We start from the raw sequence: 118,027 nt of genomic DNA on the forward strand, positions 1-118,027 counted from the left end.
CATTGAGACACTTGGGGATGAATGTACTGCCAAAGCCAGTCATGTGGCAGGAACTGAGCCCACAGCCCCAGCAGGATGGGAGAGCTTGCCCCCTCTGTGCAAAGTGCTTTAGGAGAAGAGGTTTTGCGCAAATGGCCAGTCATGATTAATTGATGGTGAGGCTCTAAGGCAAAGGATCAGATTTCACAGATAAATACACACACACACACACACACACACATGCACGCACGCACGCACACAAGCACACACAGGCACAGTTTGGCTCTCACGAGGAGAAAATGTCCATTCAGGGTAAATCAAGCTTATCTAAATGAAGGTTTTCCATACCTTCAAGAGATACCTTCTCACAATCTTCATTCATGAGCACATACTGAGCACTATCCCAGGCACTGAGGTAGTAAGATGCAGAATTAGCTCCTGCCCTTACGGTACTGGGAAGCAGACATATAAAAAGCTTTAATAAGCACAGACAGAGGATATTCTAGCAGCACCCATGTGGGGCACCCACCCAGGACCCCAGTGGCTTCAAGGATCTTCAGAGTGTGTACAGAGTAAAGTCGGGCATTGCTGGAGTGTTGAGGGAGGTGAGGGACTGGGTGAAGTGGGCAGTGGGGCTGTGGGTCATATGGGGACTTGGGGGCCTCAGAGGGAATTCCATGCTTAAGAAAGTGAGTTTTATGGTCAGATGTGTACTGTAGAACGGTCACTGTGGCTTCCATGGAGCACAGGTTGGAGGGAAACAGACTAGAGGCATAAGAACCCATCAGGAGATGGTTACAGGCATCTAAACAAGGAGCACTGATCTGAGGAAAGGAGTACAGGGAATGGATTCAAAAAGTGTTTGGGCCAGGATTTAACCTGAGAAACAAGATGAGGACCCTCAGGTTTTTAGCAAGGGAGATTGTGTGGGGAGGGTGGTGCCATCATGGGAGAAATAAAGCACAGGAGGAGAAGCTGGTGGGAGGGGAGGGGAGGGGCTGGGCGATGATGACTGTTAGAGACACGTGAGTGTGAAAGACCTATGTGCATCCAGAGGGAAGGTGAATACATGGGTCTGAAACCTGGGAAGTATTTTGGGCTGTGAAGCTGGAGTGACTACGGGCCTAGACAGGTTTATAAGAGTGTTGTGGGGAGGAGAGAGCAGGAGATGTGGAGGGGGCACCCTTTGGTGCCAAACACTCTCCTGTTGAGAAGGAGAGTGGAATGAGGGAACAAGGGTGAAGAAGGGGTGTTTGGAAGCATCCTTATGGGAAATAGGAGAGAATCTGACCCAGGCCCAACAACACAGGGGCCCTACTGGCTTTGGAGGTGATATATCTGCGTTGGAACAGATCTGTCCCCCTTGGGATTTTCTACAGGACCCAGAAGCCAGGAAGGCAGGCTGGCCTGTAGTGCCTGGGCTGTGGTCGTGCTAGGAGGTTGTGGCATAAAGAAGTAAGAGGCATGGAGCAGAGATAGCTAATTGTTCACCAAAAAACTGTCATCCTCTGCCCTTCTATAAAATAGAATTGAGGGTAGGAAGGGGTTTCCCAGCAGAGACTACATTTCCCAACATTCACCCCTCTTCTCACATCTGTTGCATCTGAGAGGAGTCCTTTGACTTGTTCTTGCCAATAGAATGTTGATCAGAAAAGACATGTGTCATTTCCAGCCCAGGATAGTTAAGCAGCAGACATACCCTTCTCCAACTTTCCTCTCTCCTGCCTCCAGATTGAGATCCTCTTAGAAACCACATGTTGGAGGTGGCAAGAGCCACAAGGTGGGAGGTTCCTTCTCCCTGACTCGCCACTTAGAGGAGAGATATCAACTGAACAGGAACACCTGTTTTGGTTCAATATGAGCAAGAAATCAACTATATTGTCTGAGCCAGTACAGTTGGGATTTGTTTGTTATAGTGTCTAGCATTACCCTAATTAATACAGGGCTTAAGAAGATTTCTGGTTGTTCAGATGGTTCTAATGGGGCCAGGCTGGGGAAACAATATAGAAGGTTTTTGTCCAAGAGCAGGAGTGGAGAATGGACTGGAAAAATCTAACAAGTAGGTGGTCAAGGCTTCTGGTAGAATTTAGGAGGCTAAGATTTCAGAGAGAATCTATCCCACTGTGTGGCAAGAGCCCAGTGGGAGAAGGTGAGGAACAGTAAGCAGGTCCAGGAATTGTGATGCTGGGGGCCAGGAATTGTGTTGGCTGGTTAGTCCACTTGGATGTCATAGTCAGTGATAAAGCAGGACATGGGGTAGAGAGGAAGCCTCAGAGGGCTGGCTGTTTTCTTGCCACCAGGACACCAGGAAGGAGTGCTTTAGTAAAAAGAAAAGACTAGCAGGACTGCCATTCCTCAGTCCTGTGCCATGGCTGACTGGACCTGAGCAGGGCATCTCGTTGCTGCTTAGGATTTGCTCACTAGGCTACCTGAGATGCACACCTGAAAGCTGGTCCATGAAACGAACACCTGTAAATGCTGAGGTGAGTTTACTCCACCCAGAATCAGCCTGACCTACAGCAGAGTGCTATCTTCAGTTGGTAGAGCATCTTGGCACTCTCCATAGTGCTTATTTACATCTCCTTTTGAACCTCATGGACATCCCAGGAACACCCATATGAAGATAGTATCTCTCTATGCCAGTCACCAAAATGTTCAGTGAGATCCCGGAAGATGGGGTAGAGCCAGGATCTCCTGATCCTTGGCCTGGGGTTCTATGAAATTCCTTTTACAGACATTCGTAGACATTAACCGCCCATCGTTATAGGCAGATTTAGACCTCAACATGCCATTGGCAGCAGGCATGACTGAGATGGTCTCCAAAGACACTCCAAAGATTCTTAGAAGAGTTTCTAAATGAATGGGACCAAGAACAGGAGTAGGTATAGGAGCAGCAGAATGCTCAAAATAATTGTGAAAATAAGAGTAGTTTATTTCTCTTAAAAAAAAAAAAAAAAGTCTGAGGGGAGCCTGGGTGGCTCAGTGGGTTAAGCATTTGACTCTTGGTTTCAGCTCAGGTCATGATCTCAGGGTCCTGGGTCTGAGCCCCGTGGCAGCCTCCCCGCTCAGCGGGGATAGTGCTTGTCTCTCTCTCCCTTTGCCCCTCCCACTGCATGCACACGGTCTCGCTCTCAAACAAATAAATCTTTAAAAAGTCTGAGGTAGATCACCAATCAAGGGTTGCTCTGGCCCTCCACAGGTTCAGAGGCCAAGGCTCCTTTTCTTTAGTTGTTCTCCTCTATTGTTCCGTAACAAATCACTTCAAAACTCAATGGCTTAAAAGAACAATAAACATTTATTATCTCACACTTTCTGTGCGTCGGAATTCAGGAGTGACTTAGTGGGGTGCTTCTGGTTTGAGCTCTCTCATGAGAGAGCAGTCAGGATGTCAGATGGAGCCCTGGTCATTTGAAGGGCTTGACTGTGACAGCAGCATTCTGCTGGCAAGTGGGTTCCAGCTGTTGACAATAAGCCTTTAGTTTCTCACTACCAGCCATCCTCCATAGGGTTGCTTGAGTGTGCTTACAACATGGCAGCTAGCTTCTACACGCCTAGAACAAGTGACTGAAAAAGAAGTAAGACAGGGGAGCCTGTGTGGTGCAGCGGGTTAAGCATCCAACTCTTGGTTTCGGTTTAGGTCGTAATCTGGGGATTGTGGGATTGAACCCTGCATCAGATTCAGCACTGACCACAGAGTCAGCTAAAGTTTCTCTCTCCCTCTCCCTTTGCCCCATCCCACCCAGCCCCTGCTTATCCTTTTTCTCTCTCTCAAATAAATAAATAAATCATTAAAAAAAAGAGAGAAGGAGACAGAAGCTGCAATGTCTTTTAAGATGTAGTTTCAGAAGTCACATTTCTGCATTTCTGCAACATGCTATTGGTTACACAGTTCAGCCCTATTTAATATGGAACAAAACTAAGCAAGCACATGAATACCAGAAGTTGAGAGTCACTGGGGGCCACCTTGGAAGTTGGGCTTCTGCATCTGCCATCCTGAAAGTGTGGCTTCACTTTCCCGTTTCAAGATGGCTGCACTAACTCCAGCTATCACATCACCAAAGGTGTTTTTAGCTACCATGAAGAAGGGACAAAGGAAGAGGGCATGCCTTTTCCCTTTAAGGATACTTTTCAGAAGTTGTATATACCAATGAACTTACATCTCATCAATCAAAACTTAGTTACATAGCTGGAAAGGAGGCTAGGAAATTAAATATCTGTCTATCTGTATTTATTTATTTATTTATTTAGTAGGCACTATGCCCACCTTGGGGGCTTAAACTCACAACCCCAAAATCAAGAGTCTCATGCTCTACCAACTGAGCCAGCCAGACATTCCTAGTATTTATTTTTGATGGTCATGTGCTCAGATATTGGGGGACATTTCTGCCATACTAGCAATGTTGCTGTGTGTACTTCAAAGGAGGGGATGGAGGAGGGGAGCATAGAGACTATCACTACCTTGAGTTGCTGACCTAGCTAAGGACTCATGACCCATCTTGTCTGGTAAATAATTTGTGTGTGTGTGTGTGTGTGTGTGTGTGTGTGTGTGTGTGTTTCAGCCATGGGGGAGGAGTGTAGATTAGTGCTTTACCCTATAATTAGTGAACCTCAATATAAAAAGAAAACAGTCCTTTGAAGAACTCAGGAGATAAATGAGCATTAGAAACAGAACTATTCCTAAAACCCAGTCAAGGGTGGTCCTAAGAATGAAGATGATCCAGAAAATGAGGTATCACAGGAGGTATCGTGAGGGCAGACTCATTCTGCACTCAGACCTGCAGGTTTCAGTAAATTCTAGGCAGCCCGATTTACTGATCCAAATGCAGAAGCACAGATGGGCAACTCTACCAGCTGTGTTTTTAAAAGATCATATGATTCTTGATCAATGAACCGAAGAGACCAAATGCAGACGTGTTTAAAGCTGAGCTGCAGATTTGCCCGGAGACCTCTTAGAGACCAGAACCAGGGCTTGAGCAGCCAGCTGGGTGCTGACTCAAGACAGGGTGAGGGAGTAGGGAGGGTGATGAGCCATCAGACAGCCAGAGAATTCTGAGGTCTGAGAGGTCCACAGAAAAGCTGCCCTGGCAGAAATAGGGGAAGGGTCTGGCTTGGCCAAATGGCCAGTGACAGGAAGGACTGTTGTCCCAGAGGAATGCAAAGTCTGAAGCAAGAAGCCTGGGGCTGAAGCACCCAAGAGGACAACTGGTACTGCTAAGACCTTTCTGGCAGGGGTTGGTTTGTTCCTTGCTACACAGCCTGCCTGAGGAGCAGATCCTTATCTGGAGGGTTGGAAGAGGTAGACTGAGGACTCTGAGGTCCTTGCTTCATGGGGGTGGCTAGGGGTTTCCTACCTGCCTGACTGGTCTCACATGCCCTGCCCATGGCCCAAGCTGGAGGACATACCTGGGTCCCGAGTCCCTACCTGGCTATCTCCCAATGAGGTTGGCAGGACACCCTGGGGAGGCACCATACTTGGGCCACAACCCTTGCTCCTTATTGCATGTGGGTTGTGAATCATCACCATATTGCTGTTGTCCAGGGGTCAATTTCCAGAGCAGCGAGGGAATCAGCAAAGCTTCCAGCATTCCTAACTCCACTTTGGCCTGAGTCCCAAGTTCACCAAGAACTTGGGGGACTTTTACAGTCTCCTAGTTTGAGGACCCTTTCAAGAGAGACACCTCCAAGAATGGCCAACATCAGGCTCCAATCTTGGGCAGGTCTCTGGAAGCTGAGGGTGGGCTGGTGAGGGGGGCTAAAGCATCTTAAAGTGGACTTAAATTGGCTTGGGAAATTTGGGACTGTTCATCATGGCTCTGTTGCACCAGTGATTAGTGAGCTCAATAGGGGCTCACTAATCACTCATATAGACACTAGGCTACCTCCCCCGACCACCAGGGACACAGAGCAGAGGACAATTCACATGCCAAGACTCCAGACACATAAATAAAGCAAAACAGTGGAGGGTGCAATGTGCAGTGATGGATACAAGTACAGAAATAATGGGGGAGGGAGTGTGCTAGCAGAGCGGTAAAGGAAAACTTCACAGAAAAGGTGATGCCTGCAAGAAAGAACTGGAGTTCCTCAGCTGACAGTGGGGCCAGGTGAGGAAGAGCATCCAGGTGAGGAAGGGCCCCAGAGCTCTGAATTTGAAGCCGCCTGTAGTAGAGGAAGAGAATTTCCTTGCCTGATGTGTGTACCATACTCAGAAGTTTCTGGGCCCTTTCAGGGTATAGTGTGGACTTGATCTCTTCCACTAAGCCACTGAAAGGAAACAAAGATAGGAGAAGATGCTCCCTCTCTTCAGGGGTTGTTGGCTACTTTCATCTTTGAGTCCTCAGTACCTGATGATGACAGTGGAGGTACCATAACAAGGAAGGAGAGAATGCTTTTCTGATCTTGGAGAATCTACCTCAAAACCAGTCCTTTTCCATGTTAAGTTTCCAACTGACCTTCGATGGTTCCTTAGGCATGACTGACCCTAGTAGCCCATGATGAGGCAAGAGGCAGGGCTAGGAGGTGCACTGGGTGGGGCACTCTGGTCTCCCCCGCTGGATGTCATATCCAGTCTGTCAAGGTGTCCAGGTCTCTCTGGGGTCTTTGGAATCCCCCAGCATTACTGAAGTACCCATCCTGCCTCTTGCAGGTGGCCCTGAAGTATGAAAAACTTCATCCAGCTCAGGTTGGCACAGCCTCATCCCTTATTTTGTGGTGTACCAGCTAGCTTTTCCTCCAGGACCCAGGAAAATGTGACATGCAGGAGAGTCACCACATGACCCAAAACCACAGCTGTTCTGCAATTGTTCTATGAAAACAGAAAGAAATAGAAGCCCCAAGCGGTCCAGTGGGCACCACCTCCTTCCTGGGGCAAGGTGAGGAAGTAGAACAGAAACAGAGCCATGCTGGGATGCTATCCTGTCTCCAGCTCCAGGTGGACCAGGAATCTCAGGCACAGAGCTACCAGTGCCCAGTGAGGCTATGGGAGGCTTTGCAGTGCAGATAGGGGGTGGGCCCTGCGCAGCTCATTCATTAGCGTGCCCCTTTCCCTCAATTATTGCTCTTTTCACAGGGATGCACATAGTCTTCTGGCAGTCTTGGTCTTTCTCTCACCTTTGCCAGCTCCAACCCCAAGGCCCAGCTCAGGTCACATCCCCCTGGCTCAGAAACTCCTTAATTATAAACTCCTTGGTCTGGCTTTCAAGGCCCTACCCATTACAGTACTAACTCACCCCCAACCCTGGATCTTGCCTTTATCTGGTTCAGATGCCCCCTTGTTGCTGCTGACCTCCTGGCACAACTCCAGTGCTGTGTCACCTGTCAAGTCTTCCTTGTCACCCTCTGCCCTCTGAACCTATGGCCTAAGGGATGGAGCTTTTTACTAGAGTTGCATCTTTAATTACAGGAGTGATACATGCTTGTAAAAACATTCCCACATTATAGACGCATACACAGTAAAATGAATGTGTGTCATCCTGACTCTCCTTTCCCTGGGGTTGTCCCCAGTTAATAGTCAGGCAGGCACTTGGGTACCCACTTTACCCAGCAGAAGAGGGGCCTTTGGGGGCCTTCCACTTGACAATGGTGGCAGGGTCAGGGTGGTGGGAGCAGGGATGAGCAGAACTCACCTAAGTCTTCAGAGGTGGCGATTTGGGCTGACAATGAAAGATAATCTTCAAGGTCACCCTTGATATCTTTCAAAGAACAGAGCTCCAGGGAGGCATTTCTAGTTTGTATGGGAATATCCACTCTGTTCACTCAAGAACCAGAAACTCAAGTTCAAAGGCACGCAAGCCTCTGGAGAGGCCTCTTGGCCTAGTACTATTCCCACTACAAATCCAGGCTGAGCTGAACTGGAAGTCTGCTGTGGTTCTGTACAACTGCCTAGTGTGCAAACCCCAGGGCTTTGTCCCAATGGCTAAAGGGAGTCAAAGAAAAGTTTTCAGAAGAAGAGTAAGATTTTAGACACAGATCATGAGCTGGAGGTGATAAGTTTGGGTGAAGTGAATACCTTTGAGTAAACAATAATGTTGGCCTGGACTTGGGCAGACACAGTGGAATATGAAAAGAGGCAGACTATAACACAGCAGATGGGGGTGAGGGACAGAAAGGAGACTCTAACCCTGGTGCTGTGGGTATGGGTTCCAGATCAACAGTTGCATTTAGCAAACAGTTGTTGACTGGATTGGTATCAGAGTGTGAAGACGTGGGCATCCCTACACCCTTTCATAGATAAAGAATTGAAGGCAATGATAAACCCCAGTCTAGCCATGTAGATGACTAGAGAGGACTAGCCATTGAGCGCAGACCTGACTGGGCACCCAGATCTTGACTGCAGGCATATCAGGTACACATAGGGGCCCCTAGACACCATAATCCAGGTACACAGTTGACCACTTCCAGCCAACCCAATACCCCCAGTCAATCACCAAATCTCAGAAACTTTGTTTTTTGAATACAGAACACGGATAATTCATTACCTACTCCATTTCTCCCTGCCCTCCAGTGCTGAGCCTGGATTCTCTGCTGGAATTGTTTCTCTCTTTGTCTATAAAACTTTTCCACTCAGCACTCAATCTTTAGTCTCTCATCCTAACTCAAGCCAGGGGATGCCACCAGCTCCCACAAAGCTGAGCATACCCTATATGTTCTTTGTACAATTCTGACATTCTGCACTCTTTAGTTTGTCTTTGAACTCTCCTGGGTCCCTGAGGGTGCAATGAATGGCCCAAGAGGAGATGGGGGTATTGTCTGAGGCCATGAAGGTTGTGGTGTCGGGGTGTTGGGCTCTGGTTTTATGGGAAGAATATAGGTAGGAATCCCAAAGCCTCTGGTCTCCAACTTCCTGGGTGACTTTTCTTCTCTGGGCCTGTCCCTCCTTCAGCCCCCAGACCTTTGCACATGCTGCTTCTTCTGCCTGGAGTACCCTTCCCTTTCTTTTTCTGTTTGGCTCATCCTTCAGGTCTCAGCTCTGTCAGGGAAACTTCACTGACTTCTTGGTTGAGGTCAGATTCCTTAGTTAAATATTCCCATAGACCCCTCTTCATTACTTCTTTCCCTTCATTGGTGGTTTTTGTTTGTTTGTTGTTTGCTACCTTCTGCCTTCCCCAGCAGGCTGTGCCTTCCATGAGAGAGAAGTTCTGTCTGTCTGACTCACTGCTGTATCCCTAGCCTCTGGCAAGGGACTTGCCCAGGAGTAGGCACTAAATGAATGAATGAATGAATGAATGGATCAGCAGATGGGAAGATGGATAGCTTTCACCTGGTAAATCAGAAGGCTTAATTGGATGAGATCCTCTCCAGCACTGATATAATTTTCTAAGCCTCTACTGTTCCATCTGTGAAATAGGAAGAATGTTCCCTGCTTGCTGCTTTTCTTCTATATCTAACGTGACCCAGTCAGCCTAATACAATTTGGGATGCTTTAAAAACAACTTGGATAAGTGTTCCCATTTGGCTCAAGAACCTTATTTTCTGACACCCAATCACATATATATGAACCTCAGGATAGAAATTCAGACTTTGCCTGAAATCTCAGTTCCCATTGTCAGAGCTGGAGTTAAATGGCATATTCCATACAGAGCAGGATGCATTTCTAGAAGACCCAGCCATGCCTCCTAGAAGTAAGACAATAAAGACTCTTGTGTGTTCCCATGGCCAGGAAGGTGAGGCCGTGTCACAGCTCAGAATGGGGAATTATGCCCCATGAGGGGCCCAGAGTGTTTATCCTGCCTGTCTGTCCATCTGTCTATCTTCAGTGATGGACTGAGTGCAGGAGTTTTTCTGAGGCAGAATCAGAGGTCTGGTGTACAGCCCAGTGAGTCATCTCTCAAGAGTCTAGGCTACACAGGAAGGCTGCCTATGCCTTCCTTTGCTTCTGCTGCTTCAGGTGGACCTCACCTACTGAGATCTGGGTCTGTGTATAATGTGCACCAGGAAGAGGAGACCATATCTATAATCTTCACAAGAGATTCTGCCCAGCCATCCTCTCCCAAAGGGCCAGGAACTTCTCATTTGTGTTGCCCTCCAGTCTTGAGGAAACATGCTCCCCCGGGAAGGGATAGCTGGCTGGACTGGAAGGATGACCTGTCCAGGGGAAGAAGTGAGACAGAGTCTCAGTCACATAAAAAATAGCACTAATGGTTCTAAGAGCCAGGATAGGGAGTACCAGCTCCTAGCAAATCAACAAGAACATGGAAAAGCTGAGAAACCCCAGTGAGGGAAAGGAAGAGGCTTTTGATTCTGGAGGAGCCTTTTCAATGGCTTAGGAATGCAGTGTCCATGATACAGTTGGGTGAACGCCTTCCCATGGGGATCCATTCTTGATGAAGGCCTGGGAAGAGCGAAAGTAGTCACTGTTCTAAAGAAGGGTAGCCCTTTGACCCCACTCTTTGATGTGCCAATCTGTGCCTCCCCCTCAATTCAGATCTCCATTCATCCTTACCAAACTGCTAGTTCCTGATCACTTTGGGATACTCTTGCTGGCCCAGGCCCTCCTTAAAGTCTCAAGGGTCCATATGATCACTATCAAAATCCCGACAGTGTTTGGTGATGGTGTTGTTGTTGTTTAGATATAGGAAAAAGTCTATCCTAGAGTTACAATGGCATATCACAGGGGCGCCTGATTGGCTCAGTCAGTAGAGTTTGCAACTCTCGACCTTTGGGTTGTGAGTTAGAGCCCCACGTTAAGTATAAAGATTACTTCAAACAAACAAAAATCAAATGGAATCTCACAGAATCCTGAAGAGCCAAAACAATCTTTAAAAAGAACGAAGTTAAAGGTCTCATACCTCCTGAATGCAAAACTTGCTTCAAAGCTACAGTAATCAAAATGGTGTGGTATTGGCATAAAGACAGACATACAGGGGCACCTGGGTGGCTCAGTTGATTCAGTGACTGACTCCTGATTTTGGCTCAAGTCATGATTGCAGGGATTTCTGGGATCAATTGCCGAGTAGGACCCATGCTCAACAGAAAATCTGCTTGAGGATTCTCTCTCTCCCTTGCTCTCTGCCCCTCCCCAACATTGCTATCTCTCTCAAATGAATAAATAATCGTAAAAAAAATAAAAGTAAAAACAGGGGTCCCTGGGTGGCTCAGTGGGTTAAGCCTCTGCCTTCAGCTCAGGTCATGATCTCAGGGTCCTGGGATCGAGCCCCACAATTGGGCTCTCTGCTCGGCGAGGAGCCTGCTTCCTCCTCTCTCTCTCTCGGTCTGCCTCTCTATCTGCTTGTGATCTCTGTCTGTCAAATAAATAAATAAAATCTTAAAAAAAAAAAAAACAGACACAGAGAGATGAAACAGAATATATTGCCCAGAAGTAAATCCTTACATATATCTTTGACAATCATCTTTGACAAGGATGCCAAGACTATCCACTGAGGAAGGGACAGTATTTTCAACAAGTGGTACTGGGAATGCTGAGCACCTGCACATGAAGGATGAAGTCAGATCTTCACCTCAAGCATAAACAAATATTAAGGCAAAGTAGATCGAACACCTAAATGTGAGAGCTAAACTATAAAACTCATGGAAGAAAACATAAAATCTTCATGACATTGGATTTGGCAATGATTAAATTGATATGACACCAAAAGTACAGGTAACAAAAGAAAAAAATAGATAAATTGGCTTTGTCAAAATGAAAAACCTTTGTGCATGAAAGGACACTACCAACAGAGTGAAAAGGAAACCATGAAATGGAAGCAATATTTGCAAATCATATATCTAAAAAGGGTTAATGTGCAGAATATATAAAGAACCCCTATAACTCAATGACCAAAACAAAACAGATTTAAAAGTGGGCAAAGGACTTGAATAGAACTTTCTTCAAAGAAGATACACAGATGGCAAGTGAACACACAAGAAAGGTGCTGGACATGACTAATTTAGGAATATCAAAATCAAAAGCACTAAGAAATACCACTTCACACCCATCTAGAGGACTATTCATAAGGAACAAAACACATACTACACAGAGAGTAACACATGCTGGCAAGGATGTGGAGAAACTGGAACTCTTGTTCATTACCAGCACGAATGTAAAATGGTGCAGCTATTGTGGAAACCAATGCCTCAAAAAACAGTAAACACAGAATTACCATATGATCTAGCAATTCCACTTTGGGCATATGCCAAACCACCTGAAAGCAGGGACTTGAACAGATGTTTGTATACTCCAAGTTCATAACAGCATTATTCACAATAGGCAAAAGGTGGTAACAATTCAAAGGCTCATCAGTGGATGAACAGATAGACCAAATGTGGTACATACATACAATGGAATATTATTCAGCCTTAAAAAGGAAGGAAATTCTGTCACATGCTATGACAGGATGAACCTTGAAGACATTAGGCTAAGTGAAATCAATTAGACACAAAAAGATACATGCTGCATGACTCCCCTTTTATAAGGTGCCTAGAGAAGTCAGGTTCATAGAGACAGAAAGTAGAGTGGTGGTTGTGGGCCAGAAAGAAGGGAGGAATGGGGAATTGTTGTCAGTGGGTATAGAATTTCAGTTCGGGGATGATGAAAAGGGTCTGGAGATGGATGGTGGTGATGGTCGTACAACAATATGGTTGTGCTTAATGGCACCGAACTGTACACTTAAGAATAGTGCAAGTGGCACATTTTATGTTAGGGATATTTTACAACAGTAAAAAAAGAAAAAGTCACATGGAAATGGGGCACTTAAATTTGTAGGTGTTCTCCTCTGGGAGCCTACTCAGGACCCTGGGAGATATTGGGGGAGATGGCCAGGGCAGGGGCAGAGGAAGGAGGCTGTGCCCATCCCCATCACCAATCTCCCCTTATTTCTGCTTCCTTAACTCCTGCCTGTCTTTCAAAGCCCAGCTCTGGCTCTCTCCCTCTTCCTCTGGGAAGGGGCCTGCAGCCCTCCCTGCTCTCCCTCAGAGCTCAGTAGAGCGTCCACTCCCTCCTGCCCAATAGTCCTGCTTTCTTTGTCCTGGGCTCTTTTCTCAGGGGACAGAAGCCTGTCTGTGACTGCAGCAGCTTCCCTCCCTCCCAGGCTGGGGGAGGCCACCAGTAGAACTCAGTATCTTTGTCTGCAAAATGGGACTCTGGGTATCTGCCTCTCAAGGCTGTTGTAACATCCAACAAATGTAATAATAAAAGAAATAATAAATGTAAAGCTCTTAAGCACAGTGAAGGGTCTGATATATTATCACTACTAGGAGTATTCTTCATACTGGCCTGGAGAACTTCCCCTGAGCCTGTCTACCATTTGCTCCTCATCCCTTGAGACCCAGCTGCACTCTTGCTTCCAACACAGAGTCTTCCGGTCCACCTCAAGCTCCCTGGACTCCCCACAGGGCATCTTGGAAATGAAGGGCAACCTAACTTCATAGGATTGTCATGAAGGTTAAACAACTTGATCCATGTAGAACACTTATAACAGTGTCAGGCACATAAAATGTACTCAGTAAACAGTTCGCAGTGATGATGATGATGACCTTAATGATGGGCTGTGGTTATTTCACATGTTTGTTCTGTGTGTTGTCTTGATTATGACTGCCACTCTCAAGTAGGTAGACTGAAGAGTAAAAAAAAGATGACAATCAGTTGATAGGTGTTGGGGAGATAGATTCCAGTTTGGCAGGGATTCTTAGAGCCTTGGATGGGTTTGGCAGATCAGTAAGTATTCCTGGTCTCAAAAGATGAGTAAGTGACAGTCTGGAGGCCAGGAAGATAGGGGAATCATAGTGAAGCTCAGGCATGCAGAATGAGGTCACTGTAGCTGAATGTTGCAGGCTAGGTAGCAAGAGAGAACCTGGAGCAAGTCTGGGCAGGACCTTTACCCAAGGGGATAACAGCCCCCTGGAGGGTTTGCAGCAGGAGACGGACCCACTTGGCTTAAATTCTGAGCTCACTCTGGCTGCTGGGTGGAGAACGGACAGCAGGGGGCATGGATAGGAGCAGGCAGACGGGGAGAGGCTGCTGCAGGCATCTACAAGAGAAGTGATGGTTGATTGGCCTGGTTGATAGCGGTGGAGGTGGAGGGCTAGGGACAGTTTCTGGACATGTTTCAGAAGAAGAGATGCTGGAGTGACCATGGGGCTCAGAGCTCACTGCCCAGGGGGCTTGAGTGGATACATGAATGGTAATGCCATTTCCTGAGATCTGACCAGTGGAAAAACAGGTTGAAGGGACAAGGCTGTCATGTGTTATTGAGAGTTGAGTGATTAGTACATTTTCTCTCACCCATCACAGTTCTTATCTTCAGAAGGTTCTTTGAGTCTAGCCCTGACCTTCCAGCTGTAATGTGAGCTCAGGCCATTCTGTACTGCCCTTGGTGAGTCCGCTTGGTGCTGAGAGGCAGTGGGACTGAGGCATGGGCTGGGGGCCAAGGGCTTGGGTGGTGGACATGCCTCTTGCATGACCACCATCAAGCATGCCAACCTCTGGTGCCCGTCAGACTCAGACCCAGAGAGCCTGTGCCAGGGTGTGTGGGCCAGAGGACCTGGTACAGAAGCCTCCTGCCCCAAGTGTTTCAGGTCCATACATGCTCCTCATCCTGCCTCTGGAGACCTCTCAGATCAGAAGCAACCCCCAGGGCCCTCAAGAAAGTCCTTCTTCATGATTCGTTCAGAGGTAGGAGGTGGAGAGCAAAACCTCTGATCTTGATGCCAGACACAAATGCTAAGAAATTACTCACCAGAGGGCAAAGTTTCAAAAACCCAGGCAAGGGGCCCTGCACCACAGTCTGATGAGAATTGCTGGTCATCAGGGGCTATGGCATTGGGAGCTTTCAGGGATAGGGCCAGAGCCCTGCCCAGGCACATCTCCTTCCAGAGCTGGGCTGCCTTACACCTCATCTTACCAAACCGCAGGTGGGGGAGTCGGGAACCACATGCTGAGCTCACCTTGGTCCTGCCCTTCTAGCTGACCAGTTGGGACCCTCAAAGCCCCTAGATCTACTGAAGATTGACTTGACATGTATTTGGGATCTCACCAGCAGCTTCCTCATCCTTGATCTCCATTTTGTCCTTCTGGAAGCCTTCCCCCCAACACCCTCAGGAAAGCATCCCAGGCTTGTCCTCCCATGAGGTCCTCATTCCTAGGAGTTGGGATTGCATAACCAGCTTGCCCACGGTTCTTTCTCCTGTTCCCCACCTGCCACTCAGCTCTCCTGGGCCTGGCTTACATGCATGCCTGGTGCAGTCACAGGCCTGCCAGAGAGTAAGGAGACGAGCACCAGGAAAGGAGTCAAGTGATCTGGGTTCCAGCTGCTGGGACAGAGCCAGGGAGATATCCCAGCAAAGGTAGCATTTTGGAAGTCATTCAATGTGGAGGGGCAGGGTTGATTAATGAGAGTAGTAGCTCTCCCTCGTTCCTGAGCAGAAGCATCTGGTGGAACCTTGAGAGGCAGGCCTCTAAGGAATAGTACTGTGACAGTGTGTTCTGTCCCCATGACACCTCCCACCCTGTGCTTTTGTAGCTTGAGTGGTAAGGACACCTTCCTTATAGGAGTGGAGTCTCTAGGATTCTCAGAGCCAGGCCTGGTTCTGCCCTGAAGTCAAACAGAAACACCTTCCACAATACACCCTCCTCACAATTCTGTGAACTCTTCCAAACCACCCTCTCCAGGCTGAGCTCCTGGATTTGCTCCAGAGGGCTGGACAGGGTGGGAGTGGCCTCATGCAAGGTCTACTTCAGCCCCTGGGAATGTAGAGCCCCCCCTCCCCAAATTCCATGTCCAGATAGGGACTCTGGCCAGGGTGAGCCCTCCACCCCCAGAGGGCTCCTCAAGGCTTCCCAGAGGTCAGGACTTTTGACCGTTTCTGGTACTGCCTTGTGTTAGGAAACCCAACATTCCTGAGCATAGAAGATCAGGCAGCCGGGGAGAGATGGGGAAGGACACAATATGGAGAGAAGGAGTAAGTGGAAGGGTGCAGACCCTTTCCCCCTTGCCCCTTGTTCACACCGTTCTCTGGCCAAATGATCCTCTCACTTGGCACAACAGCAGGATCTCTGGGAAGAAAGAGACTGAAATCTCTGGGGGCTCTGAGTATTTGGGTACATGGGGTCAGGGATGGCAGGATTGGTAGAAGAAACCCCCAGAAAACAGTGGTGACCTAAGAAGGAATCCCCATGGGCCTAATCAGCCCTTTCTAAAACTAAATGGTGGGAAACGCCCTTAGGGACTTGAGAGACCTCCACCCTTCTGAGGAGCCTGACCTTTGCGGAGTCCTACAAGGTCAGGCTAACAAAAGCCCTTATAGCCTCCCACATAGCTATGAAAAGAGTCCTCAGGGAGTCTGCTCCTGCTGGGTCTCGGTGTCACTTTGTCCATTCGCCAAAGCTTTGAGAGTTTCTGCCCCTTTCTGAGCCTCACTTTCTGTATCTGTAAAATGGCTATCATCATCCAAGGGTTCAAAAGAAGTCTATTTTATTCCTAATATCTCCCTTCTCTGCCTGTTGTTCATTCCGAAAATCCACTCTCCTTAGTGAGTTTTGATTAAGCATTGCCCTAGACAGATACCCTTGAAAGGTGGGGCACACTAAGCTTCTCATCTTTGTGGGGGTATGCATTCTTTTGATGCCATTGTGCCCTCCAGCCCCTCTCCCACACTGGCCATGTCCCATAAATTAAAATCTCTAGACGACACCCTTGCCTACTGCCCCTGTGCTATGCCCAGATGATTCTGAGGCAATGGACTGGAGCTTGGGCAAAGATGTCAACACAACATTCCTTTGCTAATGGGAGCCTAAGCTGTCATTGGCCCAGACAGGACTCTGACATTCAGCCACGCCACCCTCTTTCCGCACCCTCTTTGAACCAGGACCTATTGGCTGAGCCCTTATTTTGTGCCAGGCACCTTCATAGACTGAGAGTCAGGGAGTGGGCAGAGTGGAAGGTTAGCCATGCCACTGCCCCCACTGGTCTCCACAGACCAGTGGTATCCTCATTAACATAGCACTAAGGTTCCATCTAGCAAAATCCTCAAAGAGGGGACTTGTCCCTGGGAACCAGGTATGGAGGGCATGGAAGGTTCAGCCAGGTTGCCAGGCCCCCTCACACCCTTAATGAGACGACAGTGCCATTGGATGTCTGGTCCAGGCTAACAGTGCTCTCAGGCTAACCAGAGAGCACTGTCTCCCAGTTTAAGGAAAAGTAGTATGTTGGGTTTGCTATCAGGCTCAAAAGCAGGGAGCTGGCAATAAATCAAGAACTGAAAAGCAATGTTAGTGCTTCAAACTAAATTTCCAAGCCCAGAAAACAATTGCGCATTAAAATCCATCGGAGGAAAAAAATCTATTAAAACTTCAGGAGAAATGCTTTGCTATAAATTAGATTTTTCTGCCAACCAGGATAATTCAATAATTTCCCCTTGACATTCTCAAGATTGCTCTTTGGGGGGGATTATGATGCTTTGAAGTTGGGAGCAATTTCTTTCCAAGGGAAAATGAAGAGTTCACTGGGAGTGGAGGTGAGAGGACAAGGAGGGGGGCTCTTATAGCTAAAGGCAGGGGAACCATTTGGAGCCCAGAGCCACTGGACAGAGGTTTTCCAAGACAGCCAGGAGGTCTACAATACAGGGCTTTGATCAGAGAATGCCCCAGGCTAGGCTGTGATTCTGACAGGAAAATAGGGTGTGGGGGGCTTGGGGCCCTCCAATATCACCTTGTACTTGGGGCAGCCCCAGTCTTACAGCTGCCCCAGTGACTGTCTAAAACCTTTCCCAGGGCACCTGGGTGGCTTAGTTGGTTAAGCACCCAACTTTTGATTTCAGCTCAGGTCATGATTTCAGGGCCATGGGATGGAGTCCGGGTGGGGCTCTGCACTCAGCGCAGAGTAGGCTTGGGATTCTCTTTCTCACTTTTGCTCTACCTCTCCCCCCACCCGGGATCACTTGCTCTCTCGCTCTCTCTAATTAATTAATTAATTAAAATAAAACCTTCGCCAACCCTTATGGAACCAGAGCTAGTCTCAGGTATCAGGGTGCCTAGGGTCATTTTTAATTCTGAATTCAGGTGGGTGGAGGTGGTATCCTGCCTCCCAGTCTTCCTTTCTTCTTTGCTGTGCAAAGGGGAGCACCAGGCAAGACCCCTCCCCCATATCCTATCTCCTGTCATTTGGAGCTTTGATCCTAGTCCCTGTCTCTCTGTTCAAGGTCCAACACAGCCATGATGCCACACTATTTCTGGGTGGCCAGAGCTGCTCTGGCTGGACAGGGCAGCTGGCAGAGAGAGAGTGCCAGGCTCGAGCAGGGATCTTGGGGAACTGGGCACATTCTGCCTGGCCACTGAGTACCAGCCTCCAAGAGAACTGTGGTGGCAGGGACAAGGGACCTGAGTCAGGATTTGTGTAGGACAGGGCTCCAGAGTCAGCTTGCCTAGCTGTGCCTTCTGACTCCTCCACTGACAGCTCACCAAACCTCTCTAAGCTTTGCTTTTTGTAAAATGTAAAATGGGGTGATAACAATGTCTGCCTTGTAGATAGAACTAAATGTGACGCTGTTTGGGAAGCATCTAGCACCATGCTGGCCCATAGAGGCAGTATTTGGTATCTTTAGGACACAGGTCCACTGACCCCAGACTACAGCCCTTCCCACTGCAGGAAACCCATTCCAGCAGCCCCCAGTCAGGGCCCTTTCTCTCTCCCTCCTCTCCCACCCAAACTTGCCTGCCTTTGGGGGACTTGCTCTCTCAGACAGAACCATAGAGTGGTATCTGCCTATGGAACGGGGCTGACCATTGGGCACATCACAGAATCGTGTTTGGGATAACCTTACCCACAGTGGTCACTCATTGTTGCTACCAATAACCCTCCCAAGAAAGTGGTTGATATTAGGGTTCTCTCATTTTGCAGAGGCCCTGGGAGGTAAAGTGGCATTGCTTAAGATCACGTATCTGGGGGAGGAGGATGGAACTGGGATAGGGCCAAAAGTCAAACCAACTCAACCACAGAAGCAGTCTCCGGTCTCCAGATTTCTCCCTCTCTTTGTATGTGTTCCTTTGCTTCTTTCTTTACTTCCTACGAGTCAGAGCCTCCCAGAACCCATGTAGTGGCCACTGAGACAGAGTTGCAAACTGAGGCAGGGATATGTGGGAGTGATCGTCTTCCCAATATTCTTTGAGTCTCCAGGAGAAAGATCATGAGCCCAAAAGAAAGAGGTCAAAGGGGAAGGAAGTGGGAAAGTCTGGGAAAGTTTCTATTTAAGCGGCTCTCAGAACAAGCCATTCCCTTAGATACTGCCTGACTCATAGGATAGAGGAATCTGGGGTTTAAAAGGTCATCTCATCCCACCGTCTTTTTGAATCATCTCTTCCACAGGTGCTCCTCCACCCCAGATAACATGGAGCTCACTACTTCCCAGGACAGCCCTAAGGTACAGGTTGCACTCTGCTCCTTGACCTCTTCTGGGCTCAGACTCAGCTTTCTGTGGCACTGTCCTGTCCCTGACCCCATCTGGGCAGGGCCAGCCAGTGGCAGTGGGTGATATGTGCCTGCTGCTTCTCACTTGGCAAGGCCCCAGCGTAGGGGGCTAATCTGTAAGCAAATAGGGGCTTTCTAGAGAATTGCATCTCTCCAGAAGGCAGGGCTGAATGTTGGCGTGGCAGTGTTCCCTGGGGGCCCAGCTCTGTGCCGAGGAGTTTCCCTCCAAGTGAAGGTCAAAGGGGCTGGGGAATTTTGCCACCATGTGAAATCCGGGGCCGGGAGTGTTGGGGGCGGGGGGGGGGGGGGGGGGGGGGGGGGGGGGGAGATGGAGTTCAGGAGAAACATAATCAATACCACTGGATTTACCCCAAGATGATAAATATTTGTATTGTGTTAGCCGCCAAGCCAGGGGATGTCCTTGTTCCCTGGGAAGGCAGGACGTGGCACTCACAAGGGGTTAAGGGGTTAAGGGGTTTTGTAAACTCTGGTCCCCACTACTCAGTAGCCCTGTTACCTTAAGCAACTAGTTTGGCCTCTCAGGGCCTCAGTTTCCTTGTCTCTAATAGAAATGGTGACCGCTTCAGAGCCTTGTTGGAGGTAACAAAAGACATGACTCCTGCTAAGTACCTAGCACAGTGTGAGCGCTCTGAAAGTGCCAGCCTTTGTTACTATTTGCAGCAGGTGGGGAAACCCGTGGGAAATCCGGGCGCCTCTGGGAAGCTGGGGGTGGTGGGCCGGCTTTCCCGGAGCCAGGGGGCGGGGCAGGGCGGGGCGTCGCAGGCCAGGCCCCGCCTCCCCCGTCCGGCTCCTGGGGGGCCCGCTGAGCTTCCCTGCAGCCGGAGGGAGCTGAGTCACTGCGGCCAAACAGGCCGTTGGCCTTATCTCTACAGGTCGCTACCCCCGAAAGCCCTCAGTCTGCCCTGCTACATCTAATTTGCTTCAAATCCCTCCGGCAGTCCTAGAAAAATTCCCGGGGGCCCAGGAGTTTTGGGGTCCCGAGGAAAGAGGGAGCCTCCTTCGGGGCTGTCTGGGGGTATCCAGGAACCCCTTGCCAGAAAACTCTCCCTGCGCCTTATGGCTCAGTGCCTATCTTGCCACTATTAGCTACACCTTCCTTGAGACTAAACGTTGTCTTCTGCAGATTTCTCTTTTATAAAATGCTTATTCCCACCCAATGCTTTGAAGGGGAAACCAGAAGACTGGAGAAGGAGCGGATAGACCATAGGCGCCAAGAAGGGGAGGAGGGCCGAGGGGCCGGCCTACAATTTGGCTGCCTCCTAGCCTCCCTCAGGCCCCGCCTGCCCCTCTCCCAACCCCCAGGACTCTAGGGGAAGTGTCTGGTGGGGGAGGGGGAACAGAGCTGACAGATTCTGTAAACAGAGATTCTGTTTGGGCCTCGGCCAAGGACGGGGTGTCCTGGCCCAGCCTGGGTGTGAGGCCCATCCGCGGCTCTCCAGGACACCCCGCCCTGCCCGGCTGGCCCGGGGGTGCCCGGCCCACAGCCGGCTCCAGCCAGGATGTGTTTTGAGTTTTGGGCAGTGTCCAGTTCCCTCATGTGGAATGTGCACCGGACTGGGGTCTGGAGGAGTGGGGGCTTCTCTCTAAGAACTGTCATGGATCCTTCATTCACCAGGTGCCAGGCTGAGGCATGGGGACAGCCCTCTGTTTCCTGCCCATGGGAGAAGCTGGTACTGGGTTGTGGCCCCATGCCCACTTCCAGCTCTGATCCTGTCCATACCTGGCTTTTCTGCTGCCTGAGGCAGAATCCCTATGGGGTAGAGAAGCTGAGAGAGGTGGCTCAGGTTCTGAGAACCCTTCAAGGTGCACCACTGCCCCCTTGGCTTGTTGCCAAGTGTGGCTTCTCATGCCCATGACCTCACCTTATCCAGAGAGCAGCAAGGAATGTCCTGGAAAGGAGGATGGAGAAGGGACAGGCATACTGAAAGATACACAGTGTTAGAAGCAGTAGGCAGCTGTGGGTGTGAGGTAGGGAGAGGGGTCTTTGGGTGTTTAAGGGAATAACTGGCTCAGAGATAATTGCATCCCAACAGGTGGAGAGAGCTGTGGGCTCAGCCTTGGAGGAGATTGTGTAAGGCAGGGAGGGAGAAGAGTCCTGCTGGAGGAGAAGAGAGGCTGGCCGTTGAGATTTGTAGGCCAGGCCACAAGTACCTGTTGCAGGTTCTGGACTTTATTGTCGGGGTGATACATCCCTGGATGATTGTGAGTGGAGTGGACAAAAGATCCCAAGGACAAATATATTTGGGAAACACTGTGTTCAAAAAAGCTCAACACCACTTACTGGACTTTATCAGAGCCTTTATTTCATATGCTTATTAAAAAGCATCTTTTGTTTTCCAAGAGTGGGGAGGATATGGAGAAGGTCCCCTCACACCTTTACCCAGCCTCATGGGAATTATGCTTTTCTGAAAACAGTGGGGTCCAAGGTTTAATAAGTATGTCTTTCTTGCTGGCCCTGGCCCATGTGGAATGGGCCACTAAGGAAAGCATGATTTTCTTAGAAACCCAGTTTCAATGACCATCTCCTCAAAGGGAGGCCAGCCCATAGAAGGCTTTAGGCTTGAGTTTGCCAGGCTCAAGGTTCTGGGTCCCAGGCTCTAGGCAATGTCCTACTCCCCAAATCAGGTCCCCAGCACAGCATCAGCACATGAATCTAGAATACCTGATCATGTATAGTGATATTATCATGTATGCAGTATGAAAGTAGGCTGAGAAGGGAGATGTCAGTGGGAGCTGGCACCTCCAGGGGAGAGCTCCAGGATGAGGCAGGGTGTGGTAAGACTTTCCAGGTGGCTAAGTTTTAGTGGTATAGGAAGACAGGACTGGCCTGGCCGGTCTGGCCAGCGTCGGGAGAGAATGCTGGAGAGACCCAGAGAATCAGCTTCACCAGCTTCTTTGAGGAGCTGGATCTCAGGCTGAGGAATGAGATGTGTCCTTTTTTCTTTTTTTTTTTTTAAGATTTTATTTGTTTATTTGAAAGAGAAAACAAGTGGCAAGGAGGGTTAGGAGCAGGAGAAGCAGACTCCCCACTGAGCAGAAAGCTGGATGCAGGGTTTGATCTCAGGACTCCTGGATCATGGCCTGAGCCAAAGGCAGATGCTTAACCAAGTGAGCCATCCAGGCAACCCGAATGTGATGTGTCTTACATGAGCCTACAGAATACATGCCCCCAAGCCCTCACTTCCATCAGGTTTCACTTCTGCCTTCATGGCCAGATGAGCCTCCCAAGTCTTTTCCTTTCTTCCTTGCTCACATTGTATTTTCCTTTCTTCCTTGCTCACATCACTCCCCATCCTGCCACTTTCTAACACCCCACCATAGCACTGAAATGCTTTTGGTTGGCTGGGGTCACCAGAGTCCTCCTGATGGTCAGATCCATTGAAATTTATTATTTACTTATTTATTTTTTATTTAAATAATCTCTATACCCAACCTGGGGCTCAAACACACCACCCCAAGAACAAGAGTCACAAACCCCTCTGACTGGGCCAGCCAGGAGCCCCTGAAAAGTTTTTTTAAATAAATAACTTGAGGGGCGCCTGGGTGGCTCAGTGGGTTAAAGCCTCTGCCTTCGGCTCAGGTCGTGATCCCAGGGGCTGGGATGGAGCCCCGCATCGGGCTCTCTGCTCAGAGGGGAGCCTGCTTCCTCCTCTCTCTCTCTCTGCTTGCCTCTCTGCCTGCTTGTGATCTCTGTCTGTCAAATAAATAAATAAAATCTTAAAAAAAAAAAAGAAAAAAGAAATAAATAACTTGATTAGGAAATAATTCACATACCATACAGTTCTTCTACTTAAGGTATAGAATTCAGTGGTTTTTAGTATATTCACAGAAATGTGCAGCAATCACTGCAATCAGTTTTAGAACAATTTCATCACCCCCCTTCTCAAAAATCATATTCATTAGGAGTCATATCACTTTTACCCCCATGCCCCACTTCCAGTCCTAGGTAACCACTAATCTGCTTTCTGTCTTTTTTTTTTTTTTTTTTAAAGTAAGCTCTGTGCCCAACATGGGGCTTGAACTCATGGCCCCAAGATCAAGAGTCACATGTTCCACCAACTGAACCCGCCAGGCACCCCTACTCTCTGTCTTTGTGGATTTGTCTGTTTTGGATACTTCATTTAAGTGGAATCACACAGTATGTGGTCTTTTGTCATTAGCTTATTCCACTTACATTTTGTTTTCAGGTTTTATCCATGTTGTAGCATGTATTAGAACTTCTTTCCTTTTTGTGGCTGGATAATATTCCACGGTACAGATATACTTCATTGGTTTATCATTTTATTGCATGTTTATATACTTTATTGCATGTATTGCTTCATGGGCGCTTCGGTTGTTTCTGCTTTTGGGGTATTATGAATAATGCTGCTATGGACATTCATGTACAAGTTTTTATATAGACATAAGTTTCATTTCCCTTGGGTTATCCTAGGAGTAGAAATTCTGAATTATATGGCACCTATATGTTTAATCTTTAGGGAACTGTCAGATTGGTTTCCAAAGCAGTTGTACTATTTCATGTTTCCTTTTCTTTTTTTTTTTTTTAAGATTTTATTTATTTATTTTAGAGAGTGATCACAAGTGGGAGGAGGGGCAGAGGGAGAGAGAGGGACAAGCAGAGTCTCCACAGAGTGGGGAGCCCAGTACAGAGCTTGCCCCCAGAACCCTAAGATCATGACTTGAGCCACCCAGGCACGCCTTCACATTTCTATCAGCAGTGTATGAGGGCTCCAATTTCTCCACATCCTTGTCAACATTTGTTATTATCTGTTCTTTTAATTATAGCCATTCTAGTGGTATAATGTAGTATCATATTATGGTTTCATTTGCTTTTCCCTGATGGCTAATGATGATGAGTATTTTCCATGTGCTTATTGGCCATTTATATATGTTCTTTGGAGAAATGTATATTAAGATCCTTTGCCCATTTTTTAAGTGAGCATTTGTCTTTCTACTATTGAGTTTATTTTTTAAAAGATTTTTATTTATTTATTTGGTATATATAGAGAGAAAGCAAGAGAGGGAACAAAAGCAGGGAGAGTGGAAGAGGGAGAAGCAGGCTTCCTGCTGAGCAGGGAGCCCGATGAGGGGCTTGATGTGGGGCTCCATCCCAGCACTCTGGGATCATGACCTGAGCTGAAGGCAGACACTTAATTACTGAACCACCCAGGCACCCCTCTACTATTGAGTGTAAGAGTTCCTTACTTATCTAGACAAAAGTCCCTTGTCAGAGACACTTGGGTGGCACAGTCGGTTAAGCGGCTGCCTTCAGCTCAGGTCATGATTCCAGGGTGCTAGGATCAAGTCCTGCATCAGGCTCCTTGCTTGTCAGGGAGCTTGCTTCTCCCTCTGCCGGCTGTTCCATCTGCTTTGTGCTCTCTCTCTCTCTCTCTGAATAATAAATAAATAATTTTTTTTTAAAAGTCCCTTGTCAGATATATGATCTGTAAAAATGTTCTACCATCATCTAGGTTGTCTTTATACTTTCTTGATGATATTCTCTGTAACCCAAACTTTTTAATTTTGAGGAAGACCAATTTATCTATTTTTTCTTTGGTTTCTTGTACTTTTGGTGTCATAGCTAAGAAATGATTGCCTGATCCAAATAACAAATATTTACACCTATGTTTTCTTTTAAGAGGGTTAGAGTTTTACTTCTTACATTTAGCGCTTTGATCTGTTTTGAGTTATTTTTTTTAAAGATTTTATTTATTTATTTGACAGAGAGAGATCACAAGTAGGCAGAGAGGCAGGCAGAGAGAGGGGGGAAGCAGGCTCTCTGCTGCGCAGAGAGCCCGATGCGGGGCTCGATCCCAGGACTCTGGGATCATGACCTGAGCCGAAGGCAAAGGCTTAACCCTCTGAGCCACCCAGGTGCCCTTGAGTTATTTTTTTACATATGGTGTGAGGTAGGGGTCCAGCTTCATTCTTCTGCACATGAATATTAAATTGTTCCAGCACTACTTGTTGAAGATTTTTATTTTCTCCCATTGAGTTGTCTTGATGTCCTTGTCAAAAATCAGTTGACCTTAAATGTAAGAGTTTATTTCAGAATTTTCACTTTTATTCTATTGATCTATATGTTTATTCCTTATGCCAGTATCACATAGCTTGATTTCTGTAGCTTGTAATAAGTTTTGAAAGCAGGACATGTGAGTCCTCCAACTTCTTGTTTTTCACCTAGAATGTTTGGTTGTTCTGGGTCCCTTGCATTTCCCTCATGATTTAGGATCAGCTTGTCAGTTTCTGCAAAGAAGCCCATTGGAATCTGATGGGGATTGCATTGGATTTGCATATTACCATCTCAAAAATATTGTCTTCTGATCTATGAACATAGGATATCTTTTCTATTTATTTAAGTCTTATTTAATTCCTTTCAAAAATGCATTATAATTTTCAGTATATTGCACTTGTACTACCTTGATTAAATTTATTCCCAAGTATTTTACTCTTTGTGAATTATTTTCTTAATTCATTTTAAGAATATATTGCTAGTATATAGAAATACAACTGATTTGTTGTATATTGAGCTTGTATTCTGCAGACTTACTGAACTTATTTATTAGTTCTAATAGTTGTTTAATGGATTCCTTAGATTTTTCTATATACAAGATCATGTCATCTGTAAATAAGTTTTGCTTTTTCCTTTCTGGCTTGGAACTTTGTTCTTCAAAAAGGATAATGAAGGGGTGCCTGGGTGGCTCAGTCACTTGAATGGCAGATTCTTGATTTCACCTCCTGTCGTGATCTCTGGGTCATGGAATCAGGGCCCACACCCAGCTCCATGCTCACTGGGAAGTCTGCTTGTTCCTCTTCCTCTTCTCCTCCCCCTACTCATGCTCTCTCCCTCTCCCAAGTAAATAAATAAGTAGATAAAATCTTAAAAACTATAACAAAACAATAAAACTCTGGTGAGAACAACAAAGAGAAAAAAGACAATGAACAAATAATAGTAAGAATGAAGAAGGGGACATTACTAGAGATCCCATATACATCTAAAAGATACTAAGAAGATATTATGAACAACTTATTGCCAATTGATGTAACAAGTTTGGATGAAATGGGAACATTCTTAGAGATAATAACTTACTGAAGGTGACTCATGAAGAAATGGAAAACCTGAAAAGTCCATAACTATTAAAGAGATTCTATCAATAATTTAAAATCTTTCCACAAAGAAAATTCCAAATCCAGATAGCTTTACCTGTGAATTATACTCAAGATTCAAGGAAAAGAAAATTCCATTCATATACAAACTTCTACCAGTTTACAAGTTTCTGCTTCCAAAAAACTAATAATCCTCCTCAACTCATTTCATGGAACTAATATGACAATGACCCCCAAATCTGACAGGATCAATATAGGAAATTTGAAGGCTGATCTTGTTTATAAACGTAGAAAAACTCTAAACAAAATATCACTAAACAAAATTTATCATCACATAAGAAAGAGAGTGCATCTGACCAAGTTTTAATTAATCCTAGAAATTTAAGCTTTATTTAACTTTCAAAAAACAGTTAATGTAATTTATCACATTAACAGATTAAAGAAGAAAAATTTTATGATTACCTCAATGGATGCAGAAAAAGCATTTGGTAAAATTCAACATCCATTGAATTAAATGGGTAAATAATGGGGTGGGGGAAAAAAGCTTGAATCAAATTGGAACTGGAAAGAAACTTCCTTAGTTTTATAAAGGCTGTCTTTAAAAAAAAATAACTAATGCAAACATCATACTTAGTGGTTAAATATTGGAAATTTTCCCTTTGAAAATTGGAACAAAACAAAGATATCCATTACCACCACTTTTAAGAAAAGATTTATTTATTTATTTTAGAAAGAGAGAAAGAGCACACGTGCATGAGGTCAGGAGGGCAGGAGGGGAAGAGTCAGAGAGAGAGGGAGAGAGAGAATCTCAAGCAGGCTCCCTGCTAAGAGTGGAGCCCAGCTCCATCTTGATATCATGACCGTGAGATCATGACCTGAGCTGAAATCAAGATTCAGACACTTAACCAGCTAAGCCACTCAGGCACCCCCCACCCTTTACCACCAATATTTAACATTATACTGGAGAGCCTAGCCAGTGTGGTGAAGAAAGAAAAGGAATTAGCATTGGAAAATGAAGAAACAAAACTGCCATTATTTATAGATGATATGATAGTGTACAGAGGAAATTTTTAAAATGCTCTACAGATAATTAGAATTATTAAGAGAGTTCAACAATTTTCTTGGACTTAAAAAAATATGTAAAAATCAGTGTATTTAACAGCAACAAAGAGAAAATTATATATATAGATAGATAGATAGATAGATAGATATTTTAAAGACTTTATTTATTTGAGACAGAATGAGCAAGAGAGAGAGAGCACGAGTAGGGGGTAGGAGTAGAGGGAAGGGGAGAAGCAGAGTCCCCACTGAGCAGGGAACCTGATACAGGATTCGATCCCAGGACCCTGGGATCATGACCTGAGCCAAAGGCAGATGCTTAACCAACTGAGCCACCCAGGTGCCCTGAGAAAACTATATTTTAAAAGGATAGGATTTGTAATATCATTTTAAAATACCAAATCACTAGGCATAAAGCTAATAAAACTTGATTGGGTCTCCAATGCAGGAAAATTTAAAGCATTATTGAAAGAAATTAAAGATCTTAATAAATGGAGCTATGTTTTTCATGGATTAGAAGACTAAATATTATGAAAATGTCAGTTCTTCCCAAAGTGATCTATAGAGTCAATTTTATTTCTATGAGAACTCATGAGGATTTTTTGTGGACTACAAGAGGATTCTTAAATTTATGTGGACATGCAGAAGGCCAAGAATAGATAAGCCACTTTAGAGGAAGAATGAGATGAGAGGAATTGCCATTACTATACCAGATTATTATAAGGCTATAGTAATTAAGAGAGTGTGGCATGGATTTGGAAATAGATAGTTCAATGGAATAGAGATGAGATTACAGAAACAGACCTGCACACATCTAGATGCTTGATTTGTGACAGAGATGGCATGGTATAGTATTGCCAAAAAGACAGACTCTTAATAAACTTGGCTGGAACAACTGGGGATCTATATGGAAGAAGAATGAAATTGGATCCCTACCTCACACCATACACCAAAATCAACTCCAGGTATGTCTGGACCTGAATAAAAAAGGCAAAATTGTAAAGTTTTAAAATAATAACATAGAAAAAGTAATAATGTAGAAGGATATCTTCCTAATCTTGGGTAAGAAAAATTTTCTTAAACAAAGCACAAAAAGCAATACCACAAAGGAAAGATGGATAAAATGAAGATTTTGTATTCATCAAAAGACAACATTAAGGGGCACCTGGGTGGCTCAGTGGGTTAAGCCTCTGCCTTCAGCTCAGGTCATGATCTCAGGGTCCTGGGATCAAGCCCCTCATCAGGCTTTCTGCTCAGCAGGGAGCCTGCTTCCCATGCCCCTGCCTACTTGTGATTTCTCCCTCTGTCAAATAAATAAATAAAATCTTAAAAAAAAAAAAAAGACAACATTAAGAGGGTGAAAAGTCAACCTACAGAGTAGCAGAAGATAATAGTAACAGATAAAACTATCAAAAAGCTTTTATCCAGAATATATATAGGACACATAAGAATTAATAAGGGTGCCTGGGTGGCTCAGTGTGTTAAGCCTCTGCTTTCGGCTCAGGTCATGGTCCCAGGGTCCTGGGATCAAGCCCCGAATCGGGCTCTCTGTTCAGTGGGGAGCCTGTGTGCCCCTCTCTCTCTGCCTGCCTCTCTGCCTACTTGTGATCTCTGTCTCTCTCTGTGTCAAATAAATAAATTTAAAAAAAAAGAATTAATAACAAAAAACAACCTGAAGAAGGATGTGCAATCCAAACTCATCAAGTTGTATGCTTTAAATATGTATAGCTTTTTGTATGTCAATCATACCGTAATAGAATGGTTTTAAATAAATAAGTAAATAATAAAAAATAAAATAACTTGGGAAAAAGAAAAATGGGCAAAAGACAGGTACTTTGAAAAAGAAACCAGGTCATGATCTCAGGGTTGTGAGATAGAGCACTACATTGGGGTCTGCACTGGGCATGGAGCTTGCTTAAGATTCTCTCTCTTTCTCTCCCTCTGCCCCTGCCTCTCTAGAACAAAGAAACAAACAAAGGCCAATAACATAAAACATTGTTCAGCTTTTTCAGTAATCCAGGAAATGTCAATTAAAATCATAGTAAGATATTACTATACACTTACTAAATTGGCTAAAATGTATTTATTTATTTTTATTTTTTTAAGATTTTATTTGACAGAGACAGAGATCACAAGTAGGCAGAGAGGCAGGCAGAGACAGAGAGGGAAGCAGGCTCTCTGCTGAGCAGAGAGCCTGATGTGGGGGGTTCGATCTCAGGACCCTGAAATCATGACCAGAGCAGAAGGGAGAGGCTTAACCCCCTGGCTACCCAGGCACCCCTCAAATTGACTAAAATTTAAAAGTCACAATACCAAGTAGTAGCAAAAACTTTCATCTATATAAATTTACATAAACATTTACAACCATTTTGGAAAACAGTTGAGCATTATTCAAGTGAGCTGAAAATAACATACTCCTTGAGCCAGCAATTCCATTCCTAGGCAAATATCCTAAAGAAAAGAGTGTTAATAGGACAGCAAACATGGACAAGAATGGTCATAGGAACTCGGTTTGTCATAGCTCTGTCATAAATCTGGTTCCCAGGAAACAGATGCTGAAATGGAGTTTGGAGCACAAGGTATTTATGAGGGACAATAGGGATCAACATCTATGAAAGGAAGGGAGAGGAAGCAGGATTGAGCAGAAGTCAAACTGTGATGCAGGTTCATGGACTTCTAAGCCAAGTTGGCAGCGAACTCTGGAGCAAATATTGTGCATCTGGATTGTCCCAGATTGGATTAAAATGGCCCAGCCTCTCTATCCCTGCTTTGTTCAGTCACTGGATGCAAGCTGCTCTGGGAAGGGGCAAGGCAGCCCTCTGCAGCTTAAGCAGACCCTGAATAAACTATCAGCTGTAGGTTTCTGCTTATCACACTCCCTGCAACTGGACAGCAAATCCTTCCTTAAGGAGGGATCTGGGTGACACATCTCTGCGTCAGCCACAAGCCCAAACTGGCAACAACTGAAATGTCTATGAACTGAAGAACAGAAGGTTTAACTGAAGGTGAAACTCTGCCTTGTTCATACAACATGCCCATAATTTCCCGGTGTTTCATCATGCATTTTTGTGAACCATCCGTCGTCCCAGGGCAACCACTGACCCCATCCTCGCCAGTACTTGATTCAGTCAGTCTTGTTAAATTCCGGTCCTTCTAGCAGGTGTGTAGTTTTAATCTCTTTTTATTTCCCTAAGGACAAAGGATGGTGAGCACCTTCTCATGTGTTTGTTATCTCAATATCTTCTTCAGTGAAGTCTTCTTCAATTCAAATCATTTGCCTGTTTTTACATTGGGTTGTCTATCATTTTTTAAAAGATTTTATTTATTTATTTGAGAGAGAGAGAGAAAGAGTATGAGTGGGGGGAAGGGCAGAGGAAGTAGGAAAAACAGACTCCCTACTGAGCAAGGAGCCTCACATGGGGGTTTGATCCCAGGATTCTGGGATCATAACCTGAACCGAAGGCAGACGCTTAATTGACTTGAGCCGCCCAGGCACCCCTGGGTTGTAGATCATTTTTGTATAATATATGTATATGTAATTTGGGGTATGGCTCGTAACTATAGGCCTATAATCCATATCAAGTTAATTTTTGTATACGGTACAAATGGTATATGCATGTGGCATAAGTTTTACATACGGCTATCCAATAGTTCCAGCACCATTTGTTGGAAAGATTGTTTTCTCCCCCATTGAATTGCCTTGGTACCGTTAGTTAAACATCAATTGATCGTGTGTGTGGGTCTATTTCTATCTTTACACTAATACCACATTTTTAAAAAAGATTTTATTTTTATTTTATGTATTTGACAGAGAGAGACAGATCACAAGTAGGCAAAGCAGCAGGTGGGGTGGGGGAAAAAGGCTCCCTGCCGAGCAGAGAGCCTGATGTGGGGCTCGATCCCAGGACCCTGAGATCATGATCTGAGTCAAAGGCAGAGGCCCAACCCAGTGAGCCACCCAGGCGTCCCACTAATACCACATTTTTTACACTATTTTTTGGATCATTTGAATGCATTTAATATAAGATTTAAGGTAAAGAGCTGGATTTATTTTTTCTCAAATAGTTAATGAATTGTTCCGGGATGGGGGGATATCATGCATTTTATCTCAACTGTTTTGAGAGAAAACTTTATTAGATACAGATTTATTATGCAATATATAAGGGTCTATTTTGGGGTAATTCTCTTTCTCTTTTTGCTTAAAGATTTTATTTATTTGAGAGAGAGAGAGAGCGTGTGTGTGTGAGCTGGGGGGTGGGCAGAAGGAAAGGAAGAGAGAGAATCTCAAGCGGACTCTCTGCTGAGCAATGAGGACTTGATCTCACGACCCTGAGATCATGACCTGAGCTGAAATAAATAGTCTGTTCCTCAACTGACTGAATTACCCCTGGGTAATTCTCTTTCATTGACGTGTCTGTAGTTTTAGTATCGGTTCTATGATGAGTGTTTTGATTAATATTCCTACCTAGGAGTAAAGAGGGTGTCCAGGGCTCCACCTGCTCTGGGAAGACTGCTCCTCCTCAGCCCTCCTGACCACCATCAGCAGGAGTGAAGGGGGCTCCTGGCAGGTGCTTTCTCCTCCCACCTCCCAACAAACCCTGCCTGGCCAACCACCCTCTATCTTGGCCCCTCAGGACCGCTCTTACCAATCCCTTCATCCCTATTCATACCAGTCCCACAAGACGTCCAAAATTTTCAGAGCATCCCTCACCCCAGAAGTCTCAGCCCCATGTAGTTCTACATTACCCTTTTCTGACCTCATTGCCTACCCCACCCTATGTCTAGAAATCCTTTCACTGGTCTCTACAACTCATGGTCTGTCATCAGTAAACTTCCCTATCCTCAACCTCATTTCAGAATGTCCCCTTTGTTTTCTTGTTCTAATGGGAAACTACCTGTCCTGTAAGGACTCTGCCTCGCCTTCAGCCTCTCAAGGGGTGGCTCTTCTCCCTCCTGTGGTATTTGTGTTCCTGAGTTTGGGGTGGGGAGTGCCTGTGTTGCTCCTCAGTGTCACAGTTGGCCCTTCTCCTTGGAAACACCCACATCTGGAAGCCATGTCATCAGACAAGACCACCTGTTCCCTTGCTTTTGGCAGCCATTGATAGACCCCTGGTTTCTACCCCCTCATTCCTTGAAGATTTTATCTCCTGGCCCACAGTCCTCCTCTCCAGTGGGTACTTCTGCCTTAGTTTTTAATGTTCACATTCTTGTAGATGAACAGGCTCCTCAGCCCCTTGGCCTCCTCTTCACAACCTTGGCTTCTTCACAACCTCAGCCTCTAGCTCCCAAAGCCAGACTTCCAAAGAGTCATTGTCTGTCAGTACAGTCCCTTCATTGATTGGTGTCCTGTGTCCCCTCTCAGTAAACACTGCCTCTCTCTCCAGATCACTCCTTCTAGTGCCCCAATTCCTATTGCTCTTCATGGAGCCTACTGATCTGGGAACAACTGTTCATGGTCTCTCGCCCCCTCAGGTCCCATCCCTCCTTACCCAGCTCAGAGTCCATGGTCCAATGTTATCACCTCTCCCTCACCCCTCACTGCAGAACCTGGCAAAACCATAGCCCTGGTTCGACTCAGCCCTCTACCCACCCTCTACACCTGCATCCACAGGCCGCCTGAGACTAAAGAAAAGCCCACAATATGGGCTTCCCAGTCTCACTTTGAATTAATGAGCCCAAGCCTCACTCCGTGGGACCTACAGGCTGCCCAGCAGTCATACTATACCCCCAAGGGCACTTACACCCTCTCTCCTAGCCGACTGCCTCACACCCCTTCTTCCATCTCACTCTCAGCTGACAACCTGTTCCTAGTTCGCTAAGAAAACAGAAGCCCTCACCAGAGAAGTTCCATGGGCTCCACCACTATTTACCCCACCCACTTGCATCTGTGCTCATCAACTCTGGCTTTCATCTTGTTAATATGGGTGAACTGTCCATGCTCCTATTAAAGACAGGCCCCTTTTTTATACACCAGATGCCATCCCTACCTGTCTACTCAAGGACTTCACTCCAACATTTATCCTCTTTCTCACCTACATCATCAAAATTCCCCTCTCTCCAGGATTATCCCCATCAGCACACAAAAATACTGTGGTTTTTCCATCTTACAGAAAAACCTCCTCTTAGCCTTATATGCCCCTCAAACTGTCACCCAATTTCTCTGCTCCTCTTTACAGCCTAACTCCTAGAAGGAATTGTCTCTTCTTCTTGCCTCAAGTCCTCTTCCTGCTTCCTTTCTCCCACCACTAGAGCAAGGCTGCATTTGTCAAGGACTCTCCGTGTTCTCAAATATCAGACTACATTTTCCTTGCTTCTCAATAACATGTTAGAGTTCATGTCTCCGTGCTCAGCACCGGGATCATCACAACCTCTCCTGGTCTCCCTCCTACTTCTTTGGTTGCTCCTTCTCTGTCTCCTTTGCTAGCACATACATCCAAGTCTCCCCCTTTGGACCTCTTTTAATCTCTCAACTTCTTTCACTCCCTTGATAATCTCCTCCAGTGTCCTGGTTTTAAATAACATTGTGCTGCTGACAACTTAGAAATTTATATCCCTATCCTAAGCCTTTTTCTGAATTCCAACCTATATTGTCTCCAGGCAGATTCCTGAAGCAAATCGTGACTGCCTCCCCTCCCCCCAACAGTCAAGTTCAAGCTCACCAGCTCTACCCCCATCCATAGCTGGCCCACTTCTCTTGGAGACTTTGGGTTTTGAACCTAAGTCTAGAGGATGAAAGATTTAAGATTTTCCCTCTGCACAGGCCTGTGGAGCAGGGCAGTTGGAGTGGGAGCCGGTGGCTCTGTGCACATCGCAGGCTGTTTCCCTTGTCTGCTTTAGGCTGGCTGAGCAGCTCAGTGTGGAGCGCTCGTGGCTAGCTCAAGGTGGCCACTGGGAGTGCATCTCATGGGCATACAGGTACCTGCCCCTACCCCACCGACACCTGTACGCTCTGCCTGCCCTGTGTCTACTTCCTGCCTTCCTCCCCAGGTACAAGGACACAGTGACCTTCCCGGAAGGCCCAATCCTGAGGACATTTCCCATTCATCTGTGGCCTCCATGCAAGCTGGGATTATGTCTCCACTGACCTTCATAGCTCCCTGAGACTCTTTGGGGACCAGGCCAGTTGGGGCCGACTGGCCCTTCTGGCTCCTTTCCCACTTTCTTGGGGCTTATTCCCCCAGAGCCATACCAAACCTGGGAACCCACCTGGGCTTTCAAAGTAGATTACATCCCTTGAGCCCAATACCCAGAAATGGGAGGCTGAGTGTGGTTCACTGAAGCAGGAGGTGCCTGTCTTCCAAGAAGCCTCCTGAGTAGGCTTCTCAGCAGCAGCTGGGATGAAGGGCAGTTTTCCCCTCCCCACACCACTCAAGGCTGCAATTTTGCAAACCAGGAATTAAAGGCTGGAATACTCAACGCCCTGTGGTCTCCCAAAGTGGGAGGACCCTAAAGGAGGATCAGCTTCCCTTAGAAGCCAGGCACATTGGCAAGAAGTACTGGATAAACAAGCAATCTTGGGGCAATGCTAATCTGCTTTTTCCTCTTCTTCACAGTGTCTGAGTCTAAATTGAATTATTAATCCAGTCCTGTGTGCCCGTGTCACTTTTCCAGACAACCAGTTTATTCTTGACTCGCCCACTATCAATTTCAACATGCAATTTGCAATGAAATTTGACTGATCAGCACTACCATAATTAGTTGCAAATGTCTGTGCTTGTATTTGTTTGGTGTAGGGGCTTTTCATTAAAGTGACGGAGGCCAGTAAACGCCATGACTTTGCTCTGAGACATAGGACAAGCAGCAGTTGTGTTTTGGGCCAGGGAGAGGCTGGCTCGTTGGAGAGGGTGGGGACTTGGAGCTGCAGGACCAGGAGCCATGTTTTCGCCTTAACACTTTTGTGTGCACACAGAGTACTCTCAGCTGGGCAGATGATAACATGTGCAATCCACAAGGAAGAAGGGGACTGGAGTTCCCTCCCTCAGCCTCTCCCTTAAATCTCCAGAAATCTACTTGCACGCCTCCAGTAATAGGGGGCTTGCTCACTGGTAAGGCAGCACTACTTGTGAGGAGGTTCTCCCTCGCCTGGGCTCCCACTTGCCAGTTATAGGATTGTTCCCCTGGCCCAAGGTTCTGCTCTTGACTGAGCAACTGTCATAACTGCATGAACTTGTTCTAGCCTCTAAGCCTTAATTTATCCACCTGAAAAAGGAGAATTACCTGGTGGCTTTGTCTCCAGGATTATGACAATCAGAGTTTCTAGCTGCAAGCAACAGAAATCGACTCTTAAGCAGATTGACTTAATTGACTTAAGCTAAATTGATTTAAGCAGAAAAATAATAATTTGAGGAGCTCAGAGCATCTCTGGACAGAGCAGAAAGGCAGCAGCTCTGACGACACAGCTATGAACAGGGCCCCAGATCATCCTGCAAACTGGCTTCATCAGGACCTCCCTGCCCTTCCTGTCACCACCACCACCATGTGCCATGCTCTGCAGGCAGGGCTGGTGCCTTACGCCCATGCTTTGTGCTGTCCCCATCTCCACCCCCCTAGCGACACTGACATGCTGCACGCATAGTAACCACTGAGGAGAATGCTGTGATCCCTGCTTCTTTGGGCCACTAGCTCCTGTGTCAGTCTGGGGCCTGTGTGTCTGATTGTCAGAGCCTTGGTCATGAGCCATTGCCCAGCCAAGGGTGGGGGAGGGGGCTGGGAAATAGATGCACATGGTACTTTCAGCCTTTGTAGTGGGAAGTAGGCTCTGCCTCAGAATGAGGGGAATTCCCCGTCACAGGAAGAGGGTTCAGATCCTGGGTTGCCAAAAAGAAGAACAAAGAATCAAATAAGACTGTAGGTGTTAAAAGAGGTTTGAAAGGGTATCAAGCTCAACACACCAGCCAAAGATGAGTATTCATTCTATTAATATCTCTGCAGATACAGAGGAGAGCAAGTTGTGATGCCTGCCCTCAAGGCACAGGACAATCAGGGAGCAAGCAGGCACGGGCCAGATGACTCCTTTTCTAGTCAGGGGAGTTCCCTATTGAGAACTGTTATGGTTTCCCTGCTTAGTAACCATTCCTTCTCTTCTGGGAATAGCACCCCAATTTTCATCCGAGGAATGGCTCCTCTTATAATTTTGCAGCTCAGAGGCTTCAGGTGCAGTAATGCCCAGGCTTGAGAGTCTCATGTCAGCCAGGCCCGGACAGTCAGAGTCGCAGAGCACATTATGCGTTGTGCAAACTTATGCAATGGTTGGTTTAGGGATGGGCGTGTGATGTAAGTCAAGTCTGATCAGAACCAATACTAAGTATTTGAGTATCCTAGAAAAAGATGTTGTCCTTTCCTTTGGACTTGGAGGTGTGAGGGTGTCAGCCTGGAGCACTGACAGCTGTCTTGTCACCACAGTGTAAGAATAGGCCCAATCCATGGGGCGCCTGGGTGGCTCAGTGGGTTAAAGCCTCTGCCTTCGGCTGGGGTCATGGTCCCAGGGTCCCAGGGTCCTGAGATCAAGGCCCGCATTGGGCTCTCTGCTCGGCAGGGAGCCTGCTTCCCCCTCTCTCTCTGCCTGTCTCTCTGCCTACTTGTGATCTCTGTCTGTCAAATAAATAAATAAAATCTTAAAAAAAAAAAAAAAAAAAAAAAGAAGAACAGGCCCAATCTTAACAAAGCAGAAATGAAAATGGCCTGGTCCTGATGACATAGTTGAGCTTCTGGATCAAGTTGTGCCTGAAGCCCCTGAACTTTTTCCATTATGTAAACAACCAAACAAACCAATATATAGTTTTCTTTTGCTTAAGCCACTTTGGGTAAGTTTCATATCACTTGAAGCTAAAAGAATTCTAATTGACTCTCCCTCATACACCCTACCAAAGCATCAACCTAGAACCAACTCCTTGGGAATGTCCACAGTGAAGTCATCAGAAGGTCTTCTTTCTGGGACAGTTCTTCATTGCCCCACGGTAAGGCAAGTCCCCCACAGTCATCCCATTTTATAGACGGGAACATGGAGAGACAACAGAGCAATAGCCTGGGGTACTCAGCATGGACCTAAAGGCCAGGTCTCTGGATGAGGGGACCCCCCAAGCTCTCCACATCTCAGCAGTAAGTCCACAGAAGCCAGGCTGGGGATGTATGCCCTAAAACATCCTGATCATGTGGCTGATGGAATGGTTGGTAGGATATTGAGTCAAACACACACATTGTCTATGTAGAGCTGAAGAACCTAGCCTAGGCCTGTGACAGAATTCTTCCTGGCAGCAAGGTAATAATTAACCTGGCCCAGGTCTTCTCTGAGACATCTCAAGGGCTCTCTCTCACACACACACCCACAACCTGCCCCCCACAGGAGGGCCATGAGTACTGGTGAAACTTCATCACTTCCCACAATGAGCAGTAAGCTAACCATGGTATTTGCTCTCAGTGACCAGTCCCTCAAAGTGATGGAAAACATCACTCAAACTTTAAGGAAGCCACCCGCCTTCCCAAGTAAGATACCAGCAGGGGTTTTTTATAGAGATGTGGTCAGCTCTGTCCATTCTAGGGTTTGAAGATCTGGGCCAGGGAGAGCAACATGAGGGCAGAATCCACCTGTGAGAAACCCTGCTTGCAGGTCTTGCTGATGGCAAGGAATCAGGGTCCCATGAACTAGAAGCTGCTCAGAAAGGAATCAGATGGGGCCCTTTCCTCACAGGCTCTGGGAACAGCCTGCCAGAGCTCCAGCAGACTAGAGCTGCTCCATCAGTTACACAGGGGGATGGGCCCTGGTGCAAGCAAAGAGACCTGCTGAGGTACACAGGGCCTCTGCTGTATTTATGGCACTGTGGGACAATCTTGAGCTGCCCAATCCCACGTGGAGCTGCACTCTTCTTGCCCATGGTCAGGAAAGCAGGTTTCATAAGATGGTCCCAGCTTTGAATATGCTATCCAGTTGTCAGACCCCATGTTCTGATTCGGGGTCCTGAAACGTTAGGCCCCACTTATGTCTCAGCAGGACTCTCTGGCCTCTAGGCCAAGGATCTGGTACTGCATGTCCCAGTGCCCCCCAAAAGCCCAGGCTCAGCACAATTGTTAGCAGGCTGGGGGGTAGGGCCTGTGGGCCTATGCGCATCATTTCTGAACCATTTTTGGAATTGGGCTGGCAAGTATTTGCAGCCTGAGAAATGTTGAGACATTACCTTTCACCAGCGACATAAGTAGTCCTAGAAACATTCATCCGCAGTTTCAGCCTGAGCTTTGAAAAAATCACATGAAAACTGTTAGTAAAAAGTATATTTTCAAGCTAAACATAGGCATGTCTGAGAGCCCTACAATTCCACTCTGAAGTACACACACCAGCAGAAAGGATACATACATGTCCCAAAAGACATGCACTATTTGTAATAGCCAAGGTTGGAAACAACCCAAATTTCTATTAGCAATACTATCAATAAATCAGTGGTGGTATATTCATAAAACAGAGAATGGCAAAGAAACTGAGCAAACTATCTCATAGCCAGTAATATGGGCAAAGCTCACTGCACAAGAGAAACCAGACAGAAAAATGTATGTACTCTCTGATCCCATTTACATAGTTTTCAAAAACAGGCAAAACTAATCTGTGAGGACAGAGGCTTCCATAGTGGTTAACCCTGGGGGCAGTCACTTACAGAGGGCACCAGGGGGCTTTGAGGGTTGGCGATGCTCTGTTTTGGGTCACACAGGTGATAATTACATAGGCTTGTTCACGGGAGCTATACACTTCTGAGCTGTGCACTTTTCTCCATGTGTTTTAGACTTCATTTACAACATTTGTTTAAAAAGATAAGTAACCCCTCAGACCCAGTCTACCCCAAGCAGAAATTTCAGAAAACCTGGAAATTGAGCATCTCTTTCTGCGGTACCCTCCACTGATCCTTAGATATTTGGGTTCTCAAATATCTAAGCTGCGAGGACATGGGCAAAGAGGAAGGGTGCCTAGTGGGACAACTGTGCCCGGGAGGGAGTGGAGGGGCTTCGAGGGCACACAGGCCTCCAGAGGACTTGCCCTAGCCTTGTATGAGCAGACCAGACAGACCCCTGCGGGTGCTGAGCTGGGGCTCCTGAAGGTCCACACTGAGGTCAGCCCCCACCAGCCTTTTAAGAGCCTGTGCTACTCAAATAAACTCTGTCCCCAGGCCTCTGAAAGAAGAAAGGGAGCACATCTTGTAGGGCTGAGGTAGGGAAGGGGCGGAGGGGCCAAGTTAGGGCCCACTTTAGACTTGGCATTGAGTCCAATTTTACTAGAGTCTTTCCACATTGTTCAAGCTTTCCCAGACCGTCAGCTGCCCAGTGCCTCAGCTCAGCAGCACATAGTACATGACCTGGCACTTAGGAGGTTTCTAGTCTGTTTATCCCTACCCTGCCTGCCTCCAGAACAGGGGTCCGCAGACTGTTTGTGTGACAGGCCAAGTAGTAAACACTTGAGACTTTGCAGTCAATGGGTCTATACAGTCTCTGTCACAGCTCCCCAACTCTGCCTTGTGATGTGAAAGCAGCCAAAGGTGACATGTAAGTGAACGAACGGGCAGGGCCGTGCTCCTTGGTTTATGAATGCTGAAATTTGAATTTCCTGTAATTTCCATGTGTCATGGAATATTATTCTTCTTTAATTTTGTTTTCAACCATTAAAAAATGTAAAAACTGTTCTTAGCTCATGGGCTTTACAAAAATAGGTACAGGGCCAGAATAGGCCCTCAGGCCATAGTTTGCCAATTCCCTATTCTAGAATGTGCTGTCCCTGGGCCCATCCTCCCAGAGTCAGTGAGGTGATAAGTCACGTCCTACTGAAATATGAGTGGTAATAGAGTGACCAACTGTTCTGGTTTGCCCAGGGCTGAAGGGTTTCCTGGGATGGGGTTTTTGGGTGCTAACACCAGGACGGATTCAAGGAAAAAAGAAGAGTTGGTCACCCTAGGTGGTAATCATTAACCCAAAGAGGAGACAGGCTTCAGGAGGCACCAGTCAGGGTTCTAGCATGGCCCCCTATGGCCTGTTCCCATGCACTGCCTAGTCCCTGTGGTTTGTGGTGGAGACTTGACCCGCTCTGCCTGGCCCAAGGCAGGGAGATGCCCCCCTCCTCCAAGCAAGAAAACCTCTGTGGTCTGGGCGCTCTCAAAAGGCAGGAAGTTGAATCATCGGCTCCGGTAACGTCTCTCCGTCAGCCTGTGGGTCTGCCCGGGGAGCTCAGGGCTCTAGGCCCAGGGGGCTGGCTCTACACTTTGTTTGCAGCTTTCTCTGAATAGGAAAGCTCCGGAGTGAGGTTTCCAGTGAAGCTTCTGGAGAAATGAGAGCTGTTGAGTCAGGCAGTGAGAAGATCTAGATGGCAGGTCCACTAGGGCTCTTGGCCAACTCTGGCCTAAGCTTGCCTTTCTCTGGCCTTCAATGACTCCTTCCTTCTACCACAGAAATACTGATTCTTGAAATCCCCTTGAATGGTGACTTAAATGAGCGCATTCTGGGTCTGTGATGGCTCATTCTAGGCTCTACAGCCGGAATGCTCAGACACACATTCCTGTCTCCACTTACCTGGGAGGATGACCTGACCAGCTACCCCCATTTACCCCCATTTAGACTGCTGAAGCCTTAGGAAGGTGACAATTCTGAATTCAGAGGTCTAGAGGAGAGGGGCAAAAGAGGAAAAGCAGGTTAAAGATGGATACCCACAGATAATGATTATAATCATTCCACTTGTTTATTAAGCACTCTCTATGTGCCAGCCCCTGGACAATATGTTTGATCCTCACAGTGACTCTTCAGGATAAGGGCTGTCATTATTTCTGCTTCATAAGTGAGGCCAGTGAAGCTCAGAGAGGTTAAGTATCTTTCTCACAGTCAAACAGCTACCAAGTGGTAGGGCAGCCATTAACCAGAGTTTTAGGCTGTACCTTTGAGTTTCTGGGGCTCGGGAAGCCTCATGGGGAATGGGGGAGGGATTAGCTTCCCAGAGAAGTCAAGGGCCAGGGAGGGAGAAAATGTTCTTCCTGCTGCTGCACAAAGACCCCAAGATTGGGGAGAAGTCTGGTGGCTGCTGACCTTAGGGACTGTACCCCTGGAGGAGGCAGATCATGCTCCCGCAGATTCCCCAGTTGGTCTCTGAGAGGTGAGGAAGTAGGACACACAGGAGGATTTTACTGCAGAGAAGGAGCTGAGCATTTACTTTCTGAGCTAAGGCGGCCGGCTCGGCTCCCTAGGTGCCCACTGGGGGTCTCTGTATGCTGTTCCTCACCGTGGCATGGCTGCTACGCTCAGGGTTCCGAGCGTGGGCTGCAAGACCCATGCCACACACTGCTTGGTCTCCCACTTCCTCTATGAGACAGGGGACCAAGAATTTGGCAGGTCTAACCATGCTTAGCAGAGGAGCAAGCCCAAGTGAGGCCAGGGAGTGCTTCCCAGGGCAGGAGGCAGCCCCCACCTTAGCTGTCCTCAGTAACCCAGCGAAGAGACCACCCCAGCTCCCCAAGCTACTGACTGGACCCCCGTATAGACTCGGGCAAGGCCTGGAGATGCCTTCTCTCTGATGAGCAGCAGGTTCAGAGTGAGGCTTATCTAAACCCCTGATCATTCTTTACCCTCTCTGGGGCACCATGAATTCTCCACACAGCTCTTAAACCAAAAGGGGACTTATTAATGCCTGCTATGTGGGCACCAGCTGGATAGGCAAGAGTGGGCATTTGAAAAGATTGATTAGCCTGAGGACCTGGTAGGGGCTAGGCCTGGACTGGTGCCTTGGCATCAAGGTTGGGGCCTGGAATCTGGGTGCAGGGGTTGAGGCTACCCTCCTGACCCCCACCTGGGTGTGCACTGGACCGCAGGCCTCAGGAGCCAAACCATCCTTGCAGACATTTGGCTTTGATACCTGGCTATTTCAGACAGCCCGAAGCTAGACTTGATTATGGCAGAACTGAAATAGCCCATTGGACGTGTCTGGCTCCCCCTTCCAAAGGAACCTTTTTGGAACCCCTGGGGTCTGATGGTGAGCACACCACAGCCACCCCCCAATCCTACCCTCCAGTCCCTCTGGCAGGAAAGGAGAAGCCCAGGAAGCCCAGCCTCACCCAGGGCCTCCATGCAGAGTGTGGGCTCCACGGGCGCATGTGGGGCTGTAGGCCCCTGGCAGCACAATGCCTCCGGCCAGGTCTGGGCCCTGCCATCTTCCCTGCCCCCAACTCCTCCCCATGGGAGAAAGGGTAGAACAGGACTGGCTGGTTGAGGACACTGTGGGACTGTGCCCAGGGAGTGCAGTTCTGGGCCTCTCCCTGCTCCTGATGATTGCCAGCATGGGTGTGGGGCCCAGGAGGGAGGCCCCAGTCCTTCCCCAGTCCAAAGGCCACTAACAGACCAGTGGCTGCAAGTACGTCCAAGGGGCCAGGTCTTCAGGCAGGGAGGTGCAGGACAAAGGAAAGCAGGACAGGCAGGAGAGAAGGAAGAGGCTGGGCTTAGTGTATATCCTGGGGCCTGAGTGAGTTTCTGCCTGGGCCAGGCTGGGCCTGGGGCTCAGCTACCCGCAGTTTGCAGCCTGTAGCCTCTGGACAAAGCTCTGCATAATGGCCCAAGTTCTTCGGCCCCTCCTGATCCTGGATGGCAAATCTCTTGTAGGACTTGAGTGAAATATCGCCAGGCTGCCAGGCTCCCAAGGCAAGTCTCTGCCCAAGCGGCTCCTGGCAGAGTCTCCCCTCTGGGGCATTTGCCCTCATCAGGGGTGGATGCTATCAGACTTGCTCACAGTGGAATTTCTGACCCAGGGCAGGTAGGTGAAAGAAATCTTTGGGTCTGAGAGCCCTTTGTGAGCCCCTTAAATTGACTCAGCTGGGTAGTTTTCCACTGCATCCCTGGTCACTGAAGAGGGGGAGGCAAATGGATTCCATGGGGGTTCCATGTGATGGAAGTGGGGGGACCTCAGAACTCTCGGGGAGCTCCTAGCAAATGCAGTGTGGTCAGAGCAAGGGAGACGATCTGGCAGTAGGGGCCATTTGTGCAGAAGTCAGGGCTCTGCCTCCCCCTTCATGGAGATACCCCGGCTGAGTAAGAAGCCTGGGCAGGGATGGTGTTGAGGGAATACAGAGATAGCTGAAGGGCTAAACTCAAGGCCTCTGGCTCCCTGACTCTGGACTTGGCATGGGGTGAGGAGGAGGCTGAAGGGGACAGACTATGAGCCCACAGTCTGAGCATCTCAGAAATCAGAGGAAGACCTTCTGAAGAGGTGGGCTTGCTGAGTGAAATGGAAAAGCTGTCAAGACAGGGGAGCTGGGAGCAAGTGTGGAGGTAGGAACATGCCTACAGGTGTATGGACCAGTGAGCCGCCCTGGGGGAAATATGTACAGAGCCTGTGGGTGATGAGATGGTGGGTGGCAGAGCACTCGAGGCCTGAGCTCCAGGCCCTTCCAAGCCTTCACCCACTGTTACAGGTTGAATTGTGTCCCACCAAAAAAGCCCTAACCCCCCAGGACCTGTGAGTGTGACCTTATTTCAAAATAGGATATTTGCAGATGTAATCCAGTTAAGAAGAATCATTAGGGTGGGCCCTAATCTGATATGACTGACATCCTTAGAAGAGGGGAATTTGGACATAGTCGCTGGCACACATGGAGAATGCCATTTGAAGACACACAGACACAAAGGAAAAGAGCATGAAAAGATGAAGGCAGAGATTGGAACATCACAACCACAAGCCGAGGAACACCTGGAGCTACCAGAAGCTACAAGAGGCAATGAAGGATCCTCCCCTTGAGGGTTCAGAAAGAGTCTGGCCCTGTCGACACCCTGATTTTGAACTTCTAGTCTCCAAAGCTATGAAAGGAGAGTTCTCTGCTGTGTTGAACCCCTCAGCTTGTGGTACTTAGTTGTGGCAGCCCTGGGAAACTAACAGAGCAGGTCAGTTCTGCTGCCTGGGATGCCTTCAAGCTCATCCTGTCACTGCTGTCACTCGGGTGGTCAGGTGTGGCTTCTCTGTGAGCCCTGATGCAGAGCCCTCCAGGAGATCGGGAAGGTCTGCAGCCAGCCTGCCTCCCCAACTAGACTGTAAGCTCCTGCAGGGCAGGGCCTGACCTGTAGTAAGGCAGCATGGTTCCTGGTACACCGTGGGTGCTAAGTCCATGTGAGGTGAATGAAGACGTAGCTGAGGGGTAATGAGACCCTCTCGGAGCGGGACATGCCATCTACTCTTCCACACCCAGTTTTAGCTTGGATGGACACAGGGGCATCCACAGAGAGGTTAGAGCATCATGCCACAGGCCATACCTAGCTCCTCCACTGGCCAGCTCCCACCTGGCCCCACCGAGCCTGAATAACTTGGGGAAATTCCTAACCTTCCCTTTCAGCCTAGCCATTGGCTCTAGGAGTTTGCCCAATATAACTGCTCAGGTCCCTCCAACAAGGGGACTGTGTCTGTGGCTCGATGACTCATGCACACTGCTCCATCCCGCAGCCTTGGGCGGAACCCAGGACTGGGGATAGTGCCAGCCAGGGCAGGCTAGGAGCTGGGACATCCCATTGCACCAGCCCCATCCCCAAGAACGGAGTGTGCTCAAGGCTTCAGGACAAAAATCTGGAAGCAGGGAGGCAACACTCACTTGAACAAAGATCTGGGTGACAAAAGCAGACAGAGGAAGCAATGAATTCAAAGGCCCTGAGGTAGGAATGAGCTTGGCCCGACTAGGAACTGAAAAGAAGGCAGAGGAAGCTGGGCTATGCTGAAAAGGAGGTCATTGGTAGGACATGTGATAAGACTGAGTACACCTGGTTAATCCAGGATCATCTCTCCATGTTGAGGTCCTTAATTTAATCATGTCTGCAAAGTCTCCTTTGCCATGTAAGATAACATATTCCAGGTTCTGAGGAGCACAACATAAACATCTACCCACTGCAGTATCTCTCTCATCCTCTTACCCGCCTTTCTCACTCCATTGCTGCTTTTCTCTTTACCTCCCCATCTACCTATTTGGATCTGACCATGGATCTACTAACCTTGTCACCTGGCCACAATTCATCTCTCCTACCCTTTTATCAAGTATCAACAAGTTATTTATCGATCTCTCATTCTTCCAAGGCTTTCATCTTTCAGTCTGATAACTGCATCATCCCTCAGCCATCGGTCTAATAAACTGATTTTTAAACTCAATCTATCATTTAATTCTCTTCTGTCCATGATGAGTTATCAGTCATCTAGCTCCATATTTGCACATGCATCACACATGGGGATATTCTTTCTCAATGTCTACAAATAAATTCAATAAATATTCACGACTGCTTGTCATGGGCCCAATTCTAAGTCATGCATGGGTGAGATAGCAAGTTGATGACACCTCCCAGTAGCCACGCTGGGCCCTTCCTCATCATCGTCATCGTCACCGTCAATCCATGCACACTCTCCAGTGTGGGATCATTCTGCCTTTTGCTTACTAGCCATCCTGTGCATAAATAATGCAGACTCATTTTAACTTGATCTTAGGTAAAGTGTAGGTAGAAAACTCTATCTGCTGGGCAAGCATCTTATGCATCAAACAACAAATCCTAAAGTTAATGGAAATTATTTTTAGGTTGTCTGGGCAAATAGCACAGAGGAGAGCGACTCCAGAGACCGTGCATCAGGCAGTGTTTGGGCCCATGCAGACACACAATACACACACACACATGCACATGGGCATACACAAATGCACACCTACAATCTCTCTTTGCTCTGCCCCCACTTAGTGACTCCTTCCTGGCTCATTCATACTCTTGTGTGTGTGTGCACACACGGCTGAAGTGGATACTTCAGCGCTGACTCATGCCCTGCCTCATCTTGTTTCCAGTAGAGGAATCTCACCTCCCCACCTGAACTGTGAGGTCCTCTAGGGCAAGGTGGTGCCTGCTCTTCCTTGGGCAGGCCCTTCCAGCCTGGTCAGCCAGAGGACGAGACACTTAAGAGCTGCTTCCCTTTCCTTGAACTCTGAGGGCAGCTAAGGAGCTAGATGCCCAATGGCAAAGTTTCCCCAGGAAAGCCACCACTGCCCAACACAGTCCCTTCCACTCCCTCTCATTCTGCCTCTCTTGCTTCAGCCGGATGCCAGGGTAATGCAGGCTTTCCTTCCTCTGTAGAACTCTTCCTGGAGGAACTGTGTTAGGTGGATCATCTGCCTGGAGCTGGCCTAGCTGGGGATCAGTTTGACAAGAAATCCCTTGTTTCCAAGCATCTCTGTTGCACAGGCATCCAGCCCCAATTCCTGTCCAAGCCTCTCCCCAGGGCCCTGGCTGGAGATCCAGAACATTTGGAAGCAGGTTACCACCTGCTAGAGCTGCAGGTCCTGGATGCCCACCAGTTATGGTGTCCAAGGCCAACCCAGGCCTACAAGTCCCTTTATCCACAGCCCTAAGGGAGGAGCAGCTACCTTGCTAGTGGCTGCAGGAGGTTCCCAAGGCAGCCACCTTGTACCCTGGAGCACTTTCCAGCACTGGGAGGCTGGTTAAGGCCAGTACACCATTAACAAAGCCTTGACTGGAGTGAGGCCTCTCAGGGCCAGCTGCCGGTGCTGCTTCCTGTTCCACAGTGAGGCTTGATTCCATGCACGTACTTGAACCCATCCAAATCCAGTTTATGCCCCTCCCCCATCCTGTGGTATCCTCATCTAACATCTAACATCTAACATCTCTGTAACCTGAAGCCAGCTCAGACCAACCACAGGAACTGTATGCAGAACAGATCTGTCCCTGTGAACAGTTTGCACCAACATCCTGCACACCTAGGGCCCAAGTCCTGGTCTCAAGCTGTCTCCACATCTGCCTCATAGCCCAGAACCCTCACTCAGTGGGTTTCATTAACTGTTTAGAGTCTAACAGGTAATGAATTATCCCCACATTTGTTTCCTGAGGAGGGGCCAGGCTGGGCCAGGTATCCTCAAGCCAGATGTTCTGGGAAGCAATGATACTCCACCTGTCAGAGGAGGGAGCTCCTCCAGGAGTCCAGGCTGCTCTGAAACTTCCCTTCTCACACAGATTCCCAGTCCCAGCCTGGCCCATGTTCAAGTCCCAGCAGGCTAAAGGCCAAGTGGAGCTTTTCTATGCCCCTGCTGCTGTTCAAACTCCATGGGAAGACTTTGGAATGGGCTTGGAATCCCAGGCTGGGCCAGCTGGAGAAGCCCAGAAAGACCCTGATGCTGGGAACCAGAGAAGGCCAAATAGGACCCAGGCCACACGGGAGTCAGCATTGGGGCTAGACTAGAGGGCAGGCTTCCTGTCCCTGCCCTCCAGGACCACACTGTAGCCCATCAGTGGGCTACGGAAACATGACCCACCACCCCCATGATGCTTCAATCCCTGGAGAATTCTAAGTACCTGTGGGGCAAGCAACACTACCCAAATGCAAAGAGCTTCTTAGGGCTCCCTCAAAAACCACAGGGTCGACTCCAACGCTTCATCCCCACAATTCCTACCCCAACCCTTCCCAGCTTCACTTCCTACGCTACAACACAGGCAACCAGTCACCGAGCTGATGAGTCTCTTTCCAGATGCTTTGTTTTTTCTATGAAATTACATATATCTGTGTGTCTGTGTTCAAAAAAAAAAAAAAGTAGGCTTCTTAAGGTATTTTTTGATTTTTTAGGTATTTCTTAGGCTTTTAATTTTTTAACATGAGGTCATATTGCACATTGTACCCTGAAACTTGCATTTTGTTTTCAGGTGTACAGCATAATGTTTTAATATTTGCAAATCCCGAAACCTGCTTTTCACTTAACACTTTTATAAGGGCTCTTTCTACATGTGAGACGCAAAACCGTACGATGTCTCTTCCCTTGCTGCCTTCTTTTTAATAAACTCTGGTTTATTTAGCCAGTGCTTTGGTGATGGACATTCAAGCTATTTCCAGTTTTCCTTTTTTAATGATTTTATTTTTTTTTAAGTAACCTGTACACACAACATGGGGCTTGAACTTATGACCCTAAGATCAAGAGGAGTCTCGTGCTCTGCCGACTGAGCCAGCCAGGCACCCCTGCAATGACATTCTTAAATAGATCTTCTTTGGCCCACATCAGAGGGTCTCTCTGGGGTGGATTCCTAGAAGTGGGCTGCAGGTTTTCAACTCTTCGTTCCAGCTTGGGGCAACTGCAGGTTCTCACCTTTCATCCACACACAGCTTACAAGTATATTTTCCTGTACAAAGTGCTGCAGGGAGAACCCTCGGGTCAGCTATTAGCATCATGTTCTGTGGCCCATTGCACTGCTGTGAACCAGACAGACACTCCTCATCTCTCTGGGTGATCCTTCCCCCTCTCATCTCATCTAAACTGCTATCTATATGCTGGTCCATCTCCAGACCCTTCTCAGACTCTCTGGACCATTCCACCCCACAGACTCCCAAGACTGCTTGTTTTACCTTGACCATTCTGCATATGCTTAAGGACATGTCTTCTTCAATGGGCCAAAATTCCCCGAAGGTAGGATCTGGACCTGGAACTCACTGTCATAAGACAAAGCCTTGTTTCCATAGGTGCTTGTTCTTTCTAATAAACGCATATTCTTTCTAATAAGACTGGATTACCTCTAGCACAGCTATGAATTCATCAGTAAATGCATGGGAAGGGTCTTTCTTTGTAAGACTGCCAGATGAGGGGATATTTGCTTCAATTTATCAGAAACTCTGGGGGAAAGCCAAAGAGTTTTGCTTACACTGTTCAACTTGACTTGGAGCCAGTGCCTTTGGTTCTCAGTGGTTTTTGGACTGAACCAGGCCCCTCAGCTCCACTCGGGGCGTCTCACACGTTGATGAGTGTCTGGTCAAACTGGCCCCTGACTTGGCCGGAGGTACTGCCTGCTGCCAGTTTCTGGGGAAGTGTTAGAGGCCCCAGGGATCTTCTTTGCCTTCTGCCATCTGTGGCCACTGGGCTGGGTCTGAGAGTCTGAGAAGAGACAGGTGGCCTGGCTGGCACGTCATCCAGACATCTCCTAGAGCTGGTCAGTACCGTCCCTAAACCAGCTGGTGAAGGCTCCAGAGGGGTGCTTCTCCCAGGCATGCGTCTGTAGCACCACAGAAAGTGGCCAAGCTGGATCTCGCCAGGACAGTGTCTTAAGCCACAGATGCAGCCCCGGGCAGCTTCTCTATCTGTCCCAGACCCCACCTGCAGCTCCTGCCTGGAGCCTGGGAGGCAAAGCTGCTGGATTTGTCCTCTCCTGAGTGCCAAATTATGCACTTTGCAGAAGACTTGGCACAGAGTAGGCAGCCAGGAAACACTGACTGAATGACCAACAGAAAGAATTTCTACAGATATGTGACCATCCATGTCTGTAAACATACATATTACAGAGAACTTCTCATTTTCAGGTAGAATCTTGGAACAAGCTGTAACAACTATAAGTTTTTCCACTCTCTCTTAGACCCACTTAATCAGACTTTTGTCCATGCCACTCTGTTGACATGGCTTTTATCAACATTACCAGTGACGTCAACATGGCTGAAACTAACCATCAGTTGTCACTCCATATCTCTCTGGATAGCACTGCTTCCTTTTAACTCTCTCCCCTCTCCCAATTTTTACAAAATTATCACTACTACTTTTGAAGATTTTATTTCTAAGTCACCTCTACACCTAACATGGGACTCATACTCACAACCCTGAGACCAGGAGTCACATGTTCTTGACTCTTGAATGAACCAGGCAGGTGACCCTCCCCCCATTTTTTTTAAATTGTGGTGAGATACCCATAACATAAATTTTACTATCTTAATCATTTTAAGTGTACAGTTCAGTGATATTAAGTACATTCACACTGTTGTGCAACCATCACCACCATTCATCTCTGGAAATCTTTTATCTTGCAAAACTGAAACTGTACCCATTAAATGATGAGTCCCCATCTCCCCTCCCTATCCCAGCCCCTGGCAAACACCATTCCTCTTTCTGTCTCTGTGAATTTCACCAGCCTGGACATCTACAGTACCTGTCTTTTTGTGACTGGCTTATTTCACTTAGCATAAGGACCTAAAACTTCATATCCATGTTGTAGCATGTGTCAATCTCCTTCCTTTTTAAGGCTGAATAATATTCCATTAGATGTCTATACTGCATTTTGTTTACCCATTCATCCATTCATCCATTAACAGACCCTTGGGTTGCTTCCAGTTTAGTTATTTAGAATAATGTTAGTTAGTTATTTAGAAAATAGTTAGAATAATGCTGCTGTGAACACAAGTATACAAATATCTCTTCAAGACCCTGTTTTTCCTGGCGATTCACAGACCTGTACCCCTGGGGAAAAATATATTATATGTTTATAAAAAATAAAATTAAAAAAAAAAAAGACACTGTTTTTAATTCTTCTGAGTATATACCCAGAAGTGGAATTGCTGGATCATATGGTAATTCTATTTTTAATTTTCTGAGGAATGGACACACTGTTTTCCACAGTAGTGGTACTATTTTACATTCTCACTGATGGAGCACAAGGGTCCTAATTTCTCCACATCCTTGTCAGCATGTGTTATTTTCTGTTTTCTAAAAATAGTAGCTATCTTGGGGCACCTGACTGGCTCAGTTGGTAGAATACTCGACTCTTGATCTCGGGGCTCTTGAGTTCAAACTCCATGTTGGGTGTGGAGCCTACTTTCAAATAAAATGTAAAGGGGCACTTGGGTGGCTCAGTCGGTTAAGCATCAGATTCTTGATTTTGGCTCAGGTCATGATCTCAGGGTTGTGAGACTGAGCCCCGGGAAGGGCTCCACCCTCAGCACAGAGTCTGCTTGAGATTCTCTCTCTCCCTCTCTCTTTGTCCCTCCCCAGCTCGTGCTCTCTCTCTCTCTCTCTCTCTCAAATAAATAAATAAAATCTTAAAAATTTTAAAAAAAGAAAAAAGAAAAGAAATATAATAAAATAGTAGTCATCCTATTGGGCAAGAGGTGGTACCTCACTGCTGCTTTGATCTGCACTTGCCTAATGATTAGCAACCTTGAGCATCTTTTCATGTGCTTATTGGCCATTTGTATTTTTTCTTTGGAGAAATGTCTGAATAATTCCTTTTCACAATATCTTGGCTGATTCCTCTTCATCTTCCGGAACTCTTAACCTTGCAGTGGCCAAGGGCACCATCCTTGGACCTGTTTTTTTTCTACACTCACTTCCTGAGTGATCTCAAACAACCTTATATAGCTTTAAATACCAGCCGCCTGCAGACACCTTTCAAAAGATAGCTTCAGCCCGGAACATGCTCCTGAGGTGAGGCTACCATTTCTAGCTGCCTACGGGATGACTGCTTTTGGACGTCTAGGAGGTATGTTAACCTTACCACGTGTAACACTGAACTCCTTATCCTCCTCCAAATCTACTCCTTCCCTAGTGTCCACGTCTCAGTTAATGGCAATTCTGTTTTTCCACTGGCTCAAGAGAAAATTTTTTTGTCATTCTTGACTTCTTGTTTTCTCATACGCCATCAAGAAATGTCAGAGCTATCTTCATAATATGGAATTTGACCACTTCCACTGCTACCTATTACCTTCTAACCTGTCCTCCAGCTTCAGCCTTTTTGCTTTCAGGCTGTTCTCCATCTGGCAGCAAACTACCCTGTAAAATCCAGTGTCAGATCATGTCACTCCTCTGCTCAAAACCATCTTTATTTTGCCTAGCAAAAGCCAAGTTCCTAATAATGCCCTATATAATCTCTTTCTTATACATTTACATAGTAAGCACATTGCTGCCTCAGGACCTTTGCATTTGCTGGTCTCTCTGTGGAGAGAGTGGTTCCTTTTACTTTGTACCATGGACCCCTTTGGCAGTCTGTGATGCCTATGGATTCCTTCTCAGAATGATATCTTTAAATCCATAAAATGAGTTTCATGAATTATAAGGAAAATGAATTATATTGAAATACAACTCTCAAAATATTTTTAAATTGTGTAATATAGTAATATATGTGTTCCTTATTAATTCATTAAATCATAAGAGCTAGCAGCACAATTACAAAGTAGTGATAACTGTCATGATATTTTAAGATAGTTGTAACAACTATACTGTGATATGAAAATATCTGTGATTGCTACAAGCAACAGTGTCACAGGTGCTGCTAATAATACTGCAATTTGCTGTCTGCATTCATAGTTGAAGAACTTGCTAAATGTTAATTAGTGAAAATAGAGGTATAATTTTTACCCCATCTAAAGTCAGGACCCCCTGGATTTCTATCCACAGATCTCTGGAGGGGGGGCAGTGACCTTGTGGACTCCATGCCAAAGAAGCCCCAGCTTAGAATGTTCCCTCTTCTCCCATAAGCCCTCCCAGCTCATTCCTTCATTTCCTTTTATTCAGAAGCCACATTCTCAGGCAGTTCTTCCCCGAGGACTGTATTTAAATTGCAAGACCACATTCCCTATCTCCCTTTCCTACTTAATTTTTTCAGAATAGCATTTACTCACCTTCAAATATAATATATTTTTTAAAGATTTTATTTATTTATTTGACAGAGAGAGACAGCGGGAGAGGGAACACAAGCAGGGGGAGTGGGTGAGTGGGTGAGGGAGAAGCAGGCTTCCCGCTGAGCAGGGAGCCCCATGCAGGGCTCAATCCCAGGACCCTGGAATCATGACCTGAACTGAAGGCAGACGCTTACCCGACTGAGCCACCCAAATGCCCCTAAATATAATATTTTATTTTAAAAAATTGTGTATTTCTTTCTACTAGAAAGTGAGTTCTGTGAGAGGGCGTTATTTTTGTGCTGTGTCCTTAGCCTCTAGCATGACGCATGGTATACAGGAGGCACTCAATAAATATTTGTTGACAAAAGTGAATGATTACATCTCCAAGAACTTTATGTTTCTTTTTTTTTTTCTGTAGTAAGTTAATGATTTGTGAGACTTTTACTAAAGACTAAGGAGTTATAATTAGCACCATTGCTATTATTCTGTTAACATTTTCAAGGTTAACCTTAAACAGTAGCAGAGAGCAGTGGAAATCCAAGAATTCTGATGGAGCTTCCAGTCCTAAACAAGAAGTGCCTTCCAAGGACTCCTTCGGGGACCTGGCTTTCCCCCAAAGTCAGTGAACCACCTTAGAGGCAAAATGCCACCCACAAAATTCTTTCTTGCTATTATGACAATCAGGCCCCCATCCTCAATGAAACCAATAATGCTAATACTTTTTATTTCTGGCAGGGTGGTAAAATGGAAAAAAGGCAGTCTTTGAGATCGTCTGCTAGGTGCCAATTCTATATAAGCACTTGCTAGCTTGTGTGACTGTTGGTAAGTCACTAAACCTTTCTGGATAGGTAAAATGAGATTTTTGTGAGGACAAAATGGAATGAGTTGCATAGTGCACAGCACAAAGCAAGTGCTCTATAAACGGTCATCTTCTCCCTCTTCTATCTCTCTAGGTCATTTTATAACTACTTGCCAAGGTCACAGGATCCCGACCGCTAAGAGGAGGAGCCTCTCCAGCCTTTTGGTGCACATTAGCCCTCTGCAACCAGACCTGATCAGAGCAGTTTCTTTAGGCTGTGCCACTGTCAGCGGGTGCCTCCATTCCCACTTCAGATGTGTGGTTGAGACTGCTATCTGGACCTTGACCATGAAGCCCACCACGTACCCCAGTTTTTTCTCCTGGCCTTTCTTTTTGCCCTTACTAGGAGATCTTGTCTATGTTCTCATGGAGAGCAAGACAGAAATCATTGTCCTGCAGTTTTTCAGTGTTAAGAACTTTCAGGAGCACATTCACCCTTCCAAAACTTAAGCACCAGAGAAAATGCTCATGTGTGATGTGCACTCTGAGCCAGTATTAGTGTTTGTGTTTTCACAAACAGCAGATATACAAACACACTGCTTCAGGACCCCTCCAGCCATCCTGTTCTACGGAAGAGGAAAGAGACCCAGAGAAATGAATGCACTTGTCCACATCAAGTAGCTTCTCAACTGCAAACCTAGGATTAGAATTCAGGTAGTTAACCATTTTGTTACATGCGAACAGCCTGCGTCATGTTTTCTGCCATGGAGCTTGGGTTTGAGAAAATCCTAACAACTGACCACTCAGAGCTGGAGTCAGGTCTAACCAGGAGGTGGTACCCCAGTTCCTCAATCTTGCCAGACAAGCCTCCCCAAACTTTGTGAATGAAGGCCAAGGAAGAAAATGTTGCAGTGCCTCCCTTTGAGCGCCTATTTCTTTCTTGTTGCAAAAAGTGCTTATTTCTGCATTCATCATCTCTCTCTTTGTTGTGTAGACAATTTACCCTGTCAGAGGATTTGTGCTGTTATTATGAGTTTGTTTATTATTAGATTTATTTCTCCTATAAGCAAATGTGTTCACAACATTCCATCGGGGGATCTTTTTAATTGTCACATAAATGTCATCTTATGTAAATTGAATATTTATCTTTCCACTGAAGGGGGGGTAGAAGGGAAAGAAGGAAAGAATAAACAACCTTCAGTCTTGGAGAGGGAAGGCGGTTCCTGATCCCGTTCACAACTCACCCACGTGCCGTCAAAGCCAAAGGTGAGTTGAAAAAAATGATTGTATTATCTCTGAGGGGCAGCCAAAAGGGAGAGGAAAAGAAAAGTTGGCAACGATGCTTTGGGGATGTTGACCCAGGCTCCCAGGTCTCCCCCACCAAACCCAGCCTGAGACCAGACCACCCCCTCCCCAGCTGGGAGCATCCGGAGAAGGCTGCAGCTGCCCCCCACCCCACCCCACCCAGGAGGCCAGCCCAGCTCCTTCCTCGAGAGAAGGTGAGCGCGGCGGGCGCAGCGGGTTAGGTGGGTGTGGCCCGTGGCTCCGGGAACCGACCCAAGGCCCTGCCACCGCCCGCGAGCCGCCCGACAGCCCGCCTGCCTGGCGAGCGCAAGCGCTTCTTCCAGAAACTGCGAGGATCCGAGCGCACTGTTTGTGCACCACAAGGTCAAGTCGGGAAGTGGAGCCGGAGGAGGAGGGGCGAGGAGGCGAAGGGTGGGGAAAGGGGCGCCCCGCTTCCTCGCCCAGTGCCAGCCTTTGGAAGTTGCCCCCTCGATTTTTAACCCTTTAGGGGTAATGGGAAGGACGAGCTGGGGGTTGGGGGAAGGGGACACCGTGGGGCAAACTCCTACTGGGACTGGGGCGAGCAGCTACCCACCCACCCATCATTGCGTTCCCCAACCCCCGGAAATGCGGGGCAGAGCTGGGAGCCCGGAGGCACCCGGGCGGGGGAGGGGGGCGACGAACCCGAGAAGGACCCTCTCTACGGACCGCCCCTCTTTCTTGAGGTCGCCCACAATTTCAAGTTCCCCCCGCCCGGGTTGTTAGTTTCCATCTGCCGTGGGTGGGGGAGGAGGGCCGCGCCCCCTCCCCCAGACTCGCGCGCGCGCCCCTCCCCTCCGCTCCTGCCAGCACTTTCTGCTCACTTCTGGCGCTGCAAAGCGCCACGCGATTTATTCGATTCGCATTTTTAAACCAGCGATTCAGGAGCAGGGCCTAGGGCGAGGGTCTTCCAGCGTTGGAGCCCCGGGAGGCGGGGTGCTCAGTGCAAACCTCGTTCCCTCCGCGAGTGTCGCCTTCAGGCTGTTATTTGCAAAGAAACGTCTTTTTGACGCAGGGAGAAATGGCAAATTTTAAGTACGTCATTAATATGGCGCCAAAAGATTTTTTTAAGTATAAGCTTGCTTTTTTTTTTTTTTTAAAGGTTGCGGGGGGCGCCGCCCGGGTCTGGGGCGCGAAGGGGGCGGAGTGTGAGCAGAAAGTGTGAGTGAGAGAGTGGAGGGGCGGGGTATGTGTGTGAGTGTGTGAAGTGTGAGCAGACCTGATGGGACTTGCACGGGCGCAGCCGCCGCTCGGGCCCGGCCCTGGGGACAGAGCGGGCTGGGGGCGCCCCAGAGCCCACGGGGAGTCTGGGCCCGAGGTGCAGGCAGACGGGCAGCCCGGCAGAACACCCTCCCCCATGAGGCCTGCAACGCTACCTGGACCCGCTTCCGAAGCCAAACAACTGGGCGGGGGGTGGGGCGGGCGGCTGGGGGTGTCAGGAGTGGAGATCCGAGTGAATAAGAAAAAAGTGGCTACTCCCCCTCCCTCGCTCCTCCCGCCCGCCCCCACCCCACCCCCACACATTTTTTTTTTTTTTTCTAAAGAGATCACAAGGAAGTCTTGGTTTAAAAAGAAACAGAAACATACACAGGGGGATTGGTGAATGGTGCCGACCGCGGCCATCGCAGTTGGAGGCTATTTTGAGGGGGGGGGTGAGTAGCGTCCATGGAGTTACTTTGCGCCCATTCCTAGCTGCAAGGGTTTAGGTCCAGAGGGCTGACCGTCCCCAGCAAGGGTGCGGGGCCGGGGACGCCGCGGGCCTGGCCGCCTCCCTCACCGCGACCCCGGATGGATGCGCGCCCCCCGCCCGCCCGCGCCGGCCCCAGGAGCTCGGGGTTTCGGGAGCATCCTTCCCGCGCCGGCCCCCGCCGCGGCGCGTAGTCCAGGGCAGCGCCCCTCGGAAGGGCACCGTGGAGGAAGGTAAGATCCAGCCCCCAGCGATGGGCCCTGCGCATCTCCACGGCGTTATTTTGTGTTTTTGCAACAGATCTGCCAGCGCTCCTCGCTCCCTCGCTCTCTCTCTCTCTCTTGCTCGCTCGCTCCCTCTCTCTCCTGCTGGCTGCCTGTTCTAGGAAGCCAGGGCGCTGGGGGGGGGGGCGGGAGATGCACAGCACAGGGGAGAGAGATTGCGCATGTTGGTCAGTCGTGTTTTAAAGAGTACATTGCGGGGAGGCTGAGAGGGGCGCATGCAACAACAACTTTTGGAAGGGTGAGCTTGGCGACCTTCTTTATTAATGACTGCGGCAAAGCGCCCCCGGGCCGGTGAGGGGGCGCGGGCGGGCGGGGGCGCGCCAGGGCTGCAACTTGCCCCGCGGGCTCTGGCCGCGCGGAGGGTCTGCGGCGGGAGACAGCGGTGGTGGGGAGGTCGTTCCGCCGGGGATGGGCGTTCAGAGGACCTGGAGCTATCTGCCCTCCTGTCGCCCTGAGTTTCATTTTGTTGATACGCAGCACGTCCGGCCGCCGAACCGGGCTGAGCCGGTGCACATGACTCCGCGCTGGGCTCACGTGCAGCCGGTCCGGTCCCAGACACCTTCCGGGGGCCACCGCCTCCGCCCTGTCGCCCCCTCTCTGGGTTGGGTGCACGCGGGCGCTGCACGCGGGGGCAGCAAGCTTAGCTCCCGGGCGCGGAGGCTCTGCACAAATTAAACACAGTGTTTTGGAGGGGCGGGGGACACCCTTTCCAGGTGAGTATGCCGGGTGTGCAGCCCCGACGTACCGGGCGGGGGCTGGGGTCGGGGGCAGCCCCCCCCTTCGGGGCTGCGCGGGAGACCGGCGGGGAAAAAGCGCTAGGAGAGTGGAAATGTACCGGCTGCGGCCGGAGCGGCGGGTGCGCGCCCGCGAGGCAACGGCAGGGGGCGTGGCCCTTGTTTACCTTCTCCCAACTCTGCCGGTTCGCGTCCCGCTTCGGGGACGGTACTGCAGTCCCCTGCCCTCCGCCTCCGTCTCTGCCCCGTGGGTGGTACCGGGAAGATGTAGGCAAGTGGCAGTCACAGCCCGGGACATACACACCTGACCCTCAAATAAGTGACCCTGCAGCCCCAGCCCCCACCAAGCACCGCTGCAGTCCCTCTCCCGGATCCCCGGCCGCGCCCCGCCCCCGGCAGTGGCATCTTCCCGGCCTCACCTCCTTCCTCCCTCCCTCCCTCCCTCCCTCCTTCCCACCCACTCGCCTGCGCCTGCGGAGCGGCACCCGCCCGCTTCCTCCCCGCCTGGCTGCAGACTTGTGGCTCCCTCCGGTCCCTTCCCGCCTATCCCTGAACCTAAGACACTCTAGTCTCCAGGCCAAGGGATGAGAAGGGGTCAGCTTGACGACTCGTAGCTGTTATATCAGAAGGTGGGGATGTCTGCTAGACTGGAAGCCTTCGCTGTGGCTTCCAGAGGCCCAGGACACCCCACACACAACCAGTCCCCCGCCACACGTAGCTGCCCACTTCCCTAGAGATTCGGCTCCTCTTACCGCCTTCACCTAAAGCCCTCCCCACGCCCCAGGCGTCAGGTCCACCGCCCCCGGCCCGAACCGCCTCTTGCCCTTCCTTCGCCTGGGCCGGAGCCCCCCGCAGCCACCTCCGGCTCCTCCTCCCGGCTCCCGCGGTCGGAATCACGCCGGCGCGCCTTCAGCCTGCGGTCCCGCGGACTGCCTCCAGGGGCAGGCTGGAGGCACGCGCCACCCCTCCTCCCAATCCCCTTAGCCTCAACCGCGGGCCGGGACGCTTTTTTTTTTAACCACCTTGGCTGCAGATCTCTTGTGCCAGGAGCTGTTGGGGGCGGGAGGGACCGTGTTTCCCTGTGCCCTGAGCCAAGGGCATGCTGCGCCGGGCGACTCTGGTCTCTGCAGATTTCCAGACTTTGCTCCCGCGCTTAGCACCCCTCGCTCATCCACTGTGGGACATAAAGTTTTACCCAGAGGCTGAGTTTTGTAGGGGGTTATAGGGAGGCTCCTTGTCTGCACTCACAGCGGAGCTAAAGAGGATTGGGGAGGGGCTGAAAGGGCAGGACTGGCCAGCCGCCTTGCCTTTGTTGGAAAGGGGAGGAGCCCTGAGTTTTGAGCCTAGACTGGCGGTCAGGATGTCCCCTTTACGTTTCTGTTTGCAAACTGAATCAGGGGCCCAGGTGGTGGTACGGCTGCCTGGCCCCTCCTCCCACAGTGGCATTAACTCCCTCCCTTTACTGGTAAAATTCCCAGTAGGACATTTGGCAAAGGGGCCGTGCAAGGAGCTGCCAAACGGGCCTGGCCCTGTTTCCTGGGTTCCCAGGGTGCTGGCTTCTCCCCTACCCTGACTTCCTCTCTCACCTTAGGGCCCCAAGTGAACGAACCATCCCTCCCGTCTCTTCTTCCTCAGGCGGGTTGGGACTTGCAAAGCGATCTAACAAGCAGAGGAGGAAAATAACAACAGAATAACTGTAAGGGGAAGGAATGAGTAATAAAGCCGACCCAGGCAGGGAGGAGGGCTTTCATGTTTAAGAGACGCTATTTGCTTTTTAGGTCACAGGCTGCAAAACAGGCTTTGATCCGAAGTGGGCGAATAATTTATTGAGAAAGTTTGCATGGTAGAGGAAAAAAGGGGATGTTTGTTTGATCTGGAGTCCTCAGCGTTGTCCCAAGTGCTGTTGGGTGTTTGGAGTGGAAAAGCATTTGGTTCTACAGCAAATCCCTCACAGAGGGAAGTCCTTGCCCCAGGCAGCAAGCCTTGCACTGAATGTTAGTTTTGAAACTGTTTGGCCAAAGGTCTCTCCAGCACTTTTGGAGTTGAAGTGTTTAAGGACAAAGTTGTTTGGACTTGGGATGCAGCAGTGTTTCCAGAACATTTCCCATCCAGCATGCTTTTCCTTTGCCTAAATTGCTCGGCTAAATGGCCAGTAACACTAATCCAAGAGAGCTTCCACTTGGCTTTCATTGGCAGGTGAGGTGGGACTGCTGGTCCCAGCCCCCAAGGTGCACCCCAGAATTTTGAGAGTAGGCCTTTGACACTGACTACCACATCTTTGAGGTAGCACTGGTGGGGGGGTGCGAGCAGGGTGTTCTGGCTAACTGGAGTTGCTGGTGACAGGGAGGAGGATATCTTATACCCAAGACCCGGTTCAGTGACTTCCAGTCCAAATTCTTCACAACTCATCCAGCAAGCTCTTCGCAGACCTCACAGTTAGTTCTACCTTTAGGTGCTCCAGGGCAAGGTCAGGATTGTGGGGAGGAGTTACCCCTGGCCTGCTTTGTCTTCCATCCACATAGGACCCTGACTGTGTGGCTCAAAGTTTTGGAACCCAGAAAGGTTCTCAGATAACCCATAGGAATCTGGAGTACCCCAGCCACACTCTGGGCTACAACAGGCCTGCGTACCAGCAGGAGGTGGTGGGGCGGGGTGGGGGGCAGGGTACACCACCTGGCAGTCAGATAACCTGTATTTGAATGCTATAGCTTTGCAGTCACCAGCTGTGACAGTTGCTTTGTTCCTCACTTTCTTCATCTGCAAGTGGGGTTAATAACAGTCCCTACCCCATGATTGGTGTATGGATTGAGCAATATATTGCATAAAGAAGATTAAACACAAAGCCAGGCATGTGGTAAGCACTTGATTAGTATTGGTCATTTTTACTATTATTAATGATCTGGAGAGGGCCCAGATGCAGCTTTGACCTTTGATCTCTCCCCTTTAGGCTAGGCCAGAGAGCCAGCTCCCTTCCCTGAAGAAGGGCTCCAAAGGACCGTGCAGTGGCCAATGGGCAGCCGTCTGTGGGAGTGAGCGGACTGAGCTTTGCCCTCTCTGAGGTGGAGGGTAGGGTGAGAAGGTGCAGAAGGACAAAGTAGACAAAGCCCTTTTCATTCTTCCAGGATCCCCTAGGTATGTCCCCAGAACTGGGTTTGGGGGGTGAGTGTGGGCAGCATGTTTCAAGGGAGCTGGGTACCCTCTGGGACACTTGGAATTGCAGGTGGGCCATGATGAGTGTTGGAGGAGGGCTAAGGCGCCCCTATGCTCGGAGAAGCAAGTTTGAGGATCTGTGTGTACAAAATCTTTTCTGTAATAGCAATTACTGTCCCCGAGAAGGCATTAAAGTTAATGAGAGATAGGAAAGAACGGGGCTCTGACCCCCGCTTAAAGTGGTTTAAGAGCATGCAGTTCTTGTTTTCTGAATGTCTGGCCTTCCCGACACAAGGAGGCTCTGAGGACAGGTTTTCCAGCCGAAATATCATTAAATTGTATTAGCATCTTATTACACACACGCCTAAGCGGTCTGCCTCAGACAGGGAGAGTTTTTGTTTCTCTTTGAAAGATTGTGTCTGGAATGGTAAATTGCCTGCTTGAAAGCCATTCCCCCCCCTTTACCTTTTTTAAGGAGGAAGACGGAGTCCTGCTGTGTGTGGTGGCGGGCAGGGCAGGCCTGGTGGCCCCCGGGGAGGAGAGGCCAGAGGCCAGGTTGGGGTGTTTTAACTGCCCAGGGAGCTGCTGCACTAGTGGAGCTGAAAGGCCCACTGTTCCCAGGGTCAGCTGGAAGAGCATTAATGGAGGCCCAGGGTGTTTGAGTTTATTTGCGGAGAGGTCTTTAAAGGGGGCTGGCATTGGGCATTGGTGTTTCAAGTCCAGACCCAAGGCCCCCACTTAGACCAGCGGCTAGTGCTGCCAAGAAAACATCTGCCACCAAGTTGCTGCCCTGTTACTGAGTTGACATTGATCATTAGCCAGGAGCCCAACCAAATAAAGCCTCCTGGAAAATGTGTGAGGTTAAGATGGGGAAGGCAGGCTGTGAAAACAGGACAAAATCTTGGCCTGGGGTGTTTGTTCCTGCAAGCTGTAGGCCGGCCAGCTGGGCTCTGTGCTCCCCACACTTCTGTAGGGAGGGGACAAGAACATACTCCACACTCCCTGGGTACCAAGCCCGTGTTGTGTGCTGGGGATAACATAAGGGGCCATCGGGGCTCCCACGGAGATCCAGACAGATGGTGCTCCTCACTCTCCTCTCCAAGGAGGAAGGCATTCAACAAGTAGATCACCAGACTGTAATTATGGTGGAGGCTCTGAAGATGTGGACTAACGGCGTTGTGGGCTCTCTTTAGATAAGGTAGCGGGCGTAGACCTCCCTGATATTTAAGCTGAAATGTGAAGGATAAAACATCAGACATGTACGTACTACATAGAATCTTCCAGGCAGAGAGCACATCTGTGCACAGGTCCCAAAGCATGGAATATGTGGCTTTTTTCCGGAGATGAAAGGAGACCAATGTAGCTAGAAAGCCGTGAGGAAGGGGATAGTGGGCCCTGTGAACTTGCTGAGGTAGGGAGGGGCCGGATCGTGTAGGATATTGTGGTCAAGAGTTTGAGTTTTGTCCTTTGATCAGCAGGAAGCCTTTGAAAGATTTTAAAAAGGGGGTATGACATGATCTGATTTATGTTTTTTTAAAGGTCACTCTGGCTGCTCTGTGGATTCTAGATAGGGGAGGAGCGGTAGCGGGAGCTGGGAGATGAATGCGAAGTCCAGGCAAGAGATGGGACTGGTTTGGGCCAGGGTGGTAGCAGTAGATAGGCAGGGACAAATGGATGCATTCAGCGTAAGTTCTGGAGGGAGAGCCCACTGGACTTGTCAGGGGTTGGCTGTGGGGCAGAGATTGCACAGAGAGGCCGTGGGGCTGCTGCACTGAAGGACCCCTAGGACACCATGCTCAGAGGAGAGCTGCGTTTCTGTGTCTCTGTGCTGGGAATGGTGTGGGAGGTGCCAAGGGGAGGGAAAGGGGACCCTTGCTCTCCTAGGCTCTCCTTTATAGGTAGGTCTTCAAAAGCACTTCTACCCCCATAAGTAAGTGCCTTAGGACACTGGGGTGTTCTCCCAGAGCAGACCTTGCTTTGGGAGAGATTGGAGGGGCCAGTGGAGAGAGGAAACTAGAGGCCAAGACCCAAGTGTCAGCACCCACGCCCCTGGCCTGGATTTTGGCTTTGTTGAAGGAGTCCTCCCTGTCTCCTAGCTGTGTTGGAATGGGGGTTCCAGGAACAAAGTGCTGTCCCACGGGAGAGCCCAGGCCTCCTTTGGCACTTCATTAGCCACTGACAGTGGAGGCTCACCTGAGGCAGGGAGGCCTTTGGAACAGACCTGGTTCAAAGGAAAGAAGCTTCACTCACAAAACAGTAGCTTCCCTCTGAAGCCTGGTTATTATTCCAATTAAGCCACACACAATCTGCTCCCTTAATAACACCCTATCCAGGAGAACTCTGGGGTGTTTTCACAGAGGACAGGTTGGACAGGGAGCTGGCTGAGGGTGGGGTACAGGTCTGCACGCTGCAAGTCACTATGATAGGTCCCTGGGCAGCAGGAAACAACATTACCAGAAGGGGATTGGCCGTCAGAGGGTCCTGTCCCAGGTGGTCTCACTTACAGTGTAGGTGCCCCTGGGTGAGGGGGTGTGGCTAGGAGGACTCCTCACCTGGCCCCAGATTATCACAGAATGACTAGCACCTAGGTGGAGAGCCAGCCACTGTGCTCAGGGCTCAACGCTGCTCTCGTTTATTCTCACCAGCCGATTCTGGCCCAGGGATGTGTTTAGTTTGGCCCTCTCAAAGTGTTTTTTAAATTCTGAAGCAGTTGCCAACATTGGAAGTTCAGGAGACTTATGTGAAAATCCAGATTGAATTCTTGTCGTCTGGGAGGTACATCTTTCCCAAGATCCCAGGTCTGTAGAGGAGTAGAGTTAGAATTTGAACTCGACAACCCAAATCCAGAGTTTCTTTTCTTCTTTGGGAGATGTGGGCCCGGAAGTGGAGGCACCTGGGATCCACGGGCAGGATTGCAGGAAAGAACAAGTGGACGCAGTTACAGCACATCTCCTGCTGCTGCCCCCACCTGTGAGAGTGCTGGGCTGGTAAGAGGCAGGCTAGGCTCAGGGCCCTGTCAAAGTCATCTTTGTCACACTCAGATGCTGGAGGAGAGCAAGGATGGAAGCTGTGGGTAGCAGAGCATTATTGTTCCATTCAGTCCACAACCTGGGCCATGGGACTGCTTGTACTCTGTTGGGCAGAGGCAGAGAAGTCTGAAGGTCAAGAGCATGTGCTCCTGAACCAGATAAACTTCTTATAAGCACTGTGATCTTGAGCAAGTCATTTAACCTCTGTGCTTTCTTTTCCTCATCTGCAAAAGGGAAGCAGCCATCATGCCCACTGGCATAGAGGGGCTGCTGTGAGGGTTTCATGAGGTCCCTGTGTACCAAGGCATCCTCCTCTTTCTGCCACAGTGTTTAGCAATTTACATCCCTGGCACTCACGCTGCTGGTTGCCTCAGGCTCTGCCTGCCCCCGTGGAGCTGACAGTGAGCAGCCCAAGGGAATCTTTCCATCATCCTAATCCTGTTGTTAGGGGACACTGGAGTGGGGAGAATGTCTTGGCTGAGGTCAGGTCTGAGGCCGGAGGGTCCTGGTTGGCCCAGAGGTCTGGATGGTCATGCCCCACCTTAAAGAGCTGATGTTCCCTTGTCTCTGCAGGGTCACCGGGATATAAGGGGAAACCCAGGGCTCGGCGCAAACAGACGTGTTGGAGTGGGTGGCAGTGACAGGCGCCCCATGGGATCCCAAGCAGAGGTGGGGACCCCGGTTGGCCAGCAGCTGGACTGAGCAGCAGGACTTCTCTTGACTGACACTGGCTCCTTGCCCTTTGCTTCGGGCAGTGAGGTGGCCCAGGTTCCAGACGAACAGAAGAGTGATTGGAAAATGCCATGGGTCCTGAATCCCAGATCTGTTCTCGCATTAGGACTCAGCTACTGACTAGCTGTGAGACATAGGGCAGGTGAACAAGCCCCTTGGGGTGCTCCCTTCCAAGAAGAGACAAAAGCAAGCCCTGCCACCCTGGACTCTGTGGGATCCAAGGAAATAGTGGGTGAGAAAGTGCTCCCCACAGGCAAGAGTTGACCCTGGCACAAAGGCAGCTCAGTGTGGGCTCAGGTATTAAGACCACATGGATTCAAATCCCAGTTCAGCCAGTTAGAGTCGGACAAGGCCCTGTGCCTCGGTAGTCAGGGAAGCCAATGGCTCGGAGCTTCCGGGGGTGTTAGGATCATGAGCAGAGCCAGTGTTGTTAGAGGAAGGAGTTCAGTATGGGGAGCTGCTCATCCTACCTTGAAGTAAAATCCTGTAGTTGAGATAAAGATGGTTAATGTTCTTATCTGGAAAAGGACAGCGCTTGAAGGAGGGCAGCCCAGCCTAGGACCAGTCCCCCTGGGCCGGGAGTGTCTCAGGAACCCAGCTTGGAGCGTCCTTCCTCCTATGTCTTTTCCACACTCCTCTGGCCACCACCCTCCGAGTGTGCCTTCAGTGCTCTCTGAGCTGGCTTGTCTCTAAACTCAGGTGGCATGGTCCCTCTGGAAGAATCAGTCTTGTTTCCCCTTTCTGCATCTCCTCTAGGGTGGGAGTGGATTCTCTGGACGACCTGAGTTGCCTTGAGTGGAAGCTAGGACTGAGCAGGCCCTAATCATTGTTCTGGGGCCACTGACTCCCTTGCCCTCCTTCTGTCATCTTTGGCTGGACGCCTGCTCATCTTGGGGCTCTGGACTCAGGAGGTGGGAGATGCAGCCCTCTGTCCCACTCCCAGGGCTCCTGTGGGTGGCTTGGGTGAGAGGGTGAGGCTGGCTGGGAGAAGGCTAGGGCAAGAGGGCCTTGTTCTTGTTCTTAACTGCAGCAGGGTGAGTATGGGGAGGTAGGTTATTGGGCAGTTTTCTGAGAGACTGAGGATTTCCCAAGCCTCCTATAAGTGTAATGGAGCCTGCCTTTTGTTGCAGATGGAAGAGAAGAGGCGAAAATACTCCATCAGCAGCGACAACTCTGACACCACTGACAGTAAGGCCTTCCATTTGGGGCTCCTACAAGGAAAGCATTTGAGTAATTATCAGGCCCACAGGCCCAAATGGGGGGAGGCTGCCCCATGGTCTCAGTGTTGATGAAAGCGTTAATCAGGCCAGGTCCTTGTACTTAACTCCTGAGAAAGTCGCACACATGTGTGGCCTCTCGACCCTTGCTGTCTTCTTCACCCTACTCCCCTCTACCCCCTAGGTCTCAATCCCACGTGTTTTGCTCTGGTTGGAAAAGATCATCTCCCCTCTATTTCTTTGCATTTGCTGCTCCTGGCTGCTAGGAGCACATCCCTCTCCCTCTGGCCCTTAATGTTAGATCAGGACCCTGTTGAAAGTCTCTGCACAACAGACAGAAAACCTGTTAAGTTTTATTATAATTACCTGATAGGAGTATCATTTCTTAATTAGCGGTAAGCTCCTTGATAAGAGGGGTCATGTCTGGCTCATTGCTGTGTCCCCAGTTAGAGCAGGTACCTAATAGGTATTCAGTAAATGTTTGTCAATGGAATTAACAAGGGATCTTGGCAGGAGAATCTGAGAGGTAGACTTGTGTATGGGCTGTGTGGCAGCTGGATGACTGGGGGGTCACAGGGACGGTCAAGGAGAAAAGAGGCTTAGGGAGCCCCTTCTCAAATGTAGGGGGAGATAAGGGAGGTTTGCAGAAGGTGGGAGCTTTTCTCTGATACCAGAAGGCAGCTCTTCCCAGATGCCTCAGGAACCTGCCCTGCATGAGCTGGTCTAGTAGGGAGTTCTGTGGTGCCCTATGTAGGAGAGGTACACTGCCAACTCCCTGCAGCCTGGTGGGAACCCACACAGAGGAAGAGGCTGAACTCATTGCCAGGGAGGCTGGGCCTGGAGCCCTGCAGCTCTGCACCTCAGTTTGTTCACGAATGTGCTGAGCAGCTGGGGATAGCCCCCCAAGATCCTGAGGACAAACACCAAGACAGCCAGTCAGTCCCAGCCCCTTCCCGACCTCCAGGTCTCATTCACTGCCCTTTAGAGTCTGTTTGCTCAGCTCGGCTCTGGTGTCTAACCTGGCCAGCCCTTCCTCCCTGTGGCAGGAGACCACAGCGTCCCGCCCTCTGTGGCCGCAACCACATTGCCTGTGGCTTGTCTCAGCAGAGCCAAGAAGAACCGCATCCTTTGCTTCTAACTTCAGTCAGGCACGGGAACCCCTGAGGGCCAGGCACCTGCAGGAGTGGGGGCCTGGGCAGCTGCAGTAGAGTTGGGCTGGATTGTGGCTCACTCCCTTCCCACCAGCCCCCACCCCTGTACCCTGTACCCACTCGTGGCTGCTGCCCCTTGGACCCACGGGGTAAAGGCTGTAGTCCTGCGGTCCAGTAAGGAAGGGCCTCGGACTCTAGTGGTAATAGCTCGTGTTTATCGAGCCATGCTCTGGGCCGGGGACTCTGCTAAGCCTTAAGAGGCGTGGCATCACTGAATTCTCACAGCTTTTTGCCCCGGCGAGGTTTAAGTCATTTGCCCAGGGTGACAAGCTAGCAAATGGGTTTACTTTTTATTTATTTATTTTTTTAAGATTTTATTTTATTTATTTGACAGAGATCACAAGTAGGCAGAGAGGCAGGCAGAGACAGAGGAGGAAGCAGGCTCCCTGCCGAGCAGAGAGCCCAACGCTGGGCTCAGTCCCATGACCCTGGAATCATGACCCGAGCCGAAGGCAGAGGCTTTAACCCACTGAGCCACCCAGGTGCCCCATGGGTTTACTTTAGAGCAGCATTCTTCCTACTGTCCTTTCGTGCCTCTGTGTATCCACTGGGCATCATCCCAGATAGGATGGTGTCTCCAGCTATCCCCACCCAGGGCAGGAATGAAGTGTGGCCACAGATGGCCTCCTTCCCCAAGGAATAAGCAGAGGATCAGAGAGGGCAAGGGACCTGTAAAGGATCACAGAGTAAGCTAATCGTGAGTCTAGGTCACTGCCTTTTATTTCCTAAGCCGCTACGCTTGGTGAGCGGGGGAAGCACTCACGTCCCCACGCGTCCTTGGAGAGGTCCAGAGCAGGGACAGGGGCTCACAGAGGTTTCCACCTCCTGAACATGCAAGTCAGAGCCTTCCTTACAGGCTTCCTGTCCCTGGTCAGGGGTGGGTAGGTGGGTGGTGTCCCTGGCCTTCCAGGGGCCCCTAATGGGCTGTGCTCTCTCTGCAGGTCACGCTACATCTGCTTCACGATGCTCCAAACTGCCCAGCAGCACCAAGTCGGGCTGGCCCCGGCAGAACGAAAAGAAGCCTTCAGAGGTGGGTAGTGATGAGTGTCTGGACAAAGAGGAAGCGGTGGTGAGGAAGTGACAGGAGCGGACAGCTGTGGAGAGTGAGGGAGGGAACACTGCAGATGCGTGGGGGTGGGGGGAGCCTTCTCCCCCAGAGAGAACAGGCCCTGCAGAGCCAGGCCAGTGTGGCTAAGTGCCGTGAATGGGAGAAGGGGGTGCGTGGGCCAGCAGTAGCCGTGTAGGTTGTTGTAAAGATGTTCCAGTTGAGCTGGGTGAGAGTAGAGGCCTTTCAAGGATCATAAGCAGGGTAATGACAGAGTCTGACGTGTTCACAAAAGGCCCCACTGGCTGCTGTGAGGAGAAAGGAAAATGTGGGCAGGGGTGGGAGCCAGGAGGACTTTCCTGCAGTTGTCCAGGAGAGAAGCCATGGTGGCTGATAGCCAAGTAGTGGCAGTAGAAGAGGAAGCAGTCAGATTTGGAATGTTCCAGAGGATAAGCCAAGGGCACCAGGAGGTGCTGATATGGGGGTGAGGGCTGGGGTCCTCAGGATCATCCAATTAAGTCATCTGCTCCTTCTGCCTGTGTCCCATGCATCTGCATCCTAAGCCTTCCGTACTTGGGCCTGGGATGTTTCTTATGGCAGGTAGAGGTAGGTATGCATGCCTTCTTGAGCTGTGGAAAAGAGCACCGGGGGTGGGTAGTGTTGGACATGAATGGACATCATGATCCTGCTTCTTTTGGCCCCTGAAAAATCACATCCTAGGACCACGTCACACTCTCTCAGGTCCTCAGTGCATTGCACTGGGCACAGAAGAGGCCCTTTGCACAGATGCAGTCGCAAGAGCATTGAGCCCCCAAGAACAGGGGATTTGAATCTGGCCCTGCAGCATAGCCAGGAGCTGGGCTGGACATTTCACTTTTTTAATCCTTCTCAGTCTATCTGTTACAATGAGGAAATTTGAGGATCCCAGGGTTATATAGCCAAGACCTGAAGCTCTTGAGGCCAACATTGCCAAGGGTGGGAAGGCCCAGAGTCTTTGTGCATAGCCCTTGAAGTGGAGTCAGGGAGGGTATCTTAGTTCTGAGCCTGGAGCCCTGCTGCCCACTAACCGCAGAAGCAATCATGGCTTCGGGGGCAGTCCTGAGCAGCAGTAGTTAACCTGTCCCTTGGGGATAGTGGGGGCATCTTCTGCAGAACCTTGCATTTGGAAAAAAAACTCCTCGAGCTGGCCTACCCTAGGACTCTCTTTTTTGTGTGTGTAGGGTGGGGGTTGGGACCTGATGCCTCCCATCCCCATCCCCCAACCTAGTGTCCTCCTTTGGCCCCATGGGAGAGGAGTAAAGATGGAAAGAGATGCCTCTGGGAATGCAGTAAGGACTGGGATGAAAGCTAAGAATTAGGTGGGCATGGGGGATGCTGTTTTGAAGTTCTTAGCGCCCTCTTGTATCAGCCCTGCTCAATGGGTAGATGGATGTGCTCAGGGGCACTGGGATGCAGGAGGCAGAGTGTGCTGTAGGACTCTGGGAGCCTCTGGGACTGCCTCTCTTCTCCTCTACCCTCACTCCCCTCTTGCCCCCAACTTGGAGCCACTGGGGCTCCCCAGTTACTATAGTTGCATTAGTAAAACAATAGCCACTTTTATGTTTCTTTCCTGTACCTAGGAGGCAGGAATTCTCTGCCCTTTTTGGAGATGAGGAACCTGTCTCAGAATTCAACCTGCCCCTGCCCACTGTGGCTATTCAGGTTGGAGAAGAGTGGGTAGTTCTGGGGAGCTGCTGGGGATGGCTGGTTCCCCCAACTCTGCCTGCCCTGCTTTCTCCAAGTACCAGGAGGAGGTGGGGCCGTTTCTCAAGGTAGCAATCCCAAGGGCAGGGCTGCCATCTGTACCCTGGATAGGACAGGGGCTGGGAGGAAACAGGTGTCAGTGAAGGCTGAGGGGAAAGAGTGATTTGCATGAGGCTAAAAATTCCCCTCCCTCTTGGGTTTTCCAGCACAGAGTCTTTGAACCTTTCTCCACCTAAAAATAGAATCACATCTTTGTAGGGGTGCCGATGCCCAGCTCTGCTGGGGACTGGTTTAGTGTAGCCCTGGGTTTGAGCCCCGGGGCCTCTGCAGGCAGCCCTGAGGCCTGACTGAAGACATCCGCCCTCAAGTCCTGGACTCCTGGAGGGCTGAGGAAGCCCTCCCTGCCTTGAACTGTCGCCAAGGACAAGTTTTTCCTCCCACAGCAGGCTGGAGTGCAGCCTGTGAGGTTTCCCTCGTCCCCTAAGTGAGGAGGCTGAACCATAGCCGGCATAAATTCCAAGTGATCGTGGGGCCGAGAGGAAACCATCAATGAAAGCTTCCAAATTATTTGGCTCCTGAGAAGGCAGAGATGAAAAGCAAGGATTTGGCGGCAGATGATGTTTGCACTAAATCTCCTCGCTGGGCTACTCCCCTCTCTCTCTGTGAGGGGTTGAAGAGGAGGCCCTTTACAGTCTATAGGGCCTAAGAGCAGAGAGCTTTGGTCACCTTGGTGGAAGGGGATTTGTGAGTCCCATCTGTCCAGTCCCCTGCAGTAATATATCTGTGGGGTGGCTCTCAGGCAGGTCACACAGTATGTTTCCAGTCTGACCCACGATCCCAACCAGAATGCTTATAAATTGATGTGCATGGTGCAGTCCCGTCCCTGGTGGGGAGCCCATGGTTCCCTTTGTATCTTCATTTCTCAGTGTGGACAGTGATGGCACGGGGGATTTGATAACCAGGAGTTCTTAGCTTAGCAGCAGCACCAGCACATAGTGAAGTCAAAAGCCACAGTAAGGGCTGGGCTTGGGTCTACGCCAGACCAGCGGCTGCCCCTGTGATGACCTGCCAGGGGCCGCCCTTCTCAGTGCTCCTGAAGGTATAAATCTAGGGGTTCCCTCTATACCAGAGTAAGGTGCTGCAGGGCTGGGAAAAAAGTGCTCTGACCAGCAGTCAGGACCCTGGACAGGGCTGAGGCCTGGAGGCCCAGCTTCCCTTCTGGCCTTTAAACAGTCCGTGGTCTCCCTTGGCCAGAGTGAAAGAAGGGGTGGGGGAATACAGGCCTCAGTAATGGAGCTGAAGGGACAGGCCCAGGGGTTCCTGGGAAAATGGATTTTTGGTGGAAGTGTACCAAGTCTGAAATCGGCTGCAGGATCCCCTTTGGCAGTAGAGGAGAAAGGTTGTAGAGGAGAAAGGCAGTAGAGGAGAAACCCAAGGACACAGTTCTGCTCCCTTCCTCTGCTCTGCCTGCCTGCGGGATCCCAACAAAGCTGAGATGTGTCCCTTAGGGCTTAAATCAGCAGGCCAGCCCTGAAGGAAGGGAAGGGCTTAGTCTGTCCTGGGTAGGGGGTACTAGTATATAAACCATGCTGTGGCCTTGGGTTTCTGGCCTGGCTTGTCTGACCAGATCACATAACTAGTATTGTCTGCGAATCTGATGGAATCACGAAGGCTATTCTTTTAAATACTAACACCAGGCCCCATCCTACCTCACCCCCAGAAGTTCTGACTTAAATGGTCTGGAGTGGGGGCCCCAGGTCCCTGTACTTTTTTCGAAGCCCTTTTGTTGGAAACCAGGTTTGAGAACTACTGCCACAGACCTTTCTCCTTACTTTGCTAAGATGGGAATTCCTGGCTTGATCCTCCCTGGAAGGACCCTGAGGTCGAAGGAAAAAGAGGAGGCCTTCCAGCCTGGTTCAGTGACCTAAGCAAAGGCAGGGAATGTGGGTGAGTGGGGTACACCAGCTGATCCCTCCCCCCCCAACAGTGGCCAAGGGACTGACAGTTTTCTGCCAACCCATTGGCCTGGCCTGGGTATGAAGGACAGTTCAGGAGGAGACCTGAGACTGGCCCCGTGGGTTGGAAGCTGCTGTTTGAGGCTGTGTCTTTCTCAGGCCTGGTGCAGAGAGGCAGACGGAAGGACAGGCCGAGCAGTGGGGGTTTCCCCTGGGCAAGGTTTTCAGAAAGTCTGAGTCCCCAGAAATCAGCCAGTGGGCAGGGACCCAGGTCTTCAGGACCCAAGAGCTACTGATAGTGATTAAGCTCAGCAAGCATGTGAGGGCACCTGACAGGCCCAGCTGGATGCCAGGGGGGAGAAGTTGGGGGAGACGCAGAAAACGCAGGCCCTGTCTCCAGGGAGCTGGTCCTTTGGTAGTAAGATGCAGGTGCTACACAGGAAAGCATCCGTTAGGAGAGGTGTGGCCAGCTTTGCCACTGAGGAACTCTGACTGTCCATCCCTGAGCCTCCAGGTCATCATCTGTAGAGTCCTGCCATGGCCTCTCTGTTCAGTCGAAGTGACTGTCCTTCCCTGAGGCTTGTGGAGCCCAAAGGTGGAGGAAGTGAGTGGAGGTGCAGACTGGCCTCCCTGGGATCGAAGTCTTGATGGGTGGGATAGGAGTTGGGATGCATCTGTCCTTTTCCTTTGTAGGCCATGACAAATTGGTAAACCCCTAGACGAGAGAGTAGGGCTCTCTGCGGTTTCCACAGGGACTCTTTACCATACTCAGCTTCTTGCCCTTGGGGACAGGGCCTCAGAGAAAAAGATGATCCTTGTGAATACGCATTGTCTGTCACCACTGGAGTGTCCCCCAGACTCAGGGTCCATGAAAGTTCCTATCTAAGTTCTCCCCACTAGAAAAGGCAGCAAGGATGCAGCTTATTGGCTTGACCTGTTGCTTTTAAAAAATGGGATCCTTCTACCCTGGGTACCGGCATGGGTGGCCAGAATGTGTTGGGGTGCAAAACCACAGGGTAAAGAAGGTGCCTTCCTAGAGGAGTACAGGTGCTATCCAGATGTTTGAAATAACATTTTGTATTAAAACAGTGATGGCATATGTTATAGTAAAAGGCAAAATGCCGACAAACTTTAAAGATAAAATAAGAAAAATCCAGAAAGGTTTTATGCTTGCCCTGTGGTTTCAAGCCATGTTTCTAGTCAACAGTTCCTCTGCCGCCCTGTGGGGCAGGCAGGCAGGTGGTGAGGGGGAGCCCTTCCACTGGGCCAAGTGCCTGCTTTCTTAGACTCCCACTGCCTTCCTCTGGGGTGGGGGGTAGAATCCACTTCCAGTATAGTTAGAACCAGTGCTGCTCTCGCCAGCTGGAAGGTCCTCCCGACCTCTGGGGCTTGTCTTGCGAAAGAAATGTGTGTAATAAATTCTTTTAAAGAGCAGGAAGTGCTGTTATCCTTGTGAAAGAGAAAGAGGGTATGTGTTTGAGAGATGGAGAAGTCTGACCAGATTAGCCTAGTGGTAGCTTGAATGGGGCTGGGCAGAGGGTGGCTGTGTTCAGAGTCCTTCTCTGGTGTTTTATGACTAATTTAAAGTAAGTTTGCTCTTGGCTGAGATACTCTTTTTTTTTTTTTTCTTTCTAAGATTTATTTATTTATTTGAGAGAGCCAACAGGGGTGGGTGGAGGGGAGAGAAGAGGAAGAGAGAATCCTAAGCAGGCTCAATGCTGAGCAGAGCCCAATACAGGGCTTGATCTCATAACCCTGAGATCATGACCTGAGGTGAAACCAGTCGTTGGAAGTTTAGCTGACTGCGCCACCCAGGCACCCCTGGCTGAGATACTCTTTATCAGATTCCAGCCCAGAAGGTTTGTTTTGTTTTATTTTGTTTTTAAGATTTTATTTATTTATTTGAGAGAGAACGTGTGTGTGCATGTGCATGAGTAGGAGAGGGACAGAGGGAGAGGAAGAAGCAGGCTCCCCCCAGGGCAGGGAGCCTGACTTAGACCTCAGTCCCAGGACCCTGGGATCATGACCTGAGAAGAAGGCAGAGGCTTAACGACTGAGCCACCCACACACCCCTCCCCCAGGAAAAACTTTTTTTTTTTTTTTTAAGATTTTTATTTATTTATTTGACAGAGAGATCACAAGTAGGCAGAGAGGCAGAGAGAGAGGAAGGGAGGCAGGCTCCCTGCTGAGCAGAGAGCCTGATGCGGGGCTTGATCCCAGGACCCTGGGATCATGACCTGAGCCGAAGGCAGAGGCTTAACCCACTGAGCCACCCAGGCGCCCCAGGAAAAACTTCTTAAAAGAAGAAATACCTGGCTGGCTCCCACGCAATAATATTGCAGTGGTTAAAATATAGTGCAGACCTCAAATAGTGGTTTACTTCAAGTCTCAGTTTCTCTATCTGTAAAATGGAGGTAATATGGATTAGTTGGCATTATATGTAGAGATACATGTATATTATATATACTTAAAACATTTAGCATGGCACCTGATTTAAGAGGACAATTACTTTTCAAAATTAGCTGTTTTTTTTATAAAAGATTTTATTTATTTTAAAAAGAAAGATTTTATTTATTTATTTGACAGAGAGAGAGATCACAAGTAGGCAGAGAGGCAGGCAGATAGAGAGGGGGAAGTAGGCTCCCCACTGAGCAGAAAGCCCAATGCGGGACTCGATCCCAGGACTGTGAAATCATGACCTGAGCCGAAGGAAAGGACTTAACCCACTGAGGCACCCAGGTGCCCCTTAGCTGTTGTTTCTAATGAGATGAAGTGCTCAGAAAAAAGCAATTGGGATTTAAAATGAGGTATTCAGTAGTAATTTCATTTGGCTCTTTCAGGACAGACCCCCAAACATCCTTTGGAGGATTTGGGGGAAGGTGCCACTCCTGGCTTTATGTTGGGACTCCTAGTGTGGACAATGGTCAAGGAGAGGCCATCTTGGCCAAAGCTATTTTCATTGACTTTGGGACAGTGACCAAGACCAGTTCCTAAAGTCACCTGGAATAATCTTTGGGGCCAGTCCCCTGCATACCAGCCAGGCAGGAGAGGAAGTTTCAGAGTTTAGTCCCACTTTAGACAAATCCTGGGGTTCATTCATTCATTCGCTGCTCAGCATTTCTTGAACACCTGCTGCATGGCGGGAATGGTGCCACAGACAGGTCCAGTGATAATCAGGACACACACAGCCTCTGCTTCTCTCAGCTGAATTACTGGAGGAGATGGACATCCAACAAATAATTACACAAATAATCCTACTTTGTAATTAATGATAAGGGGCGGAGCCATTCCTTATGTAACTGAACTTCCTCTTGGTGTCTCTCGATCTGAAATACACCCTGATACAGTAATTGACCCTTGAGAAAAGGAAGCAGAGACCAAGGTCCCAGGATGAGATATTCAAATGACATCCACTAATCTCGTGATCATGTACAGGAACTCTGCGCGGCCCAGGGAAAGTTGCCTGTGGTGGTTGTCTTTGCTTTTAGAGGTCATGTCAGCCTCCACTTTTAGTTTCTGGCAGAGCCTGTTCTGGGTTCTTCCTGGGGAAATAGGTGTGGAAAACCAGACTGTTCGTGGTTCTCGTCTTCAGTCTCAGGAAGAGGAACTAGAGGTCAGGGCCATGCGTGTATCCCTGGGTCTGGGCAGAGCAGGGTCGAGCACTCCCTCCGGAGCTGCTCTGGCTCCCCAGCACTCAGATTGGTTATTACCTTTGAGTTTTAGACCTTTAGACGTTCTTCATACTGTTTGAAGAAGCTACAATTAACATCTCCCAAGCAGCCCAGCAGAACGTGGTTGCTAGGCAGCAGACCTTTAAAGACAATTTGTCATTTTCTGCCATAAGAGAGAAAAAATAGTAAACATTCACGTTCTTGAAAAAATTACTTGTTTTCCACCTTCCAACTTTCTGGCCCTGGCAAGGCCTCTGGTTCATCAGTGTCTGTTTTATTCTTTATTTAGTTTTCATAAATAATTCAGAGGCATTTGGGGAGAATAATTGAGCCTTTTTCAAGCTTAACCTCTGGCCATTTGGAACAAAAAGGATGTTTGGGTGGCAGTTGGGTTGCTGTATTTGTGGACAGGTTGTGTATAAATGTACAGAGGCTCCTTTGGAAGGTGCAGGGGACCCAACTGCCCAGCTGTAGGTAATCTCGGGCAGCAACCCAAGAAGGTGGCTTCCGGTCCGTGGAAAGCTCTTGAGCCATTCAGCCTTTGTTTAGCACCTCCCAGGGGCTAGGCCCCTGTGTACACTGCTGGGCTCCTGTGGCCCGGCCAGACCTCAGTGAGCTCACCAACTTCTTGTGGGGGCTACATGGTAAGAAACCAGGCGATTCCAATACAGGGGCTGTGGGAGGTCAGAGGAAGCCCAGAACCCAACCTGGGATCAGGGAAGGTTTCCCAGAGCAGATGTGGGTGGGACCCAGCCCTCCAAGATAAAATAGGCTGGCACCACTTTGGCAAGAGAGAAGAGCATCCCAGCACGTTGCTCCTCTGTGCCAAGGGGAAAACGTGCTCCACAGACTATGTGTATCTGTGTGGCCACAGGGGCTGGTGGGCCCTGCAGCTAAGCCTGAGGGAAGGCAGTGGAAAGCCACCCAAGGGCAGGGTGTGGAATTTGCAAAAGCTACCATCTGATTTGCATTTTTCAGCCTTTGGGGAAGCTGATTTGTCTTCCTACGGGCATTGAGCATTGAGCACGTGGCCAAAGGGGGCCAGGGGGCTTGTGGGGGAATGCTGGCTGGTTCCAGAGTTTGTGGCCGGGGATCCTTTGCCACTTCTACCATGTAGGATGTGGTATAGGTTATTTAACTAATCTCAGGTTAGAGTCCCAGAATAGGCATGATGGATGGCAGCATTGGCCTCACAGAGGTGGTGTAGGGACTGCTATTAAATTAATTCCAGAATATCCCTTACACTGCTACCATATCCCACAGTGCTCTTTACCTGTTGGCTGCTGCCATTATGACGATGCTCCCCTTCCTGCACTTCCATCAGTTCCCTGCCCAAAAGGGCCACCTGTGTCCAGTCTGCCACCTGATCCCTGAGTGACCAGGATGAAACATGCACCTCTCTTGGGGCTAGACTCTCTCTCTCTCTCTTTTTCTCTCCCTCTCTTTCCTCTTTCCCTCTGTCTTCCTCTCCCCCTGTCTTCCTCACCTCCTCTCTTTTCTTCCCTCCCTCCCTGCCTCTCCCCCTCTCTCCTTCCCTCTCCTTCCTGAATCTCTCTGATCCAGTTGAGCCTGGGATCCCTTCTCTCCTGCTGAGTTCTCAACATCATGCCTGTTCCTAGCTCAGGGCCACCTGTCCCCTGCTTGTGAGGCTTGGCATTCTGGTCTTTAAGACTCCAGCTTGGGTAGGGCACTGGTCCTTGGGCTTCGAGCCCTGCAGACCAGAGGCTGAGAATTGCTCTAGTTAGGTCCCCTTGCTTGGGGACTTCAGCTCTACATATATCCTTGAGGTACCTTACCTTGTTGATGGGGTTTCAGAAAGCACCGTGGAGGAGCCAGCTGAGGGCCTCAGACCCCCTCGGGTAATTTACCAGAGAGGCCCTTTCATTCATTCATTCCCTTACTCAGCTACTATTTTCTGAGCACCTACTATGTGGCAATCATCATGCCAAGCACTGAGGACGTAGCAGACAGCAGGATTGCTGTAAGGGAAGTGGGGGGAGGTGGCAAAAAATAAGTAAATAAATAACAACAGGAGAATACCAGTTAATTGTTGGGGTGTAAGTGCTGGGAAGCAAGGTAGGTTGACAGAGTGAAAGTGGCTCTGTGGGACACTGGGCACTCCCTGAGTCAGGGTGATCGGGAAAGGAATCCTAAAGGAGATGGTGCTTATATGACAGCCAGGATGAGGGAAGAACAATAGCTTTTAGACTTACCCATGAGTCTCTGGAGGACCGCTTAGTGACAGTAGTGAAGGGTTGATTTCTGGGCCTAGATGAGCTGTCCCAGGTGGGAGGCTCCCTGTGGCATCGGAGCAACAAGGTTTTGGCCTGGACCCCACTTGGTTTACCAGGATCGGAGAACTTGAAGGCTGTGATGTGTCCCCTGTGGGTTCAGTTCACTCCACCAGGCCCCATCCTGGCTCCAGAAGGAAATAACCCAGCCCCAGTCCTGCCAGACTCGGCAGAGGTGTCAGCTAGGGAAGGCCCAAGCCAGGAGACGGGGACTTGCGAAGAACAGCACGGAAGCACCCACTGCCTGAGTTTGTGTTCTTGTATCAGCCGTCTTCACTGCTTGCTAATAAGATATGCAAATTATCAGGGCTGTGAGATCTTCGCCGCATTTCATCTTCTGCTTAATTAGTATTTAATCGTAATCTCATTTTAATTTTTTCACACTGGCACCCTAATTAAATGTTAGAGTCTTAGTCTTAACAATTAAATTATATTGGCAAATAGAGTCTTCAGGAAACTTGACCTTTTCCAAGCCAGGGCCCTCTCTAGCCAGATGCAAATGTTAATTAGATTTCTGCAAGATGCTGCCTTGAGTCCCCTTGGTGCGCCCATTTCGGTTGTTTTCTCGTGTCGTGGCCCTTGATTCAAAGGAGGCAGACACCCACAACCAGTGAGTTGGGCCCCTGGCGGGCAGAGGTTAGCATGGAACGGCTTGTTCATGAGCCTCTGGAAGGCCAGTGAAGCTGGTTTTTCTGGGGACGGGGAGATTTGTTGAAGTTTGGTCTGAGGCCTGCAGTGCTCTTGGAAGTGGTTTCTTTTTCTTTTTCTTTAAAGATTTTATTTATTTATTTGACAGAGATCACAAGTAGGCAGAGAGGCAGGCAGAGAGAGAGGAAGGAAAGCAGGCTCCCTGCTGAGCAGAGAGCCCGATGTGGGGCTCGATCCCAGGACCCTGGGATCATGACCTGAGCTGAAGGCAGCGGCTTTAACCCACTGAGCCACCCAGGCGCCCTGGAAGTGGTTTCTTAACTCGTCCTTCTCGTTGGGTGATCTGGAGTCGTCACTGAGACCTGAGGCAGCCCTTTGTGGAGGCCACAGTGAGGTCAGGCAGTGGGGAGAGAGGGACACTGGTGGCAGTTGGGCTGGGCTTGCAGATTGTTCTGGGGTAGGAAGGTGGAGGGGATGGTTGGGGACAGACAACGCTGGGAAGAGCAACTTCCTCTTGAATGAGCCGTTGCCCGGAAGAACACCGAGCAGGAGGGTGCAGACATTCATGGCCTGGCTCTGAGAAGATCTGGACGGGCTTGACTGAGAAAAAATGCAGCCCTATCCACCTCTGACTCTCACACATAGAGCATGGCCCTGTGTTGCCCCGGCTGAGCAGGGAACATGCTGTCCTTGTTCCTAAGGGACACTGGAGACCCTGACCCATCTGTAAGCTCTGCTGGGGGCTGGCCTCTCCCTCAGCTGTCGACATAAGGTCCTGGCCTTTCCCTTGCCTGGCGTTGGTGCCCTGCACTCCTTCGTACCTCCCCTCGAGCCTTTGTTGGCAATAGGAACATAATTCTAAACCTTCTATAGAAAGGCCCCCAGCAGGCAATCCCTTAATGGCAGTAATGCCTTCACAGAAGCCTTTCTACTGTCTGGTTTTGCCCTTAAGTGTTTCCCCTTCCCTCTGAAGTCCACTGCCAGCCGTCATTCGAACTCTGTCCTTTAGCACATCAGAACACAGGTAAATTCAGTTCGACATTTACCAAACATCTCCTGTGTGCAGAGCCCTGGGCTGAGTTCAGAGAAGATGTGTCATTGTCATGATTGCCTTCGTGTTGGCTTCTTACTCTGAAGTAAGCGGGCAGAAAGCCCACCTAAGTTGCCTTTGCCTCTTCCTGCCCTCGCTGTGGAGCAGACCCCCCTGAGGCACTCTTTCCTCCCCTCCTCCTGACAGGTCTTCCGGACAGACTTGATCACAGCTATGAAGATCCCAGACTCCTGCCAGCTCAGCCCGGATGACTACTACATCCTAGCGGACCCATGGCGACAGGAATGGGAGAAGGGTGTGCAGGTGCCCGCTGGGGCAGAGGCCATTCCAGAGCCTGTAGTGAGGTAAGCCAGACAGCCCAGGCCAGGGGGCCCTAGACAGAGGAGGCTGGGGCAAGGGACCTTTGTGGCCTGTCTCTAGTCTGTCTTAGATGCTTTGGTCCCCTCAGCCACTGAAAAATTCCAGAAATACTGGTAGTCTACCTTTGAGGCAAGGGCCTGGGCTTGGGCTCAGCTCTGGAGCCAGATGGCTTGGGTTCAAATTGCCATTTCCATTCACTGTGACCTTGGGCCAGAAATGTAATCTCCCTGGGCCTCGGTTTCCTTGTCTGTGAAATGGGAGCAGTAACAATACCACTTACTTTGTATGGTGGTCGGGATGACAGGACAGCGACGCATGGGAGACACTTGGCCCAGGGCCTGGCACATACCAGTGCTGGGTAGAAATTGGCCATGGATTAGCTTGATGTCAATCCAAGTTGAGTCCCATGAATGGATCTCATCAGGGAAGTTTCCAGGCGTCTAAATAGTCTCTCAGGGCTAAGCTGTGCTATTGACTTCTTAAACCTTTTTAAGGAGTTGCGAGTGCGAGGGAGTTGAATGCTGGCACACAGCAGATGCTTAGGAAGCTCTGGCTATGACCATCCTCAGGAGGATTCCCCAACAGTGCTGGGTCAGGGCTGGGTCAGTGGGTATCCTCTCTAGGCTTTGTAGATTCTGGTCTTGTGGATCGGAGAGATCCCTGGTGTGTCTTGGCCATGGCCCTTCCTCCAGTGACAAAAGACAGACAAGTGCTGCTTTCTGCACCCTGGAAAACCCCCTAAATCTTGTCTCTGGGCCAAGGGACCTGATGCCCTGACTCCCCGGCTCACCAGCACACTAGCAGCCCGGTGGCTCTCGCTTAGGCCCATTTGACCAGGTCTGAGGCAAAGAGATCAGCCTTCATCGCCCTTGACATTAGCACCATTGCTTGCTGGCAGCCACACCTAGAGTGGCTCACAGACCCTTAGTGCCCAGCTGGTGCCAGGTCTGTGCTAGGCACAGGATTACAGGGACAAATCAGACTCTGTACCCTGCCTAGGTGCACTGTGAGGACTGGGTGCTGGGCAGAGCTCATGCTATGGCTTCTGAGGTCTGAGTGCCTGCCAGCGCTTGGTGTCAGGCTCTTTGAGAATCAGGGGAGCTCTAGGCTTCTCTAGAAGGGAGAACATGTGGAGTTTGTAGAGGGAGTGGATTCTCCACATCCCCTACCTAGGGCCAGAAACAGGGTTTAAGCTCCTAGCCAGTTTCACACCTTCATTTCACCAGACTAAGGAACTGTTATTAACCTATTTGAACCAGTTTCCTCCTCTGTAAAATGGGACTAATAATAGTAGCTGCCTAAGGGTGTGATGGGGACTACAGGAGAATACACATGGCAGGGACCCAGGCAGCAAAGGGGCGGGGCAGGCCAGCAGCTGGGGAGAGAGGTGCCTCCTGATGAGGCTTGGCCTAGCTGTCTGTCCTCCTTCCTTGACGTCAGTGTCAGGTGGTTCCAGAAACATCCAGTGGCCTGGGTAATTAATTGCAAATGCTTCCACACCAGTAGCATGGCTTCTGCCTGCCAGCTCAGTGCCTTATCTGTTGACAACAAGAACAGAGCACGTGTTCGGGCAGCTCTGGCTCAAGGAGGTGCATTCCCTGGGTATGCACGGCGCCTCTAAGCTGACAGGAGCCAGGCATCCCTGGCCTGTCCGTGCTCTCTGAAGAGGACAGACTGGAGGCAGGGCAGGCTGTTCTCAAGGAGAAGGCTCCCCTGTCTCCCTCCAGCCCAGTCCCTCCGTCTTCCTGGGGACCTCCCACTGAAAGGCCCTTATCTGGAAGCCACTGCAGCTGCCAGCACAGGCATAATTGTTACAGCCGCTCTTCTTGAGAATCTGCTGGGCTGAGCCTATTACGTTCGTCTTCTCAGTTAATTATCATACCAGCCCTAAAAGTACATCTTACTGCCCTGGTTTGATAGATGAGGAAGCTGGGAAATTCTGGGGAATTCCCTGCGTGACCGCCAGGGCCTCGGGGGCTGGGCCAGGAAATTACAAGCCCCGGGTTGCCCCTGTGAGGCCCAGAGAGAGCCTGTGCCCCAGTCATACTGGCATACTGGCTCTGGCTGCCTTTCCCCCGCTGCTACCCCAGCGCGTTCCAGCTCCCCCTTTTCATCCAGTCTTTCCTGGCCCTGGGGCAGGTCTGCCTACCTCATGGTCTGGAATTTCTCTGGGTAATGAGAACCCGTCTCACCCCCTGATGCCGAACTGAGTGATGGCCTCTGCTGCTCCCTCTCTGTGGCCAGAAGACTCAACCCAGGGCAAAGCCAGCCTCTGGTACAGGTGTCATCTTTTTGGAGTAGACACCCTCCCCCAGGTCCCAGCCCCGCCGTCCACTTCCTGCAGCTGACCTCTGCCCTGCCGGCTACAGCTGAGACGGTGTCCTTAGCCTGGGGTCAGATAAGCCCACGCCTGGGAAGAGACCTTCTGCCAGAGCCAGAGAGGCGTCACGGAGGAAGCTTAGGGCCCCAGGAAGCACAGAAAATGCCTTCTCTGACAGGAGCCCCTGAACCCTAGATTCTTCGAGAAAGAAAGGAACGTGATCTTGGCTCCAAGGTGTCTGGCCAGGTGGCAGCGGAGTGACCACACAGGTGTAGCGTGAGGCCAATAGGTCATGAGGCAAAGCTTAGATCCAAAACCTGGCTGAGCCTGCTCTGGGGGCACAAACAAAGCGGAGTCAAGACAAAAGTAATCTATGTTTTTAAAAGAATATATTAATTGCAATAAGACCCTCAGGGGACTTTGTAGGACTGAGAGTATCAGTACTGCATCCATTTGGAATGATCTGTTTTTCAGGAGGATGGGGGAAGTCAAACCATTAGTGGTTACCTGAGGCTTCCTTCATCTTGGCCTCCTACGTGGGACAAGGTGGAGCCAAGCACTTTCCCTTGCTCCTTGCGCCCTTCAACCTCCTCCGACCCTCCCCTCCTGGTCTGCAAGCCGTTTTTGCTTCCCTTTCTCCTCCATCCTTCTTGCCCCTCTGGCTGACACGTGCCAACCACTGGAGCCCAGGAGTCCTCCCCACAGCTCAGCCACGTCTCTGTGCCACTGTGCCTTCCCCTCCCCAGTCTGCACTGAGTCCCAGCCCCTGGCAGCCCTGCCTTCAACCCCAGGAGGCCTCTCGGGCAAGTGAGGGGCCTCTCAGCCCTGGCAGGGCTGGCCAGATGGAAACCAGGCTCCGCAGCGATAACCATGGCAACCGGTGGGGGGTGGGAAGAGCTGGCATTTTGAACTGGCATCGGGAACTCAGGGGCAGCACACAGCTGAGCCAAGAGGGGAAACTGGGCCCTCCCAAGGCAAAAAGCCCTCCTATTCCATTTCAGAAGGAGGAAAGTGATATCCAGAGGACTTAAAATACGCACTCAAGCACCTGTAGGGCTTGCTGTGTGCCAGGCACTGTTCTCAGAGCTTTACACATATCCGTCCATTTTACCCCTGCCAGCCATAGAAGGTAAGTACTGTTACTGCTAGGTTACTTTTTTGGATGAGGTCACTGGGCCTAGAGAAGTTAAGCAGCTTGCCCAGATCGCACACTGAGTGGTAGGTCAGAGGGTGCCTGGCAGGCTTAGTCGGTAGAGCATGTGACTCTTATCTTGGGGTCGCAAGGTCGAGCCCTACATTGGGGCTAGGGTTTACTTAAAAGAAAATAGCGGATCAGGACTTTGAGTCCACATTCTGCAGCTAGGACCCTTCCCAGCTGCCTCAGGGAGAGACGTGGCCCACGGGAGGGCCGCGCTGGAGTGTGGTCCTGGGAATGTAATAGGCATATCTTTCTGTCCAGGAGAGGAGGCCTCCATCTTGCACTGAGGGTGGGGGCACCACTGTGAGAGACTGACGGCTCAGGTTATGTCGTATCTGGGGAGGGAGACCTTTTCTGTGGAGAGGGCCATCCTGCACTGCAATACTGTACCCCCCAGGTAAGGCACCTTCTCACTCTAGAGGAGGCCTAGCCTCACGTCCCCTTGTGGAGATGTGGGAAAAATCCCTGGCCTCCCATCCAGCCTTGAGGGGTATATGCTAAAGGACCTGAAGCCTTACTGACTCTACCCCACTTCTCCCAAAGTGCCTGGCACAGAGCATTGCCCAGGAGAGCGTATGGACTGCCTGTTGGATAGCCCCAGGCAGGGCAGATCTAGCTGAGCCCAGATGCCCTCATGAGAGGACCAGGAGAGGTGTGCTATGGGCAGGATGGATGTTTACGGGATGTGCAGGACAGTGGGACAGCACCCACTCCCAATCCACATTCTGTCCTTTGGTCTCCTCTCCTGCTTACCCATAGTCCTTGGAGTCTCTGCAGGTGGGCAGGCAGGACAAGGTAGTATTAGGAGGTGACCTCAAAGTCTCACATTTCACTTGCCCACCAGCTCCTCAGCTGGGCTGGCCAACTCACTGGAGGTCCCCAGACCCAGTGAGGGTGGCAGGCTGAGGGTCCCTCCCCTCACGTTACCCTCTCTTGATTTCCTAGGATCCTCCCGCCGCTGGAAGGCCCCCCTACCCAGGTGTCCCCTAGCTGCTCTGAACTTGGCGAGGGCTCCCAGCCTGATTGGCCTGGGGGCAGCCGCTATGACCTGGACGAGATTGATGCCTACTGGCTGGAGCTCATCAACTCGGAGCTCAAGGAGATGGGTAGGTGACCTGCCAGGCTGAGAGCGGGATTGGGGCAGGCCAGGCAGAGTTTTCTTCCAAATGGCAGCATTCTCACCCTCAGAAGGGCAGTGCCCACTACAAGGCTTTGGCACTGCATGGATATGAGAGAAAGTCCCTACCACATTACTGATCAGAGAACTTGTTTGGGGTCTCTGTGCTTCATGTGCTGTAACTGTCAGGTGGGAACAATAATGGCCTGTCATTTGCAGAGTTCTTGAGGATATTATCGGTAAGCCTGTTACGCAGAGATTAAGTGAGCACATAAGTGAGGCTAGGATGATAGATGGGGTGTGGGGTCAGTTAGTAGGGGCCTCCTGACTGGAGCCCACCAACATGTCCTAGGATGGTTCCCCCCCCCCCATATATGCAGCTCAGGCAGTGGATTGCCCATGCATGCAGCTGCATCCCAGAGATCCTTCCATGTTGTCCACATGTACACACATGTGTGGTCACAAGCAGGCTGTCTAAAGTCAGAAGAGCAGGACCAGCCCCCAGGGGTGTGTGATATTGAATGGTCCAGCCCATCCCGTTTCCAGATGATGGCGCTGAGGCCCATGACAGTGGATGCGTTTTCCCAGGTCATACAGCGGACAAGTGGAGCCCCCTCCATACACCTGTCCTGACAACCCAGGCTCTTAACACCGTCCCCTGCTGTCCTCACAGAGAGGCCAGAGCTGGACGAGCTGACGCTGGAGCGTGTGCTAGAGGAGCTGGAGACCCTGTGCCACCAGAATATGGTACGGGCCATCGAGACTCAGGAGGGGCTGGGCATCGAGTATGATGAGGACGTTGTCTGTGACGTGTGCCGCTCTCCCGAGGGCGAAGATGGCAACGAGATGGTCTTCTGTGACAAATGCAACGTCTGCGTGCACCAGGTGGGCATCCCCTCTGTCCCACCCCCATCCTCACCTGCTGCCAGCAGCTGATCATCCTGGTCCTTGCTGGAGGGACGCCAGAGACCCACGGCTGCAGGCCCCCAGAAAGCAGGACGAGGGAGGAAGAAGGGAATGGAGTGAGTGCCCCAGGGCTCAGCGCTGTCCCCAGACTTGAGTAAATGCCCGCTGGGTGGTCTTTCCATCCTTTTCCTGGGGGCCTCGCTCCGACTCTCCACCCTGAACTCCCTGACCCCCTGCTCCTCCTCCCCTCTGGCCTGAACTGAGGAAGAGGCTTCACAATGCCGTGATAGAAAGCAAAGCCTCGAGCTAGGCTGCCTGATTGCAAATTGTGGCCTTGCCCTTTACAATCTCTGTGACCTTGGGTAATATCTTAATCTCTCTGGGCCTCTGCTTCCTGAACTCTAAATAAAAATAAGTCGTTGGGAGGATTCAGTTATTCCTAGGAGTTCTTTGCTTAGAACAGTATAGTACAAGCTACAAGTATTTACTACTGCTGATCTTACAAACCAGGTGTGTTGCCAGACATGCTCTCCCTCTTCATCTTGAACCCAAACCTCCCAGGTTTTAGGCATCTCTGGGCCTTACTTGCAGAAGACTTGACTGGAACCTAGTGGACCCATGCTAGCCCTGACTTGAACACACACTACTCCTTAGCCATCGCTGCTGGAAGAGCTCCTGGGGAGCTCAGAGGCATTGGACCCCTCATTCATTCATGTCCCTTATACGTAGTAGCTCATAGGTTCGTAAGCCCTAGGCATGACTGTGAAGGAGCCCCCTTCACAAATCTCTGAACAGAGAAGAATGCTCAGGGCCTTGTCCTCAGGCAGCATACAAACCCAAATTTGTGTCCAACTTCTAGGAGCTCATGGACACTTCTGAAGTCCAACACTTACTAGGAACCTCTGACCAAGATGACTTTCCTCCCAACAGAGGGCAGAGCTGAGCCCTTCTGCGGAGGACTGGAGTCTTGGCCTTAGAATCCGTCCAGAGGCCTCCTTGCCAGAGCCTGCTAGCAGTGGGGTTCTGTAGCTCCTCACATGGGCTGGCCGGGGGCTGTTTGCAGCTGACTCCCCACCAGATGTAGATGGTGACCACCCTGCTCTCTCCCCAGGCATGCTACGGGATCCTCAAGGTGCCCACGGGCAGCTGGCTGTGCCGGACATGTGCCCTGGGTGTCCAGCCAAAGTGCCTGCTCTGCCCCAAGCGAGGAGGAGCCTTGAAACCCACCAGAAGCGGGACTAAGTGGGTGCACGTCAGCTGCGCGCTGTGGATTCCTGAGGTGGGCAGATTGGGGCGGGGGGCGGCCCTGGGGAAGTGGAGCATAGAACTCAGGGAGCAGAGCACTGAGAAAGAAGCAGGCTTCTGTAAAAAGGGGTGTCTCGTTTGGCACCTGAGAGGAACTGGGGCAGCAACCCGTAGAGAGCTTTGCCTGTGGGCTTGGGTAGAGCTCAGGTGGTGGTTTCCATGGGTAGGTGGGATTGTGGGCCTGGGGGACCCAGGGGATAGGTCTGAGAGCTGAGCAGAAGTCAGGCAGCAGAACAGAGGGGAAAGTGTGTTATGGGTTCCTCGAAATCCAGGCAGTGGTTCCAGCCAACATCAGGCTCCTTGCTTAAAACAAAAATAAGCCAGCTGACCTAAAAGGAGATCAGGCAGTCTGGCAGAGAGCTAATTAGAAGTGGATGGTGGGCCTGCTACCACGGCTGTGGTTCGGATGGAGGAGTTGACCTGGGTCTGAGTCTAGGTGGTGGGGGACCATGGGTGACAGGCCAGGCCACTGTGACTTAGTGAGTCACCAGAGCACTGAGCCCCTGGAAGGTCATCCTGTTTTATTTGAAATAGGAAATGCTGACATTCACCAGAGTTTCTGCCCCAGCCCTGCTGTGTGCCCCAACTTGGAATATGGCCCCCCTCCGTTGCTGCCTGTGCCTGCAAGCAAGCTAGGTGGCCCTTTCAGCAGGGGTCCTTCCCCTTCTTGGGCTTCAGTCTGAAGGCTCTTACAGGGACCCCCACTGTCGGCTTCTTTGGTGATTGTGGTTGTGTTGACAGTGGTATCTTGCTTCCAGAGCAGCTCTTCAAAGCTGGGACTACCTCTGAGTGGGCCCTGGCCTGGGCACTACAGAGACAGAACTAGCAAGAGCTCTTCCTCACCATGGGGGCCCTGTGGTTCAGGACCTCTGGACAGGAGCCCTTCTGCCATCTTAGGCATGGACAGTGGGGAGGCAGATGGATTCCCTGGGGCTGAGGGGTGGGCTGTGCCCAGGAGAGTTAAATAATGGTTGTTGGCTTGTCCCCGTAGGAGGGACAGGCAGGACTAAATAAAGGCACATCCCCAGTGCCCAGGCAAGCCCTGGAGGAGAAGAGATGCTGCCTCCTTGAGGCCTTAGTTGCTGACCAGAAATGTAAACTAAATAAACACATGTTCTAATAAGAACTCCAAAGGTGCTAGTACGGAAGGGGTGACATACAGAAGCCAGGGGGATGCTGCATATACTCATCTATGTGTGCATCTGCATGCACGCACTTGCGCGCGTGCACACACACACATTCTATAGCCTCCCTGCCTCAAGGCCCACACCGCCACAGGCACATACACACACTCAGCTACACGGACTGATGTGCACTCTCATACATAGTCACAAACAACTTAAGACTAGTCATAGGTGAGCAAACACTAGTTTACTTACTTCCTGGTCAGCTTAGGATTCGGGCTGTCGCACTGCCCTGTGTGCCCACTGCCTGGTTTTGGCAGATAGCTCCCTTCTGGGGGATCATTAGAGGCAAGCTGGGGAGGAGAGGCCTGATGCAGCTCCCTGTCTCCTGCCCAGGTCAGCATTGGGTGCCCAGAGAAGATGGAGCCCATCACCAAGATCTCGCATATCCCCGCCAGCCGCTGGGCTCTGTCCTGCAACCTTTGCAAGGAGTGCACGGGCACCTGCATCCAGGTACGAGGTCCTTCACCCTGTGGCTGTCCAGGGACTTCTGACATCAAACGTAACATGTGGGAGGGGCAGGAAACACTCCTCCTCCAGCTGAGCTAACAGGCTCTCCCCATGCAGAGCCAGGCTATGGCAGTCTCTCCATAGCAGGGGGTCCCAAATTCTGGCATGCAGCAGTATTATCTGGGGGGCTTGTTAAGACAGAATTGCTGGGCCTATCCCCCAGGGTCCTGATTCAGTAGATCTGGAATGGGCTGAGAATTTGCTTTTCCAGCAAGTTCCCAGATGATGTGATGCTGCTGGTTTTGGGGTTGGAAAATGGGGGTTCATTTTTTGTCCTCATTTTCCTAGCAACAGTTGTCATTGCAGACACTAGATGTACTTCCACCCATTTTTAAGACTTTCAAAATGACTTGTGCGTGCAACATAAAGGTTCATTAATAGTTGGGTGGGGTATTGCTGAAATGTTTATGAGCGGCCCACAGCCATCTTCCAAGGCTAGGGGAGAGTAGCAGACCCTGAGTTGGCCCCAGCTGCCTGGGCAAGAGAAGGAAGGGGTCCACTTCCAGCCCCTCTTCCCAGAGGACAAAGGAGACGCACAACTCCCCATCTTAGTTCATGCTGTGGAAGGGAGACAGTGACCGACCATCACCAGCCTCTTTTTTTTTTTTTTTTTTTTTTAAGATTTTATTTATTGATTTGACAGAGAGAGATCACAAGTAGACAGAGAGTCAGGCAGAGAGAGAGAGAGAGAGGGAGAGAGGGAAGCAGGCTCCCTGCTGAGCAGAGAGCCCGATGTGGGCCTCGATCCCAGGACCCTGAGATCATGACCTGAGCCGAAGACAGCGGCTTAACCCACTGAGCCACCCAGGCGCCCCCATCACCAGCCTCTTTATTCTAATTCTTCTTGTTCCAAAGTCGTTTTACCCACACAGTCATGCAGCTTATCCTCAAGGGTTGTCAAATCACCTGACTGTTCATCTCCCTGGAATATGTATGGTGCTGAACCCCATTTCAGGCTCCCCTAGAACTCCCCCTTCCCATTTACCAGAGCTCCTTCCATATCCGCAGGATGTTGGGCGTCCGTGCCACCTTAGGTCGGATCTCACCCGGAGCCTGGATTCTCAGGAACCTCTTCCCTCCTCTCAGGGCTCCCCTTGTGCCTGACACTTCCCCTCCTCTCCCTCCAGTGTTCCATGCCTTCCTGCGTCACCGCGTTCCACGTCACATGCGCCTTTGACCATGGCCTGGAAATGCGGACTATCTTAGCAGACAACGACGAGGTCAAATTCAAGTCGTTCTGCCAGGAGCACAGTGACGGGGGCCCCAGGGGGGAGCCCACTTCCGACCCCGCGGAGCCCAGCCCGGCTGGCGAGGACCTGGAGAAGGTGACCGTGCGCAAACAGCGGCTGCAGCAACTGGAGGAAGACTTCTACGAGCTGGTGGAGCCGGCCGAGGTGGCTGAGCGGCTGGAGCTGGCTGAGGCGCTGGTGGACTTCATCTACCAGTACTGGAAGCTGAAGAGGAAAGCCAACGCCAACCAGCCGCTGCTGACCCCCAAGACCGACGAGGTGGACAACCTGGCCCAGCAGGAGCAGGATGTCCTCTACCGCCGCCTCAAGCTCTTCACACACCTGCGGCAGGACTTGGAGAGGGTGAGTGGCCCCGGCTCTGGCCCGCTGTCCAGCCTGCCTACCCAGGGGATGTCCCGGGAGCCTTTCCACCCCGTGCGCTCTGCCTTGCAGCAGCCACGGCTCTCCAGGACTCAGACGGCGCGCTCTGGCCAAGGGACTGAGGGCCTCTGGTTCTGTAACAGGGCGGGGCTGTCTGCTGTGGGGCAGAAGAGGGGAGCATCTGGCCCTTGGGTCTCTGAGCCCCTCTTGTCCCTACCTTTTTATAGGTGAAGGGGTGGGGGCCCTGCCAGGGTCCTGCAGCTAGAGGGCATCAGAGCTGGGCCATAGTCCAGGCTTCCAGCTTCTGCTGGCCTCTGTCCCCATTTGTGGCCTCTGTGAGCCATGCCTATTCCCAGCACGTGCGTTTCTGCTCGGGATCCGAGGCCAGGGAGGAACTGGGAGTCATAGCAGTTTGGATCAACCCGACGAACACGTGCTGGGCCAGGGCAGGGAAGACAGGTGTTAATGTGGGGTGCAGGGCCATGCAGGTGGGCCGAGACATAGTGGCCTGTGTGGAGAGAAGAAGGGAGCTCAGTGGATGGGCCATGATGTGTGTGGAAACTGTGGAATGTTTTAAGCAGGGACTGTCCCTCTCTGGCTGCAACTTCCAAACACTCACCCTGGTGAAGGAATTGTGGGGCCTGTGGGGCCTGCAGCAGATGGATGGCCCAAACCCCCCAGCTGTGTGCTGGGAGACAGGGCGTCTGGGTGTGGTGCAAGGTGGTAGTCCTGGGAGCTGAGTCACATGAGGAGACACATGGCTTCTGGGTGAGCTGTGGTGGTTGAAGGGTAGTGAGAGTTGCTTTCCTGGAGCAGTGGAGGCCCCCCAAAGCTTCAATTCCCTTCTACTCCCCCAGAAAAGAGGTGAGGAGTTTCCACCTTCTTTGGGGAAGCCCTCGAACTCGACTCTTCTTTCCCACTGTGTTACCTCCGTTGCTACCACCAGGTTGGAGGCAACCCAAGGATGAAACAGGATGGTCTCTGAACCATCCTGGTGCTGTTCCAGCCCCTCGTCTTTGGGACATTCAGTCCGAGGGTTCCAGAGCACGTGAGATCATGTCACATTGTCTTCCGTGTGTGGCACAGAGACACATGCCTATCCTTGCCCCAGGTCTTGTTAGGAGACTGCCCTGTGTGGTCATGTTCAGGGGGCTTTGTGTGACCTGAGGCCGCTGCTTATCTTAGGTCCATCTCTGTTGGCAAGTCTATAAAATGGGTAGAACAACTTGGCAGGTGTTCTGCTATATTGGGGAAAACGTGAGATGGAGATGCTGAAACTGGGCCCGGTTTGCCCTATCTCCATCAGCCTCATCCTCTCCCTGGAGCACCAGTCAAGGGGAAACGTCCCTGCTGACCTGGGAGGGGGCTTACTGCCTGGCAGCTGGCAGGTGGAGAGTGGGGACAGCAGATGTCCCTGGCTCCAGCCAGGCCAGAGGGCAAGGCCATCTATGTTGTAGCCACCACTTCCTGGGCAGCCCAGTGTCCTGTCTCATGTGGCAGTGGCATCAAGTATATGAGGACATGGAGTACTTTCAGAGACCAGAGCTGCCTCCAGAGTTGTCCTCGGGCCACCCCTGACTCTGCACCCTCCAGGGCTCCAGCGCTCACACCTTGCTTTTACTCCTGCTGTTTCCCAGATGACCCCTCAGGTGTGATCTCCCTAGGGTCTGTGCTGGTCAGCCCACAATCTGGCTCCAGCTGGGCAGTGTAGGAGAAGCCAGGAGGCAGGTGACTTATTTAATCATCATCCTAGGAAAAGAGACAAAGTAATTTCTGCTGGCCCTAATGAGCAGATGAGAAAGCTAGGGGTCTGGAAGGGTCTGGAAGATGAATGACAAGGAGCCTTTGAGGAAAGTGTGTTTTCTAGGGTATGACTTGAATTTGGACCTGAATGGAGGGGAGAGGTGGGAGGTTTATTGTAAGGAGAGCTGTTGCCTTAACCTCCTGTTCTCTACACTTCCTGAGCAAAAGCATCCTTTTATCAATCCCCCCAACCTCTGGACCTCACTGTCAGCTGGTACAGCTGTGGCCAGGAGCCAAGGTCAAGGGCTAGGATGCCAGAAGTTCCCAGGCAACCAGAGCTGCCATGCAGACACCTTTGGGAAAGGGACAGAGCCCTCCAAAGTCAGGTGTGAATCCGCCTACTCTTCCTCCAGGAAGAGGGGGCAGGGCTGACTTTTCAGGGCTTGGGAGGGCCCCCATCAAAATGCTTGTCCAGCAGCCCCTGAGCAGAACTGGCGGGCAGCAGCTGAGAACAAAGTGAGGGAGTGCACAGCCTTAGCCGGCCAAGGAGAGACTGCCAGACTGACCCCTCCGGGTCTAGCCTTGGGGCCTTTCACAGCCATGCATTGGTGGCTTGTGTGAGTGAGCAGGGCTGAGAGCTCTGCCACAGGGGGATGCTTTCTGTGGAGACCCATGACTGTTGGTGGCCTGGCCATGGCCCATTGCCAACGGCCGAAAGGAGCCAGCCTCTGACTGGGCACCAGGCCAGCTTGGGGGCCAGATGCATCAGGGACCAGGGTTGGGGTTGAGACGAAGCCTTGGGCAGCCTGGGTTTGCATCCAGTTCTGGCATTTCCCAGCTGTGTGTCTTCTGAGTTTCGGTTTCCTTTCTGTAAAATGGGAATAAGGAGCCAACTGACCTTGGCGTCATAGCGAAGGTGGGAGCACAGTGACCTCTGCTGTCCACCATGGTTATAGTTGCTGTCTGGCTCTTAGAAGAGTGGGCTGCTTGGAGAGGAGCCCTGTGGAGGACTGAGCACACAGGCCCTGTGCAAGGACCTGGGGAGGAATCACAGAACATACTCCCTGATCGCCGTGTCCCCCAAGGCCAGGCAGGGGTTTTGCTGAGAGAAGCAGAAGCCAGGGCCGTGCTGCCGCCACTAGCCTGAAGTCCCATTTTATGGTCGGCTTGGAAGATGTGTGTTCCTAAAATCTCAGCCGCAGGCCGTGGCCCCAACAGGCTGCTCAGGAAGGCACGGCCGCTGTGGGCTCCCGGAGTTATTCACAGCTGACACAAAAATCGCAGCACTGATGAGCAGCCTGTCAACGCCGCCTGGTGTGCCCTAGCAACCATGCCAGCGGCTTGGGCTGCATGGGGCTCCATGCCTGTGGCTCTGGGTCTGGTTACCAGGAGTTTGCTTAAGAACATGACCTGGCTTGGGAAAGAGGGGAGAGCTCTCAGACACTCGCCCCCCTCCCTGAGGAAAGACCTGTGGGATCTCCCCAAGGCCACACTTCTGATACTCTCCCACACTCGCCACCCACCCACTTCCTTGTCAGGTCAGTCATACCCCATCTCCTCTGTCCTCAGTACCCGGACTTGTTCTCGTTGGCCTCCTACCAAAGCCTGCCTTGTGCCCCAGAACTATAGCCCCTCAACCCCTCTATCGCCCATTTCTAGCACATTGCCAACCCACTCATGTCCTCACTCCACTGAAACCTGGTCACCCCCTCACCTCACTGCCCCATCAGTAACCCTGCAACCTCGAATCCCCCTACTTGCCCACAGCCTCCTGTCTCCCTGCTCCGTTCTGCAGCCCCCCCTTGGCTGTCCCCCGTTTTCTTTAGCCCCACCCCATTTGGCTTGCTGCCCATGCCCTTGCCACTGTGTGAAGGCCACATACCTGGCAGAGGCCCACCTATTAGCAATCCCATTGTGCTGAGCAGCAGGTAAACCTCACCAAGGTTCCTGTCAGCCAGCCTTGTTCTGTGATGTTCTGGGCTCCCCAGCCCAAACACTCCTCGTCTGTACCCCTATTTCATCTTACTCCGGGCTTCCCCCTTCTCAGCCCTCAACCTCACTTCTGTGCCTCAGACAAGAGGCAGCCCTCCAACTTCTGGCCGTGGAGCCCTCTGTTGGTTCTCTCCCCTTTCTCCTTATCCTCCCTTCCCCCAGTGTACACCCTGCAGCACAGGAGTCATCCTTTTCTTTAGGCCCACTCAGTCTCCAGGATTTGAGTCTGTTTCACCTTCTCCCATCTCTGAAAACACATCCTCCCTCCCCATTGTCCCTCTAGTCCTGGAACCCGCTACTACCCCCATCCCCATCCTCCCTTTCCTGTCTTCCCTCACTGCTCTTAATTCCTTGCTTCCCATTCTGGCCAGGCTCCTGCCACCACCATATTCCATAACTATCCACCAAGGCCACCAGTAGCTTCCACCTTCCATCTTCTCATGGCCACTACACCATCCTCATCCTCCAGCGTTCTCAGCCATGGTAGCCACTGTCAGACATACCTTTGGTCTTAAAATAGATTTCTTTTGGATACTCTGACCACATCTTCCCTTAATACTTATTCTCCTGCTTCCTGTGAATACTTCTTGGCCCCAGGGATCATCAGTTCACCACACTCAGGGGGACTTCTCAGTGCTCTGCTCCATGGCTCTGCTCCCCCTCAGGAGGCTGGTCCAGCCCACACCTCCCTTCTGGGCTCCAGCATCTCATGCCCAGCACACCCAGGTCCAAGCCTGCTCCCCCCACAACCTCCCTAGTCTCCACAGATGCCTCAGCACTAGTCTAGTCTAGCTCAATATAACTAGCCAGAAGCCTTCCCTGCCCCTCCCCTCTCCTCACCCATACTCAGGTTCACTCTGTAAAATTTGCTGATAACTGCAACAATTTCATCAAAATAGAAAGGCTGTTTTTATGACCAATCCCTAGTTTGGGGGGACTTTGCAACTTGATTGATTTTTTTCTTTAAGATTTTATTTATTTATTTGACAGAGACCACAAGTAGGCAGAGAGGCAGGTGGGGTGGGGGGAAGCAGGCTCCCAGCTGAGCAGAGAGCCCAATGCAGGGCTCGATCCCAAGACCCTGAGATCATGACCTGAGCCAAAGGCAGAGGCTTTAACCCACTGAGCCACCCAGGCGCCCCTCTGATTTTTTTTTTAAGATTTTATTTATTTATTTGGGGGGGGGAGAATAGCTGGGGATGGGGAGAGGGAAAGGGAGAAGCAGGCTCCCTGCTGATCAAGGAGCTCCATGTGGGGCTCAATCCCAGGACCCTGAGATGATAACCTGATCTAACATCAGACACTTAACCAGACTGAGCCACCCAAGCGCCCCTCACTCCCATTTTTTTCTAAGAGAACTTTTTATGTTTATAATCAGAAAAAAAAAACAGTAATGACATTGTAAGGAACTTGATAGGTCGGATGAGCTTCTACGGTATCAATATTTGGTCCCCAAAAGCCGTCACAGGAGAGGAATGCTCCATTCGGTAAAATTAAGTATGGAACCAACAAACGGGTTTTTTTGTTTGTTTGTTTGTTTGTTTGTTTGTTTTTAACCAACAGTCTTGAGAGAAATTAGAGAATTAGTTGGTGATTCCAGGGTGAGGGGGCAGCAGGGAGTCCCGTCCCGACCAGTGTGTAGGCATTATTGAGATTCTCACAGGAAGAAGCATTCCTATCTTCTACAGCGAGAGTCTCTAGGTATCGGTGATTGTGTAGTGTACCTTATCAGGAGGAAAAACTCAGCATTTACCTACAATATATTATACTTTTTCATGTCTTGTTCATATCTACCACTGTATATTAAGAAGCAGACATAATCAGAATTTCTCACAGGACCAGAAATACTCTGGTGGGGGCTCTTGTCTGGCTCCATCAGTAGAGTGTGTGACTCTTGATCTCAGGGTTGGGAGTTCCAGCCCCACGCTGGGTATGGAGGTCACTTAAAAATAAAATATTAAACACACACACACACACACACACACTCACACCAGTAGATATTTTAATGTCTTTTTCCTATACTGTGATGAACTAACTCAGTAGCCTGTGCAGCTCACTTTGGAGGTGCTTGGCTGAGGGTAGTAACTTTCAGATTAGGTAGTGCTATATAAAATGTGTATTTGAGGAACCAACCCCCAGAGACTTTGCTAATCTCCCAAGCCTGGGAATCTGTGTGGGTTTTTGTTTGTTTGTTTGTGTAAGTACGCTGCACACCCAGTGTGGAACCCAACACGGGGCTTGAACTCACAACCCCAAGACTAACACCTGAGCTGAGATCAAGTCAGATACTTAAATGACTGAGGCCACCCAGGCTCCCCACTAGGAATCCGTGGGGTTTTTTTTGTTTTTGCTTTTAATATTTTATTTATCCACTTGACAGAAAGAGAGAGAAAGCACGAGCAGGGGAAGCTGCAGGCAGAGGCAGAGGGAGAAGCAGACTCCTGGCGTAGCTGGGATCCTGATGTGGGACTCAATCTCAGGACCCTGAGATCACAGCCTGAGCTGAAGGCAGACACGTAACCAACTGAGCCACACAGGTGCCTTGGGAATCCGTGTTTTTAACCAGCTACCCAAGGGACTCTGATGCTGGTAATTCATTTGGGTTTGCTTTAAGAAACCCTTTTGTAAAAGATAAAAGACCAAAAAAAGTCTGTATTTTAATAGGAAGTTCTTAAGTGTTGGTTTCTTTGAGAGGGACATCTGCAGTTCTGAGCCTCAGGTCATCTTTAGAAGTTAGTGTTAAGAGTAAAGTTTGAGAATGACATATTTGGTAAATTTTTTTAAAGCTATACCTTGACTGATCTGTGTTTTAGGTTGAACGTGTTGACTGGTTTGTTTTCAGGCCTCCAAAGTATCCATGAATCTGTCCACCTCTCTTCATCCCCAATGTCCCCATGCACACCAGGCCGTGCGACTACCAGGAGGGAAACAGTCTAGGATACAGGGAGAATAATGTTGGGTTGCTTGGATGCAGTGGACAAGGAAGGTCTTTTGGAGGTGACAGTTGAGCCAGGACCTAAAGGACAAGGTCCAGCCTTGGAAAGAGCCTCAAATATATACAAAGGTCCCAAGGAAGAAAGGGGTTGGACTCAGAAAGGACAAGACTGGAAGGCTGTGGGACATGGGCTGTGAGGTGCCTGGGGGAGGTCAGATTGGGCAAGGCTTTGGACTTGGCTCTGATTTTTTTTTTTCTTAAGTGTCATAGGAAGCTGTGTTCATTTCCTAGGCCTTCTATAACAGAGCATTACAAACTTGAAGTCTTAACAGAAATGTGTTTTCTTACAGTTCTAAAGACTCCAAGTCCAGGATCAGGGCGTTGTCAAGGTTGATTCTGTCTAGAGGCTCTGAGGGAGGATCTGTTCCAGGCCTCTCTCCTAGCTTTTGATTCCCAGCAATTCTTAGCATTTCTTGACTTGTAGACCCCCGATTCCATCTATCCCTCTGTTGTCACGTGGCATGCTTTCTATACTTCTTCACATGGTCTTCATGTGGCCTTTTATAGGAATACCAGTCACTAGATTTAGGGTTCATTCATATCCGGTATGACCTCATCTTAGCTGATCATATCTGAGATTCCACGTGAACGTAAAATTTGGCAAGGGGCACTGTTCATCCTGGTAGGAAAACCAGTGGGGGTGTTAAGGGGAGGGGGATTTTATATTTCAAGAAGACGGTCTGAGATAGCTGAAGGGTCAGGATGCCTGCCTGTCCTGGTGGAGTTGATATGGTGACCAGAAGTGGAGGGAGCTAATAGGAATGAGGTTCACTAGGGACTAATGGGGCGTGCTGATGGACTGGCTCTGGGGGCAGGTGAAGAGGAGCTAGGTCCTGAAGGGTGACTCTAGGTTCTCAGCACTTACACCCCACCCCGCCATCCCCAGCAAAGTCCCTCCTCAGATCCCCTCGGCCTGGCTCAATTGGGTAAAGCCTGGCACACTAGCCACAAGGTCTCGCCCTGCCTCTCCCCTGTCTGGCCTTGTTTGCCCTTGTGCATGATCATCTCTCACTTGGCCTGGCTTCCCCTTTGTGCAAGAAGCCTTCTCACCACCCCAGGTCTGCATCGGGTTGCCTTGTCCTGTCAATACTTGCTCTACATCTTTCTGCCCTGCTAGGCAGGAAGCCCTCAGAAGAAAGGGATCTCCCCAATGGCGCTGTGCACCGCTGAGCCCAGGGCCCAACACCACCTGAGTTCCCAGAGCCACAGCTGGTGTTCAGGGATATGTGGCTACGAGGAGGTCCTGAGGAAGTCCAGGATTTGAGAGGAAGCAAGGGCTCTTAGGCAGGACCAGGTGGCTGCCCCTTAGGGAGGTATGGGCCATGGATGGCCTGTGTCCAGGGTCTAGGCTAGGTGCACTTAGCAGTATGGAGTGCTGTTTGGAGTTCCTGCAGAGCCTGGCATTTCTGGGATCTCTTCCACTGCTAGGTTCAGGAAGGAAGGGGAGGATGCCCATGTCTGCAGAGGGGTGTGATCACAGCTGTCCCCCAGGCCAGAAGAAATGAAGGTCATGACAAAAGCAAGGACTCCCGATCCCACAGGTCACCCCTAGGCAGCTTAAGGACATGAAGCCTGAACTCGGCTTTGAAGGCAGAACCCAGCCACAGACAGAGAGACTATCCTGGTGGGACCCAGAATTCCAGCTCACAGCTTCTGGCCAGCTGTCCCTGCTTTAAGGCTCCACCCTGAGCAGAACACGATGCTGGAACAAGGAAATGTCTTGACGGAGAGGGCCTGGTTTTGGCCTCAGAAGTGTGCTCCATTCTGAGAGCAGCAATGAGGGGATGGCATGCTGGAGAAGGGTGCCAGGTGGACAGGGAACAACATGGCTCAGGCTTCAGGTGCTTTCAGAACAGCTGCAGAAGTGGGTCTGTGTCCCGTGAGCTAAGCAAACTGGTCTCCCAGGCACTCAACACTCTTCCTAGCTGACCGAAGGAAGTCAGAGAGGCCCCTACCCTCTCTCCTGAGGACGTAGCCATGTGGACTAGGGGCTTTGGCCAGAGCAGGCGTGAGCTTGGCTTTGGTCCTAGTGCAGCAAGTGGACATGGCTTGGCCACAGCAGAACCATGCTGGGTCAGAAGCTGTTCTGCTGGAGGTGTCACTGTTCTGTGTCCTAGGACAGGAGTTGGGTTTGCGATGGGGCTTATGGCTGAGGAATGTCTTGGAAAAAGAGGCCTTGGACAGGAGGCAGAGGGATGGACCTGGTGACCTTGCCAAGTCCCAGTGAGCCTTGGGGCACTGTGTAAATAGGAGAGGGCAGCCACACTGGAAAGGCCTTGAGGGGCAGCTTGGCAGACTGGGCCAGGAAATGGTGGCCAGGAGGAGGTGGGGGGAGTCACCAGCCTGAGCTCACCAGATGATCTCCCTGCGTCCCTTCCTGACTCTGGCTCAGAGGGGGCCGCAGGATCAAGGCTCTGCTCCGCCTGTGTTTTGGACCAGAGAACTGTGGCTCAGAGCCGAGGATACACTCGGGGCTTGGGAACTGATTCCCAGATGTCCTGGGCAGAGTAGGCAGCGGTGGCCCCCCAGAGCGGGGAGGTCAGTGGTGACCACCCGTGAGTAAAGTGGCAAACCTCTCTCTTGTCTCCTCAGGTTAGAAATCTGTGCTACATGGTGACGAGGCGCGAGAGGACGAAGCACGCCATCTGCAAACTCCAGGAGCAGATATTCCACCTGCAGATGAAACTGATTGAACAGGACCTATGTCGAGGTGGGTGCCTTCCCTGCCATCTGCCAGCCCCTGCTCAGTGTGCACACTATCAGGGGGCCACGGCCCAGGGAGGGTGTGTGTTTAGGGCCTGTACATGTACAGGGGGCATGTACAAGGAGCCCGGGGCTGCTGGCCCATACATGGACTGTCCATAACCAACTAGTAGACCGAGATGGGACTGCCTAGGGCCCTCTTGTGTGTTGACTGACAAGGAGCCAGAGCTGGGAATGTAGGCTTCGGCCAGGGAGCTTTCTGGTCCACTGGGAACACCTAAGTACTTCCGGGGCCATCATGGTTCTGGAGTGGACGGCATGTCAACAGTCGCTCTAGGCTGCTGTTGGGGCAGGACGGGCGGAAGCTAGTGAGCTTCCCTGAACCTGTGTGCCTCTGTGTGGATCCTGAATCAGGCAGCTGCTCCAGAGATGGAAGAGAACCTGTGTGTTCTTACCCTCTGACCTCATCTGATAGAATTTAGACACTGTACCAGCAGGGTTTTTTCTTTATTTGCTTCAACTGTTGCTGTGACATGCGCTCAACAGATCTGGAAATCAAGGCCAAAGAAGCTTCAACATTGCTGCTGTCTGTTAGTTGTGTGGATACTGCCAGACACAGGGCCCTTCCCAGAGTGTGTGCATCTTAAGGAGGGCAATGCTTCACTCAAAAAACGGCTCTTTAATGTTGGAAGACATGTAGCCAGATGGAGAGAGATTTTGAGCCAGGAGCTGCCGCTGCTGGGCCACCCTCAAAGCAAGCCCCTGGTACCGCCCCGTCCTCGCCCCAGCCAAGCTGCCTGCTGTGCCCTTTGGGATCACAACCCACTCTGGCCTAAGAAACCTTAGCCCTGCCAAATACAAGTCCTGGTTCAGGCTGGGTCGAGTGCACGCAGAGGTCAGACCTTACTGTGCTTCCGCAGGACTGGCAGCTTCCTGGCAGCCAGAGCTTTCCAGGCTCCCTCTTATCTGTTGATTTTTTGCAGCAAGCATGAACTGAGTGTAGACAGTATGCCAGGCTCTGTGCTGGGCACCATGGGGCACACTGCCATGGACTGAATGGATAGAGTCCCTGTCCTTGTGGAGCCTCTCATCTGGAAAGGTAAAGGAGAGTGGTGTCCGAGGGGCTGCAGCTGGCACCAGTGCAGAGACAGAGTATCAGGGATGGCTTCACAGCAGTGGTGATTCTGGAAACACATCAGGCTTCCTGGGATCTCACTGCAGCCATGCATTTGGCTGCAGACGGAGAGCCCCACCATCAGGGCGACAGAAAGTGGCAGGGCATGTAGTAGCCTCAGGTGCAGGATTCTAGAATTCCAGAAACCTGGTCAAGAGCCAGGGTCCTGTACCCGTGTTGAGTCTGGGCACTTTTACAGCTCCTAGACCTGAGCGGTGGCAACAGGCAGCCCTTTGTTCAGAGCAGGCCGTTTGGAGGGAGACAGGTTTGCCCCTACCTGACTGATGCCCTCGGGGTTTTGACATTCGGCCCCTGGGATAGGACATGGCTACCACCAGCAGATTGTTGAGGCCTGTCCGGCCAAACGGCTGGAGAAGGCTTCCCACAGTAGTGACGTTTATGCCGTGAGCTGAACCGGGTGGAGGGCAGGACGGTTTGGAATCCTAGAAGCCAAAGCCTGCCTTTTTAGAGAAACTGGAAGGAGGCTGGCCTAGCAGCCACTGGGACAAAAGGACAATGTCTCAAATGAGGTTTGGGGGTTGATGGGGTCAGAAATGCAAAGTCTTGTGGTCTCAAAAGATCTCAGACTTTCCCGAGGGGAGCTTCAAAGTCTCCAAATTATGCTGGCACAGGTCCCACCTCAGAGATGAGGCTTTTGAGGCCCAGCTAGAGGTTGCGCCGGCAATTAGCAACAGAGCTGGGAAGACTGCATATTCCTCAACCTCCTTGTGAAGCTTTATCTGGAAACCGCGCCAGCCTCTGGCTAAAAAGCTAGGAGATTTCTGGCAACTGGGCCTCTCCCTACAGATGTCCTCCCCTGTTCCAGTATTCTCGGGTTCCCTAGACCTGTGTGGTCAGGTATCAAAAGGATATGAGGGCCAGGTGTGCACCCCTAGTCTGCCATCTATTGAGTGACCTCAAGAGCAGATCAGGAGACCAGGGAGGAGACTTGCTCAAGGGCCTGACTAGAACCCATGTCTCTCAACTCCTCAGTTCCTCTACCCCATCCTGCCTGGCTCCTCGGCCTGGCCTTGAAGGCCCTGTCCTGGCCACTCAACTTGGCCTTCCTGCCTGTCCTGGCTGCTCAACTTCTTCCCCCACCGACCAGGACTCCCTCCACATCTATAGGCCTGTAGATCAGCTTGCATTCCAGGTCCTCCAGGGTGTCCTCCACCCTTTTCGTGGTCCTGTGCCCTCCCCAAGCTGCTCAAGGGCAGCAGTAGGCAGTGACCCCTCTCTTTCCCACCAGCTGTCCCTGACTCACTGGAGCCCCACTTACCCTAGGCGCCCATGGCTCTGAGCCTGGGGCCCATCAGCAGGGCAAGGTGACCTGGAAGGTGAGGCTCAGGTGAGCGAGGACTCCTAGGACGGTTTTGACTGAGCTGCTCTGGGTAACCACTTCCCTCCTGCTCTTTCTTTCCCTGGCACAGAGGGGTCTGGGAGGAGAGCAAAGGGCAAGAAGAGCGACTCGAAAAGGAAAGGCCGCGAGGGCCCAAAGGGCAGCCCTGAGAAGAAAGAGAAAGTGAAAGCGGGGCCTGACTCAGTCCTGGGGCAGCTGGGTGAGTGAGTGGCCACACTGGCCTGGCAGACATGGCCAGGCTCACATCATCACTCTATTTGTAGTCAGTCCCCAACCTAAGGCCAGCAGGATCTCCCAGCACCTCTGTTGCACCAAGTAGGAAGGCCAAAGGGCTAACCAGGCCCTTCCATACTCAGGGGCTCACACCTTTTAGCCATAAGGGAAACCAGGTAGGGTCTCAGAGTCCTGCCTGGCATCCCAAGAAATTCCCCTTTTGTAGACCTGGAGACTAGGCCGGGGGCTCAGGAGTTCACACGCACATTCCACTAGCCAGTCTTGGATGTCAGATTTTTCTGGAGGCCCTCAAGGGATCCAGTAGGCCATCTAGGCCCTTCCAGAATGCAGCCCTATGCTGGGAGATGAGGGTCTGCCAGAATTCTCCATCCTGGTCCCACTCTGCTGGAATTTCTCCAGTGAGCCCTCCCTCCAGCACCAGGGAACCTTCCTGGAGCCACCCAGAAAGACCCAAAGGAGATGCCACAGGTACTGGCCCAGCCCATCGTCACTCAGACTCCTTACTGCAGCTGCATTAAGCAGAACAGCCCGGCTCTGGGCTCTTTCTCCAGAGGTGTCATATGCTTCCCCAGAACACTTTTTAGGGATGGCTGTGGCATCTTCCAGACCTCACCTCCAGCAGGGAGGCCTCAGGTCATCTTGTCTTTCCATCAGTCTCAAGAAGGGACCACTTGGGTATCAAAAGGAAGGCCCAGGAACACCTGCCGCCCCAGACCCCCAAGAGGGAATTTCGACCCAGAAGCACTTGGCTACCCTATACATGCCGGATATACTGATCCAGCTTCTCTGCTTTGGAAGGAGCTCTTACGAAACCCAGCACCCACTGGTGGCTTGAGGGCGTTTCCTTTCATTCCTCCCTCTCCTGCTTCCCTGGGGATGGGGGTGGTGGGCAGAGCTGGCTTCACGGGTGTGTATTTGTGCATTCTCAAAGGGCTCTTGCTTGGTTTAATGCTCTGCTCTTGTCGCCTTGAAATATCTTAATAATTTTGAACAGGGAGCCCGCATTTTCCCTTTGCATTCTGCACCACAAATCATGAAGCCAGTTCTGGGAGTAGGTTGATCTGGGGGAGAGGGGTATATGCTATGGCCTCTCCTCTTTGGTGGTGTTGGCGGGAGGGATCAGCACATCCAGACAGCTCACTGTGGTCTGGCATAGAGTGAGGGAGGGAGGCAGGTGGCCTGCTGGGGAGGGTCTGAGAGGGCTTCCTGAGAGAGGGTACGACCCACACCTGCGAGCGTCTCACTTTCCTCCTCTTTCCCCTCGGCCAGGCCTGTCCACCTCTTTCCCCATCGACGGCACCTTCTTCAACAGCTGGCTGGCTCAGTCAGTACAGATCACGGCAGAGAACATGGCCATGAGCGAGTGGTCGCTGAACCACGGGCACCGTGAAGACCCCACTCCGGGGCTGCTGTCAGAGGAGCTGCTGCAAGACGAGGAGACACTGCTGAGCTTCATGCGGGACCCATCACTGCGCCCCGGGGACCCTGCCAGGAAAGCCCGGGGCCGCACCCGCCTGCCTGCCAAGAAGAAGCCACCACAGGATGGGCCTGGCTCACGGACGATTCCAGACAAATCCCCCAAGAAGCCCTGGGGCCAGGATGCGGGCTCTGGCAAGGGGGGCCAAGGGCCAGTGGCCCGGAAAGCAACACGGCGAACGCCTTCCCACCTGCCATCTAGCCCTGCAGCTGGGGACTGTCCCATCCCAGCAGCCCCCGAGAGCCCCCCTCTGGCCCCCGAGACCCCGGACGAGGCAGTCCCAATGGCTGCTGACTCGAATGTCCAAGTGCCTGGCCCTCCAGTGAGCCCCAAGCCCTTGGGCCGGCTCCGGCTGCCCCGCGAAAACAAGGGAACCCGGAGATCGCCAGGTGCCAGGCCTGACGCTGGGACAGGACCGCCCTCTGCTGAGGCCGAGAGGCCCAAGGTCAGCCTACACTTTGACACTGAGACTGATGGCTACTTCTCTGATGGGGAGATGAGCGACTCAGATGTGGAAGCTGAGGACAGTGGGGTGCAGCAGGCTCCCCGGGAAGCGGGGGCTGAGGAGGTGGTCCGCATGGGGGTACTGGCCTCCTAAGTCACCCCTACCCCATCCCGGGCCCTGCCCTGGTCCTCCTATGAGGCCTCAGCCCAGTCACAACTGCCATTTCCTATCTCTGCTGAGTGTCTCAGACCCTTGAGACTGCCACTCTGTTGTGGTTTTATTTTTAATATAGAGAGAGTTTTGAATTCTACACTGTTGTCTTTCCTCTGTGCTGGCCTAGGACAGTAGGATTCCTTCCACAGCTCTGGCCGCAAGGACCATTGCAGGTCCTGGGCACTGTCCCTGCCTTGGCAGCGCCCCGCCCCGGCCCGCACGGCCTCGCCGGGCTCCTGGCTAGATATAGGCAAGGTGAGGAAGAGCCCAGGACTCCAGCCCGCTGCCACTGGGTGACACAGACCGTCGTTTGGGCATTATTTCATGGCAGATGGGCCAGCCCAGGGCCTGCCCCGCCTTGCCCCCAAATCCTACTGGGGTCCATTTGGGGGGTCCTGCTGCACTCCACTGATCCCCGAGGAAGTCTAATAAGTGATACCCAGCCAGAGTCTACTCACTGTCACAAGCACAACGAGCTTATACAAGAAAGCACTGAGGGGGCGCAGAGGGCCCGCTGGTTCCAGAGGAACCACAGCTGTTCCTGATCAACCCACATCATCTGAGGCCTGCCCGCCCACCCCGCGACCCTCCACTCCCCTGCTGCTCCACCCCTGCCAGTGCCCAGCCCGGCGGCTCGGAGAAAGGGTTCCTGGAACTCTTCCTGAGCTGTGCCATTTACTCAGGGGACTCCCAAACAGCCAGCCGCCAGTGCCGGTGGAGGGCTGCAAGGGAGGGCCAGTGCCCAGACAGGGGCGTGGGGCTCAGACTCCCCCACTTAGAGAATTGCTCTGGGGCTCCAACTTCCTTCCTTCCTTCGGGGCCAGTCTCGGCCCAAGTCTGGTCACTCCCAGACAACTGACCTGACCAGACCAGACCGTTTGCCTTTTCAAATTTTCCAGTCCAGCTAAGAGACGAGCTTCTTCCTCAGTTTCCTTTTGGAAACTCCTCCTTCCAACAAGCAGTGGGATCCCGGGGCCTGGGATAGGGTTCAAGTCTTGCTGAATGTTCCTGGTTCCTCTATCCCTATGAGACGTGACCCCCTTTCCTGGCTATGCCTTCCCTCCCCACCACCGACCCGCCTGCCACCTTTTCCGTTCCACCCTCTAGGTCCCAGGTAGTTGCTCTGAAGAGTTTCAGTGGAGAGGCCCCAGGGTGATAGCTCAGGGAACAAACAAACAAGGAATTCAGTGAAAACATGGCTTTTTTTCTTTCATGAATTACTCCTGGGTCACTTCCGCCACTGGTGAAGCTAGAACTTCAACAAGAACCTTGCAAAAGTCCAGTGAATCAGTCGAATCATTCTATGGATGCCAAAGAATATTTTGACCATAACACAGCACAGCCTGGACCTGACAACTTGTCACTTGGACTTTTTTTTTTTTTCTTTTAATGGAGTTCTTTAGCAACAAAGGGTAGAGATGTGTTCATTGCACACACCCAAGGAGACGAGCCTGAGCTCTTGGAAAAGGATGCTGTTCTGCTGCTGCTCAACTGTTCAAATCGGGAAGCGGGACCTAGCATTGGATTTCAGGTCCGGGGCTGGGTCCACCGTGAGCTTTCCCAAACTCAGACTCACAGAGGGGGCGAAGAATTCTGACTGCAAAACCAGCATGGCAAAAGTCTTTACCATGTGGTTCCCCTGACACAGATACACAACCTACAAATCAGCGGGATGGGGAGCAGCTTGACCACCCACCCCTGACTCCGGAACTTTCAAGGTACGACAGTGGCATTGTCATCGACACTCAGTTTCATGGGAATTTTAGCAAAATAGGAAGCAAAGATAGGACTCCGTTCAGAAGATCAGGCAAATTGGTCCAGGTGGAATGGATTCAGGACGGGCTTCCAGGATTCTGGGCGTTGGGGCGGCACAAGGTACCATGTAGAGTTGAGTCGGCCTGCCTCCTTGGCAGTCACAGCCAGTGCAGTGTCCGCACCGGCGCCCCAATCCCCGTTCTCTGTTTACTGCCTTTGAACAGTCCTCCTTCCCCGTGCTTTGGGTCACAATCTTGTCTGTACTGGATTGCCCGGTCTGACCTCGCAGGAAGCCAGGGGACGAGCTTAAAGAACAACCAAACTCTGCCAGGGGTAGGGGTGGGGTGTCAGGAATGGCTCAGGCCCAGTAGACTCAGCGCTTGCCCCTCACCCATTCATGTGTTCCAGGGCAGAGTCTGGGCTCCCTGGGGGCAGGAGAGAACTGGGCAGAGAATGCAGCGTGGCTGGCCAGGGTCTGGTCTGGGTAGGCCAGGCAAGGGGCAGCCAGCTCTCTTTGAGGGGGCCTCTGCCCAGGTTGGCCTCTTGATTTTCTTCTGTGTTGGCTTTTGACTTTGGACTGGACTCTCCCTGGGGCCATGTCCTGCACAGGGATCTATCTGTTTGGCCAGCTGGTGATGGAAGTAGGGGGCCTTCACTCCCAGGCCAGGCCCTAGAGCTATTCTTGCCGGGCAGCTGTCCACCTTTAGGGCACCCAGCAAGACTACGCAGAGGTCAAGGATGCTGGTCCCCACCACTGTCATTTCCTCCATTAGCCACAGCCCCTTCACTCTCTCTCTGGTCTACTGCTCACCATGGACAGCTTTGCCACCCCTGGTGTTGAGCTCGGAAGCAGGGAAGAAAAGCAGGAAGCCTTTTGCAGGCTGTAGGCCGAGGCAGAGCCCGTGCCTGACCACATCTGTCCCCACTCACTGGCCCTCTTCTGGGAGGGAGAAGCTGCTCTGTTACTCATTCTGTCATTCCCCATTTTCCCAGTCCAGGCTGCCCAGCTCCACCTTCCCCCTTTTCACAGTGAGAAAAGGATAAGTTGCAAGGAAAGTATTTTTATGGATCATAAATGTATTTTAAAGTGACTAAGGAGAAGAAAGGTAGAAGGCTTTATTTTATTAAATGAGCTCTCTGACTTTGTGACAGTGTGTGAGCGTTTGTAATTTGAGGGTCTCGATTTCCTTCGAGAAGCCCCCGAGGTTTCCACACGTGGGTGCCGGGCTATAGGTGTGTGCGTCTGTGCCAGGGCACATCTCCTGTGTCCTTGTGCATGCGTGTTTGTGTGTCATGTATGGGCACGTTGTGGGACTGGCTGGGGCAATTTCTAGAGAATCACCTGTGTGTTACTAACAGACGTTGGCAGCAGCCGGACTTGGCATTTCCTTGCTCATGGCCAGATGGTGGCCAGCCTCTGCCCATGCCCAGAGCTCTGCAGAATGGTCCGGATGCCTGTCACAAGGCCCTTGGGGAGGCCACTTCCCACACCCCTGGCCCAGCTGGCCACATTGGCCAAAGAGCCAGGGCTGGAGTCTGGGACTTTTGGTTGTTCTTTAAGGCACTTCCTGCCACCTTGTCCCTCAGACACATAAAACACTCTTGTGCTCCGCAAACGACTCGGGGTGGGGGGATGATATGAATGTCACAGGAGGCGACACCTTCTGTCCTTGTTTCAAAGAAAGTGATGTGCCATTTGTTAATATACAAGAGAAATATTGAAAATATATTGAAAAGAGCAATTTTAAATTATTTTTGGCTTATGTTGCAATATTTATTTTCTTGTATTAGAAAAGATTCCTTTGTAGAGAAAAAATGTATTTTTCATTAACGCAAAGACCTATTTCTCCTTTTTGTACATTGTCCATGTTCGCTCCCCTTAACGAGCAATAGAATGTATGGCCGCCTCGCCGCGGCCAGTGCCCGCGTGCCCTGCATGATTCCGTGTTGCCGCTGCTGCATAGCTCCCACTCCCATCCTGTCCTGCTCACTCATGGGGCTTTCTGGACCCGGGCTCCCACCAGGGCCAGTGTCTCAAGGAGCCCTTTGCACTCCTCGTGTGTTGGCAAACGCAGTTAATAAAGCAATGTTTTCTGTGCCGGCTGGTGTGAGGCTCTGTTGCACCGAGGGGGCGAGGGGTGCACACCCCACAGCCAGCTGAGGCTTGGTGACCCAGCAAGTGCTCAGGAGTCCTGTAGTGATGCTCTGACCGCATCTGGGGCTGTGCTCAAGGGCAGTGTTTGCTCCTCACTGTCGGCATCCACCGGGATTCGGGTGAGGGAGGTTCCCAGAGCCACAGCTGTGATGGGAGGCAGAATTCCACATCACTGGCAGGATTCCCGCACCTGTCCCACCCTGCTGTGGGCCACCTACGCAGGACACTGGGAAGGTTTGCAGAGCACCTCGGGCACCTGTCCCTCCATCAGGGAAGGTGTCGGCCCAGGTTTGTTTCTCATTCCTGATTGCCTGAGCACCTGCTCAGTGCCGGGCTCTAGAAGGTATTAGGAGCGTAGCCACAATCCCTGCTCCAGGGCAGCTCACTGTCCAGCAGGGACACAGATGAGTGGACAGGGAGTTACAGAGGCCTGGGCCGATTGGGGGATGGGAGGAGTTCAGGACAGGTTTCCCTGAAGAAGGGATACCAATCACTCATTCACCAATGAATCTTGTCATTCTGCCGGCATGCTGGGTTGGATACCAAACATCACCAGGAGCCTGCCATCCTAGAACTTCCAGGGGAGACCTGAAGAATAAATGGTTGCTCGGTCAAGGGCAGCGGGGTAGAAGGAAGGGCCAACAGCATTCCTGAAAAGGCTCGGGCATGTGCAAAGATGCATCAAACTATGCAGAGTAGGAAGGGATCTTGAATCTCCTCTGAGAGCCCTAGGCGGGCAGGAAGGGGTGGAATTGAGACTCAAGGAACCTAGCTTCTGGAGCCACCAACTCAGTTTCCTGCCAGCAAGAATTGCCCCATTGTGTCACTGGTGCAATAGGCAGTAGCCCCCAAGGCTACCTCCAGATCCAAGGTCTGTGGCCACCGCACAGAAGGCATGGGAAGTGAACCTGGGGCTTCTGATCAGCCAGCCCAGCTGTCACAGGGGCCAGCTGCCCTGGGCTCAAACCCCAGCACCCCATCCTCTCAGTTCTCCCTCCACTGGCACCATGCCACGCCCACTTGGCCACCTTGGTCCAGAAGAGTGACGCAGGGGCCCTGCTGCCAGACTGCCAGACCCACACCTGAAATTTGACCCAGCTACTACACGGGCCAGAGAGGCCAAGACACCTGTGGGTCTAAAGCAGCAGTGTTTGGTAGACTTCAAGTGCAAGCACACATGTAATTCCGGTAGCCGCACATTTTTAAAAGTGAAAACAAACACGTAAGATGGAATTATAATAATTTTTATTTAACCTATCATCCAAATATAAGCACTTAAACATGTAGATCATATAAAACAATTGCTGATGAGATATTTTACATTCTTCTGCGTTTACAGCATGCCTCAGTTTGGTAGACAAGCCACCTTTCGAGCTCAACGGCCATGTGGCTAGTACCTACTCTTTTTTGGGCATTATAGGCCTAGAGGCCATTGGCTGCCTCCTGGATTGCTTTGGATTGACCCAGGCTTGTGGGGAGTGAGGGACAGACAGGCAGCCATTGGGAATCCTTGGCCCCCTTCCACAGGGGAAGGCAGAGGAGTAGACCTGGCCCTAGTTCCCAGCCAAATCCCTCTGGGATCCCTTTCTGCACCCACTCAAGTCCACATGACTGCTTCACGGCAGGGGTCTCACAGCTGGCTGGGGCTCCTAGGCCTTTGCCCCTGCAGCTGCCTCTGCTGTCTCTGTCCCCGAGAACAGGACAGGACGAGTGTGGACTGAGCTGTTCCCAGCTCCCTCGTGGAGGGCCAGTTCTCTCCCAGTATCTCCCAGGAGGGGTGTGGCATTCATCCACCCTTCTATCTTGCCTGCACCGATTCCACACTCGCTGAACACCTGCTACTGGGCCCTGAGGACGTTAGGATGACCATATGCCTGTAGGAAGAGACCAGGCCAGTGTGGGAGACACACCTTAATCATGTGATCCCAGAGCAGTGTCCATTACTCACTAAGACCATCCTGTGAGAACCTCCCTTGCTCTCACCAAATTTCTGCAAGAGTAGGGTATGGGGCGCCATCTGCTGCCCGTTGGGCCCAAGCACAGATGCCTCCAGCAACGAGTCTCAAGGACTCCAGGAACAGGCCCAACCATGCAGTCCCTAGTCTCCGGAGTCCAGACCTCCTCCCCAAGACACCCATGCTCCCATCCATGGCCCTTCATGAACCAGCACGGAGAAGGATCTTCTTTATCAGCCTTCAGGATAAGTGACCAGAGGGCTCCTGAAAAGCTAAAGCATTGGTTTAGCCTATGGGGTTCCCACACTGGGTAGGGTGGGTGGACCGAGGATTTCCAGGCCCTGCTATCTCATGACTCCTAAAGCAAGGGAGGCAATCAATGGCGGGTTGGAAAGGGAGTGCTCCACAGTCCCAGAGATGGCTTTGGTCCCTCTCACTGCACCCCTCTGCGTCTGCCTCAGCCACCCACTCTTCATTCCCCTGATGAGAAGCACAGGCAGGACATGGGGTTTTATGATCACCATTTGGGGGCTGCCTGATAGAAGAAATCCTGAAATAGGGATTTTAGTGCAGCTTTCTGGGCTTCAGGCAGACTCACTGCCTAGAGTCAAAGAGAGCGAGGCAAGGATGGGGGCTCAGTCAAGCAGGTGACTTAGGGGCAAGCTTAGTGAACCAGGATTGGGCTTGACACCCTGTGCTCCAAGCCAAGCCTGGAGTTCAGAAGCATCCACATCATCTATTCTTGGGAAGCCTGGGTCGGGAGGCAAAGGTCCTGGTCCTGGCTTGTGAGGGAAATCCTCAGTGGGTTCGGAGGTGAGGTTGCCAGATATAGCAAATAACAGTACTGGAGCCACAGTGAAATTAGAATTTCAAATAAATACTGAATAATTCTTTAGTACAACTATGTACCAAATATTGCATCCTGGATTTTCCCTGGCAATCATAGCAGGAGCCTCATGTTCTCCACTTTATCATGGCCTGGACAGAGGAGTGGCACTGGCAAGTGATTTTCCATGGTGTATAAGACTGGAGCAGATCCCAGACTGTCTCCACAACTCCAAAATGCTCACCCCTGAAGTTCAAGAGCCATGGAAAGGGGGCTGCAACCAGTAGCCAGGACACACAGAACCCAAGATGGACCTGCCCCCATTTCATCTCACATCCCAACCTAAGGCTAAACAGAACTCCATCCTGGAAGGAACCCTTCTCCCTAGAGCTGTTTGAGGCCCACTGGCCATTTATTACTGATGCAGGTGAGTGACTAAAACGCTTCTGTTGGCTGCAGTACTAATAGCCAAGAGGTGGAAGCAACCCACATGTCCATCAGTGGATGAATGGATAAGGAAACGGTGTCAGATCCATGCAATGGAGTGTTACCTGGTCTTGAAATGAAAGCAAATTCTGACATATGAACACCGAACACATGTTGCTAAGTAAGTGAAGTAAGCAATCACAAAAAAGACACATCCTACACCATCGGTCTTATATGAGGTATCTAAGTAGTTGGACTGGTAGAAACAGGAAGTAGGGTGGCGGGTGCCATGGGCTAGGGGCAGAGGAGGTGGGAGCTGTTCAGCAGGTGCGTGAGCTAGGATGGAAAGAGGAGTTAACTCGGGTCAGAGGGCTTCAAGCTCTCAACAGAAAGGAGGAGGGGGAAGGGACGACAGCAGGGAAAGAATGTGTCTGTTTTGGAGAACAAGCAGCTCCCACCAAGGAGATTAGGGCCAGGTGTTCCACTGGATAACTAGCGGCATGAGCCAGTTTGAGCTGGACTGTTGCTGAGGCCTTCAAGAGAAGCCCCCTAAATTGCCCTGAAGTTACCTTTAGCTCATTATAATTCTAAGATCTCCTGGGCGGGAGGCGGGGGGCCGGATTCAGCCATTTTTTAACAACACCGTGTATGCACAGCGCCTTGACATGCTGAGCTGAGCATGCGCAATTGATCTGAAGTGCTTAAGTAACAAAATACGGGTGAGTTCCTTAATGGGTCGGGCTCCATGCCCCTGTTCTGAAGCGTACTGAATAAACACCCTGTATTAACCCTAAAAGGAGGCAGTGCTTCGAGAGCTATCTCCCTGTCTCCTTACTTAGGACAAGTAATAAAAACTCTTTGCTTCCAACACTTCCTTGGGTGGTGTTCAATTTGATACACCCCAAGCAGCAAACCCCTTGAGTTCAGTTGCTGGTGTAGAGGCAGGATAGGGGATTCTGGTGCTCAGCAGTGTGCATATGGTTAACAGCACTGTACTTTACACTTAGAAGTGGTATGTGGGAGTGCCTGGATGGCTCATTCAGTTGAGCAGCTGCCTTTGGCTGAGGTCATGATCCCAGGGTCCTGGGATCCAGCCCCACATTGTTAGGCTCTCTGCTCCGGAGCCTGCTTCTCCTTCTCCCTCTCTTTCCTCACACTCCCTAATACATAGATACACACGTACATAAAAGAAGTTGCTACGTGTATTTTATACTATGTGTTTTTTCACCCCAGTTAAAAAAAAAAAAAAAAAAACTATGGGTCAGGGGTGAAATCCCTGCTACATTCAATAAGGTACATTCAATAAAGTTGTTGCTTTACTGCAACAACAAACAAAATGTTAAGCAAAAAGAAGCCATTCTAAAAAACTTAAAAAAAAAAGTTGATATTGGGGCCTCTGCCTTTCCTGGGGCACCCGACTCCTGTAGGTCCCCCAACTCAAAGCTTAAACTCAAGGCTTCTTGCTGCAGAAATGGAATCTGGGGGATTTGGGGGTAATGGAGAATTAAGGGCTGGTATTTTGGTCCTTCTGGGCCTCAATTCCTTCATTTGTTAAATGAGGATGACAGTTCCGGCTGAGCCCCCATGCAGGGCAGCTGGGAGGTATTAAGGGGACACAGACATGAGGTAGGCAAAATGAGGACTCCGCCAAGGTGGAAGAGGAGGGGAAGAGGAGGTTTGGGCAGAGAACAGCTCTGGGCTGGCGGACTAACCAGAGGTGAGGAGGCCAGAGGGATTTGTTTACTAACTCACTTCCTGGAATCTGAGCTGGCAGAGCCTGGTTGTTTACAAGTTCTCAAGGGCCTCCCTACCCCCATCCAGGACAACTGTGGTCTGGGATGAGGGTCTGTCTGCTCCCTGGGTGGGGGCTGAAATAGGGGCTGGTTGTACATCTCTGAGAGGTGTCAGGGAGCAGCTCATTGCGATACCTGTAACAGCTGCCTGGGCCTGAGACACCCCCAGCCTACCAGCTGAGCTCTCTGGTGGCAGTCCTGTACACTTGAAACCTTGTAACCCAAGAGCTAGAATGTAGCTGAATAGAACATCCCTCCTATCCCCCACCCCCCACCCCTTTTTGCAAAGAAGGGGTGGAATGTTCCATTGCTAAGAACTGAATGTTGTGAGCAACATGAAACTCACAAGAGCAGTGGGGGTTTACAAGAGAAGCCAAGACAGAAAGTGACTCAGCAAAATAAACCTTCACCTGCCGATGTTCCAAACTCCCATTTTGGGGCCTGGTTCTGGTCACAGGTGCTTAGTTTCATAGCCTGGCTTCCCACATGCTAGCCATAACATTCATGCCCATTAGCTTCCGGAAGGAATCTTGGGAAGGAGGTCAGGTGGGCCTAATCGCTGCCTCATCCACTGTTAAGACTCGATAATGGGTTAATGTCAAAGGAAGAGGCACTAGAAATCAGAAGGGATGCTCAAATCTCAGAGAAACCCCACCTCCACCCCCCAAAACAGGAGCACTTCCTTCTAGTCAAGAAAGGGTATGGGACTGGCACCGGTTTGCACCATTAATCCTGGTTCCTGCTTGGCCCTCATCTTTGGAGCTGCATCTGGGTGAGAGGACTCGAGTTTGTGGGGTAGGGGAAAGTGAAAGCTCATCTTGTTGCAGGGTTCTTGTGTCACAGAGTTGAAGAATGCATCTCACGGACAAAAAGGTGAAGTGAGGTGAAAATTTATTAAGTGAAGGCAAGAACAGAAAGGAAAGGGAAAAAACCCTCTGTAGAGTGAGAGGGGTCGGGAATGGTTGCCATTAAGGGCTTTTACCCGCTGCCTTATAGAAAACTGACCAGGGAACTCAGTAAATACGTCATCTGTAACATTTAGGACAAACAAGGTGGGTCTGTTATGGTCCCTTCTATCTGGGTAATATCTTGTCTGTAACACTTCTCCACATCTGGGATTTCTGTGAGCCTGGTTACTAGCCCTCCCACATGTCCCTTATTCAGTCTTACAAACCAACTTCTTGAGAACAGCCTCTGAATTTTAATGACAGAGAGACTGTCATTTTAAAGGCAATCCAGTGCTAAGTCATCTGTGCTAAAAAAAAAAAAAAAACTTCTTTAAATTCAACTATAATTGTCTCCTTGAAGCTTGTTTCTATTCACAGGTCCTCCTGAGCCCTGGAGCCAGAGATCATGGACAGTCCAGTGTTCACTGGACAGCCCTTAGGCTATTTGATGAGTTAAGACCATCTGACTCTTCAAGTTGGGTACTTTCTTAGGGGATTAGAATGCAGATAGGTATGCCCCTCCCCTTACTCCTACAATTACACTTGCATCGTTTGATCGGTGGAACCAGCAGATCCCCACACTTTTCAGGTAAAGCCAGTCCCACGTCACAGGCTTGCAGAGAGAGGGGTCAGATGGAACTGATGCTGTCTCAGTTCCCCGATCTCCCGGCAGTATCCTCAGGGAGCACCCACCTGTTACTGACCCCAGGGCTTGGCCAGGCGTTTTATAGGTTGACAATCCCCGCTGTTTCAACAGCTTCATGCTTGTCTTTTAGTTTTACCTCAAATCAGCATCTTCCCCACTGTCAGCACCACACATTCCGGTGTACATGCTCAACAGTCAATATGGCATTTTAGGAAGGACAGGTCTATCCAGAGGGTCCCAACTTCAAATAGCATGTCCGGATCCTGATCTGATGGTCCCAAGAGCAGAATATCCTGGTGGATCACTAGCTCCTACTATGGATTGCTAAACATGGTCATACCTCATACAATGCTGATTTTGGAACCAGTGTCAGAAATAATGTACATAGGGGTGCCTGGGTGCCTCAGTCATTAAGCATCTGCCTTCAGCTCAGGTCATGGTCCCAGGGTCCTGGGTTTGAGAGGCTCCCTGCTGAGCAGGGAGCCTGCTTCTCCCTCTCCTACTTCCCCTGCTTGTGTTCCCTCTCTTGCTCTCTCTCTCTGTTAAATAAATAAATAAATAATCTTTTTAAAAAATGTACATATCATTACAGGTAAGAAACAGGATGGGAAAAACCTGGGGCTCTTCTCCTGCTTCCTCCTCAGGTCAGGCTTCATGCTCTTCAGTCTTTCCCTCCACTCTTGCCTTTTTCCTAGAACACTCTCCCCATAGTCCTCTAAAGGCACTGAGCTCTATCAGTCCTCAAATTACAACATGGCTTTTATTGTGATGCCTTTGTCTTTTATGGGTTACCTAATTGGCACATCCTCTCTCACCTCTCCACCTAACCAATTTGTACTCCTTTTGGTGCTTGCTTTCTAAAAGCCTCCTTGGTAATGTTTGGGTACCTTTTCCTTTTGCCTCCCATGGTTTCCTGGGCAGATCTTTACCCATTTTTCAGTATGTGATGCCAGTTGCCAGCAGGTGTTCAGGAAATGCCTACAGACTAAAGGAAAAGCAGATCTAAAGTGAGGCCACGCACCCAGAACTGAATCTAACGGCAGCACAATACTTGCCAAGTGCCTGGTGATAAATAATAGTTCCCCATATGTAAAGCTTTGTGTGTGAGAGAGGGGGAAAAAAAGCGAGAACCCTAGTGGGGTTCCTCCCTATTTTGCCCAGCCCAGCACTGACACATCGGGTGGTAGGCAAAGGCTGTCCAATCATCTCATAGAACAGTCGGAGCACTGCTTCTCTGAGGAGGAAGGCAGAATGAAGCCCCAAAGAGTCCAAGAGGGACCCCACTGCTACTCAACTACCAGAGGACTGATGATTCTCAGCCTGGCCCTATATAGAAGCTGGGGTGGAGAAAAACTCAGGTTGTTCTCTAAATGGCTTCATGCCCTTGCCATCAGCGGTCAGGCAGTCAGGAAAGAAGGCAGCATTTAAGAGTTTCCTTCAGGAGCTGTCAGAGCTGTGTTCCTGGGCAATGGAGCCCTTAGTTACACACGAGCTCCCACCTACTTAGCTTCTCCAGCGCTAGAACTCTTCAACTCGACTTCAGACCCAGTCCCACTAGCGGACGTTCTCTAAAGTGATGACCCCGGGTACTGCGCGCTCCCCGTCGCCCCGCCCCCGTCACCCGAACGCCGCTCTCTCATAGGCTGGAGCTCTACCTTGCCGCCCCACCCCGCACCTTGGCCCCGCCCCCGCGCCCAATTTGAAGCGTCATCGCGGCCGCGTGGGCAAGTGTTGCTTCGTGCTGACCGCTGAGACTCCAAGCGTTTCGTACCTCAGCGCGAGGTTCTGGGGGTGAGTGGAGGAAGATGTGGAGGCCTCGCCGGAGTCAAGGGGCAGAGAAAAGAGACGCAAGGGTGGGCCTGTCACCTAGTGAGACATCCAGGAGGAAGGGCAGCAGGGCGAGACCCGCACTGCTGATTTTTACTTCCCCTCAGGTGACCCGAGGCGTTTCCTTAGGTCACCCCCAATTCCTTGTCCTTGAATCAAAGTCTTAACTGCCCTACTGGTTCCCCGCCTTATTTTGCTTCACGAACTTACTTGAGACTGATGCAGACTGAATCGTTTTTGCAGTAGACGATACCAACACGACTGAGCATGAAGTTCTGCCTCAAATTTTAAGAGGTTCAGGACGTTCTGACAAGTCAGGGAGCCCATGTTAAGACTTAGCCTGCCCCCAGTACTTCTGCCTATTTGAACACAAACCAGGGGCTATATTTTGTACATAAATGTACATCGTTTTATATATACACATATATATGTATATATGACTACCATTTGTTGAGTGCTTAGTATATTTTTGCAGTGTTTTTTGTACATAAGTGCACATACGTACATTTATGTACACATTTATGTACATATTTTGTACATAAATGTACATTGTTTTATATATATATACATATATATATGACTACCATTTGTTGAGTGGTTAGTAGCAGTGTATTTTCTTATTTTATCCTTTCAACAATTCCTTGGAGGTAGGGATTCTAATCTCCACCTAGATTTACAATGCTCAGGTCATTTGTTACCGCTGAAAAAAGGGCTAAAGGAGTTAAAAGCCAGATTCCACAAATAAAATTTAGGCCTTTATTTATTCCTCACAAATTCAGAGAGAACCAGTGTTTGACCACTTTTTCTACTGCTATAAGACCGAAGAAAGGGGCGCCTGGGTGGCTCAATGGGTTAAGCCTCTGCCTTCGGCTCAGGTTATGATCTCAGGGTCCTGGGATCAAGCCCCACAACGGGCTCTCTGCTCCTGTTCCGCCCCTCCTCCCCACCTTCTTGTGATCTCTCTCAAATAAATAAAATCTTTTTTTTTTAAAGATTTTATTTATTTGACAGAGATCACAAGTAGGCAGAGAGGCAGGTAGAGAGAGAGAGGAAGGGAAACAGGCGCCCCGCTGAGGAGAGAGCCCGATGTGGGGCTCGATCCCAGGACCCTGAGATCATGACCTGAGCCGAAGGCAGCAGCTTAACCCACTGAGCCACCCAGGCGCCCAATAAATAAAATCTTTTTAAAAAAATTTCTAAGAGACTAAAGAAAGCAGATGGTAGCTATAATTTTGGGTATATAGTTGTTGAACCAGTGTGTTATACACTTGAAACTAATGTAACATTGTGCATCAACTATACTTAATTTGAAGAATAGGACCCACTCCCAAAGC

At 50.5% G+C, this 118,027-nt stretch overlaps 1 protein-coding gene and 1 long non-coding RNA gene across 19 annotated transcripts; one reads left to right on the forward strand and one right to left on the reverse strand.

Annotated features, from left to right (window-relative positions):
• The first annotated feature begins 55,319 nt into the window (after positions 1-55,319).
• JADE2 (jade family PHD finger 2) lies at positions 55,320-108,217 on the forward strand. 18 transcript variants are annotated; one of them, XM_032837693.1, is made up of 14 exons: positions 56,636-56,989; positions 60,722-60,906; positions 65,442-65,596; positions 65,816-65,915; positions 68,055-68,143; positions 79,704-79,861; positions 84,341-84,501; positions 85,186-85,397; positions 86,530-86,697; positions 88,244-88,360; positions 89,545-90,009; positions 99,350-99,467; positions 102,065-102,193; positions 103,498-108,217. In XM_032837693.1, the coding sequence occupies exons 4-14, from the start codon at positions 65,816-65,818 to the stop codon at positions 104,301-104,303; spliced, it is 2,523 nt and encodes an 840-aa protein (XP_032693584.1). In that variant the 5' UTR covers positions 56,636-56,989; positions 60,722-60,906; positions 65,442-65,596; the 3' UTR covers positions 104,304-108,217. The 18 variants fall into 18 exon arrangements, with proteins under 18 accessions (XP_032693586.1, XP_032693591.1, XP_032693583.1 ...); XM_032837692.1 differs by lacking the exons at positions 56,636-56,989; positions 65,442-65,596 and adding an exon at positions 55,323-55,414; XM_032837688.1 differs by lacking the exon at positions 65,442-65,596.
• On the reverse strand, positions 57,280-58,214 carry LOC116855203. Its single transcript, XR_004380307.1, has 2 exons — positions 57,942-58,214; positions 57,280-57,702 (listed from the first exon to the last, which is right to left on the reverse strand). It is a non-coding gene; the product is annotated as an uncharacterized LOC116855203 (long non-coding RNA).
• Positions 108,218-118,027: the final 9,810 nt, after the last annotated feature.

This window comes from Lontra canadensis, unplaced genomic scaffold (genome assembly GCF_010015895.1).
Source record: "Lontra canadensis isolate GAN:19392208 unplaced genomic scaffold, GSC_riverotter_1.0 scaffold99, whole genome shotgun sequence".
Classification (NCBI taxonomy): Eukaryota; Metazoa; Chordata; class Mammalia; order Carnivora; family Mustelidae; genus Lontra; species Lontra canadensis.

What these genes read in the sequence shown, in the direction of transcription:
- JADE2 (XM_032837685.1), top strand. Translation starts at nt 56,673, where the DNA reads ATGGTGCCGACCGCGGCCATCGCAGTTGGAGGCTATTTTGAGGGGGGG. An exon ending in CCTACAAGGAAAGCATTTGA is followed by an intron (nt 65,916 to 68,054) that starts GTAATTATCAGG and finishes CTCTCTCTGCAG; the next exon opens with GTCACGCTACATCTGCTTCA. An exon ending in GCAACGTCTGCGTGCACCAG is followed by an intron (nt 85,398 to 86,529) that starts GTGGGCATCCCC and finishes CTCTCTCCCCAG; the next exon opens with GCATGCTACGGGATCCTCAA.